This window comes from Chenopodium album, chromosome 25 (genome assembly GCF_948465745.1).
Source record: "Chenopodium album chromosome 25, dcCheAlbu1.1, whole genome shotgun sequence".
Taxonomy (NCBI): Eukaryota; Viridiplantae; Streptophyta; class Magnoliopsida; order Caryophyllales; family Amaranthaceae; genus Chenopodium; species Chenopodium album.
Window position 1 is genome coordinate 16,028,617 of NC_137858.1, and position 144,179 is coordinate 16,172,795.

Here is a 144,179-nt window from a genome sequence, read left to right on the forward strand (position 1 = left end):
GGAATTCAATTCAAAGTAGAAAGAGACTTTAATATGAAAAATTCAATATCCAGCTTCCTTTTTTATGGAAAAATTGTCAAAAATAATAAAATTTTTAAGCAATCTGCCAAAAATAAATTAAACTTTTGATTATTCCTAAATAATACAAAGTTTGGAGAGTATCCGCTTTAAACAAATTATGACATGTTAATTATCCAATTAACTGACTATGTGGGACACGTGACATCATCTTATTGGTTAGGCCATATATTTTTGAAAATTGTGAAAAAAGACATTTTAAGTGGTTGACTTTTTGAAAAATGACCTTTTAAGTGAAAACTTGTGAAAAAGGACCTTTTAAGTTGCATTTTGTTTGTATGGGGGTACTTGGGTGAGCTTGTGTGGTGGTCAATGCCGGAGCTCCGGCGTTGTTAGTCACGTGACTATTTTATAAAAAAAAAATCCCCAATTTTCCCTCACTACTTAGGTCGGGAAAGGAGGGAAATTTGGGGATTTTTTTTAAATAAGTCACGTGACTATGACGTGATAGTCAACGCCGGAGCTGCCTAGCATGTCACTAAACATTAAAAATCAAAGTTTTATCCCTAACATGATACTAACTTGATATTAGAAAGAATAGGAAGCACCCTAAACATGATACTAGAAAGCAATAAAGACATCCTAACATGATACTTGAAATTAATACAATTTAAGCATGCTTTCTAAGAGAAAAGAGGGTGTTCCCATTGTAGGGGATCCTTGTCCTTAGATGTCCATGGTCCTTTAGAAGCCTAGGACTTTACACTTGTTAGAGTGTATTAGGATTTGAATTCCTGACTGTTTGGGGGACCTTGAATTAGAATTGATCTTGTCATCACGCTTTTTTATAAGAAACAAGTACGGAGTCGCCAATGAGTTTTAGGAAAACTCATAAATCTCGTTCATGCCTTTCTCCCATGTGGAGTTCATAGGATAATTAGCACGAATCGTAAGTTCACCCATGCCCAAATTGGTCTACATAAACCAAAAATGAGTTCGGGAGCGAGAGTACTAAAATAACGTTCCCTTTAGAGGGGCATCGCTATTCTAGCCCTAGTGCGGCCTCTACTAGCTCTTCCTTTTTTCACAATTTCATCACCAAACAATATATGCAACACGATACCTAAAACTAAGTTAGTTGATTTTATTTACATGCATCAATCACGTAGGAATTACATCGCAAAGTCGTTATTCTTTATTTAATTCAAATTCGTGAAAGGAACAAAAATAAATAAGATTTGCCTTGGCTTAAGTGATCAAACAATCAATTAATTATTCAATTCTAATCTTATTTAACACAAGATACTATGTGGAATTGATTAATTAAAAATCCTTTTAAAGTGATCAAACGACACTAATTAATTGATTAAAGTTCTTTTAGACAAGAAAAATAAATATGATTTATCTAAGTGCTCGGGATTTTACCACTTCTCTTTGCTAGATCTCCGTTTAGAACACTTATGGACTCCTTCTTGTTCAGGAACCTCCACCGTAGTAACAAGTATGAAAAGGGGGTGAGTGTTTAGGACAAGAGGGTTTGGTAGCACACAAGTTTACAAAGTTTCTGCCATAGTTAATTGGACTTTGTTTGCATTTGTTTTTGGGTTAGGCTAGTCTTTTTGTGTCTTTGCGGTTTAACCAGTCATCCATAAGTATTCTTCACATTGATCCAACACAAAGATGGTTTTATTTATCGTCATTGCACTTCTTTTCGGGACAGGAGGCCAAAAGTAGATGTCTACAGTAATAAAATTACTCACTTTGATGCCTCGTACCTCTTTCTAATAACAAAATACACGCGTTAGTAAACTTCAATAAAACATTAAATCAAACAATTAAATTAAATAATTGAAATAGGGATTTGAGACTAAACCCTCAAAAATTATCAACCTTTCACGTCGAAAGCGAAGGCAACTTCGATTTTGGCTAGGTGTGTATAGAACTTGTGAATGCAGTATTGTGCTTGAAAAGGCTAGCTAAAAAGCAAGAGGGAGAAAGAATAAGTTAATCCTTAAAAGAGAGAAAGAGAGAGAGAGAATTGTGATGATTGTGGAAGATTTGAAAACGGAGATTGAGGACCCTATGTATAGAGAAAACAGTCCGGAAACGATAGACAAGAGATCGAATTCGACTCGGAATAAAATAGCTCCAGTCGCGAGTGACAGGCTCCAGCGCGAAACGACAGGAATCACGCATCGCGACAAGGTCTGTCGCAATGCGACAAAGCTGTCATTTGGCGCTAATTAAAAGATAAAATGCACTTTGTACGAAATCCTTTTCCTAATATAATTAAGTAATTAGACTCCACATTTATCAGTTTTAAAATTAGGTTTATCATAATAAAATACTTATTCTATTCCAAATAAAATTCATTATTTTTTAAAAGTATAATTATCAATCCTAATTCCATTAGAATTTAAAAGAACCTTTTAGATTATTCTAGAATATTAAAGTCAATCCTAATAACTTAGGAATAATAATTAATAGGCCCTTCACTAGATCATTGGGCCGCATATAAATAAAATTCATTTCGGGCCCAACTTAATATTTTGGTCATAAAGCTTCCTCATTATTCATCGGAATAGGGCTTATAATATATCGTTGGAAAGCTCTTTTCGAGCCCAATCCAACTACACTATTATTGAACCCTTATTATGGACCAAACTAAATTGGACAGACTATTTTCATAAATAGAGTAGATTTCCGAAAACAGAAAGAAATATATTTTAATAAAAAAAAACAACCGCATTACTAGGACGTGACGGATCAGAGGATTAGAGGCGGCAGTAATTTTGGATTATGTACTACGGCATTACACTCGGAGGCTTTAGCTTGTTTGTGTAGACTTTGTTGGGCTTCAAGCACGGATATTCAGTCAGTCACCATATTCACTGATTCTTATATTCTTGTTACTCTCCTTAGAGGTGATGGTTAGGGTGACATTAATTTACTTTGGATCATTCTCAAAATCAAACTACTCGGGGCTTCTTTCAGACACTGCAACATTCATAAGGCGGGTTCACCGAGCTAACTAAATAGCAGTTGAAGTAGCGCAACTTTCAATTTGTTTTTCTTTTTTTTTTCTTTTTTTTTGTTGAATGACGTCATAATGGACACTTAAATATCATTAATAAAAGCCATACGAAATCTACAATTGACAATTAACGATAATGAAAACGAATTTAACAAAATCAAACAAGAATTAATCGGGGATGGACTAAAATTCTAAATACAAAAATATAACAATTCGGCACATTCTCGATTCGTTGTCTCATACAACTTTTCGAGTGGATCCGTCGTCGCTTCACAATTTTGTGAGAAAGTAAATCCTTGTGCTGATTCTGTAACCCGAATCCGAACCATAATCAATAGTAGCCCCGCACAACCAGAGACCAAATTAAACACAATAAAACTTGTCTTTTGAAGGAGTCCGAAAAACCTTGTCTTTCAAAGGAGATCGAAAAAACCTTTTCTTTCAAAGGTTATAAACCTTTCTTTCGAGGGAGACATTATTGTAACCTAAAAAATTAAAAGCTTAAAAGAAAATATTTTTTTTGACAAAACCTGCAGCATTTAGATTAAGTCAAAATAGCCGCTTTGTTAGAGATGACAAAGGGTAAAGAAACAGATGGGCAGTCCTCCATCCCCAATCCCCAACTACTCCTCACTCAAAGTAAAGGAAAGTTTAGCAAGGGAATGAGCAACCTTATTACATAGTCTAGACTGAAAAACAAAACAACAAAAATCACAAACACTAGCAATACTTAAAATGTCATCCACAACAAGTTGAGTGGCTGTCTTCTCTCGTTTGTTTGAATGCAGCAAGTTGATAAGGTGAAGGCAGTTTGAGGATACCACCAACCTTCTTAGCCCAGCGTCAAATGCATATTTGAGGCCAAAAAACATAGCTTGGGTTTCCACGTAGCAAGCATCAGACGATCCAAAGCAAGGCTTACCTCCAGACATTAGCACATCCCCGAGGTGATCACGCACAACCATCCCCAAACCTGCTTTCCCCTCCTTCGATAAGGCCGCATCTGTGTTGAGCTCAAATTTGCAAGGGGGAGGGGTTGTCCAACCTAAGGTACTGTCATTGCTCGCAGGTGGAGGGTCACAAGATTCCCAAAGTGCGGCAGCTTCAAATTGACCTAGAAGACTAAGGGTCTTAGCACATACCATCGAGACGTCAACTTCTTCTTCTAAAAAATCCACAAATTACGCAGCTCCCATATTTTCCAACAAAACATCAGAAAAATCTCCCAATTATTTCCCAGAGTGAGCGATTTTTCCAGATCACCACACCACTCACTAATTAAAGCATACTTCCAGTGGCCCATGTCAAGTCTCAAGGGTGAGAGCTTCCAAATTAGTCGACTTTCCAGGCATAAGGCAGCCATATGCATTAAAGATTCCCCCTCCTCTCCGCAACGGGGATAAATGGGATCAATTTGCATTCCTTGTCTACATAGCTCTTCACGAACAGGTAGGCCTTTTTTCATCGCACGCCATATCACGGACTTCACCTTTGGAGGTACCTTTGCTTTCCAAATGTTCTTCCATATAAGACCATCATCAGTGAGAGAGGGTCCTGCGTAGCACTTGCTTCTTTGGAGTTCAAAATGATAAGCAGACTGATGTATCCATTTTATATAATATTTTACCCCCGTCCCTTGGTCATAATTAGTAGTGTTTTTGGCTCTTTAGAGCCACTTTTATTACTAATTGGTGTTTTCTAGTGTTTTCGTAGATTTGGTTGACTTTTACAGGGATTTATGCTTTTGGAGTATTTTTCCCGAGATATTTTGGAGCAATCACGAGCACTGGAGAAGCATGACCAAATTTTATAGCCCAGGGCCGGTTAGAGACATCGAACCGGTGATTAAGGGCTCGGTAGAGGTGATACCGGGGCATTTGGACCGAGTATTCAAGACCCAAAGAGGAAACCCAGATTGGCCCGAAGAATTGGAGCCCAATCGAAGTCCAAATAGTGGCCCAAATGATCCGCCCGGCCAAAAAGGCTGGCGCCCGGATGCGCGCCCGGCCGGGCGGGAGGAGCGCCCGGTGACGCGCCCGGCCGGGCGCGAGATTGTTATGAGAGGTGAAAAAAGGCGCGCCCGATCGGGCGGTGCCTCGCCCGATCGGGCGCGTGTTTATTTAGGAGACAATTAGAGTCGTATTAATTTGTTTTAGTTTAGGATTTTTTTGTACGGAGTATAAATACTCCTCCGTAATACGATTTTAGAACCACTTCTTCTTCTCTTAATCTTTTCTCTTAGACTTTCTCTCTCTACTTAGTTTTCTCTTTCTTAATCTCTCTCTAAACTTTTGTTCTTATTTCTTTGATTAATTCCAGATTTATTTTGGTGACGATTTCTCTTCCCTTAATCTTAGTTATTTATTTTATTCCTTTGATCATGATTTATTTTATTGCTTTGCTTAGTTTATATTTAATTATGTGTGAGTAGTTTAATTTCTAGGGTTTATGGGGATCTAATAAATAATATGAAGGGGTAAATTATTGTTGTTGATTATCAATGCTAGATTGATTTCCTATTGATTGATTTAATGCTCTGTGACTAGATTAGGCCTATCTTTTATGCATGAGTTTGACAATATTGATTCAAGAATCGAGAGATGAGAATTAATGTTTAAGTCTAGTTTCAATAGGCAAGTTAATTTATAAATGGTTAAGTCAAGATTCGAGAGATGAGATTTAATATCGATAAATTAATTGTGTGATTCTAATAAGTAGCGAGAGCCCTTTACAATCTGATTAATTGATGCATTGATGATTGACTATTATTGATTGTTGGTATTGCATGATGATTTCTTATTGGATTGTTTTAATGTTTTACAATTGCGGCTTGTAAAAGTATAGCAATATTAATTTGATGAATCGAGCAGATGTTAATTTGATATTAAAGGCTATTTTCAATAAGAACTTAGATCTAGTAAATTGCGAGAGCCTGTTAGGTCTATGTTGGTTAATAAATTGCGAGAGCCTGTTAATCATGTTATTTATGCAATGTCAATGATTGATTACCCTATTTTACCCAGGAGTATTATTTATTGGTGAACCTATGCCCTAGATCCTTTATATATTATTTTCTCCTTTTTCCTACTCTTTTTAGTTTAGTTTCATATTCAACTTTTAATATTGGTTACTTAAATAATTTAGATTATAATATTTAATTAGGAGTAAAAAGACTTGTTTCCCTGTGGAGATCGACCCTACTTCCCTATCTACTTTAGTTAGTGAATTAGGTAATTATTTTTGATTAGGGGATACGACTTTACCCTGTCAAAATTTGGCGCCGTTGCCGGGGAAACGGTTTTATTTTTATTTCTGATTATTTTTGTAGTCTAGATTATTTCCCTTTTTGTCTCAGAGAGCGTTAGTTCTCTGAGACAAATCTCATATTTGCTTCTAGTTTTTGTTTATGCCCAGGTGTTCCAGATCAGGTTACATCCCATTCGATCCCGAGATCGAACGTTCCTTCCATAGACTGAAAAACTTCTACAAGCAAATCCTGGCGGATTCTGGTGATAATAACAATAATCACCGAGATTCTCCAACTGGTTCTAGCAATTCAAAGGCATCATCAGACACAGAATCAGAGATGGCGGTTCCAAAGAAACTTAGTGATTATTCACAACCAAAGCTTACGGATTTTCCACATCTCACCCCTACTCCGGCTCTTGATGGGGTTCAATTCGAAATCAAACCCCAATTTATAACGATGATAGAGAGGAAGCAATTCAGTGGAGCCAAGGGTGAAGACCCGAATCTTCACATTGTCGACTATTGTCAATATTGCAACACCATAAGGCAAGGCGGGGTCACTCAAGACCAAATCAGGGAGATTCTCTTTCCCTTTTCTTTAACTGGAAAAGCTAAATTGTGGTTTAATGGTTTAAATAGAACTACGCTTGGTATAACTGACTGGGAAACTCTTGTTTTGAATTTTTATAACAAATATTATCCTGCAGAGAGAACAGCAGTACTACGGAGTGCGATTCAGAACTTCGCCCAAGAAGCCGATGAGTCTTTATATGAGGCTTGGGAGAGGTTCAAGGACTTACAAAGAGAATGCCCCCACCACAATTTAGCACAATGGCAGTTAATCCAAGCCTTTTATAACGGCATTGGAAATTCTTCTAGAATAATTTTAGACTCTGCAGCTAGTGGGAGATTTATGAATCTTAATGTTGATGACGCAGGTCAGGTTATTGAAGATATGGCGATACACAATTCCCAATATGGGAATCCCAGAGGATTTGCTAACAAGGGGAAACATAGCGTCGACTCTGTATCCTTTTTGCAAGCTCAACTGACCTCTATTTGTCAAAAATTAGATAATCTGAGCACTGCTAACGTAGCTAATGTTTCTGCGATTAATAATAATTCTAATGAGGCTTTCTGTGAAAATTGTGGTATTGTAGGTCATTGGGAGCAGGATTGCAGGAGTTCCGTGGAGCAAGTTAATGCCTTCCAAGCTTATAGGCAGAATAACCCATACTCCAACACTTACAATCCTGGGTATCGGAATCATCCATACCTTTCCTACCGGAGCACTAATGTTCAAAATCCACCACAAGAACCACAGGTGCCACAGCAACAGCAGCAGAAATACTATCATCCCAATGCTAGCCAGAAGAATCAACCACAACAACCCCCCTCATCTTCAGACCCTTCTTTGGGGGAAATTAGAGCAATGTTGGTCAATATGCAAAAGCACATGGAGAGCAGAGATGCGACAATTGATCAAATTCTAGCGCACAACAAAATTGTAGATAATCAAATTGCGCAACTCTCTGCCACCCTACAAGCACGCCAACAGGGAGCCCTGCCGGCACAGCCGACTAGGCCTACGGATCAAGCATTTGCAATTACTCTAAGGAGTGGTTCAAACTATGAAGGGCCCTCTATGCCCAGATTTGATGAACCTATTTTATTAAATAATGCTAATCTTGATTCCATTAAACCAAACAATGTAGTTGCTAGCCCTGCAGGGCTAGAAGATAATACTAACACATCTAATCCTACATTGCATGGTAAAACTCCGGAGAAGGTGGCTACTCCAGACAAAGAGAAGAATGCTCAAAAGCCAATTATCAAACTTCCTTTCCCCAATCGTCAATTGAAGACAAACTTGGATAAGCAGTTTGGTAAGTTCCTGGAGGTGGTTAAGGATTTGAAGGTAACAGTTCCCTTTACTGAATTGATCACACAAATCCCCTCATATGCAAAATTTATGAAAGAAATTTTGACGAGAAAAAGGTCTATTAGTGAGGTAGAGACAGTAGCTTTCACTGCGGAGTGCAGTGCCGTACTTCAAAATAAGTCTCCACCTAAATTGAAAGATCCGGGTAGTTTTTCTATCCCTTGTCATATTGGTTATCTTCTGATTGATAATGCATTATGTGATTTGGGTGCTAGTGTTAGCGTTATGCCATTATCTGTGTGTTCTAAGTTAAATATGGGTAAATTAAAAGCTACAAATATAACTCTGCAAATGGCCGACCGTTCTTTCAAATACCCCCTAGGTGTTTTAGAGGACGTCCCCGTTAGAGTAGGTAAATTTTATATACCTGTAGACTTTGTTGTTCTTGATATGGCTGAGGATATGCAAACCCCAATTATTTTGGGTAGACCATTCCTTAACACTGCAGGAGCAATCATAGATGTTAGAAGTGGTAAGCTAACACTATCTGTAGGGGACGATAAAGTGGTTTTTAATCTGAATAATACCCTCAAAAGCTCCATGACTGAGGAGAAATGTTTCAGTGTTAATGTGGTTGTAAATTATTCTAATAAGCCCCAAGCTCTTGAAAAAGATCCCTTGGTGGCGGTATCTTGTGTTGCATCCCTTTCAGATGAGATAGACAAATGGCAGAAGGAAGTCGATGCAATAGAAAGAGCATTCTACAATGTTGGTCTTGGTTTCGAGGATGAACAAGTGGAACCGATAGAGCAAGTTGTGCGAATCGAGCCTACGGTAAGTGTTCCGCCAGATCGAGTTGCAAGTGTTGAACACAATGACAATTTGAAGCAACATTCGATCGACGAAAGGTTTTTAGTGCGTAGCATTGAAGATCCCCCAGTCCAAGTCATGGAGGATCCACCAGATAAGGCGACTTGGCGTCCCACGGGATATGTCAGGAAGCCGCATCGCAGCTTAAACATCGCTAGACCGGGTGAGAAACCACCCGATCAAGCGTTGGGCCAAGGGTTTTAGGAATTGTACTTGGTAAGAAGGTCGTGCGGGACCTAGATAAACCAGCGCTTTGCGGGAGGCAACCCGTATTTTTAATGTTTTTTTAGACCTTTTTTTATTTTCGTTTTCTTGGGTGAGGAGAGCTGAGGGAATTTAATTAGTTTTATGAGTATTTGTACAGGTTTGAAGGAAAAGAGTTAGACAACTTTTTGAGAACAGAGGGAAATTAGCTCTCCCCGAATTAGTCTCGGGCCCGACCGGGCGAAGCTCGCCCGATCGGGCGCGAGAGAAGTGTTTTAAAAATAGGAAATTTCGCCCGACCGGGCGCGAATTTTGACGTTTACGGACTAATTTGTCCGCCCGATCGGGCAAGCCTCGCCCGATCGGGCGCGAGAGCAAGGGTGAAAAATTGACAATTTTTGCCCGACCGGGCAAAGGACCGCCCGACCGGGCGCGAGAGTTGACGAGTACGGACATTTCGACTGCCCGACCGGGCGGTATGGCGCCCGATCGGGCGCGAGAACGAAGAGAATTTAGAGGGTTTATACCGCCCTACCGGGCGGTGTGGCGCCCTACCGGGCGGTTTGGCGCCCGACCGGGCGCGAGAGCGGATCAGCAAAACTGCTCAACTTCGACAGGCCATAACTTTTGCGTTTCTTATCCGTTTTTGGCGTGTGACCTATCGTTGGAAAGCTCTTCAAGTCTAATTTCCAATGAAATTAGAATCATTGCATTATCAATTATATATCAAAAGTTATGATCAGAATAGTGCACCTGACTCAATTTTTATCTTTTTTTCCACTAACACTTTGTTTCTTTCTTGCCCAATTTTGTTCCAAAGAGATGCATTGCAATCCTGAGGCTTTGGTGAAATTTATGTGGTGATGATGAAGATTAGTCACCTTGAATACTTGCTTCCCCTTAAGACAATGAGGACATTGTCTGATTTAGCTTGGGGGGAGGTTCTCGTGTTCATATGGTATATCTTTCACTCTCTCTCTTTTTATTGGTATGCTTAGTGTAGTTTTACTGCTTTCCTAGTGTAGTTTTATTGCTTTCCTATAAGAAAAATACAAAAAAATTGAAAAATTAAAAATTTCAAAAAAAAATACGTTCCAATGAATTATAAATTATGCTTCCCTATGCCTCTTACTTTACAAATTGTTTTGATTCCTGGTATTTGATGATAAGCATTGTGGATTAATTGATCATGATATGATGTTTGATTGTCTTGAAACCTTTACATGCGTCAATTTTGTCCAACTACTTGTGAATATAGTGCTTGACTAGTTGATTTGGTTAGGAATGTGTGATTAGTTCCTGGTATGTCAATGAATTTGAGTATTGATTTGCAACTATGAGTAGTGTTTCATAACTCATTATTATGCACATGTGGAGGACGAAGGCATTTGTTCTTTAGGTAGCCTTCAGATTTATTTAGATACATTTGTTCCCTTCTTGCTACCCATGTTGTTGCTTGTGCCCTTTTATTGTTTTTAGCCACATTACAAGCCATGTTTGCCCCATTGGTTACTAGTCCCAAGCTTGGCTTGGGGGAGCTATTAGTGAGTGAGGTGAGGGAGTTTGTAGTGTGCACATTATTTGCACAGTTTGGGTGGGTTTGAGAAGTTATTTGTTCTTGATCATATTTTTGTTTTATAGTGTATATATTTGAGAAAAAATAAAAGTGTGATGAAAAAGAAAAAAAAAGAAGTTCAAAGAAAAAAAAAAGTGAGAAAATAAAAAAAAAGTGAACTTCTAATAAAAAAAGAGCAAAAAGAAAAAAAGTGTTTCATGTTCAAATTATCTAAGTGAAGGTTTATCAAAAGAAAAGAAAGAAAAAATTGAGTTTCATTGTAAATAATTGAGCTTGAGTTTAGAGTTTGTTTATTCACTCTAGTTTATATTATTATATTTTTTATGAGTGAAATTTTGTAAGTATTGGGTTGGTTTATATTGTTTGGAGTATATTTGGTGGTTTGTGTTGGAGTTAGTTTTGTTGGAGATGATTATGATCATTGTTGGTCATGGGTTTATTAGGATATGGCTCCCTTTTTGCAAAGCTTTTCTCTCACATATTTCCCTAAGTTTATCCTACCCTTTACCCTAGCCTTACATTACAAGCTTTAAAGACCTTCCGACCTTTGTGCATAGAATTGTATGAATGTGAAAGTGTTGCTTATCAATGCAAGTTATGATTCGGCATATTTCGAGTCGACTAGTAGGATTGAGCGTTCATTTTTTTTTATACACACGAGAGTGTGAGTTGGGTGGGCATTGTTCACATTAAAGGGGTGGTTGGAGAGCGATCGAGTACATCTTTTACTCGCCACATAAATGAGAGTCGAGTGTGTGAGCACTAGTCTTGAATTCTATATGCTCTTGTGGTTTGCTCTGTTTGACAATTGTTAGGGAAGATTGGTAATCGGATGGATTTGATTGGTTTACTCTGAAGCGTGTTTATTTGATTTACCCTGGATCGCTTGTGCTTGATTTTTACTTATTGGGGTGAAGCATATTTATTGATTCATTGATGAGATCTTTGCTTAGGGACAAGCAAAGGTTTGGCTTGGGGGAGTTTGATGTATCCATTTTATATAATATTTTACCCCCGTCCCTTGGTCATAATTAGTAGTGTTTTTGGCTCTTTAGAGCCACTTTTATTACTAATTGGTGTTTTCTAGTGTTTTCGTAGATTTGGTTGACTTTTACAGGGATTTATGCTTTTGGAGTATTTTTCCCGATATATTTTGGAGCAATCACGAGCACTGGAGAAGCATGACCAAATTTTATAGCCCAGGGCCGGTTAGAGACATCGAACCGGTGATTAAGGGCTCGGTAGAGGTGATACCGGGGCATTTGGACCGAGTATTCAAGACCCAAAGAGGAAACCCAGATTGGCCCGAAGAATTGGAGCCCAATCGAAGTCCAAATAGTGGCCCAAATGATCCGCCCGGCCAAAAAGGCTGGCGCCCGGATGCGCGCCCGGCCGGGCGGGAGGAGCGCCCGGTGACGCGCCCGGCCGGGCGCGAGATTGTTATGAGAGGTGAAAAAAGGCGCGCCCGATCGGGCGGTGCCTCGCCCGATCGGGCGCGTGTTTATTTAGGAGACAATTAGAGTCGTATTAATTTGTTTTAGTTTAGGATTTTTTTGTACGGAGTATAAATACTCCTCCGTAATACGATTTTAGAACCACTTCTTCTTCTCTTAATCTTTTCTCTTAGACTTTCTCTCTCTACTTAGTTTTCTCTTTCTTAATCTCTCTCTAAACTTTTGTTCTTATTTCTTTGATTAATTCCAGATTTATTTTGGTGACGATTTCTCTTCCCTTAATCTTAGTTATTTATTTTATTCCTTTGATCATGATTTATTTTATTGCTTTGCTTAGTTTATATTTAATTATGTGTGAGTAGTTTAATTTCTAGGGTTTATGGGGATCTAATAAATAATATGAAGGGGTAAATTATTGTTGTTGATTATCAATGCTAGATTGATTTCCTATTGATTGATTTAATGCTCTGTGACTAGATTAGGCCTATCTTTTATGCATGAGTTTGACAATATTGATTCAAGAATCGAGAGATGAGAATTAATGTTTAAGTCTAGTTTCAATAGGCAAGTTAATTTATAAATGGTTAAGTCAAGATTCGAGAGATGAGATTTAATATCGATAAATTAATTGTGTGATTGTAATAAGTAGCGAGAGCCCTTTACAATATGATTAATTGATGCATTGATGATTGACTATTATTGATTGTTGGTATTGCATGATGATTTCTTATTGGATTGTTTTAATGTTTTACAATTGCGGCTTGTAAAAGTATAGCAATATTAATTTGATGAATCGAGCAGATGTTAATTTGATATTAAAGGCTATTTTCAATAAGAACTTAGATCTAGTAAATTGCGAGAGCCTGTTAGGTCTATGTTGGTTAATAAATTGCGAGAGCCTGTTAATCATGTTATTTATGCAATGTCAATGATTGATTACCCTATTTTACCCAGGAGTATTATTTATTGGTGAACCTATGCCCTAGATCCTTTATATATTATTTTCTCCTTTTTCCTACTCTTTTTAGTTTAGTTTCATATTCAACTTTTAATATTGGTTACTTAAATAATTTAGATTATAATATTTAATTAGGAGTAAAAAGACTTGTTTCCCTGTGGAGATCGACCCTACTTCCCTATCTACTTTAGTTAGTGAATTAGGTAATTATTTTTGATTAGGGGATACGACTTTACCCTGTCAAAATTTGGCGCCGTTGCCGGGGAAACGGTTTTATTTTTATTTCTGATTATTTTTGTAGTCTAGATTATTTCCCTTTTTGTCTCAGAGAGCGTTAGTTCTCTGAGACAAATCTCATATTTGCTTCTAGTTTTTGTTTATGCCCAGGTGTTCCAGATCAGGTTACATCCCATTCGATCCCGAGATCGAACGTTCCTTCCATAGACTGAAAAACTTCTACAAGCAAATCCTGGCGGATTCTGGTGATAATAACAATAATCACCGAGATTCTCCAACTGGTTCTAGCAATTCAAAGGCATCATCAGACACAGAATCAGAGATGGCGGTTCCAAAGAAACTTAGTGATTATTCACAACCAAAGCTTACGGATTTTCCACATCTCACCCCTACTCCGGCTCTTGATGGGGTTCAATTCGAAATCAAACCCCAATTTATAACGATGATAGAGAGGAAGCAATTCAGTGGAGCCAAGGGTGAAGACCCGAATCTTCACATTGTCGACTATTGTCAATATTGCAACACCATAAGGCAAGGCGGGGTCACTCAAGACCAAATCAGGGAGATTCTCTTTCCCTTTTCTTTAACTGGAAAAGCTAAATTGTGGTTTAATGGTTTAAATAGAACTACGCTTGGTATAACTGACTGGGAAACTCTTGTTTTGAATTTTTATAACAAATATTATCCTGCAGAGAGAACAGCAGTACTACGGAGTGCGATTCAGAACTTCGCCCAAGAAGCCGATGAGTCTTTATATGAGGCTTGGGAGAGGTTCAAGGACTTACAAAGAGAATGCCCCCACCACAATTTAGCACAATGGCAGTTAATCCAAGCCTTTTATAACGGCATTGGAAATTCTTCTAGAATAATTTTAGACTCTGCAGCTAGTGGGAGATTTATGAATCTTAATGTTGATGACGCAGGTCAGGTTATTGAAGATATGGCGATACACAATTCCCAATATGGGAATCCCAGAGGATTTGCTAACAAGGGGAAACATAGCGTCGACTCTGTATCCTTTTTGCAAGCTCAACTGACCTCTATTTGTCAAAAATTAGATAATCTGAGCACTGCTAACGTAGCTAATGTTTCTGCGATTAATAATAATTCTAATGAGGCTTTCTGTGAAAATTGTGGTATTGTAGGTCATTGGGAGCAGGATTGCAGGAGTTCCGTGGAGCAAGTTAATGCCTTCCAAGCTTATAGGCAGAATAACCCATACTCCAACACTTACAATCCTGGGTATCGGAATCATCCATACCTTTCCTACCGGAGCACTAATGTTCAAAATCCACCACAAGAACCACAGGTGCCACAGCAACAGCAGCAGAAATACTATCATCCCAATGCTAGCCAGAAGAATCAACCACAACAACCCCCCTCATCTTCAGACCCTTCTTTGGGGGAAATTAGAGCAATGTTGGTCAATATGCAAAAGCACATGGAGAGCAGAGATGCGACAATTGATCAAATTCTAGCGCACAACAAAATTGTAGATAATCAAATTGCGCAACTCTCTGCCACCCTACAAGCACGCCAACAGGGAGCCCTGCCGGCACAGCCGACTAGGCCTACGGATCAAGCATTTGCAATTACTCTAAGGAGTGGTTCAAACTATGAAGGGCCCTCTATGCCCAGATTTGATGAACCTATTTTATTAAATAATGCTAATCTTGATTCCATTAAACCAAACAATGTAGTTGCTAGCCCTGCAGGGCTAGAAGATAATACTAACACATCTAATCCTACATTGCATGGTAAAACTCCGGAGAAGGTGGCTACTCCAGACAAAGAGAAGAATGCTCAAAAGCCAATTATCAAACTTCCTTTCCCCAATCGTCAATTGAAGACAAACTTGGATAAGCAGTTTGGTAAGTTCCTGGAGGTGGTTAAGGATTTGAAGGTAACAGTTCCCTTTACTGAATTGATCACACAAATCCCCTCATATGCAAAATTTATGAAAGAAATTTTGACGAGAAAAAGGTCTATTAGTGAGGTAGAGACAGTAGCTTTCACTGCGGAGTGCAGTGCCGTACTTCAAAATAAGTCTCCACCTAAATTGAAAGATCCGGGTAGTTTTTCTATCCCTTGTCATATTGGTTATCTTCTGATTGATAATGCATTATGTGATTTGGGTGCTAGTGTTAGCGTTATGCCATTATCTGTGTGTTCTAAGTTAAATATGGGTAAATTAAAAGCTACAAATATAACTCTGCAAATGGCCGACCGTTCTTTCAAATACCCCCTAGGTGTTTTAGAGGACGTCCCCGTTAGAGTAGGTAAATTTTATATACCTGTAGACTTTGTTGTTCTTGATATGGCTGAGGATATGCAAACCCCAATTATTTTGGGTAGACCATTCCTTAACACTGCAGGAGCAATCATAGATGTTAGAAGTGGTAAGCTAACACTATCTGTAGGGGACGATAAAGTGGTTTTTAATCTGAATAATACCCTCAAAAGCTCCATGACTGAGGAGAAATGTTTCAGTGTTAATGTGGTTGTAAATTATTCTAATAAGCCCCAAGCTCTTGAAAAAGATCCCTTGGTGGCGGTATCTTGTGTTGCATCCCTTTCAGATGAGATAGACAAATGGCAGAAGGAAGTCGATGCAATAGAAAGAGCATTCTACAATGTTGGTCTTGGTTTCGAGGATGAACAAGTGGAACCGATAGAGCAAGTTGTGCGAATCGAGCCTACGGTAAGTGTTCCGCCAGATCGAGTTGCAAGTGTTGAACACAATGACAATTTGAAGCAACATTCGATCGACGAAAGGTTTTTAGTGCGTAGCATTGAAGATCCCCCAGTCCAAGTCATGGAGGATCCACCAGATAAGGCGACTTGGCGTCCCACGGGATATGTCAGGAAGCCGCATCGCAGCTTAAACATCGCTAGACCGGGTGAGAAACCACCCGATCAAGCGTTGGGCCAAGGGTTTTAGGAATTGTACTTGGTAAGAAGGTCGTGCGGGACCTAGATAAACCAGCGCTTTGCGGGAGGCAACCCGTATTTTTAATGTTTTTTTAGACCTTTTTTTATTTTCGTTTTCTTGGGTGAGGAGAGCTGAGGGAATTTAATTAGTTTTATGAGTATTTGTACAGGTTTGAAGGAAAAGAGTTAGACAACTTTTTGAGAACAGAGGGAAATTAGCTCTCCCCGAATTAGTCTCGGGCCCGACCGGGCGAAGCTCGCCCGATCGGGCGCGAGAGAAGTGTTTTAAAAATAGGAAATTTCGCCCGACCGGGCGCGAATTTTGACGTTTACGAACTAATTTGTCCGCCCGATCGGGCAAGCCTCGCCCGATCGGGCGCGAGAGCAAGGGTGAAAAATTGACAATTTTTGCCCGACCAGGCAAAGGACCGCCCGACCGGGCGCGAGAGTTGACGAGTACGGACATTTCGACTGCCCGACCGGGCGGTATGGCGCCCGATCGGGCGCGAGAACGAAGAGAATTTAGAGGGTTTATACCGCCCTACCGGGCGGTGTGGCGCCCTACCGGGCGGTTTGGCGCCCGACCGGGCGCGAGAGCGGATCAGCAAAACTGCTCAACTTCGACAGGCCATAACTTTTGCGTTTCTTATCCGTTTTTGGCGTGTGACCTATCGTTGGAAAGCTCTTCAAGTCTAATTTCCAATGAAATTAGAATCATTGCATTATCAATTATATATCAAAAGTTATGATCAGAATAGTGCACCTGACTCAATTTTTATCTTTTTTTCCACTAACACTTTGTTTCTTTCTTGCCCAATTTTGTTCCAAAGAGATGCATTGCAATCCTGAGGCTTTGGTGAAATTTATGTGGTGATGATGAAGATTAGTCACCTTGAATACTTGCTTCCCCTTAAGACAATGAGGACATTGTCTGATTTAGCTTGGGGGGAGGTTCTCGTGTTCATATGGTATATCTTTCATTCTCTCTCTTTTTATTGGTATGCTTAGTGTAGTTTTACTGCTTTCCTAGTGTAGTTTTATTGCTTTCCTATAAGAAAAATACAAAAAAATTGAAAAATTAAAAATTTCAAAAAAAAATACGTTCCAATGAATTATAAATTATGCTTCCCTATGCCTCTTACTTTACAAATTGTTTTGATTCCTGGTATTTGATGATAAGCATTGTGGATTAATTGATCATGATATGATGTTTGATTGTCTTGAAACCTTTACATGCGTCAATTTTGTCCAACTACTTGTGAATATAGTGCTTGACTAGTTGATTTGGTTAGGAATGTGTGATTAGTTCCTGGTATGTCAATGAATTTGAGTATTGATTTGCAACTATGAGTAGTGTTTCATAACTCATTATTATGCACATGTGGAGGACGAAGGCATTTGTTCTTTAGGTAGCCTTCAGATTTATTTAGATACATTTGTTCCCTTCTTGCTACCCATGTTGTTGCTTGTGCCCTTTTATTGTTTTTAGCCACATTACAAGCCATGTTTGCCCCATTGGTTACTAGTCCCAAGCTTGGCTTGGGGGAGCTATTAGTGAGTGAGGTGAGGGAGTTTGTAGTGTGCACATTATTTGCACAGTTTGGGTGGGTTTGAGAAGTTATTTGTTCTTGATCATATTTTTGTTTTATAGTGTATATATTTGAGAAAAAATAAAAGTGTGATGAAAAAGAAAAAAAAAGAAGTTCAAAGAAAAAAAAAAGTGAGAAAATAAAAAAAAAAGTGAACTTCTAATAAAAAAAGAGCAAAAAGAAAAAAAGTGTTTCATGTTCAAATTATCTAAGTGAAGGTTTATCAAAAGAAAAGAAATAAAAAATTGAGTTTCATTGTAAATAATTGAGCTTGAGTTTAGAGTTTGTTTATTCACTCTAGTTTATATTATTATATTTTTTATGAGTGAAATTTTGTAAGTATTGGGTTGGTTTATATTGTTTGGAGTATATTTGGTGGTTTGTGTTGGAATAGTTTTGTTGGAGATGATTATGATCATTGTTGGTCATGGGTTTATTAGGATATGGCTCCCTTTTTGCAAAGCTTTTCTCTCACATATTTCCCTAAGTTTATCCTACCCTTTACCCTAGCCTTACATTACAAGCTTTAAAGACCTTCCGACCTTTGTGCATAGAATTGTATGAATGTGAAAGTGTTGCTTATCAATGCAAGTTATGATTCGGCATATTTCGAGTCGACTAGTAGGATTGAGCGTTCATTGTTTTTTTATACACACGAGAGTGTGAGTTGGGTGGGCATTGTTCACATTAAAGGGGTGGTTGGAGAGCGATCGAGTACATCTTTTACTCGCCACATAAATGAGAGTCGAGTGTGTGAGCACTAGTCTTGAATTCTATATGCTCTTGTGGTTTGCTCTGTTTGACAATTGTTAGGGAAGATTGGTAATCGGATGGATTTGATTGGTTGACTCTGAAGCGTGTTTATTTGATTTACCCTGGATCGCTTGTGCTTGATTTTTACTTATTGGGGTGAAGCATATTTATTGATTCATTGATGAGATCTTTGCTTAGGGACAAGCAAAGGTTTGGCTTGGGGGAGTTTGATGTATCCATTTTATATAATATTTTACCCCCGTCCCTTGGTCATAATTAGTAGTGTTTTTGGCTCTTTAGAGCCACTTTTATTACTAATTGGTGTTTTCTAGTGTTTTCGTAGATTTGGTTGACTTTTACAGGGATTTATGCTTTTGGAGTATTTTTCCCGATATATTTTGGAGCAATCACGAGCACTGGAGAAGCATGACCAAATTTTATAGCCCAGGGCCGGTTAGAGACATCGAACCGGTGATTAAGGGCTCGGTAGAGGTGATACCGGGGCATTTGGACCGAGTATTCAAGACCCAAAGAGGAAACCCAGATTGGCCCGAAGAATTGGAGCCCAATCGAAGTCCAAATAGTGGCCCAAATGATCCGCCCGGCCAAAAAGGCTGGCGCCCGGATGCGCGCCCGGCCGGGCGGGAGGAGCGCCCGGTGACGCGCCCGGCCGGGCGCGAGATTGTTATGAGAGGTGAAAAAAGGCGCGCCCGATCGGGCGGTGCCTCGCCCGATCGGGCGCGTGTTTATTTAGGAGACAATTAGAGTCGTATTAATTTGTTTTAGTTTAGGATTTTTTTGTACGGAGTATAAATACTCCTCCGTAATACGATTTTAGAACCACTTCTTCTTCTCTTAATCTTTTCTCTTAGACTTTCTCTCTCTACTTAGTTTTCTCTTTCTTAATCTCTCTCTAAACTTTTGTTCTTATTTCTTTGATTAATTCCAGATTTATTTTGGTGACGATTTCTCTTCCCTTAATCTTAGTTATTTATTTTATTCCTTTGATCATGATTTATTTTATTGCTTTGCTTAGTTTATATTTAATTATGTGTGAGTAGTTTAATTTCTAGGGTTTATGGGGATCTAATAAATAATATGAAGGGGTAAATTATTGTTGTTGATTATCAATGCTAGATTGATTTCCTATTGATTGATTTAATGCTCTGTGACTAGATTAGGCCTATCTTTTATGCATGAGTTTGACAATATTGATTCAAGAATCGAGAGATGAGAATTAATGTTTAAGTCTAGTTTCAATAGGCAAGTTAATTTATAAATGGTTAAGTCAAGATTCGAGAGATGAGATTTAATATCGATAAATTAATTGTGTGATTGTAATAAGTAGCGAGAGCCCTTTACAATCTGATTAATTGATGCATTGATGATTGACTATTATTGATTGTTGGTATTGCATGATGATTTCTTATTGGATTGTTTTAATGTTTTACAATTGCGGCTTGTAAAAGTATAGCAATATTAATTTGATGAATCGAGCAGATGTTAATTTGATATTAAAGGCTATTTTCAATAAGAACTTAGATCTAGTAAATTGCGAGAGCCTGTTAGGTCTATGTTGGTTAATAAATTGCGAGAGCCTGTTAATCATGTTATTTATGCAATGTCAATGATTGATTACCCTATTTTACCCAGGAGTATTATTTATTGGTGAACCTATGCCCTAGATCCTTTATATATTATTTTCTCCTTTTTCCTACTCTTTTTAGTTTAGTTTCATATTCAACTTTTAATATTGGTTACTTAAATAATTTAGATTATAATATTTAATTAGGAGTAAAAAGACTTGTTTCCCTGTGGAGATCGACCCTACTTCCCTATCTACTTTAGTTAGTGAATTAGGTAATTATTTTTGATTAGGGGATACGACTTTACCCTGTCAAAATTTGGCGCCGTTGCCGGGGAAACGGTTTTATTTTTATTTCTGATTATTTTTGTAGTCTAGATTATTTCCCTTTTTGTCTCAGAGAGCGTTAGTTCTCTGAGACAAATCTCATATTTGCTTCTAGTTTTTGTTTATGCCCAGGTGTTCCAGATCAGGTTACATCCCATTCGATCCCGAGATCGAACGTTCCTTCCATAGACTGAAAAACTTCTACAAGCAAATCTTGGCGGATTCTGGTGATAATAACAATAATCACCGAGATTCTCCAACTGGTTCTAGCAATTCAAAGGCATCATCAGACACAGAATCAGAGATGGCGGTTCCAAAGAAACTTAGTGATTATTCACAACCAAAGCTTACGGATTTTCCACATCTCACCCCTACTCCGGCTCTTGATGGGGTTCAATTCGAAATCAAACCCCAATTTATAACGATGATAGAGAGGAAGCAATTCAGTGGAGCCAAGGGTGAAGACCCGAATCTTCACATTGTCGACTATTGTCAATATTGCAACACCATAAGGCAAGGCGGGGTCACTCAAGACCAAATCAGGGAGATTCTTTTTCCCTTTTCTTTAACTGGAAAAGCTAAATTGTGGTTTAATGGTTTAAATAGAACTACGCTTGGTATAACTGACTGGGAAACTCTTGTTTTGAATTTTTATAACAAATATTATCCTGCAGAGAGAACAGCAGTACTACGGAGTGCGATTCAGAACTTCGCCCAAGAAGCCGATGAGTCTTTATATGAGGCTTGGGAGAGGTTCAAGGACTTACAAAGAGAATGCCCCCACCACAATTTAGCACAATGGCAGTTAATCCAAGCCTTTTATAACGGCATTGGAAATTCTTCTAGAATAATTTTAGACTCTGCAGCTAGTGGGAGATTTATGAATCTTAATGTTGATGACGCAGGTCAGGTTATTGAAGATATGGCGATACACAATTCCCAATATGGGAATCCCAGAGGATTTGCTAACAAGGGGAAACATAGCGTCGACTCTGTATCCTTTTTGCAAGCTCAACTGACCTCTATTTGTCAAAAATTAGATAATCTGAGCACTGCTAACGTAGCTAATGTTTCTGCGATTAATAATAATTCTAATGAGGCTTTCTGTGAAAATTGTGGTATTGTAGGTCATTGGGAGCAGGATTGCAGGAGTTCCGTGGAGCAAGTTAATGCCTTCCAAGCTTATAGGCAGAATAACCCATACTCCAACACTTACAATCCTGGGTATCGGAATCATCCATACCTTTCCTACCGGAGCACTAATGTTCAAAATCCACCACAAGAACCACAGGTGCCACAGCAACAGCAGCAGAAATACTATCATCCCAATGCTAGCCAGAAGAATCAACCACAACAACCCCCCTCATCTTCAGACCCTTCTTTGGGGGAAATTAGAGCAATGTTGGTCAATATGCAAAAGCACATGGAGAGCAGAGATGCGACAATTGATCAAATTCTAGCGCACAACAAAATTGTAGATAATCAAATTGCGCAACTCTCCGCCACCCTACAAGCACGCCAACAGGGAGCCCTGCCGGCACAGCCGACTAGGCCTACGGATCAAGCATTTGCAATTACTCTAAGGAGTGGTTCAAACTATGAAGGGCCCTCTATGCCCAGATTTGATGAACCTATTTTATTAAATAATGCTAATCTTGATTCCATTAAACCAAACAATGTAGTTGCTAGCCCTGCAGGGCTAGAAGATAATACTAACACATCTAATCCTACATTGCAGGGTAAAACTCCGGAGAAGGTGGCTACTCCAGACAAAGAGAAGAATGCTCAAAAGCCAATTATCAAACTTCCTTTCCCCAATCGTCAATTGAAGACAAACTTGGATAAGCAGTTTGGTAAGTTCCTGGAGGTGGTTAAGGATTTGAAGGTAACAGTTCCCTTTACTGAATTGATCACACAAATCCCCTCATATGCAAAATTTATGAAAGAAATTTTGACGAGAAAAAGGTCTATTAGTGAGGTAGAGACAGTAGCTTTCACTGCGGAGTGCAGTGCCGTACTTCAAAATAAGTCTCCACCTAAATTGAAAGATCCGGGTAGTTTTTCTATCCCTTGTCATATTGGTTATCTTCTGATTGATAATGCATTATGTGATTTGGGTGCTAGTGTTAGTGTTATGCCATTATCTGTGTGTTCTAAGTTAAATATGGGTAAATTAAAAGCTACAAATATAACTCTGCAAATGGCCGACCGTTCTTTCAAATACCCCCTAGGTGTTTTAGAGGACGTCCCCGTTAGAGTAGGTAAATTTTATATACCTGTAGACTTTGTTGTTCTTGATATGGCTGAGGATATGCAAACCCCAATTATTTTGGGTAGACCATTCCTTAACACTGCAGGAGCAATCATAGATGTTAGAAGTGGTAAGCTAACACTATCTGTAGGGGACGATAAAGTGGTTTTTAATCTGAATAATACCCTCAAAAGCTCCATGACTGAGGAGAAATGTTTCAGTGTTAATGTGGTTGTAAATTATTCTAATAAGCCCCAAGCTCTTGAAAAAGATCCCTTGGTGGCGGTATCTTGTGTTGCATCCCTTTCAGATGAGATAGACAAATGGCAGAAGGAAGTCGATGCAATAGAAAGAGCATTCTACAATGTTGGTCTTGGTTTCGAGGATGAACAAGTGGAACCGATAGAGCAAGTTGTGCGAATCGAGCCTACGGTAAGTGTTCCGCCAGATCGAGTTGCAAGTGTTGAACACAATGACAATTTGAAGCAACATTCGATCGACGAAAGGTTTTTAGTGCGTAGCATTGAAGATCCCCCAGTCCAAGTCATGGAGGATCCACCAGATAAGGCGACTTGGCGTCCCACAGGATATGTCAGGAAGCCGCATCGCAGCTTAAACATCGCTAGACCGGGTGAGAAACCACCCGATCAAGCGTTGGGCCAAGGGTTTTAGAAATTGTACTTGGTAAGAAGGTCGTGCGGGACCTAGATAAACCAGCGCTTTGTGGGAGGCAACCCGTATTTTTAAATCTTTTCCACTATATATAAAGGATTTTGACAGGGTAAAGTCGTATCCCCTAATCAAAAATAATTACCTAATTCTCTTCCAAATATTAATACGACTCTAAATTCTCTTCGTTCTCGCGCCCGATCGGGCGCCATACCGCCCGGTCGGGCAGTCGAAATGTCCGTACTCGTCAACTCTCGCGCCCGGTCGGGCGGTCCTTTGCCCGGTCGGGCAAAAATTGTCAATTTTTCACCCTTGCTCTCGCGCCCGATCGGGCGAGGCTTGCTAAGAAATTACACCAATAAATTTCTAGCTTGGTAAAACAGGGCATAGGTTCACCAATCCTTTATATATTATGTTTATATATTATGCTAATAAATTACACCATTAAATATCATATTTGTCAATGTCATTACATTCATACTACACATTATGTTTGTAGAGTGGACTTGCACTTGCTTCTTTGGAGTTCAAAATGATAAGCAGACCAAACCGTAAAATCCCCATTCTTTGTCCCATGCCATTGTAGGAAATCATCCATCTCACTTTGAGGCAAGCGAATGTTATTTATAGCTTGGGTCTCAAGATCAGATAAGCCTTGTCCTAATTGCCAATGCTTTGAACCATCATCATCTGTTAAAATCCAGTCAGCAACATATGAGTTTTCAATTCATCAGAGCTTGGTAATGACGAGAGCTAAGAGCTAGGGAGCCCCTTAACCCACTTATCACCCCAAATTTTCACAGATCGCCCATTGCCTATCACCCAAATCGAACCTTCCCAAATCATACTCCTTGCACTCAAGATTGAACGCCGGGTGTAGCTTGCTGATGGTGGTACTTTTGCCTCCCAGAACGAGGAGCAAGGGAAATACTTGCCCTTAAGGACCTTAGCTTCCATAGAAGACGGGTTCTCAATAAGTCTCCAACATTGTTTTTCAAGCAAAGCCATGTTGAAAGCTCTTATATCTCTAAGGCCGAGACCCCCATCCTTCTTAGTTCTGCACATTTTTTCCCAGCTAATCATAACTAATTTCCGTTCACGATCCTTTTGACCCCACCAAAAATCACGGCAAACTGCATTTATATTATTGATGACGGACTCCGGGAGTTTAAAGCACTGCATTGCATAGGTCGGGATTGCCTCAGCCACGACTTTAACAACACTATTCTACCTGCTCTTGACAGAAACCGTTCTTTCCACCCCTTGATTTTCTTCCAAACCCGATCTTGAATTACTTGGAAAACAACTTTCTTGGATCTTCCTATGTAAGCAGGGAGACCAAGATATTTTTCGTGACCCTCAACTTGCGTAAAGTTCAACTTCAACTGAAGCATTTCCTGCATATTGGCACTAACATTACGGCTGAAGGATACCTCCGATTTTTCCAAGTTAATCTTCTGGCCTGAAGCAATCTCATATGTGGCAAGGATGTCAAGAATTGTCTCGGCCTCAGTCTCATTTGCTCTGGTGAAGAGCAAACTATCATCAGCAAAAAACAAATGGGAGATTGGCTCAACATTTCTCCCAAGCTTCACTCCATGTATCATACGATTTTGCTCAGCTTTTCGGAGAAGCGCAGAGAACCCCTCGACACATATAAGGAACAAAAAGGGAGAAATGGGGTCCCCTTGGCGTAACCCTCTACTAGGCACAAATTTTGTAGAAGGAAAGCCATTAATGAGTATAGATTATGGAACCGATGACAAGCATTTCATAACGTGGGACATAAAAGTATGGTTGAAACCAAATTTTATCATCATTCCCTCAACAAAACTCCATTCAACTCTGTCGTAGGCTTTACTCATATCAAGTTTCATCGCCATAAAACCCTGAGCGGCCGAGCCCCAGTTTTTTTTCTTCCGGAGGTAATGGAACATTTCATAAGCCACAAGCACATTATCCGTAATCAACCTCCCGGGACAAATGCACTCTGGTTCTCACTAATGACATTCGGTAAAATTACTTTAAGCCTATTTGAAAGAACTTTCGATAGCAATTTATAGATGACATTGCACAGGCTAATAGGACGGTAGTCTTTAGTAGACTCACATTGCTTCTTTTTGGGGATAAGAACAATATGGGTGTGATTTATATTATCAATCGGGGCATTGTTGTTCAAAATATCAAGCACATAAGAAACGACATCAGCACCAATAATGTTCCAAAATTTCTTATATAAAAGAGCAGGCATACCGTCAAGGCAAGGGGCTTTCGTAGGATGCATTTGTTTGAGAGCACGAGTCACTTCTTCTTTAGAGTATTCCTCGGTCAACGTAGCATTCATGTCATCAGTGACACGAATCACACGATTATCAACAGCATCAAGTACTTGCTGCATGTCATTGCCACGTGCTGAAGAAAAAAGAGACTTGAAGTAGTTCTCAAATACAGCTTCTATCTCATTCTCATCCTTTCTCCAATTGCCACCATCATCAAAGACCCCTTTTATAGTGTTCCTGTGCCGACGTTGCTTGGCCTTTTTGTGAAAGAACGCCGTGTTCTTATCACCATCACGCAACCAGTCTTGACGACTACGTTGCGCCCAATAAGCCTCTTCTCGACCTTCAAGCTCATCAATCTCCAAATTGACTTTTCTCATTTCTTCAATATTATCAACAGTGGGTTCATGCAACATAAGTGCAGCCATCCTCTCTTTGCGGCATTTAATTTCTTCTACAAAATCAGTCGATTTTTTGGAGCTCCAAGACCGAAGCTTAACAGAACAAGCTTCAATTTTATACTTCACACTACTATCAGGGTCAAGATTCCAAGCTTCGGAGATGATGTTCCCACATTCGTCGTCGCGGAGCCATTCTTTCTCAAATTTAAAGCCCTTTCTTCTTTTCTTTTTCTTGCGGTTTACAGCAAGTTCCTCTTGGATGGTGATCATAATAGGTACATGTGGGGATGGCAACAGGTCGGATCTGGACCTGATCCGACTGGATCCATATCCAGATCCGTTTTTGCACCCTGGATCCAGATCCGATTCGGATCCGTCGGTGTAGACACCCATTTGTGTCTCCCCAAAACCAAATCTAGTGATGAATGCCTTTCACGTCGAACCATAATCGAATGAGGTGAAAGTGTTTGAAAGTCAAGTGTTGCGGTTTAGTTTTATTTAAAATTCTCTTCTCTCTGTTTTCGAAAATAACTCTGTTTATTTAAAAATAGCCAAACCAGTTTAGTTTGGTCCATAATTAAGGTCCAATAATAGTGTAGTTGGATGGGGCTCGAAGAGATCTTTCCAACGATATATTATAAGCCCAATTCCGATGAATATTGAAGAAGTTATGGCCAAAATACTAAACTAGGCCCGGTTAATTATTTACATACGGCCCAATGATCTAGAGGAGGGCCCAATGATAATTATTATTCCTAAAATTATTAGGATTAATTATAATTTTCTAGAAGTTTCTAGAAGGTTCCTTTTAATTCTAATATTATTAGATCTAATAATTATTTATTTTTTAAAGTGGACTTTTATTTGGAATAAAATAATAATATTATTATTATTATCTTTGAAAAATACGTTTTTTATATTCTATACGGATTCCGTAGATCAAGTTGATTAAAGATCGGATTTCGCGTGGAAAAACGCGCCTAAACCAGGTTGTCGCCTCGCGACAGACCCTGTCGCATCGCGACAGAGTGAATTCCTGGCGACAGCGTGTAGTTTTATTCCTTATCAAATTCCATACTTTTTCGGACTATTTTCTTATAAATAGGGTCTCAAACCTCCGTTTTTATTCATCAACTCTCATCAATTCTCCCAATCAATTCTCTCTATCAACTCTCCTCAAGAATTACTTAATTCTTAATCTCTCTCTCTCTCTTTCTAAACCAACCTTTTTACAAAATACAATATTCCGCATTCACAAGACTTAGAATCTCTTAGCCAAGTTCGAAGTTGCCTTCGCCCTAGACGTGCAAGGTTTGATATTTTCTGAGGGTTTGGTCCAAATCTAGTCAAAACTTTGTTTAATTTGATTTCAATTTAATTCTTTATTCTTTATTATTTTCATTGAAGTTTACTAACTTGTGTATTTTGTTATTAGAAAGAGGTACGAGGCTTCAAAGTAAGTAGATTAGCTTACTCTCTATTTCTTTCACAATGTAGAAAGCATGTTTATTATTGATTAATTCCTAGTATCATGTTAGGATGCTTTTAATGCTTTCTAGTATCATGTTAGGATGTTTTTAATGCTTTCTAGTATCATGTTTAGGGTGCCTTTTACTCTTTCTAATAGCATGTTAGTACCATGTTAGGTTTAGAGCTTTGATCTTTATTGTTTAGTGACATGCTAGGATTTGTTATTAATCTTGTTAGTATCATGCCTAGGATCTTGCTATTATTTTAAGCTTTATTATACCTTATCATGATTGTCATTATATTATGATTATTATTATTATCATTATATTTATTATTATGTTGCTTGATTACATTTTTATTGTTATTGCTTGATCACACCTTTTATGCATATTAAAGGGAATTTGTACTTGAAGTCACGCTTAATAAGATAATTAATAATTTGGTTTAGGCTAATGTGATTTTAATACAAGTGATCGCCAATAATAGTCTTATTTGTGCATTAATATTCAACCAACATAGATAAACAGGTTAGGTTTAATATAATGTTTGTATGTTATTCGAAAAGCGCGCATGAATACGAGCAGAACAAAGTAGAGGCCTATTTTATAGGGCGGGTCCTTTCTTTTGTAGATTGGATTCGTACCCTCATCCCCGAGCCCTATTTGGTTCAAGACCTTATGGAGTTGATGGTCCTTTTGGATTGTTTTTGGGTTTACAAGTTCCTAAAACTTGTTGGCGACTCTTTTGCTCTCTTTTTCTTTCCCTTTGGAACGCCACCATACTTTAGTGTATGATCACAGTAGGGTTCAAGTTTGGGATCATAATGCTTGAAATATTCCCTACGGTCGGGTATGGAGAAGGAGGATCCATATCCATATCCGTTGGATCCTACGGATCCGGGTCTAAAACGGGTCCAAAACGGATCATGCACCTATACCTATTAATTTGAAAAAAAATCTAACTTTCAAGTAAAAACTAGTATTCAAATAACAAACTAATTAAAATGACGACAAAATAATAAAACAAACACAAAGTAAAATTAAATTAACCAAAACATCTTGCGGAATGCGAATTGCAGACTACAATACAAGCTTGTGAACAGTGAGCACTAATCAAAAATCCACTCAAAAATTAGTACAGAGTAAGCATTAAAATTATGCACTATGACAAAATAAAGTAAACATTATTTACTCATCTGGATATATACTATCGAATTAGTAAACACTAATGAAAAAACAAAATTAAATAAAATCAAACAAAATGTAAGGAATCTACAGATTAAGTACACCAAAAGTCCATAAATTCTGCCTTATGTGTTTGTGACTTGCGGTCGTCGGAGCTCGGAGAAGATGGGCTAGACTCACGTCGCCGAAGAGGGTGGAGTTGCTGGACTCACGGTCGTCAGAGAGGCCGGAGGGTGGAGTTGCTGGACTCACGGTCGTCGGAGAGGCCGGAGGGTGGAGCGGCTGGAGTTATGGTTGACTGGTCGTCGTTAGAGAGAGAAGGGAGAGAGGCTAGAGAGAGAAAGAGAGAGGGTGTGATTTTAGGGTTTTTTGGGGTGGTTGGTGGAATCAGTGAAACTTAGGTAGGTTGGGCTTTTTTTTGGAAATAGTCCTTTTTTTTAATAAAAAAACGGGTAAACGGATCTGGATATGGGTATTTGGTTAGACCCGTATCCAGATCCGTTTTTTAGTACAAGATCCGTATCTGACTAGGATCTGTCCGGTCCAATTTTACAAGATCCATATCCGTGAAAACGGATATGGATCTACAGATCCGGGTCGGATACGGATCTATTGCCATCCCTAGGTACATGATCAGACCGTCGCCGAGGTAAATGTTCCATCATCGAACAAGGAAACAGATCAACCAATTCCTCCGTGGCTACAAACCTATCAAGGCGCTCTTGTATGTTCTCACCGTCAACACGATTATTGCTCCATGTAAAGGATGGACCCACAAAATGTAAGTCCCTAAACTGACATTTTTCCATAGTATTTCGGAAACCGTCTATCTCACTCTGACTCTTTGGGTTGCCCCCTTGTTTCTCACTATGCATTAGAGTGTGCAGTTGAAGTCCCCAAAACATAGCCACGTCATTGTATTACCACTTCCCAGTCTTTCAATCATGGCCCAAGTTTTGTGCTTCCTGCCTTCCTCGGGGAAGCCATAAATGCCAGTAATTCGCCACACACCTTTATCCTTTGACTTTAGAGAGAAGTCCATATGATTCTGGGAGGAATATAGAAGAGTGAGGTCGATATCATCCCTCCAAAACATTGCCAGACCACCACTCCTCCCCCGCCCTTCGCCATTACAGTCCACACACAAGAAATGCTCAAAATTCAGTTTTCTTTTAACACTTTCCCACTCCTTACCTTTTAGCTTTGTCTCCAAGAGGAAGACAAAGTGGGGATGATGTAGTCGAATTATTCCTTTAAGCGCATTCTCTGCACAGGGACTCCCTAACCCCCGGCAATTCCACGAGAGACCTATCATGTAAAATTGTGGGATTGAAACTTCACCAACGCGACTAACATGATATGGAATACGAGCAAGAACAGAAAATTAATTGAGAAAGAGAACAATCAGAGGGATGAATTCAAGGAAAAACAATGGAAATCGAGGTAACAAACAAAGAAGAGACGAAGAAACCGAAGAACCCTAGGCGAGGGACTTCTCAAAACATAGGCGAGGGACTTCGCAAGATTAGGATATTTTTACAATATTTAGACTTTAGAGCAAAAGGCTTAAAAGAAAATAAAGATTTGCTTTTCTATTAATATGTAACTAGATGTAAACCCGTGCGATGCACGGTTCTAGTAAATCATTTTATTTAATTTAAGATTTTGTATATTTATGAAATCATCCATTAGATATATGAATAAAATTCCTAATATCATAAGATAAATTTTAAATTTTAACACTAAAGTTATCGATCTTTCGTTGTTTTATTTATTTTACGTTATGCTTGAATTTAAAATCTCAAACCTTATATTCATTAATTTCGCTTAGGTGACAATTTAAATTTTAATTCAAAAAAAAATGACAAATCTCTCTTTTTTTTATTTATTGATTAAAATAAGTCTTTTGCATATGCGTTTTTTTTATACACTCGTTCTATTTAAAATGTTAGTCTCATTTATAATCTTTTAGTCATACGAGATTTAGTTTTATTTGTTTCGATGAGTACATTATTAAAATCAAACTTTTATAATATTTTCTAGGGAGAGATTAAAGATATTTGCGATCATAAATTTGCATCCACATATGTAAAAAAAGATAATTATTAGTTTTTTAAATAATTTAAAGTTAAATTATTCACTATTCGTTGCATTTACCTATGTGGCAAAATTCTTAAATCTTATTCGTCACTTTTGCTTAGGTGGCGAGTAAGTTTTTTAATTCTAAAATAAATTATTAATCTAATTTTTTATTGGATAAATAATACCTTTTTTATGTGGCGCGCTGAATGCTCCTGAAAACTTCCTACTTTATTTATATTATTATTATTATTATTATTATTACTATTACTATTATTATTATTATTATTATTATTATTATTATTGTTATTATTATTATTATTATTATTATTATTATTATTATTATTATTATACCTCAAAAACAAACGTCATACAACCTACAATAAATTAGTGGGAAGCCGAGATACAATCTGGGCCCCCACTCCTATAGCAATAGCAAAGCCTACCCTAGTGAAAATATGAGCTGCAGCACGAGCCCCAATGTCTTGCGTCGTCGAGAACCTCTGAATCCGCTTCAGCAGCGCAACAGCCTCCTTCTCTAATTTCTCAAGCGAAGAAAAGGAAAAGGGAATGAAACCATATCCAATCGCCAGACAACGAGCTTCATACTTAACCCGCTTCCGATGAGCTGCATCAGCCACAACCCGTCCCGGAACAAAGTCAGAAAGCCCTGTTTGTGTCAATGGAGAAGACCCTGTCAAGTCAACACACACATCGCGACCACGATCCCATGAATAAAGTAACACATCGGTAGGTCTGAGGGTCCCGTCATTCCCTCCAGACAACCCTATGTCCACCTTCTTTCTTGCTGAAATCGCCGATCGATAGCAAACATCAACAAGTGTATCCCGAACAACATTATGTCGATGTGTAATACCCACAATACCAGCACAAGACACCGCATGATCACCGAAAATATCCCCAGCAAAAACTCTCGAACAAGCACTAAAATTGATATTATTATTATGATTATTATTATTATTATTATTATATTCATTTATGTGTTAAAAAATGTTATATATTTCGATAAAATTCCTGAAATCAAAAGATAATATTTTATATTTAATATAATTTAAACTGGAAAGTCTCATTCGCCAATTTGCTTAAATTACATGTCATTTAAATTGTTTAATTATAAAAGAAATTGATAATCTCGTATTTAATTGGCTACCACTAAAATTTATTATCCTACGTGGCGCGCTAAAAAAATTAAATCGTATGTTGCTCTCTAAAAACTCGGGAAAAAACTCCCCTTTTTAATTATTATTATTATTATTATTATATCTTATTATTATCATCATTATTATTGTTATATCTAAAAAACATACAAAATTATACAACCTATAGAAAATTAGTGGAAAGCCGAGATACAATCTGGCCCCCACAGATGATTACCTTTTTGATGAACCCTAACACACAAACAAACTCTAAACATAAACAAACCCTAATTATTGTTATTATTATCATCATCATTATTATTATTATATTATATCTCAAAAACATCTCCCTATGATGGAGTCTTTCCCTATAGTGGAGTCGTTAGTTTTTGTTAGTTTAGTTGTTTGTTTATGTTTAGGTTTTGTTTGTGTGTTAGGGTTCATAAAAAAGGTAATCATCTTTGACCCTATTGTCAGTTCTTTGGTAAAAATTTGTTTGGGATCGCAACAGTTGTCAAGTTTTCAAATGCGTTCAGGCAAATAAGATGAAATTCATCTTTACGACTACAACAAATCATTAACCCGTCTCTCCGAAAAGGTTGTATATTCCAGCGATATGTGCGAGAGATGTACCACAGTGCAAAATCTTTTCAACGATCTTAGCTTTGATAAAGAAAGCCTAGTTTGATTCAATTTTATATATTTGTTAATTTAGATTTCATTTGTAGATGCCAAATGACTTTTTATTAATGAATTGATTTGTTTCAAAAAAATAAATTTATCTCAAAAACAAACAAAGTTATACAACCTATAGAAAATTAGTGGGAAGCCGAGATACAATCTGGGCCCCCACTCCTCTAGATATAGAAAAGCCGATCCTAGTAAAGATATGAGCTGCAACACGCGCCCCAATGTCTAGAATATTCGAGAACTTCTAGATCCGCTTCAGCAATGCAACAACCTCCTTTTCAAACTCCCCAAGAAGAGAAAGTAAGGAAGCCATATTCAATTGCTCGACAAGTGGATTCGTACTTGACCCGCTTCCGATTGGCCGTTTAAGTCACTACCCGTCCAAGAACAAAGTCAGAAAGTCCAGATTGTGTCAATGGATGAGACCCTGTCAAGTCAAAATAAACATCGCGACCACGATCCCATGAATAAAGTAACATATCTGCAGGTCTCGGAGCCCCGTCGTTCCCTCCAAATAATCCAATGTCCACCTCCTTACTAGCTGAAATCCCTGATCGATAGCAAATATCAACAAGGGTATCCCGAACGATATTATGCCGATGTTTAATGCCCACAACACCAACACAAAACATCCCGCGATCACCGAAAATATCCCAACAAAAACCATTGTTATTATTATTTTATTATTATTATTATTATTTTATTATTATTATTATTATTATTATTATTATTATTATTATTATTATTGCTAGAGGAGTGAGGGCCCAGATTGTATCTCGGCTCCCCACTAATTTATTGTAGGTTGTATGACTTTTGTTTTTATTATTATTATTATTATTATTATTATTATTATTATTATTATTATTATATATCTCAAAAATAGATAAAAGTCATACAACTTATAGAAAATTAGTAAGAAGTTGAGATACAATATGGGCCCCCACTTCTCTATTTATAAAAAAGCTGATCCTAGTAAAGATATGAGTTGCATCATGTGCCCCAATATACCGAGTCTTCGAGAACTTCTGGATTCGCTTCAGCAATGCAACAACCTCCTTTTCTAACCCCCCAAGAGAAGAGAAAGAGAAAGTAAAAAAAGGCATATCCAATTGCACGACAACTGGATCCGTATTTGACCAGGCTATCGATTGGCTGCATCAATCACTAATAGGGTGCTGCTTATAGCAAATTTTCCACTAGTGGGTCCAAGGTGGAGATTGTTGGGTATCATACATATGGCCCAATTCTTGAGAAGCCCACCTTCATATTGATATGTCGGTGATGATCAAGTGATCAACCATCAACATTTCTCTTGATTTCTCTAGATATAGTCCACTTGCAACATTATCTAGAAAATTCTTACTATCACCGCCATATAATCCACCGACTCCAAACAACTATAAATAGTTGGAGTGTAGTTCATTTCCATAAATCCAAAAACTTTTTCATTCCACTTACATTTCCATACTATCCATCCTACGTACTAAACTAACTTCCTTATTCATGTGAGTTCTTTATTTGTGAAAGTTATATATTGTAATATTTCCCACCCTAATAAATTAGGGTCTTTGTACTCTCATTTTAATATAATGGATTTATTTTTTTTAGTGGTCGTTGGGTGTTATTTTCTTAATAGCTCTTTCTTGTCATTTATACTTTGTCAATTTCTCGATTAATTACAAACATATAACTTTTACAAATAAAGAACTCACTAGGGAGTATTAAAATCAAGTAGTCGTTGGGTAAAAGAACAACCCTAAATTTCTCTTTATGGAAATCAAAGAGCAGAACCTTGATATCCTCCAATACAAAGTGAAAATCTTGTTTCACCCAACTAGCCGAGCCATCCCAAAAAACGTCACAACTTCTTCCTTTTACCAGAAAAGCATATTCCTAACATTTTCTTGAACTTCATGACTTTTACAATTCCACATACAGTTAGCAGAAGAGACTATAGTCATTCTTAATTCCACTCATATCCTTCTATAAGCTACAACCTTGAATTCAAATTCATTCAAATAAGGTGTAGCAGCACAACATTGAAACAAACAAAAAGGATCATCAGCAAATGTTTCTTTTTCAAAGGTGTTGAAATGAATTGTTAACTCAGGAAGAATTACATTTCTTCTCAATCTGGGATTAAACAGAAAAAGCTTATTATTATCTCATCCTAAGTCCTAACTCCCTTATTCTTCTCTATTCCCCTCAACAAACAAGCGGTTAGGGCCTTAGAGGATAGATATACTTTTCATTTTATTTTAAGTTTTCACTTTCAATTCGCAGATTTTTGGCTGGTCTTGTAAATGGTCCCTCTTTTGAAAAATGAACCTTTAATATAATATAATATATTTGAATATTTTACGATTAAACATATTTTAGCGTTGTACTTATTTACATTAAATATAGTGCATATAAATATTAAATGAACATTTACTTATACGGATATGAACAAAATAAAAATGAACATATAATGTTGTTGCTTATCTTGCAATTTGCTAAATTATTTAGTACCAATTAAATAAATTAACAATGTTTTTTTTTTGCTTTTTTTTTAAATAAACAATATGTTTTTTAATAATAAATAAAATGCTACGAGTAATGTCTAATATTATTAATGCTAATGTTAATTAAACCGCCTTACTAAACAAACATTTTTATACAACTAAACAAACACAAAAATTTGTATTAATTAAAAAAGAAAATGAATGTTTACTTTATAAGAATGAATATCATAATGCATGAAAATAATCCAGGCTTCAATGTACCTCTCATTACTAACAAGACCCAAAATCATAACTACCCACAACACATCACTACGAACAGGCATCACACGGAAAATGTCACAAGCTTCATCAATAAAGAATATCCCCATGTTTAGCATACCCACCTGAGGCTAGTCCATGAGAAAACATCCCTCTCTGACATTTCAACAAACACCTCTTGGGCATCACCCACTTTAGCAAAAACAGAGTGGAAATTAATCAATGAGTTACCAAGAAACAAATCAGACCCAAACCCAGATTTTATTATTATCCCATGAACTATTTCTCCATACAAAGAAGAATCATAATGCGAGCACGACGTAATTACAAACTTATATGTATAATCATCAGGTAAAACCCTAGAAAATTCTTCATTCGAAATCGACAACATTCGACCCAAATACTTGATGGGTTCTACACAATTTCGAATTTTGGAATGAGCCCTTATCATCAAATTCCATAACAAAGTAGGAATTGGGGGAGAAGGGTAATTATCAAACAAATAAATTGCAGAATTTAGACGATTAGAAGAGAGATATGAGTGGATTAAGGAAGAAATTAAGTGGGGATTAGAGGAGAAAGATTGGGTATAAATTTGAGCATGGATTTGCTTCAAATGTGGGAGAGAAGGACGTTGCTTTAGTAGATGAGAGAATGTGATAAAATTGGTTGGTTGGAAATTGGCGGGAAATTCAGTTGATGGAGTTAGAGAGTGAGATTTTCAAATTCGGGTTTTGGAGAGAGAAAAATGAGAGTGCAGATTTGAGCATCTTGAAAATGGCAGGGGAATTTAAAAGTTTTCTTGGAAAAAAATTGATCTATAACTATAACTATAAGCAAACATTAGTTTTAGGCGGGAAATTGGCAGGATGTTGTTTAGTTTGAAGTTTCAGGCTTTGGAGTTGTTGATATCATAATACCAAATTATTATTATTATTATTATTATTATTATTATTATTATTATTATTATCTCAAAAACAAAAAGTCATACAACCTACAATAAATTAGTGGGAAGCCGAGATACAATCTGGGCCCCCACTCCTCTAGCTATAGCAAAGCCTACCCTAGTAAAAATATGAGCTGCAGCACGTGCTCCAATGTCTTGCGTCGTCGAGAACCTCTGAATTCGCTTAAGCAACGCAATAGCCTCCTTCTCTAATTCACCAAACGAAGAAAAGGAGAAGGGAATGAACCCATATCCAATCGCCTGACAACGAGCCTCATACTTATCCCGCTTCCGCTGAGCTGCATCAGCCACAACCCGTCCAGGAATAAAGTCAGATAACCTTGACTGTGTCAAAGGAGAAGATCCTGTCAAATCAACACAGACATCGCGACCACGATCCCAAGAATAAAGTAACACATCAGCAGGTCTGAGGGCATCACCGTTCCCTCCAGACAACCCAATATCAACCTCTTTCCTTGCTGAAATCCCAGAACGATAGCAAACATCAACTAGGGTATCCCGAACAACATTATGTCTATGTTTAATACCCACGATACCAGCACACGACACCGCGTGATCGCCAAAAATATCCCCTGGAAAAACCCTTGAACAAGCAGAGCACGGTGTCGAGGCAGAGAACAACGGAACACCCAATCGGTAGCATAATACACATCGATAAGTCTTTGCATTCATAATCTGACCCAATCCTGAAATAGGAACGGCCCGAAGCCAAGCAGACGTGTGATCTCCCTGCTGAGATTTCCACAATGCTGATAGACGAGGGGATAATGAAAAGGTGGATTCTGCAGATTCGGTAACCTTCGTGAAATATATATCTGCCAATTTCTTCATAAGTTTTGGGGCAGCGACCTCACTAGGATTACTTAAAAAATCAGACTCCACCACGCCATTAAACAAACCCAAGGCGTCTTCAAAAGCTCGACCATGACCAACAATGTCAGCATGTCGAAGAAGCTTTGTTTGCAACCCAGTAGACTGCAACCGAGAAGCAAGAAAAGCATAATGCCGAACATCACCTGCAGAATAAACACCAAGCCCTCCAAACGCAAATGGTAAAGTGGCAAGCCGCCACTGCCAATCGCCAAACCCAGGTCCTGAAGCAGTAACAATACGCTCCAAAGAAGATCGAAGAGCCTCGTCAAAAGTGCGCTGAGCCGCCTCAAAAGTACTAGGGGGACAAGTACGCAACGCAAAGTAGAGTTTAGAAACTCCGGTACAAGCCCTAAGTAACAATAGCTCACACTGAGGATCATCCAGCGTAGCAACCTTATCCATAAGCGCAATGGTCTTGGTCACCCTATGCATCACAAGCTCACTACTAAAACCAGAATCAGAACTAGCAGGACCACCAAGCAACTTAACACCACGCGAAGGTCGAGCAATGTTAGGTGGAAAGACACCCAAAAGTCTGCTTCGGGGGTCTTCTGTAGGCCAGAAAACTTCAGTTTTGTCCACGTTAAGATGTAACCCAAAAAGAGGCCCTTCCTCCATAATCAGATGCAAAATTTTCCCCACCACCAACGTGTCACCAATAATAGTGCCATCATCTAAATACCAAGCCTGAAGACATACATCAAAAGTATCTCTGATTTTACACACCAAGGGTTGTAAAACCAAAGCAAAAAGCAGAGGACCAAGGGGATCACCCTGCTGCACCCCCTGAGACGACCATAAGGTGTGGTCCCCATAATACAATCTAGCTGGATTAGAGTAGCAGAATTCAACCCACCGCGAAATACCCGGACAACGACGACGGACCTCACGTAACATGACCGCACGATCAACTAGATTGAAGGCATTACGAAAATCCACCAACAACATTGAAAGACCAACATCAGATCCACGAACCTCAAGTAATCGATTCACAGCATGAAGAATGGCCTCACCGCCTGAAGAAACCCCAACGCCAAATTGAAGACCATCAAAGTAACTTCCCAAAGACTGCCCAACCATAACAGCACCGACTTTCGAAACCAGACGCCGCCAAATGGTACCCACAGCTATAGGACGAATTCCACCACCGGGCTTGACAAGGGGTGTGAGAGGAGCACTAGAAATATACTCTCCTAGTTCCATAGGACATCTACCAGCTAGAAACAGATTAACCACCCCGGTAATAGAGTCAACCAACTCGTCTGAGACAGCCACAGCTGCACCACTCAAGCAATCCATAAGGTGTTGAGCACGTAACCCATCCCTACCACACGATGTGCCACGCGGGAAACTCTGAATCCGATCTAAAACAACAGCAGAGGAAGCAATGAGATGAAGTTGATCAATAGGAATATCAGCAGGCAAGGAAGGAGGTGAAGAAGAAGGGTGTTTTGAAAGCAAATCCGCAAGAGTGACATCATTATACGGAGCAACACCTGAAGAAGAAAGAACTCGGACTGCAGCGGTGTAATGACCATCACAAATCTTCCTACGACACTGCTTGATATTACGCTCTTCCAAATCAAGGTCCTCATCATCAACCACCGACATAGTAGGAGCATCCTCAGCCAAAGTTTCCCTCACAAGCTGCACACTACCACCTGGTGCACCCCAAGAACAAATAGCCCGGGAAATACTTTCTTCTTGATGCCGACGCTTTACGGAAGACCTTGACTCACGACTACTCCGCGGCCGAAAGGTTTTAAGGGTGCAAAGAGGTAACACTAACAACGATACCCAACTAGAAATGTCATTAGGGTTAGAGATCACCTTATCTAGAGCACTTTTCAGAATCCGAGAAAACCCCAAACGACACTTGGGAGGGATAGATTTCACAGTACGAAACCCCTTTGAGAGCAAAGCATTAATGAGAGCCACGTCAAAACCACAAAACTGATCTCGCGCCAAACCATCCACAAGCCCAATACGAGTCGAAGAAGAGGGAGCTTGTGGCTTGGAGAAATTATGAAGCACAAAACGAATAATACCATCTCCTTCATCAGGGGGTGATACATCCTCACCCCTCTCGTGACGACACCAAGAACGAAGCGTATGAGTTTTGTAACAAACCCCACAAAACCAAATCCCCATACGTGTAAAAGTAACTTCCGCCTCAGTATAAACAACCAAATTAGAAGTAAGAGACTGACGTGTAACATCCCGCGCACCAGTACAACAATGACGATCATGAATATGCTTGATTAAAGAACGCCTTGTAAGCCCATTGCCACTCCCATCTTGACACCCACTAAGACCCACAAAGGGACAATGAAACTTCACCGACATGGCAACACAGCCACCACCAAAGTCGGAGCAAATACCAATCGAAAAACAGCACTTAAATAACCCAAAATAACCACCACAAACTACACCCAAAAGCACAATAAAATGCACCCGAAATGACCAGCAAAAAGCACCCAAAAAGCACGAAAACACCACCCAAACAGACCAGAAATTTGCACCTCAAAATAACCAAAGAAACTGACCAGGAAATTGGAGAAAAATGCACTCAAACAGCACCCAAAACAACGCCAAAATTGCACCAAACAAACCGCCAGAAAATTGCACCAGTTGACCCAAGCAACACCAGAATCTGATAGGAAAACAGCCCGAAAAATTGACCCAATATCCCCCCGATTAACTGCCTGAAAACTGCCTGTAAACAGCCCCAAAACACCTCGAAAACTGCCTGAAAACTGACCCAATTACCTGCCTGAAAACTGCCTGTAAACAGCCCCAAAACACCTCGAAAACTGCCTGAAAACTGACCCGATTACCTGCCTGAAAACAGCCCCAAAAACACCTCGAAAACCTGCCTCAAAGTCGCCGGAAACCAGCTATAAAACCACCTTAATTTCGCCTGAACAAGGAGATGCTGCCTGAAAACTTGCGAGGATATTGCGCCTCAGAACTGCACCAAATTCGCCCAAAACCACCTTAATTTCGCCCCTAAAAAAAACCGAAGACCCACCGGAACCACCTGGCCTGAACTCGCCTGACCCGATCGTCCCTGATCGCCGGAAATTGCGCCGGAAAAAGGACGTGGAAGCCTACCCTAATTATTATTATTATTATTACTATTATTATTATTATTATTAGTTGTAAGCCCGTGCGATGCACGTTTCTAATAAATTATTTATGAAGACCATTCATTAAATATATGGATAAAATTTCTAATATCATAAGATAATTTATTAATTTTAACACTAAAGTTATATTTTGTTGTTTTATTTATTTTATGTGACGCTTAAATTTAAAATCTCAAACCTTATTCACTAATTTTGCTTACGTGACAAATTAAATTTTTAATTTATAAAATAATTGACAAATTTGGTTTTTTTATTGATCAAAATAAGTCTTTTACCTATGTGTTTATTTAATATACTCGTTCTTTTTAAAATGATAGTCTCATTTATAATCGTTTAACTATAAAAAATTATGGGAAATTAGTCATATGATATTTAGTTTTATTCGTCTCAGTCTTTTGCCTATGCGTTTATTTAATATACTCGTTCTGTTTAAAATGTTAGTCTCATTTATAATCGTTTAACTATTAGAAATTATGCTCGTAAAAAAAAAACTATTAGAAATTATGAGAAATTAGTCATATGAGGTTTAGTTTTATTCGTCTCGAGTACATTATTAAAATCAAACTTTTATAATATTTGCTAGGAAGAGATTGATAAAAAATTTGCATCCATATAGATAATTACTAGATATAAGCCCGTGCGATGCACGGTTCTAGTAAATCTTTATATTAATTTAAGTTTTTTTTTATATGAAGATCATTCATTAGATATTTGGATAAAATTCCTAATATCATAAGATAATTTTTTTTTTATTTTAACACTAAAGTTATCTTTCGTAAGTTTATTTATTTTACGTGGCGCTTGAATTTAAAATCTCAAACCTTATTCTTTAATTTTGCTTAGTTAACAATTTAATTTTTTAATAAAAAATAAATGACAAATCATTTTATTTATTGGTTAAAGTAAGTCTTTTGCAAATGCGTTTTTTTTTTTATACTTGTTCAGTTTCAAAATGTTAGTCTCATCTAGAATCTTTTAACGTTTAAAAAAATTAGGGGATCTTCTAAATTTCTCTTTATATATAAGGAAAAACATAGTGATATAAGATTTAGTTTTATTCGTTTTGATGAGTACATTATTAATATCTAATTTTTATAATATTTGCTAGGGAGAGATTAAAGATATTTACGATCAAAGATTTACATCCATATATGTAAAAAAAAGATAATTATTAGTTTTTTAAATAATTTAAATTTTAATTGTTCACTATTCGTTATTTTTTAGCTAGGTGGCAAAATTCTTAAATCTTATTCGTTACTTTTGATTAGGTGGCGAGTGAATTTTTTAATTCTAAAATAAATTATTAATCTAAAATTTCATTGGTCAAAATAATATCTTTTCTTATGTGGCGCGCCGAATGCTCCCGAAAAATTCCTACTTTATTTATATATATTAAATTAGATTAGATTAGATTACTTAGTTTTTTTTAAGAGAAGATAATTGTTGGTTTTTTAAAAATTTAAATTTTAATTATTCACTATTCATTGTTTTTACCTATGTGTCAAAATTCTTAAATCTTATTCGTTACTTTGCTTAGGTGGCGAGTAAATTTTTTAATTGTAAAATAAATTATTAATCTAATTTTTCATTGGTCAAAATAATACCTTTTCTTATGTGGCGCGCCGAAGGCTCCCGAAAAATGCCTACTTTATTTATATATATATATATATTATATACTAGTATATTAGATTTGTTTAAACCTTTGTAAAAAATAAATAAATTACGTTGCAATTGACACATTTTCCAAAAAATTATATTTTTTAATTAAAAAAAAAAAAGATAAACGAGAGAAGAAAATAGAGAAGAGCGGGAGTAGAAAAATAGAAATAATCTGGAGTTTTCTAGTATCATCTTCCTTAACTACAAAGCTTGGAATCTGCTTTCATAATCTACTCTTTCTACAATCTACCTCTGTTTCTTCTCTTCACGTGTTGTTCTTCAAGGTATGCATTACTTCAATTTCCCTATCAATTTCCCTTTATTCTTATCTTTAATTTCATACCCTTTTAGATTTTGGCAACAATTTGTGATTAGTAATTGCAATTTTACTTTCGGATTACAATTGGTATAACCTAGTAATTTCTTCTTGTTTTGTTTCCAATTTTAACGCATAATTTGAACCAAATTTGAATAATTGAATTGTGCAGTTACATGTTTAATCTTTTGTTAGTGATAATTGTATTTATTAGCTTCGTTGGGTTTAATTTTGTTGAATTTTTCTATATATGATTTGGGTTATTATTATAATTAAGTATTATTTTTAAATTATTCGTCAAATCTTTGTTTAGGTGTATCATATATTCATATTCAAGTAATATTCTTGCAAAATTACCTTTTTTTTTAGCTAGGTTGTTTAACCATGTCCGAATATTTCTTTCCTGTTTTGTGGGGTGGTACGCAGAGACAGACGGCTCGGTGGGAGCGAGGGTTTAGTGTGTATATTATGGGGTGGGGTGGGGGGGGGGGCAGTGGGACATATTGATTTGCATTGGTTTGTATATGATCTGGTTATTGTTGTTGTATAGTGGTGGTTATACTTGATGCATTTGGTACTCGAATTGATGCAAGTATGAATCAATAAGACGATAAATGTTCGTTATGCATAATCTTCGGTAAATTGGATATTGACATTCAGCTGTCGTTATGTAGGGTTTAGAATTGATTGTTGGAAAGTGAAGAGGAGGAAACCTTGATCAGTTGCATTTCAAGCAAGTTGTCTATAGAAGCTTACATTGAAAGATGGATATTGGTGGAAGAAGGGTTTCGAGGGGTATGCTGCCTTTATTGGTTTTGCATACCGTGAGCGAATATTACAGGCTTCAGCGAAAACCTCCTGTGACTGCTGGATTGTTGGCTGCTAATACTCTCATCTATCTAAGGCCTGCTTTCCTGGAGTCTATCCTCCCCCATATCAGTGAGGTTTGGTTCAATGCGCACTTAATCCTTAAGGTACACTGTTTCACCTGATTACTAAGCTTTTTTTTTCTTTTCCTTCATGTATTGTTGTTTATCACACGACCCGACCACCCAAGAAAATCTTTTAAATGTTCTCATTGTTCATCCTTACTTTTGCTGCTTACATTGATATGAGTTAATGAATGATTTTTATCTTGCTGTTTTTCAACTTTCAAGTTCTAAAACTTGTGCATAATACTATTGTCTCTTGCTCTCTAAAACTTGTTTGTGGTTCTTGTTGGAAAAATTAAATAAATTAACTAAGGGCCTGTTCATATTTACTTAATTTCAGTTCAGTTCAGTTCAGTTCAGCTCTTAATTTCCCTCTCTTATAAAATATTCATTTCAGTTCAGTTCAGCTCCAATCAGTTCAGTTCAGCTCCAATCAATTCAGTTCAGTTCAGTTCAGCTCAATTCAGTAAATGTGAACAGGCCCTAAGTTGGTATGGAAAAGTAAACACAAAATTTTCTGCACCACTACCTTGCTTTGTTTTTTCTGACATAAAACTCATATGGGTTTTTGAGTGTGGATTTATTGACATATGTTCATGATGAGTATGGTCATGGAATTTACGGCCAAGGGTAAGGAAGTGTTGTCAGTGGACTAAAAGTGTAGCAGATACTTGCCTCTAAAAAAACTTATATACAACAACCAAGGCTTAGTCTCAAAGTAATAGCTTGAATCATCATAAGGATCCATTATAAAATGTGAAACAAGAAGTATAAATACTCACCAACTTGTATAAAATAAAATAAATTGACCAACAAGCTGACTCTTGGAAGAATTCTCAAGATACCGAGGGCCCGAGGCTGAACCTCTAAATTTAACCAGGATTTACTATGACAGAATTCGAAAGTGCTTATTAGTGCTTATCTATCTTCTAACTATTGGGATATTGGGTTGTTAACTTGTTACCATAACTGGTATTAGTGGGCACTCCCCATGTTAAAAGTAGGTTGGATCTTGAATCCTCGTGTAACTATAGGATTCATAACCATAACTTAGTAAGTTGGTTGCTGCATGTCCCTTACTACCACTAGCAGGTGGTTGTCAAGTGATGGCAAGGTTGTTTCTGCCACTAAGAAGGAAAATTGATTATGAAACTGTAAAATAGAAAACATGATGCTTGTCCCATCTGTGGCAAGTTTCTCCTTTGCTTGAATTCATGCCCATGCCTAGCTCTAAGGATACTAGCTTAGTAACTTGTGCATTAATTTGAATGTTGGTCATTGAAGGTTGAGGATTTTAGAGGAATTCTTTGTCAGTTGTATTAATGGGTTTTTGTTAATTGGTTACCACCTTCATTTTAAGCCTTGTTGATAATTTGGTTTGCTTTCACTAAAGTTAAGCAATGATATGATGATAGTGGAATATGATGAAGTGTCCGCGCCAAAAAAACGCTTAGCTGCTGATATTGTCCCTCTTGCTGCTGCTGCTGTTCATCTTTTCTGTACTTGGTGTTGCAGCTAAATACTTCATAAAGGCTCTAGATTGTCAATAATGATCTAATTTAGATACTGTTTCTTAGAACCTGTTTCACAGGATAGCTGCTTTAAACTCCTCTTTCATCTTTCTTGATTTGCAACATTTTTTATTTTGTTTGTTTGTTTGCTTAAATACTGGTTTTACTGTCTAGACCACGTACTAGGGTGTAACGATTGGTAGATTTGTTGCTCCCTGTTTAAGGTGATTGGATTCTGAATGTTTGTTGCAGTGTTAAAAGTAGAATATGGTTTTGTATTCAAGACTTGGGAGGTGGGTGTCTCTCCTTAATATGAATGTTGCTTTGGGTTGTTTGTGGGAGGCGGTTGTGGCGTTACTTGTTAGTTTGAGTCCCTTTGACAAAGTGTCATTCAGAGCAAACATAGGTTATGCATGTGAAGGACGACTGCTAATTGGATACAGCTTCAATTTCTGTTTTTCTTTTTTTTGTTTTCTTATTTGGCTTGCCAAGATGTGTGGTTTCATATTTGCTTGAGCAGAACATCCATTTACACTAGACACGGACTATCTTTAGGCTATCATTCATCTGTTAAGCTACTCACATTTTATATAGTAATGACTGAAACAACCTATCTGCTTTCTTTGATTTTACAGTATAAGGATCTTAAACGCTTCTTTTTGTCACCATTTTATCACATGGGTGAATCTCACTTGGTTTACAATATGTTATCTCTTCTATGGAAAGGGATCCAATTGGAGACTTCAATGGAAATATTGAATTCGCCACTATGGTTGCTACATTACTCACCATGTCGCAGGGAATAACCTTACTGTTGTCCAAGTCCCTCTTGTTATTTGATTACCAGAAAGCATATTACTCTGAATTTGCGGTGGGATTTTCTGGCGTCCTCCTTGCCATGAAAGTTGTTCTCAATGCCCAGTCAGATGACTACACATTCGTGCATGGCATTCTTGTACCTTCACGTCATGCTGCATGGGCTGAAATGATTCTCATTCAGATGTTTGTACCAGGTGTCTCATTTCTTGGTCATCTTGGTGGGATATTGGCTGGAATTCTTTATCTGCACTTGAAGAGATCATATTCAGGTCCTAATCCTTTGAGATCCGTCGTTAGAAGTCTTTCTGGTGTATTTAGCTGGCCCTTGAGATTTTTCCGGGGCTTAATTCGGCCGAGAAGGTATTCTGGCAGAGGAGTTGTAGGGAGAGGAGAGAGAAGCAATGTGACTGGAGTATGGAGATGTCCTGCTTGTACATTTGACAATTCAGTTTTGCTGTCTGTGTGCGAAATGTGTGGGGCTGGTATAGATGGAAGTTACTTTGCATCAAATATGCAGAATAACCTCTCTCTAGACGAGTTACGACGCAGGAGGCTTGAAAGATTCAGCTCTAGCAGATAGCATTCTGGTGAGTTGATATTTGATAGTCAACTAGCCATGTAGTTACCCTTGGAAGAAAACTTGGATATGGAGACTTACAAACTGACTACTGAGTACATCTTAAAAGATAGATCAATTCTGATGTTTTTTGCTTATTGACTAGTTAACCTTTTAGTTTCCCATTAAACGTTTGTACATACGTGATACGTACATAGAATTAATTTGGTTGAGTGATGTGGCCTTTGTACCACATTACCATTATCCACTATGGCCCTTAACCTTTTTGGAGGTTGACTCATGTATGTCAGTATAGGGGTGGTAATTCGGGTCACAAGTCGGGTTCGGGTTAGATTTTGGGTTAATTTTTGGTTGTGCTTAAAAAGTTTTAAAAATAGTATATAATTTAAAATTATTGCAGACTATGACATTTGTTTCAAATCGGGTCAAATTCGGGTTTTTCGGGTTCGATTCAGGTTGGATTGGGGTTTCTTTCAGTAATTTCGGGTTGAGTTCGAGTCGGTTTATCGAGTTAGGTTAGGGATTGCAAGCCCTTTGTCAGTGCAACAAGGAGTATAAAATTTGGCCTTTGTTCAAATTACCATTAAAAATTGATATTTGCACATATTTTGAAATTACAAAATTAAGCTTCTGTTTTACCCCACCCTTTAAAAACAAATTATAATTTCACGCTGTATTTACCAAAAACGAAATATCAAGGCATTAGTTATGTTAGAATATGTCCTTCAAAACAAGAAAGTTATCAAGTTATGCTAGAGCATCTCCAATAGTATGAAGAAGGGACCTGCTTGTAAATTAATTAAAGTTATAAACATGCGGCTTATCATTGGATTGAATTGTTGAATGTAGCTTATATGAGCAGCCCTGCTCAAACAAGCAGTATTGCTTATTTTTCTACATTTAAGCATCTTCCACTTAGATCTGAACACATGGATAATATTATTTATTCTTTTTTATTTTATTTTTTTTCCTAGCAAGCTACAAGTGAATGCTGCTAATCATTGTAGTATATTGTAGCTTGAAAATATAGGAGCTTAAATTATTGATGTCACAAGGTGGGCTATAACAAATTGTAGCTTTCCATTGGAGATGCTCTTAGAATATGAAATGCTTAAGGAAAATAAGGTAAACAATGCCACAATAGGACTTGAGGACAATGATACACATATATTGAATGTATGTGGTCCCAACATAGTTACCAATTAAAAATTGACAACTCATCATTAGCTAAAAAAATGAGAGGGAAAATTAAGAGGGAAAAGTTTTTGGTTTTTGGCACCATTTACCATAAGAAGGCGGGACAAATTTTATTGGCGCCAAATAATATTTCTTGTTACTAAAAAAATATTTCACGTTACTAAAATATACAATTTTGTTACTAAGAAAATAACATCCTAGTCAACGTCATTAATGAAGAGAATTGTTTATTATAAGAATCGAATAATAATTCATTTGACGATATTTTACAAACTGCAAATCAAAAAATTATTATAAAAAACCAATGGAATTATTTTTTAAAGATCTTTTTATAGACATCCATATCGCTACATTTTAAAAAAATTTATGAAGTTGGACAATTTTAACCTTACTATGTTTGTAACTTTTTAAAGAAGTGTTAGTAATTTGTCATTATTATTATTACAAAAATTTCAAACATACCAAAAAAGTACAGATTATATATTTATTACATATAAGAAACTATATAATTTTTTTTTTTTTTGACGGGAAGAAACTATATAAAATTAAACACAAACTTTTAAATAAATCGGATGTACAATAAATATTGTACATCCGTTATAAAGTTACCCCTAAAATAAGCAAAAGTTACCCTAATATGGATAAATGTTACCCTAACATAAATAAATGTTACTAAGTATTTATACTTTATTGATAAAAGTTACCCAAAAAATTGTAAAAGTGACCCTAAATTTGATAAAAAGTGACCCCCGATGTACAGTAAATTACTGTACACCGGATGTATACAAAAGTTATTGAAAATTAAATAGGTGTTTGCTACAATTATACAATTATCAAGTGTTGTACGAATTAATTCATACATTGGAGTGTTTCATTCATTTCTTGAAGGTTTTTAATCACAAAAGCTAAGGTTACACACAAATTATTATCACTTATTGCTAAATACTCCCGTATGTTTATAACTTATCTTTTTTTTATTTGCTTTACTAAATAAGTTGGTTTAATTTTTTATTTGATTTTATCATATTTACGTATACTAGTTTACTCATATTATGTGTCCAAAAAAAAGTACTCATATTAAATATGTGGAAAATGACTAGTTTGCTAATAGTATCAATAAATACAAAGTGTTAATAAAAACAAATGGTGTTAGATACAAAGTCTTAATAAAATAAATTCAAAGTGTTATTAAATAAAATGATTTTTTTTTTAAAAAAAAAAAAGGATGAATAATATGCTTGTAAACTTCAAAATTGAAACATTATTGACGCCTTTCAGAGTTACCATCTAAGGGTAGTAGATTTACTTTATAGATTTGAAGATTTAAATAAAATAATTAAGAGTTTAAATCGAATCATGATTGATTACACACAATATAATTATTGTCACTTATTGCTAAATATCACATGTGTTTATTGTTGGGGACGTAACAACGGATAAAAACAAAAACAGGAAAAATAATAAAATACGGAATAACAAAATAAACAACACACAAGATTTTTACGTGGAAAACCCCTCCTCAATAAGGGGAAAAACCACGGTCCGGATCTCCACGGACGAAAACAACTTTACTAGCAATAATATCGGGATTACAATGACCACTACTACAATTACAATATTAGATACAATGTATTTAGAATAGTCTACACTAAGTACCCTTTAACGTTAGTACTTATACTAATCTTAAAATACCCCTCACACTAATATTGTGTTTGTCTAATTGTCTCTCCGTCACTTCCTCCCTCACTACTATAGCTATGTGCTACTTCTTTTGCTAGTATGCTACATTGCTACTTCTCTTGGTTACCCAAACTCACGACACTAACCTACATTATATAGCAAAATCAATCAACCTTCCTCTTCAAGCCTTAACCTTCCATCAACTTGCCAAATAAATGCAAGTATACAAAGTCAAGGTTTTGCCTTAAAACCTTCTGCCACAAGGCCCACAACCATAGTACAATTGGGCTTTCAAGTCCCCTAATTTACTACTACTCTACCGTCCAACTACATGCATTACGCATTCACCTTTTTTTTTCATCTTTCTTACACTATTATTATTACTACTAATAATAATAATACTTACTTAACTGTGTGATTTGGGGAGATTAACCCAACATTTACGACATATTTTTTTTAATAATAAGTTATTACTTTTCGTTTTTTTTTTTTTTACAAAAAAGTCTTTACTAAAAAAAGTGTCATATATGAATAAAATATATAGTTTTGAATACTATATTTTCATTTTTTGTTACCGTATAATTATGTGATTAAGGAAACTATACTAAAAAAACCGTTGTGATTAAGGATGAGATACAAATCCGGTACCAAATTTAATGTATATTAGCAACGTATTAGTAATCAACATTGTGAAATATTATGATATTCACCATGTAAACATTTAGCAAACAAAATATATTACTCTTCATTACCTCATCGGTAACTAATCATAAACTTACAGTTTTCACATCAATTGTTAATATTGATCTGAAACTCGATTACTATATTTTACTTATTCAACTTTATTTCTTATGACTTTTCAGTGACTGTGTCTATTTCACATCATCTATAAGTTTAAACACTTGTCGCCTCTTTATCTCGACATGAAAAAAATTCAAACAAAAATCATTACACGTGATCAATATAATGTTGCCTTATTTCCTTTAATGATTAATGTGTTTTATTAAGTTAAATTATTAAGGGTAAATTGGTAACTTTGAAAATTATAACTATGGTACGGTCTATGTATAGAATTCAAAGTTTGAAAAATTATTGAGAATTATATTCATTATATCAATTTTTTTTTTTATAACTAAATCTTGTGATGAGTAAATTATATTTTATAAATACACTTTTGTAGTAACAACAAAACCTAAAAAAAATTGTGAACATATTAGTAATATATATATTATCAATTTATTACTAATATGTTCACAATTTTTTTTTAGGTTTAGTTGCTACTACAAAAGTGTATTTATAAAATATAACTTACTCATCACAAGATTTAGGATACAATATTTGTTACTATCTTTGTAAATATCACTTCGAGGGTAAGGACAAATAAAATTTGAAAAAAAGATAACTCATGTTCTTGTGAGGGATCGAACTCGGAGACAATATTTCATCGGAGCAAATTTATGTTCATCGTTAGTAATCAAGATTGCAAGATAAATATCGACATTTGTAGGATTTTTTTGTTAATAATAAGTAGTGCTACGTCTCTTATATTTAGTTACAAAACATAACTGCTTGTGTTACTACTAAACACTCTGCTTGTGTTACTAAATAAATTAGTAAGTTATGTGTTTAATATTATCGGGACTTTTTTGCCATTTTCGCCGACCTTTTATCTTTTTTAGCCATTGTTGAGGTCTTTTTTTTTTTAAATGAATACGACTTTGACCACTTTTGTTACTTTAATAATTATAGTATATCTACACCATTCCAAATTCAATAGAAAACAGGAAAAAGAAGAAACAGATGACCAATTTCAATAGTTCAATAGAAAATAGAGAAGAACACTTATTTCAATTGTTGTAGATTATTAAATGATGAAGATTAACTCAATTAAACCACAAACTGTATTACACATTATCTTCTGAATTTTCATTATATAAATTAATACCATTGATTAAGTTGACCCAAAAAACTACCTTTTAAAAATTTAATTGTTTTTTCCCAAAAATAACTGAACGATTTCCATAGAAATTGTTTAAATCAAAATTAATTCCCAATTTGCATTTTTATAAAAACTTATTCCCTAGATAGTGTCCACGTAGGATTGTTTATTAGCTTAGGTTTTTTTTTTTTTTTTTTTTTTTTGAAGATGGGGTTTTCTGGGTCGACCGCAAACTAGTTTGTGAGGTTGAATGTTGAGCTATTCCCATGAAATTAAAACAGGAATTAAAAATCAAAAAAAATTACATGGGAGTTCATAATTGTATGAAATTACCCGGTGGAGATTATACAAATCAAAACTACCCATAATTTTTTTTTTTTTTTTGAAACCAAAACTACCCAGAATTCTAATTCATAATTGTATGAAATTACCCAAAAAATCAAAACAAATGAAAGAAGGGAGAGAAGATCTAAGAAGAAAAAAAGGTTTGAAATGAAAAAAAAAAAGAGTGAATAAAGAGGTTGATGCAGAAGCTTGAAAATAGCATCTTTGTTGTTTTAATACCAACGACAATAATTGAATTGGTGGCCAACATTTGCGTTTTGGGGCTGCAGAGTTCAAGTGCATACTCTCCACCATTGTTGATTTGTTGACTCTCAGTGAGATTGTGAGAACCGAGGAGAGAGGAAATGGGAAGATAGGGGAGACGTGTTAAAAGTATAACCATTATTATTACTAATTGTGGTTTTACACTTTATAAATAAAAAATAAATTTTTTTTTTTTAAAATACCAAAGCTAATACCCGATCCTACGTGGACGCTATCTAGGGAATAAATTTTTAAAACGGTGCAAAGTAGGAATTAATTTTGGTTTAAACAATTTCTAGGGAAATCGTTCAAAATAACTACTCTATACCTAAATCTTCCATTGCTAATTTTTTGCAAATTATGAACAACTAATCAACGCACTGCACTTAACGTGAAATTCATATTCAATTGGATAATCAATCCAATGAGAAATTACCTAGACAATGGTAATTTAATATCACCAGCAAGAGTTATGGAGAGTAATTACGTACTCTATAAATTAAAGTTGGAAGTATAATTTTTTTTTTTAATAGATAGATTTTCCATGGAAGGTATAAGTTTCGATCTTGAAGCTTAAAAAGGCATATAATTGTAACACATTTAAGTTTAATTTTTGGAAAAAAAGTGTTTCTTATTAGTTTGGATTTTAAAAACTACTGTAATTTATATATGAAGTAGTTTTTTTTTTATTATTTTTATTTCTTCAAAAAAAAAGAGTAGTTTTTTTAATTTATTTTTTCCTTTTTTATGAAGTGATTAATGAATGGATAAGATCGTTTCTTAAAAATAAAGGGTTGAGATTTAATATCATTACAATGGCCATAATTTTATAAAAATGGAAGGGAGTACTAAAGTACTTTCTCTGTCAAGTAAAAAAAACAGAGAAAGTACTTTAGTACTCCCTTCCATTTTTATTTTTTTTATTTGCATCACCTGGGATTGCACGTAGTTTAGGAGGGTAATATTATATTATGAGTGGATGAATGAATTATTATACTACGTAGTAAAAGTAAGATGAGACCATGAAAGAGAAAGTATGTGAGATTAGATAGATATTATTATTATTATTAAAGAGAGGACCATTGAAGAAAGAGAAATGATAAAATAATTTGAGTGGGGTTTAAAGTAAGAAAGAGAAATGATAAAATATACTTAATCCGTCTCTTTATTAAAGTCCTCATCTCATTTTTCACGGGAATTAAGGTTGTTGTTAGATTCCTTAAACAAGTATCAAAGCACATTACTTGCATTAAATAACTAGTGAGAGGGGAAAAAAAATAGTGTGTCATAAATATTAGGCACAAAAAATCAGAATTGAGGTTAGAATTGTAAAAAATCTTTTAATAAAAATGGAAAGATTCTTATAATGGGACTTTAATTTTGATTTGCCAAAAAAGGATTAGGGACTTTAATAAATAGACGGATGGAGTAGTATAAAGTTACCAAATGTCGAAGTGATGCATTTAAAAAAACAACCATAAAAAAAAAAAAAGTGATGCTAATAAAAAAAAAAAAAAAACAAAACAAAACAAAAAAAAAGGGAGTAGTTTGTATAAATGTTTATTAAATGCAAAATATATATTTCTATAGTTTGAGTGCTCAGTCAAACTTGGGCTATGTGCTGCCGCACGGGATAGGCTAAGGTCTAGCCTTGATAGCCACCAACCCACCAATCCACCATTATAAGAACCAAGTAAACACTGTTACTCCTTTCGTGTTTTTAATAAGTGTTACACATACTAAATGCGACTGTGTTTTAATAAATGTTACACACTTTTTCTTTTACTAGGGCAGCTAACGCGCGCGATGCGCGCGTCATAGCTAGCCATATCTTGAAGGTTTTTTTGGTTTGGCTTTTAAATCACAAAATTAGTTAGATTAACAATAAGAGAAATTTTTCCTAAAAAAAGAACAATATAAGAGAAAATATGTAATCAACTATATTTAGGTGGTATAAATGTTCAAGACAACTAACATTTATGAAAGCATAAAAGTACATAAATATTTTAGAGGGTATAGTTGTCTACACACTATTCATTAAAATAGCATCTACATATTAATGAGGGTATGTATGTAAATAAACATTTTGAAGGGTATAATTGGCATTACACTATTCATAAGAGTATGTTTCTACTTTTTATAAGGTAGGGAAGCAAAAAACTACTCCCTTCGTCCCCAAAACTTCGATCTTTTGGGTTGATTTTGCGGTTATTAAGAAACTTAAATAAAAAGAAGTAAAACATATTGGCAAGATAAATTTACATAGGGTTTGTAAAAACGTAGAGAGATAAAGTATTAAAAATACATGAAAAAACAAAATTTTATATGGAGAAGCTAATTTTGCACAAATATTGTTGTAAATTGGTGGGTATTTTAATGCAAATAGGTCGATCATTTTGGGACTAAAATTAGGCCAAAAGGGTCGATGTTTTGGGGACGGAGGGAGTACATTTCAATATTATATATTTCTTCTTTAATGGTCCCCACACCAACCGACAATTATTTTTTTTTTTTTGTATTTCTTTCGTTTCCTCTTATTATATTTAAGTCAATTAAATTGCTTAAAATTATGTGTCGGTCAAAGTGTAATACTTATTAAACACGGAAGGAGTATGTTAAGTAGTTAAAATCTACTCTATCAAAATAATACTAGTAGTTGTCTCATTCAACGATAGAATTATCTTAATTTATTAAGAATTTTTTGTGGCAATTATCTTGTTAAAAATTGTATTGAGTGAGTAGGTAACTTTGTCTTCCTTCATACAGGGGTGGAGGAAAATTAAAGAGAATTTATAGGGACGATATTACCTACACAAAAAAAACGAAACAATTTCAAAGTAGCAAACTAAAAAGAAAAAAATGGAACAATATCTCGAAAATCACATGGAATATAATTGCATGTCATAAGAGCATGTTCTGATTTGCTGAACTGAGCTGAACTAAATTGAACTGAACTGAAATATTAGACTATGGAGTAATGATTTCTAACTATGGACTAATGATCTTTTGTTTATTTATTATTTTATTTACAAGTGTAAAGTGTAATATATACAAGTATATAATATAAAAATACATAAAAATATATAAAAAAAAATTTATGAAAGTTAATAATAATATATGGTGAATATAATTGCGGAAAAATATAAAAGTGTTTAAGAAAATAAAAATAATTCTGTATTTTACATTTTGGACCTGAGTTGAAGTATCATTTGCCTGATTTCAAGAGAACATGTCCTCCACAAGGAAGTTTGAGCAATTCAATTACCTACACTCTTCTTGTCAAAATGTAATTGAGAGGATTTTTGCGGTCCATTTCCTATTGTTGTTATTATTACTATTATTATTGTTGTTGTTGTTATTATTATTATTATTACTATTATTACTGTTGTTGTCTATTATTACTTTTGTTGTTGTTGTTATTATTTATCATTACTATTATTACTGTTGTTATTGTTGTTATTATTATTATTGTTGTTGTTGTTGTTGTTGTTGTTGTTTTCTTATTGGGTTTTATTTGTAGAAATGTAGATAATTCTTTGGTTTGTTGGTGAGATTTGGGCTCTATGATGTTGTGTGCTTTTAGCTTGTTGTTATTTAGCCAAAAAAGAAGAAAATAAAATAAAATAAATAAACAGCTATAATTGGACTTAGGCATTATCTTAAATGGACTAGTGTTTGTAATTTATAGGATTGATTTCTAAAAGATATAGCATTCTGGATGATTTTACAATGTATTTTCAAAAAGCGACTACCATAAGAAATTATTAATGAACATATTTGGTAATGAACAAAATTGTTATTAGACATTCTTTTAAAACTTTTTTATGTTTATAGTAATATATGAAATTTAAATTGTCCATTACCTTATTTAAGGTTAAAATTTACAAGAAATTTAGTAATATTCATAATTTTTATTTGTCATTATATTTGTGAAATTTTAGGGTAGACTAATTTAGGAAGTTTATTATAAAATTATTAATAGCATTCTATAGAAATTTGTTAGCTTATATAATTGCATGCTAATATGCTACAAATTAATAAGGAATTTGTTTGAATTGAAATATTTAAAATATTTTTCTGGTTTAGATGTGGAAAGCGGAATGGGATGAGCCCTATTTGGACTTACTAGATAGAGTTTGTTTACGCCAATTTTCGGGAATGAAATTTACTAGATAGAGCTTGGAACAGCTCGAGCAACAAGAGTAGTCCGAGAATTTGCTCTGCTGCTACATGTTTGCTTTGTGGTATTGGAACTGAAACACATGAACATCTGCCTGATATATAACATTTGGATAGCCAGGAACCAAGCTGTGATAATTTTGTAGTCAGGACTAAACTCAACTCAATTCATAATCCACCCTTTCAATCTAGTTGACTAAGCTAATCAACCTATCCCTGTCATTTACATGCAATCTATTATGCTCCACAAGTTTACAATTTACCAAAATTAAAAAACCAATACGATACCATAATCAGTTTCAACATCACATTATTTCATTGTCTTCTTCCTTTCTTAAGTAACAAGGTTGGAGGTTTCCGATGGCTTAGAGGTTCCCCCCTTCTTATCCTTGGAGGTTTTCTCTTCTTGAAGGCTGGAGGTTTCCGATGGTTTGGATTACCCCTTCTTTTTCTTGCAGTTATTTGTTTGCTTCTTCCCCGAAATTTCGTCTATAAGCAATTGAGGTTGTCTTCTTTCCTTTATGGGTCTCTGATCATTTTTTTTTTATATCCGGTCTCTGATCATTATCATCATGAACATCATCGTCGCTTATTCTGGCAAGCAATTTGAGAGCAGCTTGTTTTTCTATCTTCTGTTTTTTCTTTCCGCGCGAATTCTTATTTTGTTCTTGAAACATTACAAGTAACAATCAGGTGATCAGAATCGCTGCAATGCAGCCCATTAAGATATCATCATGATTAGAACTTTGTCCACCTTATCTTTTGGACTTTTGGACTAATCTTGGGACTTAGGGGCTTTTACTTTGATAGATCCATCATCTTCCTGAAACATTACAAGTAACAATCAGGTAAATTTTGTTGCAATGGTGGGATTACAATACCCCTACCACTCAACCTCAAAATAAAGCTTAACTTTGACCACCTTATAGTGTTGTTCAAAAGGCTGGTAATCAAAAGTGGCTGAAGTTAATGAAACCTCAGGGGATGAAACATCATGCCCCTTCTTATGGATAGGGGAAATTAATGGAACCTCAACTAGCTTCAATAATAAATGCGAATTTGAGGCTTCCCCTACGAAGTAGTGCGCCTGTAATTTTGTGATAAGATCAGACCTCGAGACATCCGGATGTTTTCTCATTGATTCATCAATGCATTCATGGAGAAAAGAAGTTGTCTCTCTTTCCTCGATTGCAGGCGCAATTGATTAAGATAGTGACACATCCTTATCATCAATAGATATTATGATGTCCATCTCCCTTGAAGCAACCCCTTAAATATACTGAGTTTTGTTTTGGACTAGCTTCTTGTTCTGTCATGTTAAGATCAAATTAAGCAATGCAACAGGAAAAAAAAAAAGAAGAAGAAGATCATAATGAGCATAGATTGTTAAGATCAAAACTGTATAGGAAATTTTATTCGATCAACTTACGTTATCGCCAGCAAAGTGTCCATGACAATCTTGCTATTCCATATTCTTTCTTTAAATTTGTTGAGTCCAATTTCCCCTTCCTTTCAATCGCTCCTTGTTTGAACGTTGAACATGTCAGGGAGCTTTTCATATATCAAAGCCTACACAATCAAAATAAAATAAAATAAACGAATGCACCACAGAGGACCTCAATCATCTAATCAGTTCCAACCTCCATTCTTAACCAATATACCACATCTATATCTGACTATCAGAAATAAGAGTGGACATGTGAACTGGGAAAAAGTTTGTACTCCCAAGAAATATGGAGGGCTTGGTGTTAGAGACTTATTTGTGTGGAATTACGTAGCTGTGGGTAAAATCAAACAAGAGCTGGTGGCCTACAGGAGGTGCATATTCTATCAGCAAGGCTTACAAGATCATTAAAAAGCATAATGAAGCTATGAAATGGTATTCAATTATTTGGCAAAGGACATCATTTCCTAAACTTTGCTCAGATAATAGATGTCTATTTTGTGGGCAGCATGATGAAACTCACCACCATCTGCTATTTGAGTGTGAGTTTGCTGAAGATCTTTGGGCAAAGATCAAGAGAATATGTGGCATTCAACTGAGGATCACTAATATGCAGTCCCTCGTCTGGGGGCTAAGAAGACGGTTTAGGAAGAAATTTCAAACCAACAATATACAGTATATGGAGTTGCTGAAATCAACTGCTCTGGAGCAATAAAAACTCTGATGTGCAGACTGCTTGTAAGGAGAAATCATGTATGTTAAGATTAGATGTAAAAAACTACAGCTTTGTAAGTGTGAACAGGATATCGATTGGATTTAAAGATTAGATAGCAGTGCATAATGTTTGTATAGAATGGATCTCTTGGTAGGTGATAATATCTTTGCTTACCAAGCTTAGGTTGTAAATTGTTGTTGTTGTTGTTGTTGTAGTTGTTGCAGTTGTTGTTGTCGTCGTCGTCGTTGTCGTTGTCGTTGTTGTCGTAATATATGCTAAAAAGGTATGAAATTTGGCTTCAATAATCATTAGCAATGTCATTAGACCTAAAGATGAACTTAAATATATCTGCCCACCTAAAGTAAATTGTCATTAACAATATCATTAGCTAAATCATATAAAACAAAAAAAAAATCACTAAGCTGAACTTAACTGATTAGAGCTGAACTGAACTGATCTGAAATCAAGCTGAAGAGATCGAACATACCCTAACTCATAAACACAAACTACTTCATATGAACACCACATTCTAAAAATACTATAAACAAAGGCTTATAACATGTTCCAAACACCAAAAACCAACTACGAGTAATAATGAGCTACAATTTCTAATAAAATTCGATTGTCTCAAGAGGTGTTAAAAATTGACCCGACTGTTTCGATCCGATCAAATTCGATTTAGGTTTCTACTTGAATGAACATAATAATTGACCATGAATCAACTTTGAAATGCACCCATCCTGACAAGGGCGGATCTAGAATTTTTTTATAGATCGGGCCGAAGTTACGAGTATAAAGAATTCAAATAATAAAGCCATAAAGAAAAAAAATGTGCAAGCATGGGGAATTGAACCCTTGACCTCCAAATCTATGCAACTAGTTAGGCCCTGTTCTTTTGAGTTTTTGTGCAGAGCAGAGCATAGCAGATTTCAGCAGATTGAAGCAGAGCAGATTTTATTATTATTAGCATTATTTTTAACCAAAGCAGAGCAGAGTAGATTTTATTATTATTAGCATTATTTTTAATCAAAGCAGAGTAGAGCAGGGCAGAGCAGAGCAGAGCAAATTGAAGCAGAGCAGATCAGCTCTAAAGAATGGGGCCTAACTAACCAACTAAGGCCCCGTTCTTTAGAGCTGCTATGCTATGCTCTGCTGAAATCTGCTCTGTTATGCTTCAATCTGCTCTGCCCTACTCTGCTCTTCTCTGCTTAAAAATAGTACTTAATATTGAATTTATTTTTATAACAATAATATTTAATAATAATAATAAATAATTAATATTTAATACTAAATAAATAATTAAAAATTAATAATAATAATAATAAATAATTAATATTTAATAATAAATAAATAACTAAAATTTAATAATAATAATAATAATAATAATAAATAATTAATATGTAAAATAATAATATTAATAATAAATAACTAATATTTAAAATAAAATTATTAATAATAATAATTAATATTTAATAATTATAATTTTAATAATAATAATTAATATTAATAATTATAATATTAATAATAATAATTAGTATTTAATAATAATAATAATAATAGTAATTATAATAATGATAATAATAGTAATAATAATACTTATAATTAATAATATTAATTATAATAATAATAATAATGATAACAATTGATTTTTTATGATAAAAAATAATATTTAAAGATAATAACTAATATTTAAAGATAATACTAATTATTAATTTTTAATATTATAATAAAATAATATTTATTTATTTTTAAGAATAATAATAAAAATAATAATTAAATAATAATAGTAATAATTATAATTATAATAATAATAAATATTTAATGATTATAATAATAATGCGATAGTATTAATAGTAGTAGTAGCAGTAGTAGTATAAATTAATATTTATTAATAATAATAAATAATTACTATAATTATTATAGAACTAGTATTAGTAATAATAATAATAATAATAGTAATAGTAGTAATAATAACATTAATTATAATAATAATAATTTAATAATAATAATGAAATCTGCTCTACTCTGCCCAGAAGCTCAAAAGAACAGGGTCTAAGCTTACTATAAAACTTGAATATTTATACAAGTTCTTTTATTTATATTATATCAAAATCTAGGTATTGGGGGAGCCAAGACCCAGGTAGGCCCCCCCCTTGGATCCGCCTATGCATCTGGAATTCCTGACCCCAACCTTTAGCAAAACCAACCCTGGTACTCGAATTGATACCTCTATTCGTATACTCCCTCCGTGTTTTTTTAAGTGTTACAGTTTGACAGGTACATAGTTTTAGGCAATTTAATTGACTTAAATAAAATAATGGTAAATGGGGTAGTTGGAGTATTAAAAAATTGTAAAAGAAAGATAGTGGGGTTAATAGTTTATTGAAAAATAATGAATGTGTGAGGAAAAATATAATTAAAAAGTAATAGTGGGTTTGGGTGGGGACTATGAGATGAGAAAGATATATAATATTTTAATATAGTTTTTTGCCAAAAAAAGAAGTGTAACACTTAAAAAAATACGATCGGAAATAAAAAGTGTAACACTTAAAAAAACACGGATTCGCTTTTTCCGGGAACAGGTAGCTCACAGTTACGCCAAGTAATTACCTTTAAAGGGTTAGTTCCCACATTTCCCTTTCTTTTTCTGGCGCGGTGAAATAAGTCAGCACAAAAAAGCAGTTGAGAAATGAGAAAAAGCCAAAACAAAATTCTACGCATTTTAAATTACATCCCTTAAAATCAGTTATCATTCATCCGTAATCGTAGCTCAACTTCTCCCATCTAATCTTTCTTCTCTCTCATCATTTAAAACTATCTGCTCATCTTCACCTACTCTCTATTATTCACTCAATCAATCACACCCAGAATTTCGTTTCATTTCAATTCAATTCATTTCCATTTAATTTATTTAATCAAATTAAAATGAAATTAAATAATTAAATAATTGTAATTCTATAGAATGCCAACTCAACCCCAAGTCAAACACGCTGCTTTAGCTTTAGCTTTACCCCCAATTTTCTGCCGATTTTTCTACTGATTTTACCAAATTATTCCCAAAACTAACAACTGGGTTTTGCTCAAAATCAAATTTTGAGAAATGGGTAATCGATTTATTTGTATGTCTAAGAAAGATACCAGAATTAATGGATCAAAAAGTAGGAGAATGGGTAGTAAGTCTCAGAGAAAATTGCTTGAAGATGAAGAAGTTGCTTTACATAGAAGAGCTTTATCAATGGCGCTTCATCAACATCAGTTGTCTCAGAGATTTGATCCTGGTTCTATGTCTTCTCGCCGAGTTGGCGGCGCTACTTCTCGCCGCCGCACTCTCTCTGACCCCTTTTCCAACTCGAAACAGGTTCTTTGTTTTTCTTACAAATTTGATTTGATTTGATTTTATTTTATGTATTGTTGTAGTTTTCGGGTTGTTTTATATATACGGTCTCAGTCGATATGAGATAAAATCTTGGTTCATGTAGCCGACCCACTTATTAGAAGTTCGAGTTTATATTTAATTGATTGATTATATAGTCAACATACATGAGAAAATTATATTTGAATTAGTCGTCTTTTATTTGTATAATGATGGTATGAATAGAAAGTTTGATTATTATGGTGTTTGAAAAGTGAAGTGGAAAGTAGAAGATTCAATGGTATTTTTTTTTGGAACCCAAATCTGGATCTTGTATAAAGCTGGTTCAGAATTATGTAACTTTTACTTTATGGATAAATTTATTTAGGGAAATTCTCAATGGCGACCCTCAACTTTTGTAACACTGAAATGGTGATCTCCTTTTTTTTTATTCCACAAAATGACCTCAATTGATAAATTTATCCCAATTATAACCTTATTTCATTAATTATTTAATTAAAATTAACCATAGTTAACGTTTTTTCAAAAAAAATAAAAATAAATCCTTTAAAAAAACAATAACCACCAACCAGCCACCCACAGCACCACCTATAAAAAGTTGATGGTGTAAAGTTGTTAATTATTACTCTATCATGATGTTAAAAAGCTTGAGAGTTTATCATTGTACTTCAAAGAGAATTAGTTTTCAAATGGTTTTTTTTTCCTTAATAATATATAATACTCAATATACTACAGTATATGTAAAGGAGCTAGCATCACTCAGTTTATTGTAAATTCCTGTTCTTTTTTTTTTCTTTTTCAAGGTGATTATTGAGTAAGCTTTTAGCAAGTTAAATTCCCTTGTATTGCCTTCGTCGGTGTTTCATGTGTCTTTGGTGATTTAAACCTCTTACCAATGTTACTCGTGTACCAGTTTGGGATAGAGAAGTTGCAGCTTTCAGAGCTGAAAAGATATTATGATCTCACGTCATTTGCATCATCTTGTTAGCTAGATTTTTTTTTTATTTATTTAATATTGATAGTTTACCTATGGAGGTGTAAGAGCTAAAGTAAAAGGGCAGTGTATGTTTAAAAGGGTGACCATTGTGTGATGATGCAAGGCACCAATGATGCGGGAAGGGCACTTTTGGTAGTAGAATTCGAATTAATTTGCTTATTAGCTTGATGAATTAGATAGGTAGTTTGCACAAGGGAAAACTCTACATGTAGAGCATATTAAAGAGAGAATTATGTGGAAGATTATTGAGAGTTTTGTGTTTTTTTTTTTTAACACTTTGGTAGCTTACAAACCTCTCGAATACTCTATGAAAATAACCTCTATTATTGGTGTTTCATTGTAATATATCAATCAAACTTCATCTTCTTCCCTATGTCTAAATATTTTATCTTTATAATCTGTTCAAAGCTGCGTTGAAATTTAGCAGAAGACCATGTGAATGCTCACAGTTACAACTGAACTTGTGACCCTTAACTCCTCAAGCGTAATCTGTGTAAGTATGCCAACCAACTTTGAGGAGTCTTATGTAATTTTATCGTAAATGTTTCCCCTTCCCGTGGAGGGTGATCAAATGCAAAGTAATTAAACTATGACGTTAATGAAGTTCATATCTGAATATTTTTTTCCTGATGTCTGACAGAGTTGAGTCTAATGCATGTGGTTGTGTTATCTTCTACACCCATATGCCCCTTCCTTTCGGGTTATCAATGCTCCCTTTCCTATAATTTCTGTAATAAACAATTTTAATGAAAACAGTTCGAGATTTATTTCTTTCATTGCATTGAAAAAAGAATAGATAAGAAATCACAATTATTTGCACCTTGCTCTAAGTTATTTTTGGCTCTATATCTTTTTCGGTCCTGAACATTATGCAGAATGTAGCTTTCTTACAGTTCTTATCTTCCTCAGGCACCTGACTTTTTAGAAAACCTGAAAGGAACAAGATTTGTTTTAGTACATGGCGAGGGCTTTGGTGCATGGTGTTGGTACAAAACTATTGCTTTGTTGGAAGAATCTGGATTGCTTCCTGTTGCTTTAGATCTCAGTGGATCAGGTACAGATACAAAGGATACAAATTCAATTGCTACTCTGGTAGAATATTCTAAGCCGCTGATTACATTTATAGAGAACCTGCCAGATGATGAAAAGGTGAGATGCCTTTGATAAAAGTTCTTTTACCTATGCTCATTATGTGGCAACTGTATGGGCCTAACATTTGGGCTTCACTTATAGATTATATTGGTTGGACATGGATGTGGGGGCGCATCTGTTTCGTATGCTATGGAGCAATTCCCGCGGAAAATTTCCAAGGCCATTTTTGTCTGTGCCACAATGGTATCTAGTGGACAAAAGCCCTTTGATGTTTTCTCTGAAGAGGTATCTATAACATCTCAGCATAATACACCTGTTGAGAATGATAGTTTTTGTTCTCTAATTTACTTTGAACTAAAATTAGCATCTAATATGCCAAGCTGCATGTAAATATATACAGATTACAGCTCTAGTATTAAACATGTAAAAAAATTTGGGGATGTCTAAATCTTTCTGATTTGGAATGATTTGGCAGATGAAGGATTTTCCTTTTGCATGACTGCATGTCTTGAATGATTATTTTCCATAGTTTAGGAAGAGAATGTCTTCACTATGTGCTTCCATCCTCGTCTATGCAGGATTCTACTCCTCTATATAATAAAATTCCATTGTAAAAGAGGTTAAAAGTTTCCATTTGGCTTAAAATGTCTGTACTGGGCTTCACATATCTTCTGTTAGATCCTAAGATAGGTTAATGCCTATTTTCTGGTATGTCAGTGCAAAAGCATTTTTAATAGTTTCATGTACTCAGATGTAATTCCACCTATTAACATTGTTTTGGTATGTGATATATCTTCCAATTTGCATTTTTTTTTTCGTAAAAAAAGTGAGCGGTATTTTATCCAATTTGCATGAATTGATAAATTTGTTTCTGCAGCTTGGTCCTTCTGAAGATTTTATGAAGGAGTCAAAGTTCTTGATTCATGGAAATGGTACTGATAATCCTCCCACGTCATTCATGTTGGAGAGGCAGCACTTGAAGGCTTTATATTTCAACCAGAGCCCGCTTAAGGTAAGTTCAGCTATTTCAAGTCACATGCGCCAACTATAAAAAACTTCACTTGGTGAATATATTAATTACATTAGTGACTTCTGCAAACTTTTGTACATGATGAGTTTGTGCTGTGTTCTATGCCTGGATCCGATTCGTCCAATCTGATTACCCGTTTTAAACCCAAAGTTTACCCAAGATTACATGATCTATTTTAGTATATAACAATGAATTGTAATCTCGGATCTGGTCGCAATCGCGATAATGGTCGAGGATGTAGGCAATATGTGATATGCAGCTGTTGTGGCCTAATATGTTGCTTGCGGTAAGCTAAAGATCATTTACAATGTGGTGATGCGGCAGAGATTAAATACCATGATTGTGACCCCAACTAAGTCAATGTGACTAAACTGATTGACAACAGACCCTATTATGACCCATCTCAAATAGCCCTGAGGTGACTGACCCATCTCCCAAACTAATATTTCTACCGCCAGAATGTTGAGAGCTTAAGCCTATCATGCCTGATTGATTGTGATCTGCCAGAATGTTGAGAGCTTAAGCCTATCAGAAATTGCACTTGCTTGATTGTTATTACTTAAAGATAGTATAATACTTAATAATTATATTAAAATCTGTAGGAATATTCGCAGAATTCAATTTGCATGAGTTCTTTCTCCCTCTCAGTTTGCTTATTTGAGATGCTGATGCTGCTTGTACATATTAAATTCTAAAGGAAACATTATTATTTCAGGATTTTGCTTTAGCCATGGTCTCCATGAGACCTATCCCTTTGGGACCCATAATGGAGAAGCTCTCATTATCGCCTGAGAAGTATGGTACAGTTAGGCGCTTTTTCATTCAAACACTGGAGGATCGTGCACTTGCACCTGATGTCCAAGAAAAACTAGTCAGAGAAAATCCACCTGAGGGAGTCTACAAGATAAAAGGTAGTGATCATTGCCCGTTCTTCTCTAAACCCCAGTCGCTTCACAAAATGTTACTTGAGATTGCCCAAATAGCGTAGTTCAAGATAGCTCCGAAATGGTTGATGATCTGATGGTTTTCCGCTTATTGAATATGATATCATCTGCCATCTGAGGTTGAAATTGTACAGGAGAAAGAGAATGGTTGTATACTCTGTGCTACCTCATTTCTTTTTGTTATATATACAGAATACAGGGAATTCTTTGAATCATTTTGTACACTCTCTTGTTGCGAACTTCATATTAGATAGAAGGAATGCAGGTTTCGTGTTTCTTTAAAACGCAAAACTCAATTCATGTCGAAATTTTATCACCAATGGCATGACATGGAGTTGCTTGCTGTTGCTTTACATTTGCTGACTGCAACCTGTACTCATCCGTTGTAACAAACGGAAGAAAATTTTCGTACATCAACCTACAGGAGGGCAGGAAAAGCCAATAGGCAGTAAAGCGTTTGCCTTCTTGCTCCTCTTCTGCGAGTTGTTCAGGAAACGTATACAAGTATTTACAGGTTACTCCATCTCAGAAAGATTGAGCATGCGCAATCCTCGTAAAAGTAATAAATAAATGGCTATTGTAATAAAACTGACTCTTGAGCATTTTTTTTAATTCACTATATACCCCTTCAGGGATGGAGGAGAGAGAAAGGGGTTGGTGTCTTGGTGAAGGGGAAGGAGATGGAAAGAGAGTGAAAGGGGGTTGCCATGGTGGTAAACGGGGGAGGAGGCTAGGTGGAGAGAAAAAATAAATTAATATGATTTGAACTTAAATTATACTTTATTCGTTCGCTTTTAGTCGTAACACTTCTAAATTTAAATTATTCACATTCTTACACTAGACTTTATCAATATAACATAATACTAAAACAGACACCAAGAAAAACACGTGTCATTTCTTGGTCTGTTTTTTTCCCTCCAAAACTTATTCTTCCTTTTTTTTTTTTTTGCAAACATTAATTACTTACTATAAACTTTGTATAAATACTCACTAAATTATATTATTGTGATTCACTTCCAAAAAAATATATATATATTCCCCAAATCATATAATTGTGATTCATTTCCTACAAAAATATTCACAAATTTTCTTTTATTGTATAAAATATACTCCCTCCGTCCCAAAAAGAACGACCCATTTAGCCAAAACTTTGTCCCAAAAAGAAAGACCCATTTGCATTAAAACACCCACCAATTTGCTACAATATTTGAGCAAAATTAGCTTCCCCATATAAAAATTTGATTTTCCATGAGCCAAGGACGCTCCGCCTTATCTATAGAAGCAGTCAACCGAGTTCTGAACAAATTAGCTCCTTGGTAATGGCTTAATCTATTACTTTCTCTCTCTATTTTTTTACAAACCCCATGTAAATTTATCTTTCCAATATACTTTTACTTCTTTTTACTTAACTTCCTTAATACCCGCGTAATCAACCCAAATGGGTCGTTCTTTTTGGGACGGAGGGAGTATTATACTAGATTAGGTCCCGTGTCATGCATGGTAATTTAACTATTTTTTTTAAAAAAAAATTATTTTATTTTTTTAACTATTATTTATAATTCAACATTATATTTTTAAATAAACAAAAAAAAAATATTGTATATACTGCATGTGGACAAAATATAAAACCTAAGTATTTTTTTTCATGTATATAATGAAATGAAAAATGAAAGAGTGAATTCTACAAATAAGTTTAAAATTTTAATGATAGATTGGTATTTTCCCTTTTATTACGGAGTAACTAAATAAGTAAGTATTTTAAACTTGCATCTTAAAAACTATGGGTATGAATATTAATTTATTTATTCATAGCATTAGATATAAGGCTATGTGTATCAAAAAGATAAAAATTGTATTGTAATATAAATAATTACTATAGTTGTGTTTAATACAATTTGGGATAGTGAACAACATATATAAATTGTTGTGCTTTTGATACATAAATAACAAAAAAAATGAAATAAGATGGATTGTCAAAAATTATATTTTTAGTAAGCCGATTTCCAATAAGAAAAGCATTTAAAATTTCTAAAAAGAGAATTCATGAGCAGCAGCAGCAGCAATAGGGAAAAAAAAAATGGGAATATCAATTTTTTCAAAATGCATCATTTTTTATTTTGTTACAAAATTACTGCAAATATATTATATTGAAGAATTTAAGGAATAATATACTACATAAGGATTAGGGAATAATGTATTTACTCCTTATTTATACAAAGCAATAAACATTAGAATAATATTTTTTAGATAATATGTGAATCACAAATATAAATTTTGTATAGGTAATTAAGTAAATGATTTGGTAAATATCTTAAGTAAATTTTACAATAAGCAGTAGATGTCATCTTGAAAAAAAAAATAGAGGAAAAAATCGTTTCAGGAAGTCACGCAGCTATACAAATCATTATAGAGTCTGTTTTTTCCTAGTGTATGGTTTAATATTATGTTATAGATGGAATAGTATAAAATAAAAGATATGGAAAATATATTATTCACAAATATATTGTTTTAGGAAAGTGAAACACAATTTAGAAGATTTGATGAATATATATAAAGTATATTTTACAAAAAAAAAAAGATTTTGGAGGGAAAAAGTAGCGCCAGGAAGTAACACATGTCATTCTTGGTGTCTGTTTTAGGTGTTGTTTGGTTGCACATACAAAATTGGGGAATTCAAAATTCCCATGAATTTGGAAACAAAGGGCTTGTTTGGTAGACCATAAAAAATGAGAATGTGGGAAGTGTAAAATCATGGGAATTTCCAATTCCCACAAAACATGGGAATTTAATTACCAAGCCCCCTTGGTAATTCAAAATTCCCATGATTTGTAATTACCCATATAACAACCAAACAAGTTTATTTAATTCCTAGGAAAATTGATGTGGGATTTTAATTCTCATGAAATACAAATGTCTATAGGAAATTAATTCCTTTGTTAACCAAACAAGCCCTTAGTATTATGTTATTGATATATTTTACTTTGTATAAGTATCATACGAAATACATATTATTACATTTATTTAAATATGATGAAAGGGAAAAAAAATATTTGTTAAAATGACAATGTAGAAATATTTTTTGTGAAGAAAGCTATGAATAATTTTTATCAATAATTATTGACAAAATTATTGTGAAGAAAACTATGAATATTTTTTATCAGTAATTAATAGTATCAGTAAATATGAATGACATATATATGAAATGAGATGTTTTGATCAAAATATATTAATTTACATAAAATACTTTAGGAAAAAACTATGGAGATCACAAGAGACATACAATGCAATTAATTGTGACTAGATACATGGTTAGTGAGTGATTTACACACAACCTTCAATCTAACAATCAAAATATAAACCGCGATTATTATTCCAGCCCATAGTGCTTAATAAAAGTATATGCTTTTAAAATGCTTAATTATATATTCAGTGGGTAATGCACTAATGCTATATGTAGCCCTTATATAAGCATTAAATACACTCTTGAAAATTGTATAAAATTAGAAAATCATAACAAAAACACGCGTAAATCGGTGTAATTAGTGTTTATATTTTCATGATTTCCTAACTTTTTAGATTTTCTAGTGTAAAATTAATGCTTATATGTAGCCCTAAGGACTATGTATAGCATTTTCCATATTTAGTTAATAAGAAGAAAAAATGATACCATATTATTTTTACAACACTCACTCTTTATTATAGTTCATGCGTTCATTTAACTGTATACCTTTATAAGAAGAAAAAAAATAAATAATATGGTTATACTTTGTCTACAATTTCTTATAAAATATTTTTATTTTTATTTATTTACAAATATAATGTACAATATAGAATAATAGTAAAATTATCGTGCATGGCACGGGACCTAATCTAGTTTTTATTGATATATGTGTGTTAGGCAAAATGTGTAGGACCTCATTAGTTCGTCTCGATTTGTATTTTCACAATATCTATATTCTATATTGTTTTACATATCTATAATTAGAAATATGGAGTATTAAAATCGTGCATCGGTAAGTGTGAAAGTCAAAGTGCTATGATTAAAAGTTGAAGGAAAATAATGCAAAATATTACCTAAACTTATCTAAATTGCATGTACTTATTAAACATTTTTTGTGCTCGTAATATATGAAGTTATTTTGTTTGAACTTATTCCATATGATGTTATTTTGAAGTTAAAAGTAAAACAAAACAATCATGTCCAAAATCTTCAAGCTCAAATACAAGTTCATTATATGTCAAAAGAGTGGAGTGTTACCACTAAAGAGGCCCTAGAAAGTTATCTGAAAACTTAATCTGTAACGGATTCGAAAATTAGATTAGCGTACCCAATCCAATAAGCATAACAATTTCATAATGGTACTTGATTCGATAATTTGTTATTACACTTATTAGGTACGTTATCGGGTATCATTTTAAAAGTAACGGTTACCCTTTAACTATTCGATAAGCAATTTTTTTTTCTCCTTATTTATCTAAAATCTAAACTATTATTTATTTCATAGTCACTTAATATTTCTTTAAATGTATTTATCAAAAGCTAAACTTTAACTTTATTTCACAAATCACTTTAGACGCAATCAAATGTTGCACATATGTGGATGTAATAGTTTGATAGTTTGAACTAGTTTTCTTATAATTCGATATCAATAAAATTATTAAATAAAAAGTTATATTATTAAACTTCAATAAAAAAAAATTTTAAAAAAAAAAAAGTTATATCATGATAATCGATAAACCTCATTATCTAACAACCTATTTTATGATAAAATATGTAATTATTATGTTTATAAAAAAAACACAGTAGTTAAAGTTTATACATAAATAGTATTAAAGTCCAATGTGACACTTATTTTGAAACGGGTGGAGTAATATTATAAGTAGTTTGGTCAAGATCAGGTGGTATGGTTGTTACTTAGTGTTTTTGATATAACATAACTAGATTATCATGTCAAACTTTTCATTATTGGATATTATATCTGGTATCCAATAACCAATCCGAAAATTCGGAAACTCGAAGATGTAGGTTCAATTCATAGATATTATTTTAATGTTATCAATTATCATTTACTCAAACCAACGGTGATAACAGTTCGGATACCCAACCCATGCTCAGCCCTTCTATACTAAGTACAACAAAATTCTAGAGGCTTGTACATCAAGAGAGATGTGATAAGACAGATTTTGGTCAATAAATTAATAAGATTTATGATTTATATTGCACTCCCTCCGTTTTAAAATACTTGTTTCACTTTCCTTTTTCGGCCGTTTTTAAAAACTTGTTCCATTTCCTTTAGTAAGCTTTTACAATATTTAATTTTTTTCTCTCACCTAGTGGACCCAACAAATATCATATTTTATTAATTTCATATTCTCTCCTCCAATTTCTCCACTACTTTTGCTTTTTATAATTTTTTATTCTTCCACCAACCCCACTACCTCCATATGTTATTACTTTCTCCAATTTCTCCTAAAACTCCGCGTATGGAGAATTGGAGCAAGTATTTAAAAACGAAGAAAGTATCTCTTTTCCAACATTAATCTATATACTGTATATTATTTTGTTATTGTGTTTTTGCCTGATTGATAGTAAACCTGTGTTGTTACCTTTGGGATACAAACATAAAGGAATAACACACCCTAAAATTGTCATTAATAAGCTAATCTGGGATAGGAAGGCGAACGATAAGCTTGTAACAAACCTTTTTTTAAAACACCATATATAATCTATTGATCTATATAACTGCTTTGTTAACACAAGCATAACACTACGGGTTACTAACATCCAATATCCAAATCAGGTAACTAACTTCACAGCATCGCAGATAAGTTAAGCAGCCCAAAGGTGTTAATACAAGTCCAAAATCACTAACAATAAAACAGCAAAAGGATATTCCGCTAGGATGTCGACCTTGTAGACCATATGCTGCACAACTTAATGTTGGGATGCCACAGTATATACAGTATTAACCAGTCAATCTTTACCCGTCAAGACCATGCTCTATACAATCCGAGCAGGCGTCACGATAGCAGTCGAACACTATATCTGGAGTTTCTCCGCACAAGCAAAAATCTGCAAGAGAGGCCTACTATACTGTGCTGCCTAACAAACGGCATTGATATTAGCTTTATTCTCGATTTGGTCAACTCTATTTGCAAGGAATGCTTGCATCTCCAACTTAGCGGCAACTAACCCCTCCTGTGCAATATCCAAAACAGCCAAAGCCGTCTTCGAAAATTTACCCTAGAAGACCTCTTCCAGTGATTAATACACTGATCAGACAGCCAAATGCCATCACAAGTCCACAGCCCTGACTATTCACAAAAGATGACAATCCCTATTCAAGCAGAACCTCATCACCATAGTTGATTGGCATGAATAAACACTGGAAAGCAAAATGAATACATCAGTGCAAAGACCACATTATAATTGAAGTAATGCAGCTGAAGACTACGGTATTCCCACGTAATATGAGCCCAATTCATGCAAAGCCTCCATAGTATAGAGATTTTAATCAATCAGAATATAAAAAAACCCAACACCCCCAGCTGTTGTATTACATTTGGAGCGAATGACCCCTTATTAATACTAAAGCTATGTATCATCAGTACAAAGATGACTAGAATTGATAAAAATGAGCAGGACCCATCGGGCCATCGGTATAATATAAGACATACAACAGGCAAAAACTATCCCTATTCCTAAATTACATTATTTTTTTACATTATGAGGTCAAATCTAGATAAAAAAAAAATAATAATAAATAAACATATTAAAATTAAATAATAAAAATATTTTCATGGTGTATATTTTGCATGCTTTTTATCACAATTTAAATAACAATAGGTAATATTAGAGAAAGGCCATCAAGGACACACAGCACATATCAAGGGGTTAATCAAGCTAAAATATACTTGAAAGTAATATGGATGCTACTACAAGGAAGACAGATTCAAATTAGAATTCTAAGACAAGATACCTAAACCTTTCCAGCAAATTTTGCTCCATCAGAACTCTAATAGTCTAATTAATTATGATACTCAGAAACCAAGCGTCAAGATGGTTTTAGAAACTCCAACAATAACTGAATATTTTGGCAACCCGTGAATAAAAACAGAAAACTCACCCTATGTAAACATGTTTAGGAACCTGAGGCTGACTTCTGGACCCACACTTGCTTCTGCAAATTGGAACAACCCAATGAAAACAGAGAAAATAGCATGTAATACAATGTAACGGTTAAAGGGCACTAAAAGCAACTGGTACGAGGATGGCGAGCACAGAAATGAGTATAGAGATAGCAAGCCCTTTAAAATGAAAAAAAGTGGGGGAGGGGGATGCTACAGAGTTTTAAATATCAACAGCAAACCTCGTGATGAGCATGGCCAACTCCTCCTCCACGTTTGGATGGCCCACCATCCTTAGCGTGTGTTGGACCACGACGAGCAAAATTCCTATGGGAGCCTGGTACATGATTCAGAATTGTATTACAAGACATAAATAACTTAGTATGCTCATAGGACAGGGACAGGCGTATTTTCCCTTAAACCCTAACTCAATATGTAATTAATGTAAGAAAGGAAAGGCAGAAAAAACTGGATGTCAAAACTAGCATAAAAATTGAACAAACCATTTTCTGCATATGAGCTGTTGCGACCACCTGCAGTAACTATGCCTTCAACATTACGGCCAGATGCATCATATTTCGAGTCTCCACGCTTACCTGGAATATTAAAGAAAAGATAGCATGTAAATTGCAAAATGTTCAATAAGCCTTCACTACAATCCTTGATTTAGAGAGCACAGACAGAAGTTGACAATCTACTACTTTGGGGAACCTCTAAAGTCATCAACAAATAAAATTTCTTTATCTCAACTAAGATAATTTGGTTCCGCTCTGTAATTATGGTTGTATGTGTGATGCACAGATTTATGTTTACAGCAGAAACTCCACTCTCAATTATTTCTATACGTTTCCTAACTTTGCAATTATTTCATCTATATTTCCCTTAAATCAGTCTTTAGTATGGATTAAATTCAAAATCTGTCCCTTCTGCTGAAGTCTCTTGAGACAACTTTCCTTTTCCCATTACCATTACTTCTACATTGATATATCAAGATGTAGGTAAATCTTCACAATGACATTGCTATGAATTAACATAGCTAGAGCATCCATCATCAATAGTAGAAAATAAGAAGATTATGAAATTTGATTAACAATAAAATACAGTACTTGATATGATAATTCCACTTTCAAGAGGTAGATTCCCTATCTAATTAACTCTACTTATAGAGCATTTCCCCAACAATTAACTAGCTAACCAATTTCTCCTAACAACTTTATTATAACTGTACTCCACTCTACTCCCTAAATTACCCCTCTTCCCTAATATCAGTTTAATGGAGACATAAAAGAACAAACACATTAGATTAAGTAAAAATATATCTACAATACCTTCATAAGAATCTGCAATATTACTTTGATTCTCATTGCTAATCTGAGAAGAATCAGGACGGCGAGGAGTCCAGACACCACGATCAAGTCTTTCCCTACTTCTTGTACGTCTGTCTTGCTTTTCACGGCCAACAGCTGAACCATGAGGTTCACCTCCTGAAGGTTTATCCTCAATAGACCTCTTTCCCATATAATCCAAACCCGAAGGAGAATGTTCCCCAGTGGAGGCTGGCACTCCTGATTTCATATTGGATGGTCGTGGTGGACGCTTGCTCCTCTCTAAATTTGAGCCCTGGAGTTTGTGCTCTGTCTGGACTGATGAGGATGACTGACTTGGACGAAGTTCCTTGTTTAATAATATGCTTCTAATAATTCTTCCACTAGCATCAGGCCTTTGATTCAATTTCAAACCAACTGAAGGAGATGAAGCTTCAGAGACAACAACCTTGGGCAGGGTAGTACCTTCAGATGCCTAACACAAACCAACTTTCCATTTAGTTCCCCTTATATGGATAACTAAATTACACAGTACAAATATTCAGATTTCCATCAATATCATAAAAAGAATCAACAGTTAAAAAGTTAATGAGCTTCCTAATTATCTCCCAAAAGCATTTTAGGAATCCTTTAACCTCCAACCAAAAAGTAGGTCCCTTCCCGTCCATCACAAAGGAATTAGTGAATTACCATATCATTCGTCCTTAAACGCAAGTGTTTTCACAAGTTGTGACTCAGTGACACATTGAGTCACATATTTCTAAGATGCCTAATATGGATCAAAGGAATACATAATTACAGCAGCCCCCACAATAGCAAATAAAAAGCAGCATTAGGGATACAGAAGTTAAATAATTAAAAGTGAATGTCTGTCGTAAACGCAAAATGTAAATTGAAGGAACGCAAGTGTCACAAAAAATTGAAAGTCAACGTCTGTAGTAAACTCAAAATGCATCACTAAGCTTTTGTTCGGAAACATCAATATTTAATACACATAAGGCTATTGAAAGAAAGAGCAGATGAAGATTACTGAAATATAGAAGAAATAGGTATGTTCAGCAGTGAAAATAAAACGACAAATGTGCCCATAAGGAGCTTTCCAAGTATTATTACATATATTCACTACTATTCCATGAATATCGACCTTGTACCATTGAAGTCATAGCAATAAAGAATATTATTTATAAGATTTGTTTCACAAAAGCTACTGCCGAATCTGACTGTCAAAAAGACTGTAAAAGATATGGTTTTACGTTGATATTACCACAGTTTACTACCGCATCAGCATATTGCAATCTCATATTCATAACTTTCGTACGTATGATAACGACGTAAAAAAATTCAGAATGCAGTTTGGTCAAATCCTTATCAATTGTGAGAAAGATGCAGGTTTCAATTATTTAGCTAAAATAAAAAAGATTACAAGCATAGATAACAGCTATCCTCAAAGCTCAGTATCTCCCCCAAAATCTACACTCCAATTGACTTCACAATCCTTATGCTGAAAACAGCTATACATGAAACATGTTGTTCTGACCCATGTGACCTTGATATGGCATAATACTAGTAAATGTACACAAGACCCACAAATAAATTATTACTTCCGCCATTTATTTTAGATGCATCACTTTTAAAATCACAGACTCCTAGACAATTTTAGGAGATGAGAGAGATAGAAAGAAAGAAAAAAGATGACCCGTGTGATATGAGAAAAATATAGAGTGCTTATTAAGAAATTGATGCATCTACAAAAACGGAAGAAGGATATATGTTCAAATTTAAAGGCAGTATGACTGCTTTGGTGTATTAAAGTCTTAAACTTCTTCCGTTCCACAAATAATGCAACAATAACCATTTTAGGAAGTTTCACAAATATTGCAACATTTCCCTATTTGCACATTTTTTCTCTCTTTCCCTCTCTACATCACATAGGTCCCTATCTTTATTCCTATTTATCTCTCTCCTCTTCTTAAAATCTGTATCCCATCCCATGTTTCAATATTTGAGGAACGAAGGAAGTACTTCCCTACAATCTAGCAGTAAAGGAAACAAAATATTTGCGTCACTAAGTCCCCTAAATAGTAAAAATTATCTTTACCTCCTACAATACATAAAATAAAGAACCCATCTTTTCAAAAACAAATTATGAACCCTATTTTCTTAACATCATACTCCATCCCCCAAAAAACTTCTCATTTCCTTGCAACACATAGTTTTAGCTGTGTAATTGGTAGCAAGGCTTTGTTGAGTTGTATAAACAACCAAAGGATTGTAATGCATTGAAAAGAGAAGGATTTATTGGACCCAACCAAAAGGAAAAGTGTGAAGTTATTTGAGACAGCTAAAAGGGAGAAATGGAAAATTTAACGAGTGGAATAAATAAAGAAAGAATCAGCAGCAGTGGGTTTTGAGGTAGATGATGAGCGGTGGTTTGAGAAAATGGCGTATGATGGTGGTGCTGGTGGGCAGCATGCTGGTGGTTGGTGAGCTGGGGTCAGGCAGTGGTGAGATGTGATAAGTGGTCCATGTTAGTCAAATATGGTTGGGTGTAGAAGCTTCGGGAGTAAGCATGATTCCTTAAGAGGGGTAGGATATATGGCAGAAGGAAGTGGAGAAAAAAAAAGGGGTAAAGGGAATGATTAAGAAGGCTAAACAAACAACAGATAAAGGAATCAAGGTGGTTGCTTCTCTTATCCTTTCCAGAATACCTTAAACCAAACACCCCCTTGATGTTGATAGATAGATTTACATGGGGAATGATCCATATATATTGTATGACTTCAAGCAAAGTATAATAATGTTTAGATTGATCAACTTGGGTCTTAATGATATTTTGTAGGAAATGCAAATCAAACAAGTGCAAAAACCATCAAACAGTAAGAGAATACGTGAAAACCTTCTAATCAGGATTTACAAGAGCCATTGGAAATTATCATCCACACCAATGGCAGCAAATGGAAAGTTGCAGCAATATGGTGGTAGTATTGTACAGCAAAAGTGGATGCAAACACATACTTAAAAGAAAATAGGGATAAGGAAAGAATCTCCTTAAATCAATAATGACAAAAAGAGTTAAAAGTTTCAGGCCTCCAATAGTACTTGATTTAAAGAAGACGGGACATCATGTAAGCAGTGAACAAGTGTCTATATACACAAATGAGCGCAGAAATCCACTTTGAAATAAAATGGAAGATCTGGGTCAAAAGAATAAAGGGATACAACAATCTTTTTGAGACAATAAATCAATTTGCCAACTTCATCCTTCGCAGAAAAATAATCCCCAGATGAAAGACATCAATAAATGGCATTATTTCTTCCAAGGACAGGGTTAATAGAGCCAGCAGTATATGCTTACTAAAGCTATCAGAGCAGATAAGATTCATAGTCAAAACATCTCTGGAATAATCAAGCTCTGCACATGAATATGTTGCTGGGCAGATCACTGAAAAACAAATTTAGTGTTATAAAAAAATGCAGAGCACCAGCACTACAAAATTCTCCCGAAGATCATTTCTACTTTTTTTTTTCTGGTCAACCCTCTTCACCAACAACCACAAACCTGCATAATCCTCCCTCAAATTCAAAAGTCAGTAATATTAACTCGCTTCTTGAGGTGAGTAATAGTCTTGCAGTCTTGACTTATGAAAACAGATACTGACCAAACTTTAGAACTAGGGATCATCATCCAAACCCTATATTTACAAATCAAGGTATCAATTAATGAAGGAGAGCTTAGTAAGATGACCCTCACTGTGGTACTTTAAAGTTCATCAATGATTTAGCAGTGGCCAGAGAGATTTGGGAGAAAATAGCACTTAGTAAAGAGTTGAACACATTGCGGACATTAGAAAATAGGGGAGAGAGTAATAATGCACACAGATAACAGTCGGTGAATGGTTAAAAGGCATGTAGGTTTCAGAGTTATTCCAGTTTTGTTTCTTATACTATAACTTTGTATCAGGATTTTTCTCATAGTCCAAGTATCAAGTCTTTTAAAAAATCTTCACACAGAAAAGAACACATAAGATCTCCATTCAAGAAAATCACACACACACACACACAAGGTAAAAACAACAATACAAAGAGAACTGAAAGTTCCATAACAAAAACTACTTAAGAAAAACATGCAAAAACCAAAATGCATCCATCAACTAAAAAAAAAAGAGAGAGAAATTCCCACAAAAAATTTCTGCCTGGTGCTAGAAAGCAGCCTAATCTAAAAGCTAAACATAATGTGGCCTTTTTTAAAATTATACTGTTTCTCTCAAGGCACAACATGAACAGCCCACCAGCCAGCGTGTATTTATTCTAAAACCTCAGTCCTTACACAACCTATTGTCTTAAAAAGCTATGGTGAACACACATCTTACTAAGCAACCAAAGATTAAAGCAATGGGTGCTCATTATAAAAAAAAAAATATATATATATATATATAAAAAATAAAAAATAAATAAAAAAAATCTATTCTCTGCAGCCACCTGCAATTCAGATACAAAAATCCCCCTAGCCCCTACTGCCAATAGAAGAAAGCACAAGCACAGACACCTGAAGAGAACAAAAAACAAAAAAAATAAAAGAAAAGTACACACGATTTAAAGATTATAAAGATTAAACAAGTGATACAAGGAATGAAATCCAGAAGAGAAGAGAAATGAAATTCAGCCCAAAAAGTCAAAAACACACGATTAAACAAGGAAAGAGGTGAGGATATGTCATGTTTTACGCAGTGCAGCAAAAGAGGTTCAATCAAGTGTAGCTGACAAAGAAAGACAGATATCAAACTGATTACTTGCCTGATGAATCTCTTGCTCTTTCCCTTTCAAAAGCAGAATCCTTTTCTTTGTAGTCTCATGAGAACCACTTCCTGTCAATTTATATCATGACTAATCAAAACCAAGTGTGACATGCTTGATCAATTTTCATCAACACTATATTCTTCCAACGTGCAACCATAACAACAGAGTCAACAATTCTAATTACTGATAGGATCAATGTGACAAATCACAACAACCTATAGCATCTAAATTAAATTGTAAATCAACATGCAATCTAAATAATTGTAAATCAGTATGCAATACAAGTACAAGTACATCAACTCCCACCGAATTAACTCAGCAACTCTCTAAAATGGTGAAAATTAAATGAAAAAAAATAAATAAATAAATAAATAAACGCATTAAAGCTTTAATAAAACAAACCTGTTTCATTCTCTGCTACTCCTTTTTTGCTGGAAGCATCCACTTCGTTATTTCTCTGAGACACAAGAACACATGCTGATTTGTCTTTTCCATTTGTTCTCTTCCCATTATTTTTTAAGACATACTACAATTTACGATATAAAATCAATTTAGCCTCCAACACTTCAGTTTCATGAAGTTTTAAAATTAAGACATATTTGATGTAGCTTCTTTAGATCATTCTAATAGTGTCACAGTCAAGAAAAAATAAAACAAGACAAAAAACAGCAGAAATCACATAAACTGTTGCTTCAGCAAGCAATGTTTTCCCAGATCATCCAAGGAGATGAATTTTGGTATAATAGAATGTAGCTAGACATGCTGATGATACAAAATATAAATAGGCTCATGAAACCATTGAGAGTATAGATGACAGCATTCTACTCATAGCAAGTGAGCTAACCAAGTTTAAAATGGTTGAAACTTGGGCAATATGTTCTGCCAAGAAACAAACATTTACTACGTCATATCTCAACATGAGTAAGCATAAGAGCCCAGTTATCCAGAAATTGAGATTCCCACATAGAGAACCTTTTTCTAAGATCAAGAGGTAGGGAAGGGTGGCAGTGAAACTGAGAAAAAAAGCATCTGAGACTGAGACAAATAAAAAGAATCAGCAATTAGAGTAGACTAAAAAAATATCCTTATTGCAATATTTAAGAGTCTTTTTCCTTTCTTATGATGATTAAGGACAGATGAAATGAAAGAAAAGGATGATGTAGCTAACAATATATAAACAATGAGAATCAAATACTAAGCAGGTGATTAAGAAAAGGGATGTAGCTAACAATGTTTCTTTGTACTAGGCTAGCTATGCGCGCACATTAGCCACCCTAGTAAAAATAAATATTTTAAAAATTTTCTGCTTAAACAGGTAATTCATTCATGAAACTCATTGAAGTTATTTATTTAGAGTTTACCTAACAAATAGAGGACACAAAACTTTACAAATACCAACAGAAGCTCATAGTGCTAATGGGGGTGCAAGAAGATGAGCTTCCTAGGTCTTTAAGTTCAAGACTTAAACTAAATTGCTGCATCAAGATGCAATAACCTTATGAATCTTCCCAAGCAACCTGCTCTTGTAAAGAAATTTCCCGGTAATTTCATTGCGCAATAGGCTTTCTCAATCCATGCTCTTTACTACAGACCTAGAACCTCTATTTACAGCCTCATGCTACCTAAACCTTAATTCAAACTCAGACTTAGCCAATTTCAGACCGATAACTATGAAAAAGACTAGTGATTGAAATGAATTGGGTGCTTTCAAAATCTCATTCCTTGACGATGAATTACCTTACCACCCTATGTCCCTACTTTAATTGGTTGGACAAAGCTAGGTTGCCTTGCCTACCAAGTTCAACTTATAAATGAAATACAAAACAGAGAAAGCTAGACATGCAACAGGGTTTAAGGAAGCAACCAAGAATTGTTAGTCAGAGATTTCATTCATTAAAGTTTGTTCCCACAACTTGTTACCTTTGGCTAGAGATCAATGAAAAACCATCACAAGTGCAGCAATGAGGAAAATTCTGCAGATAGTTCATAAATAAAGGGTCACAGGTCCTAGTACTTTACTTAACTGGTATGCTGCAAATGATTTTCTATTTTTCTCAGTAGCAACAATTGCAATTGTAGTCACAACAGCAGGCAAATTTTTAAGACTTTATGGTTTCATATGGTATTTATAGAACATAATAAATAATCCCTCTGTCTTTATTAAATGCATCACTTGGGTTTGCACATTTTACTGAAACATAACTTTGACCATTAATATCAATTTTATTATTTACTATATATTCCAAAGCTACCGGCTCACCACCAAAAAAAAGGTTGTCGCAGAAAGGTCAAACTATTTGCAAATCAACATATGTAGCCAAACCCAAGTCTTGTTACAATAAACAAGCTGACATATAAGTAGCACATGCAACTTCTGAACAAAAATAGCCACAAGTCTAAATAGTTGCAAAGACCAGAGCTTCATGGAATTATGCTTCTGACAGAGCCAAAAATAGATTATAGCCAAAAAAATAAAGATGCTAACCGAGTTTTGCTTGCTGGATCGAGACTTCCCTGAAGTCAACGCAGACCGTCCACGACTCTTGCCATCTGACCCTAGGCGCTGTCACCAGTAATGCCAATCCATCAGATGGGAATAAGCATAGGCAAGTAAAATTCTATCAACAAAGCAAAGACCAAGCATGGCCGAGGAGTTGCACCATCAAGTTAAACTATAAAATTAAACTATAGTATAGTGTAAAACAACAAATTAAGTGGAATGCTAATCTTTTTTATTTTCCAGTGCATTTTCCTCATCATTTTTTGACATTGACACTATATGAAACCTCACGTGCCGCTGAAAACATAAGATCTCACACATATAAAAGACTGGAATTGTACACTTCAAGTAACTCTGCATAAAATTTCCAGATCAGACTAAAGAATCAAACTATTGCGACACCCAAAAAAAGGCTCTTATATAAGTACTAGTGTGGCGCTACCTAGGGGAGCAAAGTTTGGAAACCAGCAAACCCTGTTCAATATGCACTAACCAGCTATTTGAAAACAATGTTAACCAAAGAACATCACATTCATTTGTTGAAACCACAATCAAGAACTTGAGTGCGTCCTTCCAATAAAGATAAGTGAGCAAATTCAAAGTATTCTAGAAAATGGAAAGAACCTGATTGCCACCCTTGGCAGCTCTCCTTTTTCGCACATATTCCATCAGCGGTGTGACGATAGGTGCTTCTTGAACACCTAAAAGAAAGTCCAACAGTCACTAATGAATACTAGGCCACAGTAGCAAACTTTCACTGTCAAGCAGATATGAAAGCAGCTTTTACCAGCTCGTTCGGCTTCTCTTCTTTCCAGCTGTATATCAGCACTAGGAAGATTCTCAACAGGTTTAGAAATCTGCTCAAGGAACTCCACGTACTCTGGATCTAATTCCATCAAAAGAACATAAGAGATAGATAGATAGATTAATTTGCTTGCTCAAGTACATAAAATGATAAAATAAAAATTAAGTACTTGCATTGATTGCCAAACATAATTTTAGAAATGTAATAATAATTAATCAATAGGCCCATTGTCTATAGTTTTACACCTTTGTAAATTGTCCCTTCCCGGCCATCTTTCTTGGCATTAAGCTTTGCAACACGTTGAGAAGGAGCATATTCCACTATAGCTTTATATTGAGTTCCTGATTGACATAGAACAGCGATATAGATTAACAGTCACAACAGGGGGAAAAATTCAGCTCGTCAAGCTTTCAAAGAGGATTAAAATTACCCTTTTCATTGACAAAAACATGGCCGTTAAAGAACTCAGCAAACTCACAAACATCATCATGACTGTTGAAATTCAGATACGCCCGAGCATACCTCTGATTCTTGTGACTGCACATATATATTCAACCAATATGTAAGACAGAATGTTAAAACAAAATAAAATAAAAAAAACCAAACCCTGAAGTCACAAATACCCAAGAAAAACACAATGCCTCTACCCCAAACCCAATTCCAATAAGAGGACGATATGATCATCATACCAATAACTCATACTAATTGACATAAACCGAGACCACAAAGTATACAACAACGAAAACCAACACCACAAAGAACACAACCAATGAAAACAGAAACCCCAAAGTAAACCCTCCCCAAACCCCAAAATCACAAAACATACAATCAACAAAACCAAAACCACAAACAATACAATCAACAGAAACTGAAACCACAAAGTATACAACCAACATGGTCATCAATCCCAGAAATGAAGCATATGAAACGCAAAATTAAACCCTCCCCAACCCCCAAAATAGAAAATTTTTAACAAATAATGCCCCGACAACAAAATTAGGATCCAAAAAAATCAAAAAAAATACAGAAAAATTGAAAGTGGAGGAGAGAGAAAGAGAACGAACCTAGACTTTCCAGGGCAAAAAGAGGACCAATTGTAACGAGAAGAGAAACGGCCATCGATTTGCTCGAAAAAGGACGACTGTGAAAGAGAAGGGGGCAAGTGCCTTACCACAACTTTGGTTCGATTCAATGGCTCCTTCATCTGAATTCAAAAACCCCAATCAAATTCCTAATTTCAACAAACAAAAACCCTATTTTTTGAATTTAATCTATTCGATCGAAGACGATTGAAATTCTGCAAGTTTCAGAGGAATGCGTCGACGATTAATTGATGAAAAAATCGAAAGGTTGTTCATTCGTTGGGATTTTTGTGCCCTAATTTGGTGAAAATTGGGGGAGAAGTAACTGGTGTATGAACGAATAACGATCCTTTTGATTTTCTTTTCTCTCTCTCTTTATTTTCTGCCTGTGTTTATGTGTTAATGTCGGAAAAGGGGAAAAAGAGGAGAGAGAGACTTGCAATTTTCATCATCATCGTCGTACAATATTGTAACGGGGGCAGCACGGGTAACTTACGGGTTACGAACAAAGCCAACGGATAAAGATGGTTGTGTTTTGTGTCGAGTCTTATGTTGGGTAGATAGGGTCCAATCAAATGGCTAAACCTAGTCATTATGCGTCGTGTGAAGTCGTGTTTGAATTATCAGTAGTGTGTTAAATGCTGCAGTTTCCGGATGTCTCGGCACAACAACAAGTCTCATATGAGCCAACTACACTATGCATGTGTGGTTGTGTGTCTAAAACTGATGCAGGTGTTGCGGTGCGGGTTATTGTCGTCACGTGTTATTTCTTCTATTGTAGTTGTGTTATAATGCTTGTTGCACATATGGGGTGGGCTGACTTAAAGGTCTGTTTTGTTCACCCAGTTTTCACTTATTTCAAGTGTAATAAAAATTTTATTAAGTTTAGTCAAGTTGAGATAAGTTCAAATAAGTTCAATTCAGGAAAAATAAGTTTAGACAAATTTCGTTTAGGAAAAATAAGTTCTGGTAATGGTTACCCAAGTTTAAATTACAACTAAAATAATTGTTATTAAGTTTAGATATATTCAACTAAATTAAGAGAAGTAAAGTTAATTTCAGATAAGTGAAATCAAGTGAATATAACTCACCTTAAATCAACAACGACGATTTAGGTGTTTGCATACTCGATCTCCACTTGTCCGGTGACAAGCAGCTCGAATACAGTTCACCATTATGTGTCATCGTACCCGTGTCTTGCATCGTCGTACCATATCCATGCTTGCATGTCTAGGTAACTTTAACATAATTTAGGGTGTGTTATTCTTACCTTAATTATTTGACCTAAAATTCTTTCAAAAAAAAAATATTTGACCTAAATTTATCTGAACTAAACTTATCTAAACTTATTAAAATTTATCTGAACTTATTAAATCTTATTGAACTTATTAAACCTTATTGAACTTATTGAAACTTAGTAGACCAGATTGAACTTATTGGAAAGTACTTCCCTCCGTTCCCTTTAGTGTTTTGACGTTTGGAATTATGTGCGGTTATTAAGAAATTGTGTAAAGTAGAGGAATATTAGGATAATTCAATGATTGAAAGTACAATTTTACTTTGAAAAAAAATATTGTACATGTGGGGTGAAGAAAGTAAGAAGGAAAAAGAAGAGAGAGGAGAGAGAAAGTAATAATGAGTATTAATAAATCATTAAAATAGAACTAAAAGTACAAATGTACATGACAAAGTAAGGATATTTGAGTATTTAAATTATAAAGCAATGGTAATTTTGTCTAAAAATTATGACTATAAAAGGAAAGGTACTAAATGTAAAGAATAAAAAGGAACACCTAAAATGGAAACGTAAAGAACAAAAGAGAACGGAGGGAGTATAAGACTTTAGTAACTTTTTATAATTTATTGTAACTTATCACACCTGATTGAAACTTATTATTAGTATTGGGAAAAATTGATTTTATTAATCTAAACTTTGGGCCATTTACTATTAATACTCCCAACTTTCGATTATATAATTATATTTTAATAATCTCAATTTTGGAGGACGTTTTCTTTTAACATGTCAAATGACTGATAACCTGTCAAAAGTTACTTTTTTATATATATTTTTCTTAGATGACACGTGTCTAGGTTTAATTAGTCAAAAACATTAAAAAAAAATAAAACCATCAATAGCCCTCTACCCCTCCCCTTTCCCCCAGCGATAATCACTCCTACCCCCTTCCCCTTCCCCCAGCCGAAAAACACCCCACGCACCCTTTCTTACCCTTCCCCTGCCTCGGAAAGCTTAACTAGTGGTGGTTGGCGCACTAGGACGTGGACCTGATGGTGGTGTTTGGGGTTCATGGTCGTAGGTTTTTGAGGCCGGATCATGGTGGTGTTGGTTGTGGTGTGGACGCTTGTACAAAAAGAATATAAAAAACTAAAACCACCATTAGCCCTCCACCCCTCCCCTTTTCCCACGGGTAAACACCCTCACCCCCCCCACCCCCCTCCCCCCACCCCCGCCTTCTTGCCCTTCCCTCGACTCAAAAGCGTAAATGGTGGTGGTTGGCACAATAAGACGTGGACTTGATGGTGGTGGTTGGGGTTCATGGTTGTAGGTTTTTGAGGTCAGGTCATGGTGGTGCTAGTTGTGGTGTGGACGCTTGTAGAAAAAGAATTCAAAAAAAAAAACCTAGGGGGGTTGAGAGTCCGGGTAAAGGACTTAGAGAGTATGTGAAAGGTAAAGGGAATGATTGAATTGTGATCATAAACAAGAATTAAAGGAACAAGCCATCTTGATTCCCTTACCCTTTTCTGAAAGACCCTAAACCAAACACCCCCTTATTATTTTAGTAGTAATTTAAAGTGTTAAACTTTGACAACCCTTTTAGATTTTTTTTTCTTTTTTTTTTGTTTAACTTATCTAATCTAAACTTGATTGCACTTATCTAAGCTTGTTAGGCCTAAAATAAGTGAATAAGGTGAACTAACATGTGCTGAACAATCTTTCGGGGCATCACCCATGCAAATGTGTTAGAATCTAACCTCCTTACTATGTATTAGATGCCTTTTCACAGCTTCCCTAGAGTTTACTTTAAGTTTTAGGTCTTAGATCCCATTATTGTGTTACCGTCAATACAGTGTTCATTACGGATTCTCCTTGTATCAAATTAAAGTTCTTTAGAGGGTGAATGATTAATGAAATCAAGAAGCCTTTTTGCCGAGTGTTGCCTTGCTTTTATGCTTGTTTGTTGTTAGACTTTTGTAGATATTGTGTCTTACTTGCATAATAGCTCCCCTCCACACCAACTTGATGTACAAATAACTCGTGGTTCGGACCCACTTGTGCCTACCTTAAAGTATCGGCTGTCACAAGTTCCGACCACCCACACTCCGTCTTCCAAATAGACGTGAGTGCTCCTGAGATTTAATTATCTGTTTGTGTTGTTTCGTGCTCACAAGCCCCACTTCCGCACAAGGCTAGCGTTCTTGCCGCCAAAAGGCTAGAGCGCGCCACACGTTTCGGGGTCCAAAATCCCGGACCGTTACAAAATGACTATATGTTGATATGTGCTCCTTAAAATCTTCACTTTATTAGTATATTTTCTTTTGTTAACACTGATCATCACTTGGTACATACGTAGCTTAGCGATTACAATTCTGATAGTTAATATGACAAATCAAAATGGATTCATTTTAGGTAATCTCGAGTCACACTAATTTACAATTATAGGATCTATCGAGCCGAATCAATCTAGGTCAGTTAATTACATGTTAGAATCTGATTCAATTATTCAATAACAGGTTCGAAAGAAATTGGTTCAAGTTTTTCCATTTGATCAATCGCTCGAGTCCTAATCTATCTCCATTAGGATACGTGTGTAGGTTCAATTTAAGTTCCTATTTAACAAGTCATGTTTAGGTTGTGTTGTGTACAATACGGTGCGATTCATATGCAAAAGTTTGGAATCAAAGATGGTGTTAGACTACCTTATAAGAGAAGGTATTGTGTCAGTTCGAACTGACGAAATCGGATTTTTGATATCCTCAATTGACGGGATGATATCCTCTACTTGCTGAATAATATCCTCTATTGGCCGGATGATATCCTCTACTGGCTATATGATATCCTTTATTGGCTGGATGATATCCTCTACTGACTTAATGATATCATATGTTAGCTGGATGATATCCTCTATTGGCTTGATGATATCATCCATTAGCTGAATGATATCTTCTACTGGCTAGATGATATCATATAGCCTATAGAGGATATCATCCAGACAATAAAGGATATCATAGACACAATCCTAAATGATATCATTTAGCCAATATAGGATATAATCTAGCCAGTAGAGGATATCAACCAGCCAGTAAAAGATATCATCCAACCAATAAAGGATATTACAAAAATAATAGAGGATATCATAAAAATAATATATGATATCATTCATCTTAAGAGGATATAAACTAGGAAATATAGGATATCATAAACCCAATAGATGATTTAATCTAACCCATACTCCGTATATGATATTAACTAGGCAATGCCACCACCACAAATTGCAACGCCACCACAATAAATCGCAACGCCACCGTCGCAATCCACACCCGCAACATTAGCCCCATGTCCCTATCTTCTTCACTGCTCCCCTGCTCCAATTCAAGCACCAACCAGGCAACAACTACCCCAAACACCAGATCCGCAACAATTAACCACCAAATTAAACCCAAATTGCACCCAAATCGTCACCACCAATTCGCCCACACATAATCGCACCACCAGCCCAAATCGCCACAACATCGCCACCACCAAATCACCACACCAAATCACGACAATTAGCTACCAAATCACAACCAAATCAAACCCAAATCGTTACCACCAATTCACCCCCAATTCGCCCCCACAAAATCGCACCACCAGCTGATGCGGATTTTAGTCCGATTTTTGTGTAGAATGCAACTATGATTGTGGTTTAATGGTTTTGTGAATCATAGTGATGAAAAATATGGTTATTATGGATGAAAGTAAATGGATAGTACTCTAATTCTCACAAGAATAGAGGGTCTCTTCCTAGTCGCAACAAGTGATGTTTTTTATTAACAATCAAACGAGAAACGCTAAAAAAGGATTAATTCCCAAAATAAAACTCTCTCATTCTTTAACTATTATTAATATACACCCATATTTATAGCGTGACAAATCGTACAAAGATAAGATAGGAAACTAATAATTATATCCTAAAATAAGATTAAATATTAAGTCATAATCCTAATATATCTACTAATCATTTTTTAACCAACTACTAAATCTATCCTAACATAAATAAAATTAAATAAATATCCTAATGGCTAAAACTCTTAAAGCCAAAAAATAGGAAAAATCCTTTCAAGTGAAAGGTAAAAACCCATAGGCAAAAATCCTAATAATTAATAATAACTAAAAGATAGTAGACTTTCTTAAAATTCCATGAATTTTCAAGAATACCCATATTGGTCTATTGCTCCCGCATCATACTCCCCTTCTTCGAAAAAAATTCGTCTCGAATTTTGTCAAATCTTGAAATATGATAACGAAACCAACACACCAAGATCGTGTAAGTGCTAAAAGGACTCACAAAACCTATCTGATACCATAATGATGTGGATCTCTCAAGACTCTCACAAGGCTCGCAAGCTATAATAACATTGAATCTTCGGATTTTAATAAGAACTAAAGAAATTACACGAAAATTAAAAGGATAGTACTCTATTTCTCATAAGAATAGAGGGTCTCTTCTTAGTCGCAACTAGAAGATGATCACGAGTCGCAACAAGTGATGTTTTTGATTAACAATCAAACGAGCAACGCTAAAAAAGGATTAATTCCCAAAATAAAACTCTCTCATTCTTTAACTATTATTGATATACACCCATATTTATAGCGTGACAAATCGTACAAAGATAAGATAGGAAACTAATAATTATATCCTAAAATAAGATTAAATATTAAGTCCTAATCCTAATATATCTACTAATCATTTTTTAACCAACTACTAAATCTATCCTAACATAAATAAAATTAAATAAATATCCTAATGGCTAAAACTCTTAAAGCCAAAAAATAGGAAAAATCCTTTCAAGTGAAAGGTAAAAACCCATAGGCAAAAATCCTAATAATTAATAATAACTAAAAGATAGTAGACTTTCTTAAAATTCCATGAATTTTCAAGAATACTCATATTGATCTATTGCTCCCGCATCACAAGCCCACAAAATTGCATCACCAGCCCACCAAATTACACCACCAATCGAAAAAAAAAGTATGAACTCCACCAATAACAACCTTTGATTCAATTACAAAATTGCAATGAATATCAGAATATGGAGTTTTTAAGGTAGAAGAATGAAGAAAGAGGAGGGAGAAAAGTTCTGCAATTTTTTTGATTTTCAAGGAGGAGAAAATGAAAATAGCGTATAATGGAGATGCATGCCGCACGAAACTATGGATGGACTGACGAAACTATTGGTCAGACTTGAGTGACCCAGTAGTTTGTGAACTTATAATCATCATTTACACATGTTAATTTAGGTTAAACCATAATTAAAAAGTCAGAATAGTTAGGGTCTATTTGGTTTACATTATTTTTGCTTATTTATTGATCTGATATTGTAAGGAGGGTGTTCCCATCTAAGGGGTCCTCTCCTTAAATGCCCATGGCCCTTTAGAAGCCTAGGACATTACACTTGTTAGGGTGTATTAGGATTTGAATTCTTGACTGTTTGGGGGACCTTGAATTAGAATTGATTCTATCATACACGCTTTTTTATAAGGAACAAGTGGGAGTCGCCAATGAGTTTTAGGAAAACCCATAAACCTCGTTCATGCTTTTCTCCCAAGTATTTAGCATGAATCATAAGTTTACCCATGCCCAAATTGGTCTATAAACCAGAAATGAGTTCGGGAGCGAGGGTACCAAGATAACGTTCCCTTTAGAGCTGAATCGCTATCCTAGCCCTAGTGCGGCCTCTACTAGATCTTCCTTTTGCACAATTTCATCACCAAACAATATGTGCAACGTGATACCTAAAACTATGTTAGTTGATTTTATTCACACATATTAATTCACATAGGAATTACATCGTGATGTCGTTATTCTTTTTTAATCAAATTCGTGAAAAGGACAAGAAAATAAACAAGATTCGCCTTGGCTTAGGTGATCAACCAACAATTATTTAATTCAATTCTAATCTTTATTTAACGCAAGATTCTATGTGGAATTGATTAATTAATTATTTAAAGGTGATCAAACAACACTAATTGATTAATTAAGGTTCTTTTAAACAAGAAAATAAATGTGATTTAACTAAGTGCTCGGGAATTTACCACTTCTCTTTTCTAGACCTCCGTTTAGAACACTTATGGAATCCTTCTTGTTGGGGAACCTCCACCGTAGTAATAAAATATCAAAGGGGTAAGTGTTTAGGACAAGAGAGCTAGGTTGCACAAGTTCACAAGTATTCTGCCAGAATTTTAGGTTATTTTCTGTCTGTTCAAGCCTCGGTTTAAGCTCTTATTTATAGGGAATGATTAGGTTTAGGGTTAAGAGCATTCTACCGCAGCAGGGGTCGCGCGCAACTGAATGAGTTGCGCGCGGCATCCCAGCGCAAGTGAATGGGCAGCGCAACCATTGTTCCTGCGCGCAGCATTATGGTAAGATTCGATTTTATATTTTTCGTATAATTCTGAATCTTCCACAGCCCAACTCTGAAGGTTGCGTTGGGTGTCGCGCGCAACTAAATGAGTTGCGTGCAGCAGCCCAACACGACTGATTAAGATGCGCGCGGATTTTCCTACGGCAACACTAGATTTTAACCTAGGCGCCCCTAAATCTGTCTTTATTAGGTTTTTAAGCACGGGCTTAAGCCTAATTGTGATCGGGTTTAGTTAATTGGACCTTGCTTTGGCCTTTTTTCTTTAATGCGGGCTAGTCTTTTTGTGTTTTGTGGCTTAACCAGTAATCCATAAGTATTCTTCACTTCGATCCAACACGAAGATGGTTTTATTTATCGTCATTGCACTTCCTGTTGTGACAGGAGGCCAAAAGTAGATGTCTACAGATATGAACTTATTTTTTTTGGGAAATTATTCCATGTAACTTCTTAACTATTCCTTACCCTATAAAAGCACCAACACTCAAAAAAATGGGTTTCCTTATGAACAGTGTACTGCCCAATTTGCCCCTATATTTGTTCTACCATTTCCTTATCTACAGTGCTGTGACTGATTTGCCCTCAAAAAAATGCATGTGTCTCATGCCTGCCAATTCACTGGCCACGTGTAGGGGTGGGTACAACGTGTCTAAGTGTGTATGACAAGGTGGGTGATTAAAGGTTTCATCTTTGCTTGATTTCTGGACACTTACCGTTGCTAATCATTGATTCAATTTGAGCTTTGCTTGATTTCTGGACACTTACCGTTGCTAATCAATGATTCAATTAGAGCTTACTTGCGATTTGCATGAATGTAAGGCTCAATTAGAGCTTAGTTTGATTTCTGGACACTTACCGTTGCTGATCAGTGATTCAATTAGAACTTACTTGCGATTTGCATGAATGTAAGGCTAATTCCTCAATTTTAGTTATTTGTTTGCTTAGCTGATTAATTTTTGCTTATGGTTATTTCTTCGTTTAACTATTGATTAATGTACCTTTGTGGGATTTACAGCAGTTCAGCTATTGTGAAAATGGATTTGGGAGGACTAAATCTATTGTTTTGCATGATGTGTGAGAGGGTTTAAGAGAGATTAGGCTATTGTTTGGTTTGCTCAAGTGTTGGGAAGTACGGTTAATGTTTTAGTTTTGAGAGGATTAATTTGCTGCTTGGCTTTTCAAATCAAAATTAAATCATTTTTATTTCTGCTTGCAGCTGTTGCTCAAGTGTTGGGAGGTGGGATTAAGGTATGTAAAAAGAATACTTTGCTATTTTTTGAAATAAGCAAATTGTTAATTTTTCCTTATTGTGAACTACATTAGATTTTGTATATTTAGTTTGGGGTGTCATGATTATTTTATTTGATTTTGGCTTAGGCCTTTCACACACATTTTGCTTTTACAGCTGTTTCTTTTATGCTGGCTGCAGCTCAGTCTTTTACCCAGTGGTTTTAAGATGGTGAACTTTATTAGCTATCGGTTTAACACTTTCATACCAATGGGTAAATGTTTTCCTCTTCTAAGCCAATACTGATACAAGGCTCATTTAATTACCTGCTATGTATGGCTTAGTTTGTTTGCATTTGTTTGTCTTCTATTGCTTTGTGTTAGCATAAATTAAGGATACAAGCCAGTTCATCTGGTCTCCCTCATCCTCATTTTGCAGCAAAAAAAAAAACTACACACACCATAGCATAGTCCCATGGAGGAGGTTACATTAGAGGTAATCATGAAATTGGATAAAGGCTTATTTGCTGTAGTAATGACATTACACCTCTGGAAAACTAATCTTTGATATCACTAACCATGAACACAGAACATATATGAACTTGCTTCAAGGATTTCTTCAGAATCATGACATTTTTAAACATGACAAATTGATTACATTGTTTGGATTAACTTGGCATGGTTAAATTGGTAGCCATTATTAAAATTAATTGGCTTCTGTGCACACAATATTTCACCAGCTTGGTTGCTTAACAAACTTTGTGTGATTTATTGAACAGCAGTTAGTTTAAGTATAGTCTATATATTAGTGATGAAGTAAAGATTTAGTGCATTTGTGTTGGTAGAGGATGGCTAATTAGCCTGGCATTTTTGTGTGTGGGCTGTCTTTTTAAGTCTTCTTTGGTTTAAAGTAAGTGTGGAATCTGGAATTTGTAACATGGGCTACCTTAAGCTATGGTTTACATCTTTTTATTGTTGATGATAATTCATGCAATTGTGATTGTAAAAGGGATCAGTTTTTTGTGAAGATATTGAATATTAATTTTGCTTTTTGCTATTTCTGTTGCAGAGTTATGAGCTTGCAATGGGTGGAGGTGCAGGTTCTCCTGTAAGTACTCCATTATTTACAGTTATGTTGATTTGCTTTTTTTTTTTTGGAAGGGGGGTTTGGAGAATTGCATTGCATTGTTGTTTTTGTTCAGTGTTGGTTTGGATGGTTTTAGTTAGTATGTAATGACTTTGTTGTGTTATCTATATCATGTGTTACATACTTTGGTGGGTTTGTTTGTTTTTTTTTGTTGCCTTTTCAAAGGGCCAGCTATATTGATTTGCTGTTTTGTGTATTATGTGTATCATGGCTTGGTAAGTTGCTTGCATTAGTTAGTATGTGGAGAGTGCTTTGTTATTTTAAATGGGGTATGTTTTGCATGCTTTAGTAACCAGCTTTGTTGTTCTTTTGTGATATAATCGCATTAGCTATTTAGATGGTTTTGTTGTGTGCGCTCGATTTAGACTAGCCTCTGTCTGTGTCTTCCATTTTGTGATGTAACCAGCCTTGTTCAGGGTAATGTGTTACATGCTTTGGTAACCAGCTTTGTTGTTCTTCTGTGATGTAATTGCAAGAACTATTTAGCTTGTTTTTTTGTTTACCATGCATTTAGCCTTGCCTCTGTCTGTGTCTTCCAACAACACATGTTTCACTACCTTACACCTGTAGCTCAAGTGATAAGATGTCACTGCACCAGTGTTAGCTGCAACAGCATGTTTCTTATGTTATGGTATGCACACAGGTGGGTGGTCCTGGCACTCGAAAAGTGTCTATTTCTTTTTCCTGCCTGCTCCAGCAAGTTGTGGAGTATCTGAAAATTCCTCAACCAGCTTACTACTTGGTTGATGCAAGGAAGAATGCTGTGAAGCTTGTCCTGGAGACTGACCCAGGCTTGGGTTTCTATGTATATGAAGGTGGCCCAGCTAAAACAGTAGGAGAATCGCGTGAAATAGCTGTTGAAACAGGCGTTCGTTCACTTAGGATGGAGTACGGCATTCAGGTTGAGGACTTGACTTCTAAGAAAATTAAGAAGCTCCAACGCTGTGAATTTCTCTACCAGATGAAATGCATTGAGCTCGAGTCAATGGAAAGGGAGGCAGGGAAGGTGCCAGTCAAGTGGCCAGATGTGCCAAACCACAAGCGCTGCAAGAAATATGTGTGCATTGATTACATGGATGTTTTGCGCACTCTAACTGTGGAGACTAAAGCACATGTTTCGGCTGTGAACACTTTCAAGCTAGGACCAGAAAAGTTTATTTCATGGCTTACGATTTATGCTCCTACAATTGCTACTGGAATGGAATGCATTTTTAGTGCTGCTCGTGCTGACTGCAAGGCTACCAAACAAGAGGCTGCTAGGAGGGCTGTAGATTTCCTGCGCACTGCATACAATCTTGACATAGTTGATTTGAACTATGGCAATGGGGTTTATGCTGGTATTAAGTGTTCCTTGGCTAGGGAAAGTTACTTAGCGGCTAAAGAACGTGTATTGGGGATTCAAGGTGCTCTGCACTTAGCTCCTTTTTTAGGTGAAGATGGCTGCATAACACCTAAGTCTGCTGTGCACAGGATTCCAACACCTGCTCTTCCTCCACCTCCACCTCGCAAGCCAAAAGCTAGGCCATCTTTTGGTGACCGCTTCACTCATGAGCCATTTGCAGTGCCTCCTGAGTTGGACACCTTGTTTAAGCGGAGGAAGTTTGATTAGGGATCAGAGTGAAGCTACATAAGACCTTGTTTTGCTGGCTTACATGTTTTGTTTGTGTGTTCCTATATGGACTTAGATATGGCATATTAGCTTAGTGTGCTGCTTGTATTCCAGCTTATTTTGTACTGCTTTATGTGTTAGTTTTATTGGAAAGACATGGTGGATGTTTTCCCAAATTATAATGTACTCCAGCCTTTTGAGCTTTGATTAATGAAGTCTTATTTTCTTGCCATTGATCGTATTTTATGAAAATTCTTGTTGTATTGTTAAGTATGCACAACATGGTTAAGCATTAGATTTTAGCAATTTGATCAGAGTGCAATTTTCCCTTGACAGGTTATATAGCTGCAGATGCATTGTAACACTGTTCCATTTATCTAAAGACTCTGCAACGCCTATTCAAAACTTCTTGCTGTCATTAGCTCCGTTTATATTCCCACTATGCGTACATCCGAGTTCCTTTGCTTGTTTTATTTGTCTTTCATGCTATTCAAAGCAGCTTATAAATTATCTATTACTATTAAGCTGCAATCAATGTATTTTGTTCTTTTAAAATGAGAATGCTTTGTTGGTATCCAGATCGTGCTTTGGTTAAAAAAAAACCCTTGCAAAAAACTCGGGTTAGCAAACGTTTACAGATGATACAAGCTATGTCTCAGACCCCTGCTCCTATGAGGTGTTAGCTTGTTTTTCTTATCGTGTGCTAAATAAATATTTTTGTTACTCTGAATTTTTAAGTTTTTGCTTGTTTTTAGCAAGTTTTTCCTATTGTTCAATATAGGGAGTTGGATGAAACAAGTTTTGCCACACATCAGCAGCAAGAGGCTAGACAGATTGAGCCTGAAGTTGCTTATGTAGGGCATTCTACCAACATAGTGGCTGCAAATTCAGATGCCCAGTTTAATAGTAAGCAAAGTTGTTTATGTTTGCTATTTGCAATATTTGGCAGAATTAACTGAGTGAGGTTAGAGACTGAGCTAGATAAAACAACTATGCAAGCTGCCTATGTTTGGATATCATTAAGGTCAGGTTCATTGTAGCTGAGATTATTTAGCTCTGCATTTGAATGACAAATTTTTCGTTTACAGGCCCACAGCTTTTGGCTGCTGATTCAACTGTAGCTAACATAGCACAGGCTGTGAGGACGGATATTAGCAGCGCTTCCTCAGACCGGTTCATGTTGTATAGGCAACTTCCTGAGAATTCAAGGTCTAGCAAACGTAAGCGAGCACTAGCAGCTACGGAACAAGAGCCTGTGTCAGTGAGGTGCTTTACTTTTCCTTACCACAAGAACACATGCCTTGATATATTTATGTGTTTCTACTGATATTGGTGTTATGCTGTTTTTTCGTTTGCTATACAGAGAAATAGGTGAAATAAGTGCCCAGGGTAGCAAAAAAACCCAGGGAACAAAACAAACACAGGCAAAAAACAACAGTAAGGCTTCCTTAAATCAAACTTTGTTCTTTAAAGCTTCTTTGCCCATTTGAAAACAGATTAAAGGCCAAGTATATTTGTTACTAAAATTGTCAGCTCATTGTATAAAAAACACTTGCTCAATTATATGAGACAGATTAAGTGAATGTTATGTGATGCCTGATTACATTAGACCAACTTAACCACTAAATGTTTAGTGTTCCTGTAACTTAACATGTAATTTTCATATCACAGAGAAAAATACTACAGCTTCTCAAAAAAAAAGGAGTCAAGCAAGCCACGGTTAAAAAGCCCAGTACGTTTTCCTATGCATATTTTTACTAAGTTATTTGCTTATTTTTTGCAATGTACTATGCTGATAGATTAGCTTGGCATGCTTGGTTGAATATCAGAACCTCTAGCAGCTGTTGTTGGCTTAAAATTGCCTGCGGCACCTTTGAAACTGAAATCCCCTTCCATTTGCCCACATTGCAGTGCAAAAAAATTTGAACATGAATCACTTCATTTCTGCTGTGGAAATGGCTCTGTTAAACTAGCCACTAATGAATACCCCCCTGCACTATATAGACTTTTAACATCTGATGAGGAAGATGCATCACACTTTAGACAATACATTTGATTATATTACAACTTATTTGCATTTAGCTCATTAGGTGGTAAATATGATGGCAGCATACATAAAGGAATATATGTTTTTAAATTGCATGGACAAATTTATCATAACTTGCCTGATTTAATCCCTGATGAACTAGGCCCTAGATATTTACAGCTCTATTTTTATGATGGCCAATTTGAGTCAGCTGCTAGAGTAGACTGCTTTAAACAAGTAAGGCAAGATATTATAGACATACTTATGGAGGTATCTGCTCAAAATCCTTACGCTCGCTTTTTCAGATCATTAAAAGACCTTGACATTCAAGAAGATACAAAAATTACTATCAATAAAAACACCGTTTTAGACCAGCGGGTTTATAATGCACCCACAACAGATGAAGTGGCTGCGATTTGGCCTGAAAACAGTTCATCAAGCGAGTCCAATGGCCCATACATCACAGTTAGAGGAAAGTCAACAGATTCTCATCGCATATACCATAATTATGGATGCTATGATCCCTTGCAGTATCCACTCCTATTCCCGCATGGTGATTGTGGCTGGGGTCAGGGTCTTGCCAAAGACAGCGATACAGGAGAGCAGCAAACAGACCCCATTACATCTTCAGCAGTGCATACATAGGAAGATGCCCTTGCACAGGAAGCTAACCGTGAGTTTCATCTGCCTGAAGTTTTATTACAAAGTGTCCTTTTCATTTTATGTTGCTGTTCACACAAATCATGCTTCTTTAACTGCAGGTTTAGCGGACGCAGGTGGTGCTTCAGCCCGGCATATTTCTGCCCGTGAGTACTATGCTTACAAATTGCAATGCCGCCCAAACAATATGCTCCTGCATGCAGGCCGATGTTTGCAGCAATATATAGTTGACATGTATGTGAAGATTAAGAACACACGCCTAGACTACTTTTGCCACAACCAGCAAACAATCAGAGCTGATTTGTATTAGGGGATTTTGGATTCCATTGAAAGTGGTGAAACAAATCCCATAAATGTCGGACGGCGAGTTATTTTACCCCCAACCTTTATTGGTGGTCCGCGAGACATGAAGCGGCGATACCTGAATGCCATGGCTTTGGTTCAACGCTTAGGCGAGCCTAATTTGTTTCTCACAATCACTTGTAATGCAAACTGGCCAGAGATCAAAGCAGAACTAGCTCTTGGAGAAACAGCTCAGAACCGCCCGAACTTGTTGCCCGTATATTTCGATCAAAATTAATCTGTTTAAAAAAACAAATCATGAAGAAAGAAATTTTCGGGAAAGTGGCTGCTATGATATATGTCATTGAATTTCAAAAAAGAGGTCTTCCACATGCACATTTCCTTATTATCCTGAAGCTTGATTACAAATTGAAAACACCTTCTGATTTTGATCGTTTTGTATCTGCTGAGCTACCACCCCACAGCTCCCCAGATCTACGGAAAATAATAGTGTGCCATATGATGCATGGCCCCTGTGGAGAAGCAAACCCTAAATGTGCATGTATGGTTGCCAAAAATGATAACTCTGCCTCATACAAATATGGCTACCCAAAACAATTCTTAGAAGAAACAACAAACCATAATGATGGATATCCAGTGTACAAGAGACAAGATACAGGAGAAAGTGTACGAATTCGAGGTTCAAACCTTGACAATCGCTGGGTTATTCCATACAACCCATACCTTTCCGCGTTGTTTGACTGTCACCTCAATGTAGAAGTTTGTTCATCTATTCAGGCTGTTAAGTACTTATACAAATATGTTTACAAAGGGCATGACAGAGTATCTTTTAATGTTGTTGGTGAAGAAAATCAAGCCGTAGATGAAATTCAAAGGTTTCAGTCTGGTCGATGGGTTTCACCATATGAGGCAGCTTGGAGGATTTTTGGCTTTGACTTATTTGAGATGCACCCCCCCTGTGCAGCACCTTGCAGTGCATTTGGAAAACATGCAAACAGTTTAGTTAAGGAGTCATGAGCAGCTTGATTCTGTGGTGTTAAATGAACGAAGATCCAGAACTCAACTAACAGAATTCTTCAAAGCAAATGCAGCCTCACCTCGAGGTACAGGATATCTCTATAGCGAATTCATTGAACATTTCAGGTGGGATGCCACTGCAAAGGCATGGTTTCAGAGACAAAACAAGAAACTGGTCATAGGTCGGTTGACATGTGTTACACCTGCAGAAGGAGAACGTTTCTTTTTGCGGCTGCTTCTTGGCAATGTACGCAGTCCTAAATCGTTTTCTGACCTCCGGACTGTGAATGGAGTGCTATGTGCCACTTTCCATGAAGCAGCTATTAAAAGAGGACTCTTTGAAGAAGACAATGTTGTTTATTCCTGTTTGTATGAAGGTGCAGAAATTCATATGCCAGGAGCCTTACGTCGGCTATTTGCAGCTGTGTTGGTTTTCTGCGCTCCGAGCAACCCACGTACACTATGGCAACACTTCTATAATGATTTATCTGATGACTTTAGGCATACCTTTCCACAAAATGAAAGGCAAGTTTTGCTGCTGACAGTACAGTCAGTTGAGAAACACTTAGAGTCAATGGGCAAGTCATTGGCTCATTTTCAGCTTGAACATCTACAAGAAGAAATGCCAGAAGAACTACAGAGGACAAAGGATATTATTGCTGCTTTGGATGCACCTATTCCTCAAGAATCAATTGATTGTAGAGATCAACTAAATTCAGCTCAGCAAATTGCCTTTGACAAAATTATTTCTCATGTTCAAGCAGAAAAGCCTGGTTGTTTCTTTGTTGATGGCCCTGGAGGGACTAGAAAGACCTTTCTGTACAATGCTCTATATGCAGAAGTGCGCTTGGCAGGAAAAATTGTGCTTCCGACGGCAACATCAGGAATAGCTGTAGCAAATATACCTTCTGGCAGGACAGCACACTCACGATTTAAAATTCCACTTGATTAAGAAACATCGCTCGCTTGCGATGTTCCTAAACAAGGCAGCTTGGCTGCTTTGATTAAAGAGACAACATTGATTATCTGGGATGAAGCTTCAATGGCAAGAAAGGAGAACATTGAATCTGTTGAGCTCCTGCTCCGTGATCTCTGTGATCCAGATCAGCCATTTGGTGGAAAAGTTATAGTCTTCGGTAGAGATTTCAGGCAGTTTTTACCAATGGTTCCTCACAAGACTCAAAGAGAAGCTGTTGCAGCAAGCCTGGTTACTTCACATATTTGGCCCTGGTTACAAAAGCTACATCTGACTGAAAACATTAGAGCCAAAGCAGATCCCCCACATGCATCTTTTTTGCTGGGTTTGGGAAATGGCCAGCTTCAGGCAACTGAGAATGCTTTTGTGAAGGTTCCTCCTCACATTGTGAATTATTATCAACAAACCGAGGAACCTATTGATTATCTAGCTGTTGTTGCTTTCCCTGAATTGCAACATCCTGCCTTTACACCAGATATTTTCACAGAAAGGGCAATCCTAACCCCATTAAATGATGCAGTAGACTCAATCAACAATTTCCTGATTGACAAGTTTCCAGGAGAAGCAGTTGTTTATAAAAGTTTTGATAGCATCCTAGATGATAACTGTGCTATCTACTCAACAGAATTCTTGAACCAGTTTGCCCCGGGTGGTATGACACCACACGAGTTGGTCCTACAAGTTAACAGTCCAGTAATCTTGCTGAGGAATATTGATCCGGCTGATGGCCTATGCAATGGCACACGTCTCATATGCAAGTATTTCAGAAGAAATGTTATTGTTTGTTCAATAGCAATTGGTCATCGTAAAGGAGAGCTTGTATTCATCCATCGTGTTAACCTCCGGCCTCCATCATTAGCAAAATATCCGATTCAGTTTGAGCGTATACAATTTCCTCTGAAGCTCAGTTTTGCAATGACTATCAACAAATCTCAAGGGCAAACACTAAGCCAAGTCATGGTTTATCTCCCACAGCCATGCTTCTCACATGGTCAATTGTATGTTGCATTGTCAAGGGCTAAGAAATCGGAGAAAGTGACTGTGATCACACCCCAGCCTGCTGAAATTCACAACACACCAGTTCTGAAAAACATCGTGGCTTATGATGTCTTGCGACTATCTGGCATAACATGATACAATATGATGTAGGTATTTCTAAGATTGCTTCTATACTTATTCATAAAAACAAACATCTTTTTCTTTTTGTTAATTTAATTTCACTATCCTATTATGCAGGTTTGATGTTGTAGATCTTTGGAGTATCATTTTGGTATATAGAGCTTTTTTTGTAATATTTATTTTACAATCATTATTTATATATAAATATGCAACATTGAAATGCCTTGCAGTGTGTTAGAAACACTATTGCTCTGTTAGTTTACATGCTCCTATTCAAATTGCAGCAACACTATTTGGACAGGTTTACTTCACATGTACATTTCTATTTTCTGTTGCAATTATTGGTTCACAATTGTGCTTTGACCAAGCAAAAAAATGATATTCAATGCACATCTATTATATAATGCTCATTAGGTGCAAAAAAAAACATCATCAAGAATTTAAAAATAATTTGGATATAGTTGTTACCTAACTAGATGTTGAACTGATGTAGTAAATAATGAGCTAAAATTTTCTATGAAATTACAAATAGAGGGGAAAAAACAACAGGATCAAATACTGTCTTATTTCAATTTTTTACAGTATGCCTAGGATAGCTACCACAATCTCATTTGTTGAAAAACCCTTTTTTTTCCTTATTACATTGTTATATATAGTGCCCCTTCATTCTATTACCCTCAAGACAGTAAAGAAACATAGCTTCAACTTAACAGAATAACCTTATTAACTGCTAGACAATACATTGATTCAAGTCATGAACACTTTTAGTGCAGCCCTTTCTTAGTCTTTCAAACAGGTCACACTCAAGCTAAAAAAAATGCTTTTTCCCTAGATAACTATAATTATAGCAACACTTCTTTTTCTGCTGCACCCATCAAGAATCACAATAACAATAGATAATACTTAAATCCTAGGTTTTTATGTGGCCCACAATGATGATTTCCAAAAAGAAACTTCTCCTATTTTAAATTCACATAACATCTTTCTTTTTATAGCTAAATTAGATCAGTAACTGATTACTCTATTATCTACTTGCACATGTAACCTTAGTGTATTTCACTACAAACAACTTATTGACTACTAGACACAACTATGTTTCAGTGCCTATACTTTTATTACTTATAATATCACTTCAGATTTTACTTGTTTAATTATTACCATTGCAGATTTCCTTGGGAGAGATTACTCACTACATCTTTTTATTCGATGGATAATAGGCTGTATCAGGACATCCTAATAACCACTAAATTATAAAGGCCATTCAGCTTTAACTTGTCAATAAGCTATTTGCTATTTAAGATTCTTATACTTCTAGAGAGCATTTACTCTCCTTCTATTCTTTGTTGTTCCCGTGTACCACCAATTTCTGCCTGCCATTCCAGTTGAAGAAGGTAAGCACTTTAATGATGCTTTGCTGAACTTAACATCTACCTGTGCATTAACTTCTTTTCTTCTCATTTATTTACTTGCATGCAATTAAGTTATCTGAATTGCTTTTCATGTGGCCTTCTGTTAAGCTGGATTACATCTGCACACATGTTTTTATTAGCTATATATTTTTGCTTGCTTTGCATTCAGCCAACCTATGTAGCTATTTTACATGCAGTTCTTTACATAGAAAATTCTCATCCTTTAAAACTTACTATCATCTTGCCAGTAGTTAAGCCACATGTACACACTTATTTTGTATTATGCCCTTATATTGTTGCCTATATAGAAAATTCTTATCTTTTTAAGCTTATTATCATCTTACCAGTGACTAAGCCACATGTACATCAGCTATTTTGACTTATGCCCTTATATTTGTTACCCATGAGTTGAAAGGACCATGTTCAGTATAATATATGACAGAGAAGCTATGTCTTTAAAAAAGTTGGTACATGGACATAAAACTATAAAGGGACTTTGGTAGAATCTGTGGTTGACCTACTGGTGACTTGGTGATAAGTTTAATGCTACTTATTGACTATATTAGTAAGAAATACATCTAAAATTTTTTAAAAAACTTACTCTTGACTAAGGGCTGCTGAGAAAGTTGCTTAAAGAAATAACATCAGATAATTATATGACAAGCTGTATATTATGATATAAATCATCTCAAACTGCCTATACTATGAACAAAAAGTAACCATATTAAAGAAATTCAAGCTTTCATTTAAACCACACAAGGCCACTTAGAACATTCCACAACCATACACTGAGCACAACTTACTAATTAACAACATAGTACACATAACTAGAAGTAAAATATTGTTTATTACTAGAGCAACAACATAAGCCTCTGACTACTTAGAAACACAACTAGATTTAGACTGCAAATGCCTTGCAGTAGCTTCAGATGCCCTTTAAAAACAACCACCATAGGAAGCATCACTTTCAGGAGAATATGAAGGGCTGGAGTGGTGATGGAGGTCATCTAACTTAAGCATAGGCTGGGGATTGTAGTTACTGGTCCCCTCTTTTGGTGTCTGGTTCTTTGGGCTAGGCTGCTTATTTTCAGGCTCAAAACAGAGAGCAGATACCACAACCTCTAAATCTTCCACCTTTTTCTCTAAGGCAGTGAGCCGCGCCTCCATTGCTTCATAGTTAGTCTGTTTAGGAAGCTCATATCCACTACTAGGATTCACCTTATCTTTCCCCTTACTTGCCATTACTCTCACCTTAAACTGAAAAAAAAGACTAGAGAAATGTGAATGTGGAATACAGAAATGGTTTGTGAAAATGTTGAAGCCTGACCATCCTTTTATATATGCCTGGGTAACACTTCTTTGTCTAAGGGATATAACCATGCAATAATTATACTTCTTTAAAAAGTCATACAAAACTTGCTATGTGATTAGCATTGCATAGCACTGAACTTAATTTGTAATTACAAGTCACTTCATTGAAGATTCCTTTTTATATTTTATTATATTGAATTATAAATGCATGTACACCATATAATACTATAGTTATGCATATACTTATTCCAAAGTTGCTTATAATATCATAAAAAAATAATATTATGCTTTTCTGTTTATATAATATTATAATATTATACAGGTCAGTTACATGCATAGACTTATGCCAAATTTGTTGTAATCTAATTTAAGCACAAATGACTAAACTAATTGTCTTTGTATACTATAGATGAAACCCGAGTACACGCCTTTGAACAAGCTGTCACCTGTAAGCAAGGCATACAAAGTACGTGTGACAGTGAAAGAAAAGTCTCCTATCCGAACTCCTCCAAACAAGAAAAAATTTCAGAAGTTGGTTTTTGAAGATGAAGAGGTGCAGCCTTACCACTCTTCATCATTTCATAGTTATTAAATGCTTACAAATCCTATACATGACTTTTACATTTCCATGATACAGGGTAACAACATGAAAGCTACTTTGTTCGGAGCTGAATGCGACCACTTTCAAAAAGTCTTTGAACACAAGAAGAAGTATGAGATAGCTAATGCTCCAGTGCGAACAATCAACCCGAAATTTAGTTCATTCCCATGAAAATGTGAACTAACTTTCGGCGGAATGACTAAAATTCAACCTATTGATCGAACAGAGGGACCTGTTTTTCCTGAATACATCTCCATAGCTGATGTACCAAAGACAAGTGGACCATCAGACCGGTTTGGTATCATCTAAACCTTATCTAACCTACACATAATAATTAAAAACACATCTGCCTCTTGACAATAATGTGCCTATCCATTACTTAATTGACAGATTTGCTTGGAATAGTAGTCCACATGGAAGACCCCCGACAAGTGGAATACAAGTCAGGCAGAGTAGCCGATGTACGTGATATCAGCATAGTCGATGAAAGGTTGCTACTACCCTTTTAAGGCCCCCAAATGCTACCTACATTATTATCAAAACCTGCATTCACTGACTTACATTTTGTTTTGCAGCACTGGTTCTCGCCCAATGATCATCTCTGCATGGGGACAATTAGCCCTTTCTGACTGTGAGAAGCTCAAAGACTGGGCAACCACTTTCTTAGTTGTTAGCTTAACTTCACTGAAGCCTGCTACCCACAGAGGTATAATTTCCTCACCCTTTATCATTGTATACATCATGTAAAAATCAAGTATGCTTATGCAACTTTTCACAGGTTTCTCATTGCAATCAAGCATGTCCACAACAATTGACCCAGCCCCCAGTGGTGAAAAAGCTGACGCTTTACGAGCTTGGTAATCTAACAGCTTTTTATAGCTAAAAACTTACACCAATACACATTCGCACTTTATTGTACCTAATTCAAGCTTAGTCTAAACTCCTATGCTTAATCAGCTATGTCTTTCTTTGTGTATATTGCTAGGGCCCATGCACATCCAGGCATAATTAGTGATTACATGTCAAGGCAACTCGAATTCATGACTATTGGTGCTGAACCAGTTCCAACCACACTTGACAACATCAATGGCAAAACTGTGAGTGCACTCACACACAAATCCTTTTACTAACTACCTGGTTTTGTATACTAACACAGCTTCATTCAGGTTGACAATACTGTCCAGGAAGAAATATACACACTGACAGTCACAATTCCAGATGCACAGCTAGACAATGTTATTGCTTATATTGGCTGCGATAATTGTGGAAAGCGTTGTGGCGTTGCTGCAAATGTGGCCTTCTTTTGCCCACATTGCCTTGAAAAAAAATGCACCTCCACTGAAAGGTTCATTCTGCGTTCTTATGTTGCACAACCAACTAACCAAGTCGTAATGTCACTTACCATGATTTCATACCACAAATGCAGGGTCAACTTTACCTTTGATGCTGCAGATGACACTGGAACATGTCGCCTCACTACCTTTTGCCAAGTATGCGAGCAGATATTCAAGCTCAAAACACTTGAAATTTTTGAGAGAAAGATAAAGGTTCTCACCCACACTTATCATAACCCTACATAAAATTATGCCATGTAGCTAGCTATCCTGGGTATAACAACACTGGTTTTTGATCTCAGGATGACTGGAAAGATTTTGATCGTGTTGCTGCAGCTCTGAAATCCACACCAATGCACATAATCCTCCACCCATCCCAAGCACTGAACAGGGCAGGGGTGCTGCAGTGGGTAGTCCAATCAGTTTCTCATTCTTCTTGAACACTTGTCCTGCCAATCTACAGCTTCAAATCAGAACACATCATCCACGATAGCTCCGGCTTATCATTTTGGATGTGTTCTTATATGAGGCATCCTTGATTATCCTTACTCATATTTGCTACTCAAACAATTTAACAAGCATTGTCTCTTTAACTCTGAAGTTATATCTTCTTTTGATAATGTTGGTCATATAGAGCAGCTTAAATCTGTTTAGAATTAGGCTTACAAACAATGCCTCTTTTGCTTGCTCAATCCATTGAATGGATTAAACAATTGCCTGTAGTTCAAACTTAATGCCTCTTTCATGGAACACTTTGTTCTTTAAATTATTGCAGGGATGCAATATCTGCTTATGGTTCAGCCTTGCTTATTGTGTGAATTTTGCTGGTTTCTTTATCACAAAAATGGTTATTATGATTATCATTTAAATTGCTTTATTTGTGCATGTGTTAGACACCTATACTCAATGAGTCAGCCATTTAGATCATTAAATCACTGAGTGCATCAATGTCCAGCTCATCTGTGCATATTAGGAACAAGGTAACAACTACTGCTTCCAGAATCTATGTATCTCATACCCTGTAAACCATATTAACTAAACGATCCCCTAGATAATTGCATACTTAGCTTGTATATTTATAAAATTTACATATCACACTCTGCATCTCATTTGTTCAACACACCTGTTGCTTCTTTTGACTAATTCTTAATGCCACATTCTGTATATTCTTTAACTTTAGTTACTCAGGTCACTTCATCAAGCTCAACATCTGTCTATTTTACTTATTCATACTTAAAGCAACCATGTCACTTGCTTTCATTAAGCATGCAGAATCTCTATACATATGTAAATAAGACAGTAATCGCACTCATTGATAATAACTGAATAGGTAACCAATTTGATTTCACTACGATCTGAAAATACAGTAGCCAACAATTAAAAGCAATACAATTATGCAAAATTAAGCAACATGCATCATCACAGAATATCCTTCCACCATTCATAATTACTACTAATTAACAGGAAAAAAAACCATGTCAATTTCCTAGAACTGCTTAATACATCACTCAATAAAACCCCTAACATAACTATCAGATCTTAGCAAAGTTGGTCGCGGTTTGTTGATTGCCAGCTTCCTGCCCCTCATTCTGCACCCCAACCTCAGCATTCCCTTCCTCTATATTCTCTTCCTCACCTCCACCTTGATTCACCTCCTCCATCTCTGCATCACCACCAACAAGTCTTCCTCCAACCCCACCAACATCCCTTTCATTACCACCTCCAGTATTCCCACCCACACCGCTGGCCTTGTCTTCTTCAACATCAGCAGGTTCTACATACCCAACATAACGCCCAATTCCTCCCATCCTTGCATATAACCTTCTACGCCCTTCACTTAACCTCCAAAAAAACCCAGACATTCGTTGTACACGAACCCTCTGAACCTAATCAGACAGAATTCTTGCTTCTTCAAGCTTACTTCTATACGCTACCCTTAAACTTGCCAATTCTTCTCTCTTAACCCTTTCCTGTTCTGCAATTGCCTCCATTTCTGCGTACAGCACATCAAGGTGTGCTTCAGCGTCCCGCAACTCCATGTCGTTTGCCATTTTTGCTTAGCCAAAGTTTGATAATAAAAAGTATGAATTTTTTAAGATTGAAATTGTAACTGAAACTGTAATAGATAGCGACTTAATTTGCTAATCCCCTACACCCAGTGATCAAGATTTCAGAGAGAAAGAAGAATAAAAAAGAAAGGGGGAGATGAAAAACTGATGCAAAAACCAAATGAATTTAAAACCAATTTTTTTAAAAAAACATATCACAAAAAATACTATTTACTTTTAAAAATAGCTTTAAGAATTTCCTCAAAAAAAAATATAATACATTTAAGAAAAAAGGTGCATGCCCTTTTGATTTCCAATTTTTATCAAAATTTTACAATACCTTTTAAAGAAGCATATTATTATATATTCAACATTTTCACACTAATAACTAATAATTATTAATAAATAATATTGTTTAAATTTTTTTAAAAATAAAAAAAAACAATTCCAATAATGCTTAGATTTAAGTTCAATGTACTTTGCAATGTTGATTAACTTAAATTTTGCCCACAAAATGAAAACTAAAAAATCTCTTAAATTGTGGTTAACAAAAAAACCAAAAAACCTATTTACCTTTTACTTCTTACCCAACCAAATGAAAGCCCATTTTTTTAAAAACATACTTCTTAACCAAACAAAAAAAAAACCCAACTTATCGACTTACCGCAATCATATTGTAAGTCAATAAAAAGCCCAAATTACAGCTAAAGCCCAATTAGTATGAAATATGTTACAAAACTACAAATTTTTACAAATAATAAAACACGCTGTAAAATGATTGAGCGATTACAAACAATTTAACAAAGCTAATTAGGACAATTGGCTTAGCAAGATGACAACCTAAGCAAGATTCACTTTTTAAAAACTTGTTTTCTTCCCATAGTGAAAATGAACACACTTTACGACTTCTTATGTTCTTTTTCACCTAACGCGTTGTGACTTTTGCATTATTCATCCCTCCTCACTTTGAAAATAATATTTTAGACAAAATATATCCATGTACGCCTTTTTTAAAATATCTCACTAAGCAATTTCGTAGTATGTTACTTTCACAAGTTTAAGATTATAGAGAATTTTAGCTTAACTATAGGTTTTTTAACAAGCAATTATTATGGATTAAATGAATATTAGTAAAAAATTACATCGTATTTTAACAACGTCTGTTTTACGATAAAAGGGAATGTTTAATTACACTCACCGTTACTAATTTCTAACCATTTGTCAAATAAAAATGCAATTTTACAATTTATGTGAGACGGGTCTTAAAATTAATAGCTCGGCATACTTATACAATTCAAATCCCGATTTACACGTGTTAATAAATGTTGTGCATATAAGGAAATTTATAAAACGACTATTTTCAGCTTTAAGATTGTTTTAGAGCAAGTACACTAAAGTTGTACTATGTAAATCTATATTCTTTTACATGTTGGAATAATTGTAGAAACTGCTATTTGATTGGTCAATTGAAACGTTTGGGCTGCGTGGTCCATATATTCTGCTCTGCTTCTCTTGTCTGCTTACATCTTCTTTTTCCTCTTTCCTTTTTCTGCAACAACACTCCTTCTCTATCTCTGCAACAATGGCCAGCACTGACAGCACAACTACTTCTGGGAAGGTCTTTGCACCGTCGATATGGAGACCTAATGAGTCCAGATCAAAAACAGAGAATGTCGCAAGCTTTCGTGCATATGTGTCGGAGATGACGGAGAAGATGAACAGTCATCTACAATTTCTAGAACAAGGAATTTCAAAAGTAGGGAAAAACAAAAAAGAAAAATGTGAATCAAGCAAGAAAAGGAAAAGAGAAATTGAGAAAAATGGTTGTGGAGATTGGCCTGTCATAATTGTTGAATCAGAGAGTAATGACATTCAAAGGCATCCAAATGAGGGAGGTGAAGCACAAGGGCATGAGGAGGATGCTCAAGAGACAAAGGGCACTGAAGAAGATGGAAGGGGAAAAAAAAGCGAGTCAGAAGAAGAAGCTGAAGATACTGAAGAAGAAGAGAAGACCGAGGAAAGTGAGACCGATACAAATTCTGAGAGTGATGTGAATTCTGAGTCTGAAACTCAGAGTGAAGAAAAAGCTGCTATAGAATCGAATGATCCATTGGAGTCAGAGAGCAATCAATATGATACTGATGATGATGATGATACTGGAGCAGATTCTGGGAATTATCAGCAAGCAGATCAAGAAACAAGTGAAGACTCTTCAATGTTTGCTATGAAAATTCCTGATTAAAAATTGTCTGCAGAGAATTAGATGTTATACTAATAAGCAATAAACAGAAATAACTTATCTCTTGATGCGTGAACCAAACTGACAATAGCCGCGTCGTGGAGAACCACTGACCTAAAAGACGATTCCGCGCTACCTCCCGGTGCAGTAGACAATTGCGGTCGCCCTCCAGGATAAGCACGGCGCCGGAGTTTATGTGCACTCACAAACCCGACTGGAACTCAGAATACTTGCCCAGAAAACAGAACAGGAAGAACATGTGTTTAAATAATTTTAGAGAAGAGAGAAGACTGATTGTGTGTTATGTTTTGGCTGAGAAAACCACCGAATATTTATAGGGTGAAGAGGAAAAACGGGAAGCATAAAAGGTGGGAAGAACCTGGCCAAGAAGATGACCAGATTAATCTAGTCAGTCAACAAACGAGGCAAGAAACAAGGGAGTGAATTAATCAGCTAAAATCAAGGGATTAATGGCTGATTAATTCCCACAACAGTCAGAAAATCCCAACAGTCAAAAACGGATACTTGGAATATTCTGTTAACAAGGAAAAGGAAATAAAATTTCTCCAAAAAGATAACAAGGACCCACGCCCGCGCATCGCATTCCCCAAGACCCCAAGTCCCGAGGCCCGAGCCCGACCCGACCCGACCCGGCTCGGCTCGGCGCGCGCGCGCGCGTGTGTGTGTGGAGTAACACACACCTCCAACTTACTCAACTAAGTAGTGCTAAAGCACTACATTATAAAAACAAGGAAAAACCTTCCTCCCCAATCAATGTGGGACTTTTCCCCTTCCATTGTTTTTCTCTCTCTCTCTCTTATTTTTTCCTAACACTCTAGCATTATATCAAGAACTTCCAACAATCCCCCACAGGTTCGAAGATATGAAAAGAATGAAAGAAAAAAATGAATTCTGGGCAAAACAAAACAATTGCATAAGTGTCAATGTCTCGCGACTTGAATTAACACATAGTGGACATCAAGCTATGATCCCTCACCTACCAAGTGACCTTCGTCTTGAACTCAATAGGGAGTTAGGGACCCGTCACTTTGAGCCACACAATTGAACATGTATAATATTCTGAAATTCCGCGAATAAAGGTGACGCATTATACTGGCCATACGTCCAGCCTGGATGCTCATAGGTGCTCTAGAGTATAAGCCCACGAAATACTCATAGGAAGCGGCCACACTTCCACACCTAAGTAGGTGAACTCCATCAAGTGTGAGCTACAACACACCTCCAAAAATATGGATATGGGTTCATTAAGAGCCGTATGCTCATCCTCTTTCTCATATGTAGCTAAGCACAAAACAAACATCTAGAGATGGACAAATAAAAAATGTGCTTCCGAATTATTACATAACGTTCCCCTTTGAACTCATAGTGAGTAGGAGTTCATTATTTCACAATTCATACAACGGGCTTTAGCCCCATCTCTTCCGATGTTTCCAAAACTAGTTTTTTACATAGGCCTTTAGTTAACGGATCCGCAATGTTCTTTTCGGACTTTACATAGTCCAGTGATATCACCCCTTCAGACAACAAATTTCTGACGGCTTTATGCCTCAGACGGATGTGTCTCTTCTTCCCATTATAGGCATGGTTGTGTGCAACAGCAATAGCAGCTTGCGAATCACAATGAAGTGCAACTGAAGGAGCTGGCTTCCCCCACAGTGGAATATCTGCAAGCATGTTCCTCAACCATTCTGCCTCATGACCTGCCAATTCAAGAGCAATAAACTCAGATTCCATAGTAGACATAGCAGTACAAGATTGCTTACAAGATTTCCAGGATACGGCTCCACCCCCAAGGGTGAAGACATAGCCACTAGTGGAGTTAACTTCATCATTATCGGATACCCAGTTGGCATCACAAAAGCCCTCCAAAACTCCAGGAAATTTGGAGTAGTGCAAACCCCAATCCATAGTACCCTTAAGGTACCTAAGCAACCTCCTTAGAGCAATCCAATGATCACTGCTTGGATTATGAGTGTACCTGCTCAACCTACTAACAGAATAAGCAATGTCAGGTCTAGTGTAGTTCATAAGAAACATAACACTACCAATAATTCTAGCATATTCAGACTGATTAACTGGATTACCATTATTTTTCTTTAAGTGGAAACTTGGGTCATAGGGAGTCTTAACTGGATCGACATTAAATGAGTCAAACTTTTTAAGAATTTTTTCAACATAGTGTGACTGATTAAGACAGATGCCATTTGGAGTCCTTTTGATTTTTACTCCCAAAATCACATCTGCCTCACCCATGTCTTTCATTTCAAAGTTCGAACTCAAAAACTGTTTTGTCTCATTTACACGATCCAAGTCAGTCCCAAAAATCAACATATCATCCACATAGAGACAAATAATTACACAACCATGACTATCATGCTTAAAATAAACACAAGAGTCACCTTCATTAACATGAAAACCATTACCAGTCATAGTCTTATCGAATTTGTCATGCCATTGCTTTGGAGCTTGTTTAAGCCCATACAATGCCTTGACTAACTTACAAACCTTCTCCTCTTGTCCTGGAACAACGAACCCTTCAGGTTGGACCAAGTAAATCTCCTCATCCAAGTCACCATTCAAAAAAGCAGTTTTGACATCCATTTGATGAACAACAAGACCAAAAATGCAAGCAAGAGCAATTAAAGTCCTAATGGTTGCAATTTTAGTAACAGGGGAGTAAGTATCAAAATAATCAATGCCAAACTTTTGAGTAAAACCCCTTACCACTATCCTTGCCTTATACTTGTCTATGGATCCATCGGCTTTTAATTTTTTCCGAAAGATCCATTTACAAGTAATGGGCTTACAACCTCTAGGAAGTTCAACCAATTCCCAAGTGTTATTATTGAGAATTGATTGTAATTCACTATCAATTGCTTCTTTCCAAAAAACAGCATCAACTGACCTCATTGCCTCATCATAGGTTCTTGGATCATCTTCCAAAACAAAAATATGCACAAAATCATCATCAATTAAGGAAGATTCAGATAAATAAGAAGTAATAAAATCAGGACCAAAACTATTTTCCTTTCTTGCCCTTTTGCTTCTCCTTGGCTCCAAAACAGAATCATCGTTAGTAATAGGAGCATTAGCAATAGGTAAACTAACAGAACTACTAGCATGCAATTCACTATCATTAGAAGGAGACATTTTCAAAGGAAAAATGTTCTCAAAGAACTCAGCATCTCTTGCTTCAATGATATGACCACCTGCATAAGAGTTGTTAGCACCTTTAACAAAGAAACGATAAGCTGCACTTTGATAAGCATAGCCAATAAAAATAGCATCAACAGTTTTGGGACCAATTTTATCCCTCTTGAAACTAGGTATGCCTACTTTTGCTAGGCACCCCCACACTTTCAAGTATTTCAGGTTTGGCGCTCGACCTTTCCATATTTCGTATGGAGTCTTGTCAAGCTTCTTGTGAGGAACCCTGTTCAAAACATGACAAGCAGAAAGAATAGCCTCCCCCCACATGTTATTAGGAAGCCCAGAACTAATAAGCATAGAATTCATCATATTCTTTAAAGTTCTATTTTTCCTTTCAGCTATACCGTTTTGTTCGGGTGAATAGGGAGCCGTCGTCTCATGAACAATGCCAAGTTGCTCACAAAATGCCTTAAGAGTGTCAGGGCTGTACTCACCACCCCTGTCACTCCTAACTCTCTTGATCTTTTTGTCTAACTGGTTTTCTACCTCAGCTTTATATTTGAGGAACATTTCCTCAGCTTCGTCCTTAGACCTGAGAAGATAAACCATGCAAAAGCGTGAACAATCATCAACAAAAGTAATATAATACTTTTTACCCCCTCTGCTTTCGTGATTATTAAAATCACCTAAGTCACTATGAACAAGTTCCAGTACTTCAGTCTGTCTATCTACTGATTTAAATGGCTTTTTAGTAAATTTGGCTTCAACACAAACTTGACATTTCGAAAAATCAGTTTTAGAAAAACTTGGAATCAAATTTAAGTGTTTAAGCCTTTTAACAGAATCAAAATTAACGTGGCCTAATCTAGCATGCCATAAATCAATAGACTCAGCAATATAAGCAGAAGAAGTACTAGCATTCTTATTCATAGTGTCAATTTTAACATCAAGAGTAAAAAGCCCCCCATTACAAAAGCCCTTCCCCACAAATTCCCCATTGCGAGTAAGAACTAATCTATCAGAATCAAAGGAGAGCTTCAGTCCAGCTTTCATGAGCAAACTGCCAGAAATTAAATTCCTGCGCATTTCTGGAACATGCAAAACATTAGTGAGAGTAAGCAATTTTCCAGAAGTGAGAGTGAGAACGATTTTCCCTTTGCCTTGGATAGATGCAGAGGCTGAGTTGCCCATGAAGACATTTTCACCTTCAACCTTGTCATAGGTAGTGAACATGTCCTTGTTGGCGCAGATGTGTCTGGTAGCTCCAGTGTCAACAATCCACTCAGCAGCATTACCTGTAAAGTTAGCTTCTAAAACAACAGCAACAATAACGTCAGAATCTTCAATAAGGTTTGCTTGACTTTGCCCATTCTTCTTCTTGACCCTGCAATCTCTAGCTCTGTGACCAGTCATACCACACTCATAACAGATCCCCTTAAACTTGTACTTCTGAATTTTCCCATTAGGCTTAAGGTTACTGTTTTTGGCTTTGGACTGGTTGTTTGATTTGGGTTCAACAAGGTTGGCTTTGGCAGAAGAAGAGGAAGGGAAAACAGAAGGGGCTTTGTCTTTGATACGGTTTTCCTCCTCAATTTTGAGGTGGGCAGCAAGTTCCTCTAAGGTTAGGTCTTTCTTTTTGTGCATGAGTTGGTTACGAAAATCCTTCCAAGAGGGAGGGAGTTTCTCAATCAGAACAATAGCAAGGGTAGTATCACAAATAGACAGACCTTCAGCAGCCATATTAATACAAACACTCTCATAGGCATGAATCTGATCAATAATAGGCTTATCATCAACAACTTGAAAACTTAACCACTTACTAACACAATAACGTTTAGTACCAGCATCATCAGTTCCATATTTTTTCTCTAAAGCATCCCAAATATCCTTAGCATGATGAAAACCCATATAAATATCCAACAGACTATTCGACATATAATGCAACAACATGCCCTTACAAGTTCTATCATCCTTAAAAAACTTAATCTCATATTCAGACAAATCATCTTTATCAACAGGTTCAACAATATCATCAAGAACATATGCAACATCAATCTGCTCCAAATAAAAACGCATCCTAACAGCCCAACGTTTATAATTCTTTCCATCAAGAGGTTCTAGTTTAGACATATCAGGAACAAGGAATTTGGAAGCCATGATCGTCTTTTAGATTGTTATACTAATAAGCAATAAACAGAAATAACTTATCTCTTGATGCGTGAACCAAACTGACAATAGCCGCGTCGTGGAGAACCACTGACCTAAAAGACGATTCCGCGCTACCTCCCGGTGCAGTAGACAATTGCGGTCGCCCTCCAGGATAAGCACGGCGCCGGAGTTTATGTGCACTCACAAACCCGACTGGAACTCAGAATACTTGCCCAGAAAACAGAACAGGAAGAACATGTGTTTAAATAATTTTAGAGAAGAGAGAAGACTGATTGTGTGTTATGTTTTGGCTGAGAAAACCACCGAATATTTATAGGGTGAAGAGGAAAAACGGGAAGCATAAAAGGTGGGAAGAACCTGGCCAAGAAGATGACCAGATTAATCTAGTCAGTCAACAAACGAGGCAAGAAACAAGGGAGTGAATTAATCAGCTAAAACTGATTAATTCCCACAACAGTCAGAAAATCCCAACAGTCAAAAACGGATACTTGGAATATTCTGTTAACAAGGAAAAGGAAATAAAATTTCTCCAAAAAGATAACAAGGACCCACGCCCGCGCATCGCATTCCCCAAGACCCCAAGTCCCGAGGCCCGAGGCCCGAGGCCCGAGGCCCGAGGCCCGAGGCCCGAGGCCCGAGGCCCGAGCCCGAGCCCGACCCGACCCGACCCGGCTCGGCTCGGCGCGCGCGCGCGCGTGTGTGTGTGGAGTAACACACACCTCCAACTTACTCAACTAAGTAGTGCTAAAGCACTACATTATAAAAACAAGGAAAAACCTTCCTCCCCAATCAATGTGGGACTTTTCCCCTTCCATTGTTTTTCTCTCTCTCTCTCTTATTTTTTCCTAACACTCTAGCATTATATCAAGAACTTCCAACATTAGACACCGTTGTTGTTTTTTGTTTGTTAATGGTGTGGTGTTTTTTGGACAAATTTTAGAAGTGGTAGCAGATTTAAACTTTGTTAGGAGTTTTTTTTGGGGGTGATAGTTTATGGTTATTCTATTAATGGTTAGTGTTTGTAAATGTACTAATTAAGCATGTACCTAGGGTCCTGACAAATGTGTAAGCAAAATTATCTAATCAATATGAAAGCATGGTATATTAGCAAAATTTCAGGGTGCCATAATAGAATATAATATACAAATCATAGATTGAATACACAATCAAGAGTTACCAGTCAATGGAATTCAGCAGTGTAATGCAAAGCCAATGGAGAAAGCATATTTGATCATATTTAACCAAACTATCAACAAGTAGAAAGGAATATTTGATCCCATTAGGAAACACACAAACTTTATTACCTTGAAATTGAAAATACTTTATTACCTTGAAACTGAAAATGGAACATATTTTTAGGGACATCATAACATAGTGATAGAGAACTCTGTATTGGGAAGTAGGTAGTTATGTACTTAAGCATATAATCTTCCTATTTATACATACCCTGTCATGTACCTCAGAATTTTCTCCTCTTAAAACTGGATCTTGCAGAAAGCCATTGATAAGCTTCTCAGTTCGATTGCCCAAGGGTAATTTTGAAGGCACGTCTTCTGATCCAAACCTTTCAATCCCTATATTCAATTTTCCATCTCCTGCAGGATCTTGGTTATTCACGTCTGGTATCTTCTTTCCAATTTGTACAATGCTTCCCATAGAATCTCAAGCTGAACCTTGAATGGCAGTCATACTACTTTGCACGGATGCAGGGAGTAGACCTTGCCCAATTGATAAATCAGGAGCTACTCCATATTTCATCATCATTTTGCTCACTACCTAATTGTGCTTCTTACCAACAGGATCTCAGTAGCTTGATGTGTTTAGGCAACCCTTATGAAGCTGAACTACGCCTAAAGGAAGAATTTACTGGTCTGGTGCAGAAATGCTCTCTTTTCGACTAGACTGGCTTAGTGTTAGGCCATAATTGTTTTCATGAAAACCTAATGTAGTCCAAGAAAGCCAGCAATAAAATTTCTACAAAAGGGCAAATTGAAGCAACAGGACAAGAGCATGAACTATCTCAAATAATGTAACGGAAATATGAAGAAATTATAAAATGTTTTGACACACACCAGAGACTTCTAACTTGTAAGATCCAAATGGGGAGTAAAAGGAAGAAAAAGATATGCAAATAACAGATGATAGGATTGCACTAAAAATTATGAATTTCCCTCTTTAATAGTTTGATTCTTGGATGTCTTTGGTCTATTAATCTCGATACTTAAAACATGCAGGTATGAACCCATGTCCTATCTTCTCGGCTCAGAGTATTTTCTCCATGCCTATGGTCCAATTTATGCACTTTCAGCCAAAGTTGTCAGAAGTTTGGTTGCCTTGAGAAAATTTAATTTCATCAAAAATTTAATTTCACTGCATATCACTTGTTGCTATTTCAACTGATTTACAGAATATGAACATACATTGATACAATACTTAGCTTGTAGTTTTGTATACTAACAACTAGAACCAGTAGAAGCCAATGCAGCAACTGAAGCTATACATTGTTCTGAATTTCTCTTTCGTGTTTCCTGCATTGGAAAAACGCTTAAACCTTTGGTATAGGTTAGCTATTATTGAAAAAATTGGTTACTATATCCAACTATCATTAAGAATTTTGTCTTTAGACCGCACTTGTATTCATTTGATATGATGCCATTCTTGCAAAGAAAATTTTGGTTACTGTGATTTTGTCTCTGAATATTGCAATGTACATTTCATGATATGGATATTTGTATCCTGAACACTGACATCTCATATAATATGCTGCCTCGACTGCCTGCTAATACATTAGTCCAGCTGAAGATAGTCTCAAAAGGATGGCAGCACTTCATCACAAATCCTGATTTCATGCAGTTGCAGATGAAGATAGAAGAACCACTTTCGATTTCTGCATACTTCTTCCAGGAAAAGTATTTGTGCTGTGATATCGATATTGAAAAGCTCAGTTACATTCCCATTACAGCCAAGAAATCCAAAATTTATCAGCATATCCTAGAGTTGTTTCCTGAAAAAATTACTATTTTGGGATCAGCCAAAAGGAATGGAGGTACAGCATATCCTGTCAAGCATTGGAGTTCCTTAATTGCTCTGATTATTGGATAGCATAGGAGAGGTACTTTTTGAGCACATGCCTGATAGAATAAGTATCACAGTTTCCATTATAAAGACATCAAAATACAATTTCCATTATAAAGAAACAATGCAGCCAAGCTGCTACCTGATTGCGACATATTAAATATGAATCTGAATTTAAAATGCAGATTAGCATTTCTAAACATATATTGCACAACTAGACCATTCAATACAGCACATACACTTCAAAACAAGCTTCCATTTCATGAACCTAGACAGCTTAGTTATTACAACCAACTTCTAACAAAAACTACTAATACTGCAACATATTAGCAAAGTGTGCTTGCTTAGTCTCCTCCATCAAAAGCTCTACCTATCTCATTACCCTTGGCCACCACCAATGCCCCTTGACAGCTTCACCTTCTTCATCTTTCTCAGCTAACATATCATCTTGGCTATCATTAGTTACCATAACATTTTCAGCACCTTCAATTCTGTGCATTTGTGCTTTGCTTAATTGCACAACAGGCAGACAATTATTGTCAGAGCTTGTACTGCTCTTCATGAGCCTCTTCCCTGTGCCAGAATTCCTGATGTCCGAAATCTCATCTGATAATTTATTCAGCTTTCTTTTTAGCTTGCCTATTCTTTTCTCAGCATGAACTCGAACAGCCCGTGCATCAGATAGCTTGCCCTTTAGCTTAGCTTCCCTAAGCTGTAAGCCCAGAAGCCTAGCTCCTTGGACATCGCGGTCTTCAGCAACTAGACAATCACTGCCATTTCTCCCCATGTTCAATGTAAACTAATGCCAGATTATGAAGTTTAATAGTTATGGCAGCAAAGCAAATACACTAAGAATTGAAAAAAAAAACAAGACTAAGAAACCTATAATTTATAAAAAAAGAATGACAGGGAATAAAAACCTCCTCACTTATATAATGAATGGACTTTTCCTTATTCAGGTTCAAGACTCACTCCTCTGCTCACATGCAAACTAAAACAACACTGATGCAATATAAAATCTAGCATGCAATTAATCATCAACAATGCAAAGACCAGAAAATAATACCATTGCCAAAAGGATATTATTATGCCACTATAATTTAATCTTGATTCATGCAACATTTCACTATTTATAGTAATATTGCCTTTTTATTCAAAGGATGAGCTCAAAAGTTATTAAATACATCAGATTTTTGTTGCACAAAAGTTTTGCTGGAGTTTGTCCTAAAAACATAACTAAGTAACCTGATACTGTGACAAAGGTGGTATACTTTTATTCTTAAAAGATTGACTCTCCTAAATCTGGCATTCAAGGAATACAAGCAAAGTAAGTAAGAGTGGTCTGTGGACACATATCAGATACTATCTTCATGTAACAAGTTACTTACTTTTTTATCTGAGGGTCTTCCTCTAAGGGTAGAACTGTTATATTTTACATCATTGTCCAGTTGAAGTGTATTCTTAGACCTGGAATAATATAAAGCATAATACACATAAATCTAGAATTCTAAGATGACAATGATGATTGTTTCACTGAAATAAGGAATACTTTAAGATTTTTTTATTTAGATGCTTGTGTTTCTCTATCGTATAAGCTCAATCTTTGCCTTGTGTTCATTAAACACTATTGTGAGCGAGCAAATTAATGTAAGGTAATGCAGAGTAATCAAATTCAATTAAACAAAATATGCAGGATGACCCTTGCTCATAAAATAGTATTACTCCCCTCTACATTCTGATGTCAACATGAATATTAAACACCTGAACCCACACCTAACTCAAGCAACCCAAAAAAACATCCCACACATATGCAACTAAATCCTACAGATCATGCCTGCAAAGATCAAACTCTTATCTATTCACAAGTACTCTAAGTGTTGCAATATTACATAAATGACACACACTCAGAATACTGACATACATGGTTTGTACTTAGAAGCCTGAATACAGAATATACAGAGGAGAATGAGAAAGCACAACCTATTTTAATCTCAGGAACATTCAGAATATCTTAAGACATCATAGATCTCAGCAGTAACGAAGTTCAAAGATCTGGCTCTAAAAAACCAACACCAAAACCAACTCAATGGAGATTAGGGAAGCCATAAAAAACTAATCAAAATAGACAGAAATATATACATCCAATCACAAGAAAAATCAGAACACAAGGAGTTCGAGCACAAACAATCAGCTCCTTACTGCAGACAAACAAACAATTTGAGCACAAACAATTAAAGGAATTCAAGCAGCTGCAAAGAACCATCAAAGTTACACATGTAAAACTGCCCAGCATACTGATTCTGATCGTTTTATTAATAAACCACAAACAATCATTGCTTCATTGTGTATATACTTAGATTCAACTATTCTCACTGAATTCAAAACTAAAAAGAGAAACACAAGCAACCATATACTTGCCTGTATCATATTTTACCACCTCTAATAAATAACCTCATAACAATCACTACATTTAGCATGAATCATTCAATCTCACACACAATGTTAACAATAAAAAATAATAAAGATGCCATGAATATCTCAAAAAGTAATGTTTAACAAAAACCACTGCCTTCATTGATTGATAAATTAAGCTTAATACATACTTATAATCCAAATAGACAATGTACTTCTAATTAAAGATAATATACTTCTAATACATAATATTTAAAAGATACCACTAAACCCAACCCCCCCCCCCCCCCCCCCCCTTTAAAAAAAACACTTCAATCTTAATCAGAATCAAACCAATAAGCTTCATCATCACTTTCAGACATCTCCGGAGAATAATAATGGTTAGAGTAGCCATTGTCCTCCTCCAAAGAATTGTCCTGCTCCTCAGCATTTTGTTCATCGTTTTCTTGCTCCTCCTCTGACTGCCTTTCCTGCTGCTGCTGTAGTCCCTACTCCGCTGCACCAACATCCTCAGCATGAACAGCCGGTTCTTCTTCTCCTGCTTCAACGAACGCACCAAGTGTTACATCAATTACATACTTCACTATGCCTTCATCCTCGCTTATATCCATATCATCCTTCCCTCCTTCAACCCTAACACCAAAGGCCGACTTACCAACACTGCATTCCCCCCTGTATTTAGAAGGCTCGCCTTGAACCCCTACATATCTTATCATCCTCACTGGCTCTTCATCCTCATCGTCATCACTATCTACTTTAATTGGAAATTCATAATTGCTTCCAAGTTTGAATTCGTTACCCTTGCTCCCGGGTTTCAACTCTTTACCCTTGCTCTTTCTCTGTGTAACTTCAGCACACTTGGCTAACTGGGCATCGCAATCTTTCATTTCCTTCGTCAATTCATCCAACTTCTTTGTAGCCTCGCTGCAGACTTCTGCAATTGCCACAAATTGCCCACGCAAATTGGCTTTCTGCTTCTCTAAAAAGTGACGGTACTGATCGTTAAAGATAGTATCATCATCTTCATTTCCAGCCATAGTGTTGGTTAATTTTCAATTGAAGTAAGCAAAAAAAATTCGAAGGGGAAACAAAGGAGTATCTAACCTTTACAGAAAGCAAAACAAAGAAGATGAAAGGGAAAAGGAAAGAGTTTTGGAAAGCATGTAAATGTGTGATGAATGATGATCAGTTCTCCTTTTTATTATACTGCAAATCGTTACTTATAAAACTCACGTCTTTTCGTTTCTCGATCATACCATGCAAAGGAAGAGAAATTGGACTGTCACAACAACGTACCTATTCGACCAAATACTTTGTTAAATGCATACCTATAAATTTATCACAATAAAATATATGTTTATAATATATAGTTTATATAACCCCAAATATGGGAAAAAAAAAACAAAAAATGATAACAACAAATTGACTAGAATTAGATAACAACAAATTTGGCATAGGTCTCGTAGCTTTCCGTATTTTAGTCTAAACCTGATTCAAATACAGATATTGACTAAAATAACAATGATTTAGTGGCTACGAGACTAAAATACAGAAATTGACTGAAATAACAATGATTACTTCCTTACATTACAATTAGCAACCACACTCTTTGCAATTCATCTCAAAATTTACCTTCCAAATTTGCAAAAGCCCAAACATTGGCCCATACCACAATGACAAATAAAAATATACAATGTTGCTATAATTTTTTCTAAATAAAACAAACAATTATAAATCAAATAATATATCAAAGTCCATTCAACCAAATCACCTTTTCACTTCACACAAAGCTTCATTATTATTACTTATTTGAAACGGCCACACAAATTTTTAATCTAAACTCAACACAAATTCGAAAAACTAACACGTAAAAGCCCCACATTGTCTCATTATATACAAGAAAAACATGCGACGCTTCACACTAGCATCGCGCGCGTAGCGCGCGCGGGTCTGCCTAGTACTAAAACAAAACGTTGTTGATGTCTTCAATTTTTTGAAGTGCTTACGTGTCAAATCCTCATTAAAAAAATTCCCTCCAAATTTTACATATGATGTCATCATTTTTTGCCCTTTCTAGCTAGAAACTAGGATCAAGTTTAATAATTTTTTTTAACAAATACACATTTATTTATTTATTTTGAATAGTAAATACACATTTATTTAGCTTCTACTCTAAACGTATAAGTTTAATGAATCATACAACATTAAATATACATTTAATCTATCCATCATTTTAATATATCTTTAATAACATAGTAAATTATTTCTTTGAGGGAATAATAACATAGTAAATACTAAAATATGATGCAGCTTTAAATAATAACCATTTGTTTTAAAAAAAAGGACTATGTACGTTTTTTAATATTTATACAATAATTTTTTTTAAAAAAAAAATTATCGAGCCAAATCATTTTAGAAAGTTATAAACGACAAAAGATAAAAAAATAAATATGGAAAAATTACTAACAACCATCGTGCAACACGCGGGTGCTAATCTAGTTGCGTTTTATATGATTTTCCTATGTAACCCTATCTTTTACCCTATTTCTTGAGGTAACCCTAAACTTATAAAACATTATTAAATTGGAGTTTATTAATGATGGTATCTTTTCCATCCGATTTAATAGGTTTTTGCAAGTTTAGGATTAGCTCAGGCAATAGTGTAAAAGTTAGGTTACATAAAACATAAAGGTAGCTAGGTTACATAGTATAATATCCTTTTTTTTATATCTGATTTAATCTGAACTTATTTTTTCTAATCTGAGCTGAACGACTTATTTGACTCAACTTTGATCTTATATGTACGTACATTTATAGTGAAAAAAGATATATTAAGCGTTTTGTTAAATTCGTAATATTGATAAAAACGTACACAAAATAATAAAGTATGGTAGAACTTTTAATGTATTTTTAATCTCTGAAATAAGTAAAAATAAGGTAACTAAACATGACCCCTTTTTTTTCTTTTTGGTACGGGAAAAATAACCTTACTTATTATATTTTTATAAAGGAAAAGGGATAACAATATTCGTAGTCCATAACTTATGTTTTTCAAAAGGATTGAAAATTTTTATATAAACCCGGATACATAATGCACCCAAGATAATTATAAGTATAATTGTTTTTTCTCATTTAATGATTAAATAAGCAATAACTATCCTTTAATTATGCAAAAAAAAAAAGAAGACCTTAAGTACACTTAAGGGTGAGAAATTCGAGTACCTAGTCAAAATTTTAGGATCCGGACCCGGAATTGGTTGGGACCGGGTCCTAATACTTGAAATTGGAATTGGAACCACTTCAATCGGGTCCTTAAAAAAATTACGAATTGGAATTAGAACCGCCGGGTACCGGTTCCGGTACCCACTTATGAACATAATTGTTAAAATTTAATGCAAATTATAATATCTTTTTGGAAAAATGGAAAAGAAAAATCCAACCTTTGCACTTTTTCCTTACAAAAATCCAACCTTCATTTTAATCCTCAAAAATCTAACCTTTATACCCCTCCTTCTCCAACAAGTCCATTTTACCTGTGACCTGATAAACAGGTTAAATTTTTTTTTATTCTCTCATTTTCCCTTCTCACTTTTCTTCTTTCTCTCTCTTCTCACCTCAAACACTGAAACCACCAACCCCACCTCCGCCACCACTGCTCATCATCGCCGTTTCACCTCTCCTCCCCTCCCTCACTCTCATTCTCCCTCTCTATCTCTCTCTCACCTCTTCCTCCATGGACTAACCCTCACCCTCAACTCCAGCGAGTGGTGGCCGGTTGGGAAAAGGGCGTTTTTTCGGGCTGTGTTTCAGGCTAATCAAGGAGGTTTTTAAGGGCTAGGTTTCAGGCAGGGAGAGTTTCGGGGTTAAGGGAATCGACGGTGGGTGATTTGGGTGGCTGACGTGACGAATAAGGGGAGGTGTACTGGTGTAGTGACGGAAAAGGGGGGTTTTCTGAATTTTTTTTAGTGTCTGGGCGGTTTGGGTTTGGAATTGGTGGCTGGGGAAGGTGGTGGTGGTGGTGTACGTTGGGTTTCGGCGGGCTGTGTGTTTTTGTTGGTGGCCTGTGCGTTGGTTCCGGTGGGCGCGCATGGGAGGGAGAGGGAGAGGGAGTGGTGGCAGGGGAAGGTGGTGGAGGTGGCAGAGGAAGGTGGTGGTGGTGGAAAAGGGGTTTTTGATTTTTTGTGTTTTTTTCTTTTTCTTTTAATTATTTTTGTTTTTTTAATAATTAAAAAAATTATTAACCTATTACTCCCTCCGTTTTTAAATACTTGCTCCACTTTCCTTTTCTGGCCGTTTTTAAATACTTGCGCCATTTCCTTTTTTGGAAAGCTTTTACAATATTTAATTCATTTCTCACACTTAGTGGACCAAACATAACACTCTCTCTCCTCTTATTCTTCTACTACTTTTGCTTTTTACAATTTTTAATTTTCTCAACTATCCCACTACCTCCATATTTTATTACTTTATCCAATTTCTCCTAAAACTTCGCGCATGGAGAAATGGAGCAAGTATTTAAAAACGGAGGGAGTAATAGCTAACACGTGGCATATAACTTAGAAAAACCGGTCATCAACAGGTAATGGATTTGTTGGAGAAGGAGGGTATAAAGGTTGAATTTTTGAGAAATAAAATGAAGGTTGGATTTTTGTAAGGAAAAAGTGCATAGGTAGGAATTTTCTTTTTCATTTTTCCTATTTTTTTTGATCCATTTTCATTTTAGCGTTTAATACTTATATTTTTATACGCATGAAGCTATTATACTTATGTTACATATATATATATATACATATATATATATATATTCATTTTACTATACGTTCAATATATATATTGGGTAGCTGAGTACCCAATCAATTTAGGGTCCAAATAATTGGAACTGGAGCCAGAACCGGTTGCACCTAGTCCCTTAATTTATTACCCGAAATTGGAACCATCACCAATTTCGATTTTGCCAATTTCGGTTCCGGATCCGCCAGTTCCTAACCAGTTCTGGTTTCAATTCCGCGTACTCGGAATTTTTGCTCACCCCTATACACTGTCACTGTACACTCGGATATATTGAACACCTTTGCGAAAAATCTAATGAGGACATTTTGGGAAAATATTTTTTTTGACAACGATTTTGGGAAAATATAAGATATCATAATTTCCGCAAAATTCTAAAACAATCTTAGCAGTTGCGATAAAATTTGGTATGATAAAAGCTTTTTACCCACTCCATGTCAAGCTAATCCTAGTAAAACAAAATTTATCCAATTCTTCAAATTTGATAAATATATATTAGTCAAAAAAAAAATGATAAATATATACAAGAAGCACCATTCATAAATCATCATTGTCGTTTTACATTCCTTCACATTCAAGGGTTTTTCCTAATTCTTCTCTGGTGAGTTTTACCCTTTCTTCTTCATCAATCTTCCCCAATTCCTCTCTCTTTAATTTTCCTGCTCATTCCAATCTTTTCTTTTTTAAATTGCTGTGATTAAAGGGGTTATATATTTTTCAATTTTGCTACTGAATTTTTATCATGGGTATGTAATTATATTGATTAGTTTCTATATACAAATTATGTTCTTTGATTGTTTTTTTTTTTTTTTATGAATTTAGATGCTTCCATTGATTAGAAATCTGGGTTGAATTGGGGTTTTTGATCGTTTTGTGATCACAGTGAATTAGGGTTTTTCGTTTGATTGTGTAATTTTGTGGGTTTAGTTAATAGAATTTAATTAACTAAACCAAAGTCTCTTTAATGTTTTCTTTTAGTGATGATCTATGAAGTTTTTTTTCTCTTTAATGTTTTCTTCCAAACCAAAGTCTTCCTTGTGGGAGAACTTTATAGCCTTTTGATGATAGCAATGCAATTAATTGTTGAAAATTATGAGTAAGATTTTCAATTTTTTTGAAGGGTTTTAACCAATTTTGGGTTTTTAATTGTTTTTTAGTTAGATTATTTTCTCTCCTTCTTTTCCACAAAATTCTACCTACTTTGCTTATCTAGTCGTTTGATAAAGTATTTATGTTAAAGGAACAGAGAAAATTGTATAAATTCTTACTTTTGATGATAATGGGTGAATAATTTACATGGGTTTAGTTATGATGAGTTTGATTGACTAATTATAGAATGTGATATGTTTTTGTTTTGCATTGATTGATATTTTTAGTTAGGCTCTTGTATTTAAGGTCAGATTATATCTTTTTGCAGATATACAAATTGATAGAATGGGTGGAAGCTCAATTGAGGATGATTGGGACTTTCCTTCCCTATCGAATGGGGCTCGAACTATTGTTTTGGTTGGACGTACCGGTAATGGAAAGAGTGCAACTGGAAATAGCATCCTGGGAAGAAAGGCTTATAAATCTAGAGCCAGCTCATCTGGTGTTACAAGCACCTCTGAACTTCAATCTACCATGCTAAAAGATGGACAAGTTATCAATGTAATTGACACACCTGGTATGTGATGTCAAATATGTGTGTGTGTGTGTGTTTTTTTTTAAATATTATGTTATTTATAATTTTTACTTGTTGGTTGTCAAGAGGTTTTATATATGCAATTTTGTCAATTGAGCAGAGAACATATAAATCTTGCGCATCTGAAATTCAAAAATACTTGTATAATTCATGCATAGGTACCAATGAGTGCCAATAAATTAAATTCAAGATGTTTAGCATTTATTATTTAGACTGGAGAACATATTTTTGCTCTATAAAATATGCATAAGCTCCTTTCTTTTTCTTAGTAAAGAGTGAAATATTTAGTATATTAAATCACTTATGTTCCTTGGAGCTTTTGTTCATTATATTTTATTTACTTTATACTTATGATATTTTAAAACAAGTTGTCTATGCACTTGTTCTAAATATGATGCTCGTGTGGAATTGTAGGGCTCTTTGACTTTTCTGTTGGACCTGAATTTATCGGCAAAGAGATCGTTAAATGTATTGAGTTGGCTAAGGATGGTATACATGCTATACTTGTCGTGTTCTCTGTGAGAACACGTTTCTCTAGAGAAGAGGAAGCGGCGTTGCAAAGCTTGCAAACATTCTTTGGCCCCAAAATTACTGACTACATGATAGTAGTGTTTACGGGAGGTGATGAGCTTGAAGATGATGATGAAACTCTGGAGCAATATTTGGGTCGTGAGTGTCCAGAGCCTTTGAAGGTAATTTGGCATATGTGCTTTTGCTTGATGTAATAATTATCTTTGTCCAGTTCTTCAGACTTGTCACATTGCTAGTTCCAATTTTACTTTATATTATAGTCTCAGTCACTATTATTTCCTGTTGGAGGGAGTATAAATACAGATGTTTACCTAAATTTATTAGATTTTGTACGGAAGTTATTTCTATAATTTTGTATTCTATTCATACCAGTAAAGAAGGTGAACTTAAATAGAAGCTAGAGCCCTAGAAATAAACTTTCCACTCTTTAAAAATTAAAACTTTCACTGTTTTATCGGTTGATTTAGTACATGTATAAAGTCTGTAAACATGCAATCTTTTACTTGTTCCTTGCATGCATAAATTTTGTAAATGTGAATGTTAGATGATTGAATGTGATTTTCCTCTGAATTTTACATGATGTCATGCATGTGTAAAGTTAACGTCTTCTTTAGATATTGGATTGTATGGATTTCACAAAAAAAAAGCTTATCAATCAAACCTATTATTATTCTTGGTCTAAGGGCGTTTTTCTCAGTAATCTGATTCAAGGTTGGTATAACTTACTTTGAAGTAGCTGTCACATGCCTACATTTATAGAAGAGAGCTTGGGGATTATGCAGTAACTTTAATCCCCTTTTTTTTGTTGCTCTCTATGATAGACGTACTGAGGCAGTCACTCGTTTAATCTCACAAGTCACAACACTCCTTTTTTGTCATCTCGAACAAGGAACAGGGTTAATTAGATTACTTGGTTTAGGGTTTACAGCTTGTCGGAAATGGCTTTCCTTCTAGTTAGCTGGATAGTGTATGGGACTCCTACAATAGATAATGTTTTGGAAAATCTACAAGTGTTTTTTTTTTTTTTTTTTTTTTTTGCTTCATAATGAGCTATGTCCACATTATTTATCTTTGAATCTTCAAAGTTCCAACTGATCTTAGAGTCACTGCAGTAGTCAGGTCAGCTAGGTGGCTCGGGTGAGAAGGTGAATTTAGATAAGTTACCTTTTTCTTGTAGTTTTTGTTTTACCACTGTCATGGTCAGGTTGGCTAGGTGGTTCTTTAGAGCCTGAACTAGATTCGCTAATTTATCTTGCAAATACTTTCTCTCTCTCCCCCTTTTTTTTAATTTTTTAATTTTTTTTAAGAAATTAATATTAATTATGGAAGCTAAGCTAAAGTGACGCTTTGTAGTTAAGTTATATGTTTTACAGATCTACACTTTAAGTCATCCTTGAGGCAATCTAGTATTAACAGATGGTTGAGGGTAGTATTCTGAAATTATATTTTTACCTTTTTTTTAGCCACAAATGGCTCTTATTCTCTCAAGTGGTCATGGTGCTAGGTGAAATTTGCCTGGTGTTACATAATAAAGTCTGCTTGATTTACAGAACGTTCACATTGATTCTAATACTTCATTTTATATTTGCAGAAAATTCTTGATGTTTCTAAGAATCGCTGTGTTCTTTTTGATAACAAAACGAAAGATATTGCGAAGAAGGAGCAACAAGTGCAGAGGCTTCTTCAACTAGTTGACAAGGTCTCAGAAGCAAATGGAGGGAGACCTTACACAGATGAGTTGTTTAAGGAACTGAAGGTGAGGATTTTTATGCTTATTATGTTATCTCTTTTCTGTTGTAGTCATGATAACCTTTTAACTGTTGCACCTCATTTTACAGGAAGGAGCAATGAAACTTCGTCGCCAAGAAAAAGATGTTGACTCTTTACAAGGTTATGATAAAGTAGAGATATCTGCATTGAAGGAGCAGATGCATAAAACATATGAGGAACAACTCAAGCGGATAACTGAAATGGTTTGGTCTTCTTTCCTGTTTGGCATTTGAGTTGACAATTAATTTTTTATACTTGGTTGATGTCCGAGATCAGTTGTTATTGATTGCTTATGTTTTGAATTCCAGTTTTTAGTAATATATATATTATAAATATGTGACCAAAGTTTATTTAGTAGAAAATGTCCTATAATAGGATTAGGTATGACTTTATCTAATACGTAGTACAATCTTGATGTCAAGATTGAATTTCTTTTTCTTTAAACCTGCCACATATCCCCTTGTCACAGTTTTAAGGCATGGAATAGAGAAGGTAAACAGACAAATAACTTAAAATTACTTGACACTGATAAAAGAGAAGAATTGGGTTATTAAGGTTGTTTTCAAAATGTGTGAAGATTGAAGAGTGTATGTTGCAAGTCTAAAAAAAAGAACAAGAAATATGAAGTATCTAATGGTGTTGAAAACTTTGCTGCTGTCCTATATATGCACCCTACCTCTGTAAGCTGAGTATGTACAGACATACAGTGAATATAGATTATCTCAGCCTTCTACGAGAATTATTGCTCTGTGACTACCTTGGCATCAACTGTGCCAGGGGGGGGTGAGGGGGTTTGGTGTCAAAGACGTGTTTCTAAGCTTTGAATATTTGACTATCTCATAGGAATATAGTAATTACCTTGATGGAAGCTTCAAGGTATTTGTGATTTCAGTATCTTATCTGCGCTTGAAGCTTTGTTTATCCTAACATCTTATCTGGGCCAGCCAATTAGATGATGAGTTTTCTGGCAGGGTTGAGACTTGAGACGTAACAGTGCTTTGAATATTGTGAATTTCAGTTCCACATTGATTAACATCTTTTCGTATCAAGTTTGTACCTGATAAGTTTATTTATTTGGAGTTGGAGAGTCACTCTTCCCTCTTTGATTATATTTATTATACGAAGTATTATTTATTTTAATTTATAAAGAACTGTCGAGTGTTGATTGGATGTATGACAGTTGTAGGCTTGTAGCAATTGATTGATGGTTGATTTAATTTAGAATAATATTAACCAGGGTCATTGATTTTGAAGATGAATCTCTTGAAGTCTCATTTGCTCAAATTCCCACCCATATCCTTGTTTCTACACGAGATAACTATAAAATTATGTTTTTTTTCTTTTTTTTTTCTTGTGTAGGTTGAAATGAAGCTGAAAGAGACTACTCAAAGACTGGAACAACAGTTGGCCCAGGAGCATGCTGCTAGGGTGCAGGCTGAAAAGTCGGCCCTTGCTGCGCAGGCAAAATCAAATGATGAGATTCGAAAGCTTCGGGAGAACTTAGAGAGGGCAAAGCAGGAAACTGAGGAGCTCCGGAAGCAGGCTGCTAATGGCAAGTGTGCCATTCTTTAATATGGCTTCTGACCATACGTTATTAATCTATTTTGAGGCAGATAAAACTCCATTCTAAGTATTTTGGATTGTGGCATGTGTATATATATATTTTCTTGTCATGGTTGATGGATCAAGTATTGCAAATATTTCGTATCAAGCGAATGAAGTGTTTTTCCCCCCCTTTAATGTGCTGTTTTATTTTCTGCACATCATCTTTTATATATTGGGGTAATGTTCGGGTCAAAAAAATATATTGGGGTAATGTTCGCTCACATCAAAATCTGAATCTAATTCATATGAAGCTCACAAAATAAACAGAAGGATTTTGTAAGAGGTTGTCAATTTGTCGTCAAGTTAAACAAATATTGTACATTCATAGAGGCACATCTAGAATTAACAGAAAATTCAGGCAGAGGTGAATACAGTACAGAAAGTTTAGAAAGGAATACATCCCAATGGCAAAAAGCAAAAGGATGATGTATTAGGATTTTGCACCAAGTATGGGACCAAGATAACTAATTATGTTCAGTAATTTTTATTTTAATTGCTATTCTAGGTTATCTAAATCGCCTTTTTAAATTTATAAATATCTTTTAAGGCCGTATTATGTCTTATAATAAGTTATTGTAGTTTATCTCATTTAAGATGAGATTTGATTACCTATTCACAAATTATGTTCCGAAATCATGGAAAGGGGCATTTATACTGATGTACGAGTTGCTTATGTGATTCGGCACAAATGAACAAGCATCATCGCCAATAATATGCCAAAAGTACAGGCTTTTATCAACTGTTCAAATTCTACTCTTGTTTCTTCTCAATCTGAGCCATGAGAAGATTGGAGGTAGTTTCTGTTACGAACTTTCATATCCAAGAAGAAGCCAATGAGGGTTTCTTCCATTTTCTTTTGACATGTGCTTAGACTAAAGTGATTAGGGCAATCTTAGCTCTTAAGGTGAAATAAGTGAATAGATACCACATGGTATGAATGTTGCCTAAAATACAAACGACGCGCTTTTGATCTTTTTAATAAGTGATGATAATGAAAATTTATCTTCATATATATCAATATATGTATTAAATTGTCTATTTGTTATCACCACTCAATACCATTGCGGTAAAAGTTGGTAATGAACATTTTAAAATAAAGTATTAAGGGATGGTTTCAAAAAAAAAAAAGTATTAAGGGATAGATTTGTAATTATGCATCACCACAATTTACAGATCTTACTATAAGAACTTCACCGTTACTAACATTTATTGACACCTACCAAAAATGCGTACTATTTGAGTTTCAACATGGCTTTCTATTTCTCAAGTCCCCCTCCTTTTTTTTGTTACATAATTTCAACATGGATGTCAATTTCTCAAGTCCCCTTCCCATACATAAACCTACACCAAATTCTTTATTGAAACACTAAGGGTCTGTTCACATTTACTTAATTTCAGTTCAGTTCAGCTCCAATCAGTTCAGTTCAATTCAGTTCAGTTCAGTTCAGCTCTTAATTTCCCTCTCACATAAAATATTCATTTCAGTTCAGTTCAGTTCAGTTCCAATCAGTTCAGTTCAGCTCCAATCAGTTCAGTTCAGTTCATCTCAGTTCAGTAAATATGAACATGCCCTAAGACGTGAGAAAGATAATTGACATGCCAACAGTTTTCTTTTTGCTACATAAACAAATAAGCCATGGGGTCCACATGCTTTATTAATTAAGGCAATGATATTACACGAGATAGTGACGCAATATGTCTAATGATAGAAAGCATCTTCAATTACTTAAAGTTTTACATCAAAAGCAAGTTGTTTAGTAATTGCTCAAGTTGTGAAAAAAACAAAAATAAAAAAAAAATAGTAATTGCTCAAGTTTTAACAAAAGTATTTCCTCCCCCACACCAAAAAAAAAAAGCCCTTTACAAAAGTAGCTCTTCAACTCTGTATTGATTGGGTAACAACTTACCAACAAGTGCTTATTTCAGCTGTTAAGGGATTTGTTCTTAGCTTAATCAAGGTTTTGGGTTCGAGATATGAGATCGAACACATCAACACTAGTTGGAAGAGCTTTCTTTTCAATTGAGACCTAATTCAGACTTTAGAGTCTAGTAGGCTCTAAATTGTCGAATATGCTTACATTAAAAAAAATGGGTAATAATTTGACATGACCGAAAATTGAGAAAACTTCGTTTAACATTATAGTGTTTGCATTAATAGAAATAAAATGTTTATAGTTATAACCACAAATAATAAAACGTACAATTTTATCACTAGGACCATGAAAGACCCTTATATAAATTACAACGTTAAAATCCAACCTAAATATGTACAAATAAAAGTTGTAAAAGTAGTAGGCTCCTCTTTTATCGGCCTTTACCAAATTTAATTTAATTTCCATACATACCTTCTTCCCTCAATATACTACTACCTTCATGAAAGGGAATACTAACATCGGAACTATATATGAGAGTATGAGACCACTTAAAAAGAAAATCGAGTCCTTCTCAACGACTGAACGACACATACACACTACACCACAACTCCTCCAAATTTAAGGAGATTAGGAGAAAATAACACCAACCTCCTTATTCAACCAACATGTAAGAGCATTTTCTTAAAAAATAGTATATACATAAATTATAATTTTCTCATATTGAATTTATTATGTGGTGTATATATATACATATATATGTATATATAGGGGCGAAGCCAGGAATAAAAATTTAATTAAGAGGGCCAAGACTCGATGAAGTGAACAAAAAAAAATGAAAATAAAAAAGCGCTTAAGTGGGGAGACTACAAAATACACATATCACCTGTTGGGCCACGGGGGGCCGGGCCTCCACCAGCCCCCCGTGGCTCCGCCCCTATATATATATCAAATGAGAATGAAGTTCCTTAAAATAAGAAGGATGAGAAGGGTTTTATATGCATAATATTTGTACTAAATTTGCATATATTTTTCGACTTAAATTCAATGTGCATAGATTTTAAACAAAATGTGCATTATTTTACTTCTAAATGTGCAAATTGTTTACTCCTCTTATCCATTTACCTAATAATAACAGAGATTTAGGCAGAGAGAGCATGACACCGCCAATTCCAAGTTATTCTTTAGATTTAATTTAAGGAAAAATTTGATAATTACCATCATCTATAGTAGGCAAAATTGGAATTACCACCTCAATTTTTTTTTTATTTTGTATAAAAATTACCACTAGTTTTTACCAAAATTTTTTAAACTCCCACCTGTTTGACGAATGACGTCATCATGGATCTCAATTTCATGTTTTCCCTCTTTTTTCCCCTCTCTCATCCCTCGAATTACCCTGTTTTCCTTGCCCAAATTGCATGATTTAATTGTATTTTCGTCCCAATTACTTGTTTAATTGTCCAATTTTCATTTCATAGACCCTAATTTTTCAATTTTAGCAAAGCCCCCAAATTGATTACCCCCAAACCCTAATTACACTATTCAATTTCAAGTCGAAATAGGTAAGATTGCAGAAATGTAAACCTAATTTGAGTAATTGAAATTGAATTTCAAAGAAGAATTCGAAAAAAGGGAGAAGGAAGGCAAGGAAACAGGGGAATTTGAGGGAGGAGAGAGGAAAAGAGAGGGAAAGAGAGGGAAAACGCGAATTTGGGCCCCATGATGACGTCATTTTCCAAACAGGTGGAAGTTCAAAAAGTTTTGGAAAAACTAGGTGGTAATTTTTTTTTTTAAAAAAAAAACTTGAGGTGGTAATTCCAATTTTGCCTACTATAGATGGTGGTAATTATCAAATTTCCTGTAATTTAATTGCTTAGTTTTTTTATTCATTCACACACCTAAATACACCCCGCTTCTCTTTCTCCCTCATCCTCTATTTCCATTAAAGAGTTCTAACTAACATTCATTGGCTTTGTCGAGAGCTTCCAAATGAAAATCTATGATCTAAAATGGTGAAGATGGAGCTTCTAAAATGGAGCTTCTATTTAGGGAGGGAGGAAATACTTCTGTTCACATAGATTATGGTTTGGAAACCGTTATACTTAACTAATATGTATAGGGGTGAGTTAAAAAAAATCAGGGTAACAACCGCTGAACTACAAAGATTATCAATTTTGAATTCAAAATCTAAACTAGTGGGACTTGCTTGTTTTGAAAATTTCGAAATTAATTTAATTAACCTAGCCAATACCCGATTCATGGAAAAGACTAATGGAAAGATAATCTCGTTTAAGGTATACAATTTATATTATTTACAAATTATTCTATGTTACGAGTAATATAATAAGTTTTCTTATTCTTTTCAGATTAGTTAAGTTACGTTGTTGAGAGAAGACGTACATAATCACTTCACCTTATAAAAAAAAAAGAGTATATTTTATATATACAATTTTGGTCAGCAAATGAATGAATGAATAATAATTAAATCAATTATTGCTCCACAATTACAATTTCTGTTTTATCTCCATTTACCATTAAATTCAAAGGGACCATGAAAAGGGTAAAATAGTAATTTCCTTCAAAAAAAAGCAAAAAATACTAAAAATAGTAAGAATTCCACCTGCAAAGCACTCTACCTCAGGTCCTTAACTTGCACGTCACCTTGCATGCATTTAGGAAAAAGAATCCCATTCCCCCATCCCTATTTTCCTTCATTCAACGACGTCGTTTTCTTTTAGGGTTGAACATTTTTATACTACCTTCTCTTTCATTTCATTCATCTCCTTGAAATTTGAGCTCTTTTTTTTTTCTTTTAACTCTCACTTCTTCAATAAATAATCAGTCTTATTTTAATTTTCATTTCCCAAGGTTTGTTTTTTTTAAATTTTTTTTTTATATTATTTACAATTAAAAAGTTTACAATTAAAAAGAAGGTGATTTTCTAGTTTTGTAGATTTGTTTAGAAATTATGTATGTATATAAAATATATAAAAATATCCATTTTCTTGATAATTTCAATTTTGATTACTTCTTCTAAAAATAGTAGCTAAAATGTCTATTATTAGATCTAATCTTATTGTGTATATTTGTGTTATGTCAGTATTTTATGGTCATGTGTAAGTGTAATTTATGGTCATGTGTAAGTGTAAGTGTGTAACTACTATTAATATATGCATGATGAGATTGATCTTATTTATTAGGTTACACATATTATATATACTCATATGATGAGCTCTTTATACACAAATTATTTATTTTCATTTTTTAGGGGGTTTTTAAATATTATCAATTATGAAACAGATCTAGTAGTTTTTAAACTAACCCGTATTATTTGAAAAAATTCATGTTATAATTCGTTGATTTGGATCGCTTTTTGTATGAGGAAAAAAAATAGTTTTGTACATCATTTTTACAATTAAATTGAGTATGTAATAAGAATGAGTGTTTATACTATAAACATATGAAGATTTAAACTCAATTTTAAAATTTTGTTTATACTAAGTTTTTTTTTATTTATTTATTTTTAAATTTTTTTTTAATTATTTTTAAAGATTATAAATAGTGAAGAATTTTATCAATACTAAGAAAAGATCGAGTTTCTACTGCTTTTGATTATGCTGAAAATATTTTTATTTTTAGAGTTTTATGAATTTAAAATAAGTACAATAATCACGACTTTCCTAGGATTTGAACTCCATCAACTCCAACTTAGATTGTTTGTTTGTGAACTATGTTACGAAATTACTATAATTACTGAGAACATAATGTTGAATTTAAGTGCGTGCAGGAGAAAGAAGAATAATCAGAAATGGGGAGAGGGAAGATAGAGATAAAGAGGATAGAGAACACGACGAATCGACAGGTGACATTTTGCAAGAGAAGGAATGGATTATTGAAGAAAGCTTATGAGTTATCTGTCCTCTGTGATGCTGAAATTGCCCTCATCGTCTTCTCTAGTCGCGGCCGAGTTTATGAGTTCTCTAACAACAAGTATAGTACAAACACAATCACTCATTTTCTTGCCCTTTTTACTTTGTTTTAGAACTTCTGTTTTGTTTTGTTAAGAATTATTGTTACAAAAGATGGGTTATTGGGTTAATTTTAAGTCTTTGGTCATTAGGGTTTAACATCAATGTGATTATTGATAAAATTTTGTAGAAATTATTTAATTGTTCTTCCCTCAGATGAACTTAATAAAGGTCAAAATATGGTTTCTTCCGTTTTTAGTTGTTAGTTTCACTAATTTGACAAAATATAAGGTGGAGTAATTTTTCCTTTTTTATGGAAGTGTCATATTAATCTTTGAAGCCAACGAAATGCCTTCATAACTAACAAATTAATTATTTGTTATACTTCAAAACTTGTTTAAGCTTTTTAATTGTACAAAAATTAATCATTGTTATTAGTGTTAGATTTGTTAGTTATCTCGATTAAGGATCTTATTGTATACGAATAGCCTACAACAATGTTAACAACTTAGCAATATACTCCTGCTATTTTTAAGTGTCACTTTTATTTTATTTTTTTAATTTTTAAATAACTATTTACATAATCACCTTAACTATTTTGGTAAGCTTAAAATGAAGGTATGATATTCGAATTTATTTCTAGCTAATCTATAGTTTAACTCATCCACTTTAGCTTCTACTTCATCTATGTCATATACTTTTTTTTTTTTAAAGATCTATACGTCATATAGTGTCATACACTCATACTACTTCATAGTTTAAATGCTTTATTTTGTGGAAAATGTTTGTAAAGGATATAAACTTTATAAATGAGAAGAAATGAAGCTGAACTGTTTGTAAAAATACGTGGGAATATTTAGTAAGGTTGTTCACTAATTCATCGATCTGAATTCTAGGACCAAGCTTGACCTTAACTGAGACATTAGAAATGTTTACTTAAGCTTTAGGATAATCAATTATTGAACTCCTAAGCTTCTAATTCAGAATGATATTAATTAATTAATTAACCCATGTATATATATCAAGAAATTATTTTAGAATTACTCCCTGTAATGTGTGTTAGAATAATCGTGATACTTGTTTGGGCACATGATTCCAAAAGACCTAGGGTAATGTAAAAGTTCATGAAGTATTAAAGTTTTATTATATACTCGTAAAGTTGATGGGGGTAGACATCATAGCACAAAAGATACTAATCGTTAAAGTTGTAATTCAGTTTGATGGTTGAATTTATTGAAGTCATCCGGTGTTTGAGGTATTTGAGGTATGACTGAAAGTGAATGCCAAAAACTATAATCAAGAGTTAGAAAGTTTGAACAAATTCATATTGTACATTGTAAACAAAACTATTACATAGCCATATACAACATGACAATTCAAGTAAAAAAGAAATGAATAAAAGTGACTATGCATAAGTGAAGTGAAGTGACAACCAAATTTCACCAAAACTGAATTGACCATATAATATATATACGTCGTACCAAGTATTTATTTGATGCAATGATTTTGGGTTTAATATTTTTAGCTTCTATTTATGTGCTAAGTAGAAGTAGCTTAGCTAACTATTCTTCCTGATATTTGGGTTTGGTAGACATGCATGCCATATATAATTTGCTTCTTTCAGTGGATCTACAATATTATTACTTATTTGTTGCTTGGTTTTAAGGTTTTTGCCTTGGATATTTTTCTTTCTTCTTTTAGCTTAACAAATCATAATAATTATTATTACTGTTGCTCCTCACTTGTTATTTGTTGTGCTTTTTTCACTAACTACTACTTGTCTTTATTGAGGTGATAAACAAATATATATTACAAAATACCCTTAACCAAAATAATCTTTATTTTGAAATTAACCATTTCCTTTACTCTATTTTTTTTAATTAAAGATTACCTTATAGGGGTTATAATTTGATTAAGAACCTAATTAACTAAGGAGACTCTACTTTTGATTTAAAACATCTAGAAAAATATATCTTCCAGATTGGAACAAGTATAAAACAAAGTATAAGTTGAATGGTTGTTATTTTAGAGTTTTATATATTTATTTCTTTATTTTACAGCTTCTTGATTGAAAAATATCTTTTCAAAGAGTATGGAAGAAAAGTTCCATGAAGCACTTTGTTATCCTATATTCTTAAAAGGCCTTGGGCTTTTTAGTTCAGTTCGGTGCAACTTATTAGATTTTTCTACTTTAATTCAGTTTAGCTCAAAGAACAAGGCCTAAGTTTTATCTGCCTATCTCCAATATACAACCTAGATCTAACAAGACTCTATATCCCTACCATATACAAGTAACTATCATTGTTTATACTACCTTTTATAATCCATTTTTTGCGAGAAACTACCACGAAAACGAAATGTTGTAATTAACTACCTTATAAAACACAAATTGTTGTAATTGACTACCACCTATCGGAAAGTCAAGTTTGACTTTATTTTCCCGGCGTTGACGTAGTCACGTGCGGCTCACGTGACCCTTAATGACAAACTTTCCCCCTTTTTCCCCAAATTCTCCCTCCTGTTCCTTCGAAAACACCTCATTTCATCCCCAAATCCCTAATTTCAATTCGAAGCTCCATTGTTCTTCATAATTTCCTCTTCGAATTGGGTAATTAAACCAGAATTCATTGCGAGGGTTAGGGATGTCAGTGGGGCGGGTCAAGTAGGAGATCCGCCCCATCCCCGCCCCACTGGGGCGGGGATGGGTCTCGGTTTGGCGGGTGGTGGGGCGGGGATGGGGATAAAAACCATACCCGCCATGGGTGATGGGGCGGGGGTGGATTTTAAGTTGTACCCGCCCCATCCCCACCTCATACCCACATCTATATACTTCTATGCTATTTTATAAAATAATTACATGAATTAAATATTAATTATAATACTTTGTACTACACTTACATTATAAACAAAAATGTGTGTAATATTAAGAATGTTTTGTTTTTATATTATAATCCGTATTAATTATGTAGGATCATGTATTTGAGAGACGGAGATTAGGTGGGTCTTGGATGGGGATTAGGCGGGTATTTGGTGGGGATTAGGTGGGGATGGATATCCAAATTGGGGGTGGGGCGGGGATGGTTTTTGAGTTTTACCCGCCGGGACGGGGATGGGAATGAATATTAGACCCGCTGCGGGGATGGAGATGAACATATTAGGTGGGGATGGGGATGGGAAGACCAACATCCGCCCCGCCCTGCCCCATTGACATCCCTAGCGAGGGTGATATCGTGGACGCGTGATAATCCCGGAAGGAAGTTTGAAGCTTGTACGTTTTATAATCCCGAAACTAATCAAAGGGGTTTCAAATACTTTCGTTGGGTGGATGAAGGAATAATTGACTGGCAATGGGATATTACTAATCAAATCATTTAAGAAAAGCATATTCTTAAGGGTGAGGTTGCTGTATTGAGGAACAGAGTATGCTGCCTTGAAGGTAAGAAGAAGAGGATAATGGATGAAGCAGAGTACATGAAACTGAAGTTGAAGAAGAAGAACAGTAGGTTTTCGAAGGAACAGGAGGGAGAATTTGGGGAAAAAAGGGGAAAATTTTGTCCTTAAAGGGTCACGTGAGCCGCACGTGACTAGGTCAACGCCGGGAAAATAAAGTCAAACTTGACTTTCCGATAGGTGGTAGTCAATTACAACAATTTGTGTTTTATAAGGTAGTTAATTACAACATTTCGTTTTCGTGGTAGTTTCTCGCAAAAAATGGATTATAAAAGATAGTTTTTTTACAAAATATCCTTAAAAAATTGATATTTTAAAAATACATATTAACCTAAATCTAACAAGACTCTACATCGATGTATACATTTGATGCCTAAGCAATTAAATGTATGTCTTATTGTCGTCGAATAATTATACCTACATTGGCTTGTTAATAGTAAGTGAGTAGAAAAATAAATGCATGAGTATGACTAACTTTGGTACATATATATAAATGTGTACGGATTGATGGTAAATTGTAAGAAATGTAGTAGAGACTTGAGATGTTCATATGGAATTTAAACCCTTCATCTAATTTCTTTCCTCTAACTGTTTCATGTCATTCTGAAATCGCGATTAGCATAAGGTCGACAATAGAGAAATACAAGAAGGCAAATTCAGATGGCACAAACACTGTTACAGAGATTAATGCTCAAGTAAGCTTAATTACCTTAGTTTTTTTCAGATCTTTTCCACCTGTTCTGAATCATTATCATTGTTGACAAAATTTAGTGTAATCTAATTCTAGCTTACAAATTCAAAAACAATTGTTTGTGATGGTTAGGATTCACCTATAAAGTAACTAAGTAAGACAATTAAAGAGGTGTAATAGGAATAATGGCTCCTCTAATATATTTTTAAACTCTTTTTTTTATGAAGAAACAAGACATAGGAAATTAGTAAAATAGCCAATGTTTTAAAAGCTAAGGATTTCAATATTCTACCCTATCTCATAGTTTGTCTACTTATACTACTTTGAGACACTACTCTTGCCTGATTTTAATTAGTACTTGGATAATACTTCACTTACATGTATTTTATGATAAAATCTTATATTTGGTTAGACTTTTTTAGCTAAATATGGCAATTCACGGGTACGCCTTTTGAATATTTAATATATGTAACACATATATATTAATTAAACACGTACAAGCTTTCAAAAAAAAAAAAAAAAAGTAAGAAACTTGAGACATTTATATAATCCCTCCGTGCCATAATACTTGTTACACTCACCTTTGTACATAACTTAGGTGATAAGTGCTCATAATTAAGGGTGTATGTACTACTCAGAACAATCTATAATGTGTGCATATAAATTTTATGATTAATAGTAATTGAGAATGTTGGAAAAACAATTCAAACTATTGAAATGTGTTAATTCATTTTTGTTGTATGAAGTATTACCAACACGAATCCGCAAAGTTGAGGAACCAAATACAGATGATGCAAAACTCTAACAGGTATGATACATCATTTTGCCTATGCTTTGTTGGTAGATCAGTCTTTTCTTAGGCAATGTATGTCTTAAGCTGGTCTAGCATGATCAATATGTTGTCAATTAGTTTATGGAATGATCGAAAATCCGGTGATGACATACAAGAACAAAAATGTGTAACAAACTTTAAACTTAGAAGAGTTTTGACATGGACAAAGAATTGAACGAGTTTCAATGCCACAAAATTAGAGGAGAATTTGTACTGAACTTTTCTTTAAATAAATGTTTAGTCTCGTTAAAAAACTTATACAATATACATGATCTCTATCCGGAATTAATAATCAAGAATCACAACTCGATAGTGAATTCATACCATGCTTCTCATCATGTTATGCATTATATGGTTAATTCACTAAAAATATCACTGTTGTACAGAAATCTGATGGGTGAATGCTTGAGTTCCTTGACTGTAAAGGAGTTGAAGCAAGTTGAGAATCGACTTGAAAGAGGCATCTCAAGAATCAGATCGAAAAAGGTGAAACATTATTTATGCATGATCATGAATTGGATTGAACGTTGCATCTATTACTTTCAAAGCCAAGTTTTGTTAACATTGTTTGCATTACTTTTCTATTACAGCATGAGGCGCTACTTGCTGAAATCGAATTTCGTCAGAAAAGGGTAATGCAGGAGATTACTGACTACATTACAAGCTATAATATTCAATATGTGCTTAGTAATACATATTTTTTTCCTAGTTATAAACACCTGATTCAATCATATAATCGTGTAGGAGGCAGAGCTTGAGAATGAAAACTCGATTCTACGAGCTAAGGTATGCAAAATGGCATAGCAGGGTACAATTCAGAATATGATTTTTATGAGTATAATCATAATTTGATTATTACATTAAAATACTTTTCAATTCAGATAGCTGAAGTTGAGAGGCTCCAACAGCTAAACATGATGCCAAGTGAGACTTTGGATTTTGTTAATCCTTTCGTGCCACGAGATCACTTACTTGCAGAAAACATGCTACAGAATTGTTCTGAATTTGCTAATAATTCTGAGAAGAAGCTGTTTCACCTAAGGTACATATCCTCTCATAAGTAGCTTGTTAGAGTTGTGTGAAGTATATATATACGCTAATGGTAAGTTTAAAATGTCAATAATACTGAAAGTCTTACACGTTACTAAAAAGTGTGTATCTAGTTGTAATACCTCATACGAGGTAGAACTCATAACATGATACATTAAATTGCTTACCATGTCAAATTTCAGATTTGACAGTAGTAAATTCTGATGCAGGTGAATCAAAAACCTGCAGGCAACTCAGAACAAGTTCAGACGAAAAATGGAACTTGAAGCTTCTGGCTAGCAGTTCAACGTGTTTGTTGTGGCAACAAGCATTGCTCTATCTTTATTTCTTACTTATAGGTTCTTAAATAAGAGTTAAAGAGATAACTTTCTCGTTTAAATTAGCAAACGCGATTGATAAATACTGTACCTGTTTATTTTAAGGTCCTGACAATTATTACCTCTTGTTTTCTAGAATAATAGCCAGGTTACATGTACAATTGTAAGCCAACAACATAAAAATTATATTGCAATCTTTACAATCAATCAATCAAAGCCTTAATCCCAAAAGTGGGGTCGGCTAACATGAACCAAATTTGATTATTCCGTGTAGTCATCAACATAAATCTTTCTCCTCCATCCCTTACGATCCAAAACTTCATCCTCACGTAAATCCATGCACTTCATATCCTTCCTCACTCCTTCCAACCAAGTCATCTTTGGTCTCCCTCTTCCTCGTTTAATCCCTCCATGGTCCCACTCTTCCACTCTTCGCACCGGTGCACCCTCGGGTCTCCGTCTTACATGTCCAAACCAACGCAGACGATTTTCCCTTAATTTATCTACAATGCCCGCCACACCTACTTTCTTGCGAATAACCTCATTTCTGATTCTATCTCTTAAAGTGTTTCCACACATCCACCTTAACATGCGCATTTCCGTAACCTCCATCTTTTTAATATGCTCTTTCTTAGAAGCCCAACATTCTGTACCATAGAGCAACACTGGTCTTATGGCAGTCCTGTAGAATTTTCCCTTCAACTTTAAGGGAATGCTGCGGTCGCATAACACTCCCGTGGCCGCTCTCCATTTAAGCCACCCTGACTTAATCCTGTGGGTCACGTCTTGATCAATGTCACCATTCTTCTGGATGATCGACCCTAGGTACTTAAAACATTCACTCATGGTCAAATCCTTTCCATCCAAACTCACCACTTCATTGCTTGTCCCCCTCTGAGTG

At 35.3% G+C, this 144,179-nt stretch overlaps 7 protein-coding genes, 1 long non-coding RNA gene, 3 other non-coding genes and 1 pseudogene across 13 annotated transcripts; 7 read left to right on the forward strand and 5 right to left on the reverse strand.

Moving 5' to 3' along the window:
• Positions 1–7,019: 7,019 nt before the first annotated feature.
• On the reverse strand, positions 7,020–7,126 carry LOC145615843 (small nucleolar RNA R71). The gene has a single exon (XR_014107426.1). It is a non-coding gene; the product is annotated as a small nucleolar RNA R71 (small nucleolar RNA).
• Positions 7,127–14,185: 7,059 nt separating this feature from the next.
• LOC145615845 (small nucleolar RNA R71) lies at positions 14,186–14,292 on the reverse strand. The gene has a single exon (XR_014107428.1). It is a non-coding gene; the product is annotated as a small nucleolar RNA R71 (small nucleolar RNA).
• Positions 14,293–21,352: 7,060 nt separating this feature from the next.
• On the reverse strand, positions 21,353–21,459 carry LOC145615846 (small nucleolar RNA R71). The gene has a single exon (XR_014107429.1). It is a non-coding gene; the product is annotated as a small nucleolar RNA R71 (small nucleolar RNA).
• A 21,782-nt stretch (positions 21,460–43,241) lies between these two features.
• LOC145615245 (rhomboid-like protein 14, mitochondrial) lies at positions 43,242–46,702 on the forward strand (annotated as a pseudogene). The gene is made up of 2 exons (XR_014107250.1): positions 43,242–43,547; positions 45,652–46,702. The product of XR_014107250.1 is annotated as a rhomboid-like protein 14, mitochondrial (transcript).
• A 9,882-nt stretch (positions 46,703–56,584) lies between these two features.
• On the reverse strand, positions 56,585–58,299 carry LOC145615602 (uncharacterized). Its single transcript, XR_014107299.1, has 3 exons — positions 57,963–58,299; positions 57,425–57,564; positions 56,585–57,304 (listed from the first exon to the last, which is right to left on the reverse strand). It is a non-coding gene; the product is annotated as an uncharacterized LOC145615602 (long non-coding RNA).
• Positions 58,300–60,855: 2,556 nt separating this feature from the next.
• LOC145613466 (putative methylesterase 12, chloroplastic) lies at positions 60,856–65,802 on the forward strand. The gene is made up of 5 exons (XM_081668575.1): positions 60,856–61,512; positions 63,434–63,673; positions 63,758–63,901; positions 64,494–64,628; positions 65,362–65,802. The coding sequence occupies exons 1-5, from the start codon at positions 61,255–61,257 to the stop codon at positions 65,632–65,634; spliced, it is 1,050 nt and encodes a 349-aa protein (XP_081524701.1). The 5' UTR covers positions 60,856–61,254; the 3' UTR covers positions 65,635–65,802.
• A 5,411-nt stretch (positions 65,803–71,213) lies between these two features.
• Positions 71,214–83,723, reverse strand: LOC145614359 (regulator of nonsense transcripts UPF3-like). 2 transcript variants are annotated; one of them, XM_081669409.1, is made up of 13 exons: positions 83,210–83,723; positions 82,576–82,682; positions 82,391–82,486; positions 82,128–82,226; positions 81,965–82,041; positions 81,326–81,403; positions 79,243–79,297; positions 78,838–78,908; positions 74,047–74,518; positions 73,222–73,314; positions 72,961–73,055; positions 72,718–72,771; positions 71,214–71,976 (listed from the first exon to the last, which is right to left on the reverse strand). In XM_081669409.1, exons 1-12 carry the CDS (start codon positions 83,347–83,349, stop codon positions 72,733–72,735), a joined length of 1,422 nt encoding a protein of 473 aa, XP_081525535.1. In that variant the 5' UTR covers positions 83,350–83,723; the 3' UTR covers positions 71,214–71,976; positions 72,718–72,732. The 2 variants fall into 2 exon arrangements, with proteins under 2 accessions (XP_081525535.1, XP_081525534.1); XM_081669408.1 differs by having other exon boundaries at positions 79,243–79,366.
• A 14,411-nt stretch (positions 83,724–98,134) lies between these two features.
• On the forward strand, positions 98,135–99,806 carry LOC145613791 (uncharacterized). The gene is made up of 2 exons (XM_081668843.1): positions 98,135–98,712; positions 98,981–99,806. The coding sequence occupies exons 1-2, from the start codon at positions 98,135–98,137 to the stop codon at positions 99,804–99,806; spliced, it is 1,404 nt and encodes a 467-aa protein (XP_081524969.1).
• Positions 99,807–99,896: 90 nt separating this feature from the next.
• LOC145613792 (ATP-dependent DNA helicase PIF1-like) lies at positions 99,897–100,964 on the forward strand. Its single transcript, XM_081668844.1, has one exon. It carries the CDS (start codon positions 99,897–99,899, stop codon positions 100,962–100,964), a length of 1,068 nt encoding a protein of 355 aa, XP_081524970.1.
• Positions 100,965–104,465: 3,501 nt separating this feature from the next.
• On the forward strand, positions 104,466–106,044 carry LOC145613793 (replication protein A 70 kDa DNA-binding subunit B-like). The gene is made up of 8 exons (XM_081668845.1): positions 104,466–104,568; positions 104,661–104,760; positions 104,846–104,976; positions 105,049–105,127; positions 105,256–105,367; positions 105,437–105,615; positions 105,697–105,817; positions 105,907–106,044. Exons 1-8 carry the CDS (start codon positions 104,466–104,468, stop codon positions 106,042–106,044), a joined length of 963 nt encoding a protein of 320 aa, XP_081524971.1.
• Positions 106,045–125,953: 19,909 nt separating this feature from the next.
• Positions 125,954–131,231, forward strand: LOC145614172 (immune-associated nucleotide-binding protein 9-like). The gene is made up of 6 exons (XM_081669181.1): positions 125,954–126,107; positions 126,924–127,172; positions 127,605–127,882; positions 129,313–129,477; positions 129,560–129,694; positions 130,851–131,231. The coding sequence occupies exons 2-6, from the start codon at positions 126,941–126,943 to the stop codon at positions 131,061–131,063; spliced, it is 1,023 nt and encodes a 340-aa protein (XP_081525307.1). The 5' UTR covers positions 125,954–126,107; positions 126,924–126,940; the 3' UTR covers positions 131,064–131,231.
• Positions 131,232–136,777: 5,546 nt separating this feature from the next.
• Positions 136,778–143,165, forward strand: LOC145613794 (agamous-like MADS-box protein AGL11). The gene is made up of 8 exons (XM_081668846.1): positions 136,778–136,960; positions 141,008–141,083; positions 141,826–141,887; positions 142,298–142,397; positions 142,502–142,543; positions 142,656–142,697; positions 142,793–142,953; positions 143,144–143,165. Exons 1-8 carry the CDS (start codon positions 136,779–136,781, stop codon positions 143,163–143,165), a joined length of 687 nt encoding a protein of 228 aa, XP_081524972.1. The 5' UTR covers position 136,778.
• The last annotated feature ends 1,014 nt before the right edge of the window (positions 143,166–144,179 follow it).

Bases quoted from the DNA above. Each gene is read 5' to 3' on its own strand.
- LOC145614172 (XM_081669181.1), top strand. From the start codon at position 126,941: ATGGGTGGAAGCTCAATTGAGGATGATTGGGACTTTCCTTCCCTATCG. The intron at 129,478-129,559 runs GTGAGGATTTTT...CTCATTTTACAG, and splicing joins AGTTGTTTAAGGAACTGAAG to GAAGGAGCAATGAAACTTCG. The intron at 129,695-130,850 runs GTTTGGTCTTCT...TTTCTTGTGTAG, and splicing joins TCAAGCGGATAACTGAAATG to GTTGAAATGAAGCTGAAAGA.
- LOC145613466 (XM_081668575.1), top strand. From the start codon at position 61,255: ATGGGTAATCGATTTATTTGTATGTCTAAGAAAGATACCAGAATTAAT. The intron at 63,902-64,493 runs GTATCTATAACA...TTGTTTCTGCAG, and splicing joins TTGATGTTTTCTCTGAAGAG to CTTGGTCCTTCTGAAGATTT. The intron at 64,629-65,361 runs GTAAGTTCAGCT...TTATTATTTCAG, and splicing joins TCAACCAGAGCCCGCTTAAG to GATTTTGCTTTAGCCATGGT.
- LOC145613792 (XM_081668844.1), top strand. From the start codon at position 99,897: ATGGCAAGAAAGGAGAACATTGAATCTGTTGAGCTCCTGCTCCGTGAT.
- LOC145613793 (XM_081668845.1), top strand. From the start codon at position 104,466: ATGACTAAAATTCAACCTATTGATCGAACAGAGGGACCTGTTTTTCCT. The intron at 104,977-105,048 runs GTATAATTTCCT...AACTTTTCACAG, and splicing joins GAAGCCTGCTACCCACAGAG to GTTTCTCATTGCAATCAAGC. The intron at 105,128-105,255 runs GTAATCTAACAG...GTATATTGCTAG, and splicing joins GCTGACGCTTTACGAGCTTG to GGCCCATGCACATCCAGGCA.
- LOC145614359 (XM_081669408.1), bottom strand. From the start codon at position 83,349: ATGAAGGAGCCATTGAATCGAACCAAAGTTGTGGTAAGGCACTTGCCC. The intron at 82,487-82,575 runs GTAATTTTAATC...TATGTCAATCAG, and splicing joins TGTTTTTGTCAATGAAAAGG to GAACTCAATATAAAGCTATA. The intron at 82,227-82,390 runs GTGTAAAACTAT...TGATGGAATTAG, and splicing joins GGAAGGGACAATTTACAAAG to ATCCAGAGTACGTGGAGTTC.
- LOC145613794 (XM_081668846.1), top strand. From the start codon at position 136,779: ATGGGGAGAGGGAAGATAGAGATAAAGAGGATAGAGAACACGACGAAT. The intron at 136,961-141,007 runs GTATAGTACAAA...AATCGCGATTAG, and splicing joins TATGAGTTCTCTAACAACAA to CATAAGGTCGACAATAGAGA. The intron at 141,084-141,825 runs GTAAGCTTAATT...TGTTGTATGAAG, and splicing joins TTACAGAGATTAATGCTCAA to TATTACCAACACGAATCCGC.
- LOC145613791 (XM_081668843.1), top strand. From the start codon at position 98,135: ATGAAGAAAGAAATTTTCGGGAAAGTGGCTGCTATGATATATGTCATT. The intron at 98,713-98,980 runs GTTTCAGTCTGG...TGAACATTTCAG, and splicing joins GCCGTAGATGAAATTCAAAG to GTGGGATGCCACTGCAAAGG.